At 47.8% G+C, this 144,179-nt stretch overlaps 1 protein-coding gene across 1 annotated transcript; it reads right to left on the bottom strand.

Moving 5' to 3' along the window:
• Nucleotides 1-33,620: 33,620 nt before the first annotated feature.
• On the bottom strand, nt 33,621-135,977 carry LOC147693109 (uncharacterized). The gene is made up of 5 exons (XM_086939362.1): nt 134,243-135,977; nt 86,318-86,703; nt 77,113-77,273; nt 35,370-35,502; nt 33,621-34,199 (listed from the first exon to the last, which is right to left on the bottom strand). Exons 1-5 carry the CDS (start codon nt 134,556-134,558, stop codon nt 34,008-34,010), a joined length of 1,188 nt encoding a protein of 395 aa, XP_086795488.1. The 5' UTR covers nt 134,559-135,977; the 3' UTR covers nt 33,621-34,007.
• Nucleotides 135,978-144,179: the final 8,202 nt, after the last annotated feature.

The following is a 144,179-nucleotide window of genomic DNA, read 5'->3' as shown; positions in this document are numbered from 1 at the left end:
CCTCCTTTTGTGTTCTGGGTGGTAACATGTTTACAATTAACTGAATGCGGTCAGGAGTGAGCTGTCGCCCCACTATGGACAGCAAGTGACCCAGGTACACAACTTGCTGAACACAGAATTGCAGCTTCGAAGGGGACACCTTGTGCCCCTTGTCGGCCAGGAAATTCAAAACTGTCAGTGATGCATTTTCACATTCGGGTTCACTTCGAGCGGTGATCAGCAGATCATCGACATACTGAAGTAGGGCAGTGTTAACTGGCATGTGAATACTGTCGAGTTGTCTTTTCAATGCTTGACTATAGATGCTAGGGCTTTCTGTGAATCCTTGAGGTGCGCGTGCAAATTTGAAAGATCGTCCATTTAAACTGAATCCGAACAGATATTGACTTTCCGGATCGATTGGGACACTGAAGAAGGCGTTCTTGAGGTCAATTACAGTAAAGAACGTCGCTTCTGAATCAATAGCTGTCAATAATGAAGAGATATCTGGGACCACGGGATACTGTGGTATAATGCATTTATTCAATTCGCGCAGATCAATAACTAATCGATAAACAGGTGGTGCATTTGGGTCAGTACGTTTAAGAACTGGAATGATAGGAGAATTACATACATTGGAGTCAGTTTCCACAACCACTCCTTGTGCAATGAGCTCGTCAATTATTCTCAGTAAAGCCACTACAGCATCTGGGGGTAACTTGTATTGTCGAATCCGTGGTAATACAACTCCTGCTTTGAGTGTGACTCGATATGGTGTAATGTGCATACAACCTACATCAGTGGGGCCTTGTGCCCACAAGTGTGCAGGGACATTCTGTAACCGGTAATCCATGTCTCTCAATACATAATGACCTTTAAAATCTCGCAAGAACAATCGTACTCCTTCCGGAGAACAGCATATAATAGCTCCTAGAGCTTTCAATGTTTTTATGCCTAGCAAGTTTTCTGGGCATGATTTCGTAAGCAATAAATCTGTAGTCCGTGTCAAAGGACCGACTGCAAGAGGAAGGGGTTGTGATACTTCATTAATAATGGGTTTTCCTGAAAATCCAAGGGACACGTTCTGTGAGCCTGAGAGGGGTGCCCCTGGAACCTCATTGTGGCTTATCGTGGTTCTGCTTGCCCCTGTATCGATAAGAAACTTTCTGTCTTTTCCTAATACTTGACTGTGTACATAAGGACCCTCTTGATCTACAGGAACCTCAATAAGAGGCAAGCCAAACTCCCTCTCTAGGCTGTTTCATGTGTATCGTTGATAATCGGGGTAATCATTTTGTGCATACTGGTACATCTGCTGTGTCGTGTTTTGTGTTGCGGTGATAGGCTGTTGTTGGGGTACTGCTACGGTCTGTGATGAAGCTGGCATAGGCGGAATATGTTGTATATTCTGGGGTACTTGTTGTTGAATCTGATCTTGTCTAGGTGGACGCGGTCTCTCCTTGGTTTTACCCGTGGAGATATTGTGTTTCAGAACTGCACAATCGTTTATATAATGACCTGGCTGTTTACAATAGTTGCATACTCCCTTAACAGGAGCTGTCGAATTACTGGGCTGGGTCGCACCCTTCTTAAGACTGTCGGCGGGAACTGACTGGGCAACCAACATTTTCATTTTTGTATCTTTCATACGTCTTTGTTCGTGTTCTTGTTCTTCTCTAAGTCTATTCTGATGGTACTGTAACATTTGTAACATTTGTGAAGGAGTATTAGCTTGCCAAGTGCTTTCTACTTTCAGTACTCTGTTCTTAACCTGGGGTAGGGAATTCTCGACTAATTTCGTTACAAAAAGATGTGGATATGACTCGCTACTTGCTTTCAGACCGCTATTAATACCAAAACATTTCTCAAATCGGGTATAGAAATCACTAGTGTCTTCATCAGGTTTTTGTTTGCAGGCTGATATCGCACCCCAATCTTCCTTTTTCGTACTCAATAAACGCGGCAATACTTGTATTAATAATCCTGGTAACGCCTTGACTTTCTCTCCAAGCCCTAGGCCTGGAACTCGAGTATTTTCTTCGTTTTCTAATGCAGCCCAATCAATCTTTGCGTCTCCCACCTCCCACTCTTTTTCTTTGAGTTTCTCATATATACCGGGAGGCAGTAATACTTTCAATATTTTCATAAGGTCTGGATAAGTGTAATCGCCCATTAATAACATATCTTTTATTTCACGGTGAAAACCTGCGGGATCTTTGTCATGGCTGGGTACTAATTTTTTCATTTCTAATAATTCTATTTTAGTTATGGGTGCGTACACAAACACGCGTCTAAGCGTATTGTCTGCATTCTGAACTGGGTGCACTTCTCGCAACGGATTCTGTCTGTCCATGTAATACATTTTTCTTTCCATGACATGTGCTGAGTCGGTCTGTGGACATAAGAAGGCACTATATCTGTGTCGATGTTCTAGAATTACTTTAATTAGATCGATACCTAGACCTTTCCATTTGTTCATGAGCAGTTCTACTAATATATCAGGCAGAGGGCCTGGATCTGAATGTTGGCTTCTATATAATAGGAGTAGGTGTTGTATCATGTATGTACCAACTAAACGCTGTTCACTCGGTGTTAGGTTCAAAAACGTATGCGCTAACGCATCATCACCATATTTCTCAGAATTGTCAGCCCATTGCACGGCTGACCTGGCTAATTCTTGTTCGTCCATAGAATCGAGCACATGGTACCCCATTCGTTCTCGGAGCCTGTTGTCAGTGGCTTGGAATAAGTGTTCAGGAGTTCTCGGGTTACACATAGCTTCCTGAAAAAGTCTTTTACTTTCTGGACGTACTGGACGCATTGAATTATTATAAGGTCTTCCTTTACCTACATAAGCTATCATTTCTCTAACTGGTAACTGTGTGTGCTCTGGTGTCTCTTCTTGTTCGTTCTCCTCCTCTGAGGATTCAAGTTTGTCTGAATCAATTTCCTGTGATGGCTGTCTTTTTTCATGCATCTTTGTTATTGCATTTCTGATTCTTCGGTACATATTTTCTATACAGGCCTGTTTATCATGATTCCCATCTGCTATATTCTGGCCCCACCTGTGAAGTGCTTTTACGTCATCCGGGTTCATACCCGGCCTATCCACTTCTCTTATTAAACAGTTTATAAGAAACCGTAATATCTTGGCTTGAGTATCTACTTTCTGGTAGGCCATGGCCTCCTTAATACTTTCAGGCCCTACCCCTGTTTGGACAAACTGATATATTCGATCTAGATGATCTACCATTCCGGGTAGTGTTAATAAAAAGTTCGTGACTCGTCGCAATCGTACTGATGCGAGCAACATTCTTTCGTCATTCTTTTTACCAGGTACTGGATCATATCTACAGTCCGCAAGACGATCTCCATAGATTGTAATATCGCCTGTTCTAGGTGTACGTTGCTGTGCTAGGTCTCTATAGGTCAGCCGATGGGCGGATGGCGGGGTCTGGAAACCTGTCGCTCCTCCGGACGCGCCTCCTGAGGCGCCGGCTCCGAAGGGGTTCGTTGGGTGCAAAGCAGGGGGGGCAGGTCCAGGAAGAGGTGGAAGGACGGCTGGAAGACCAGGAGGAACGGGAGGAGGAGTAGCTTGTCGGGGAGGAAGGAGCTGACCATCTTGGCCGCCAGGAGGAGGTGTGCGTGGCGGTGCGGTATTAACATATTCGGGGGCTACATCGTCTAGATAGGAAGAAAGGAAAATGTCCTTTGCTGTTTTCTGGTGCATTTTAGCAGGTACCTGCTAAGGCGAGACTCTGCTCACTTGCCTGTGGGTGCTTGCTTCTCTGCTCTCCAAACCACGACTCACGGCCCCCGCTTCGCGGGCGCCGTTCGAGTGCCTGTCATCAGCGGACTCAGCGAGGCAGAAAGGAAACCGACGAGGGAATCTCCAGAGTGCTTCAGAGTGTCAGGGACTGCGAGGACCAGCGGGCGCTGCGGAAATCAATTCGCCTCAGCTGGCCCTCTTCCCGCCCCCTCCCGCCGGAATCAAAAGTGGAGGTGTAACGCATCACTCTGTACCTGCTAAGGCGAGACTCTGCTCACTTGCCTGTGGGTGCTTGCTTCTCTGCTCTCCAAACCACGACTCACGGCCCCCGCTTCGCGGGCGCCGTTCGAGTGCCTGTCATCAGCGGACTCAGCGAGGCAGAAAGGAAACCGACGAGGGAATCTCCAGAGTGCTTCAGAGTGTCAGGGACTGCGAGGACCAGCGGGCGCTGCGGAAATCAATTCGCCTCAGCTGGCCCTCTTCCCGCCCCCTCCCGCCGGAATCAAAAGTGGAGGTGTAACGCATCACTCTGTACCTGCTAAGGCGAGACTCTGCTCACTTGCCTGTGGGTGCTTGCTTCTCTGCTCTCCAAACCACGACTCACGGCCCCCGCTTCGCGGGCGCCGTTCGAGTGCCTGTCATCAGCGGACTCAGCGAGGCAGAAAGGAAACCGACGAGGGAATCTCCAGAGTGCTTCAGAGTGTCAGGGACTGCGAGGACCAGCGGGCGCTGCGGAAATCAATTCGCCTCAGCTGGCCCTCTTCCCGCCCCCTCCCGCCGGAATCAAAAGTGGAGGTGTAACGCATCACTCTGTACCTGCTAAGGCGAGACTCTGCTCACTTGCCTGTGGGTGCTTGCTTCTCTGCTCTCCAAACCACGACTCACGGCCCCCGCTTCGCGGGCGCCGTTCGAGTGCCTGTCATCAGCGGACTCAGCGAGGCAGAAAGGAAACCGACGAGGGAATCTCCAGAGTGCTTCAGAGTGTCAGGGACTGCGAGGACCAGCGGGCGCTGCGGAAATCAATTCGCCTCAGCTGGCCCTCTTCCCGCCCCCTCCCGCCGGAATCAAAAGTGGAGGTGTAACGCATCACTCTGTACCTGCTAAGGCGAGACTCTGCTCACTTGCCTGTGGGTGCTTGCTTCTCTGCTCTCCAAACCACGACTCACGGCCCCCGCTTCGCGGGCGCCGTTCGAGTGCCTGTCATCAGCGGACTCAGCGAGGCAGAAAGGAAACCGACGAGGGAATCTCCAGAGTGCTTCAGAGTGTCAGGGACTGCGAGGACCAGCGGGCGCTGCGGAAATCAATTCGCCTCAGCTGGCCCTCTTCCCGCCCACTCATAGTATAATAAGGCACTGAAGGACGCGCCAGCGGGACGCGCGCGGATCAAAGCGCGGAGCTAAGCCCGGGCAAAGGGCGGGCCCTCTGTGGCCCTCAGTGGCCGAGGTAGGCCGGGCTGGGCCCCGGTATTTTGACTCTTCAGTCGTATGTGTATATACTAGTCTGCGTCATTATATTGCTTGGTAACGCAGATAAGTTGATTGAAATATAGGCATATAACAGTAGACTGTCAGTATCTCTCCCACTTTATTTGTTTTGTATTAGTTTTAAATAGATATTTTTATAACTTTGGGACCTTCATTGTAGGCTGTATTATATTTTTAATCTGATGGAGGCTAAGACATTGCGATCTGGGAAGGTTGTAATGGAGAATCTTGGTACAACACACGGTCTGAATCAGTTGAGAAAAAAACAAACTAACAGAGCTATTATGAAAGGTCAGTTGCAATTAAACCAAATTTGGGAAAAAAGCGTAGATGGATCCCTTGAAGCGTCCAGGAAACTTGATAATGATCCACTACAGCAATTAAATCCCTGCTTAAGTAAGGAGGAAGGTAGTGAGATGAGCCCCATGGTAGAAATGAAGAGGTCACTAAGCCAGTCTAAGGTGGCGGACCTGCTAAAAGGTTCCGAACATATGGCTGCGGTTGATCCCCGGCTAACATCGCAATCATTGATACAGGATGTCTATAAGGGGAATGATATTTTGGAAGATGATAAGGGTGATGTGTCCATAGCCACTAGTATTGACCTTGAACTCTGTGGAAGATATGTGGATAAGTCATCTCTGCCTCCCACTGTAGCTAATAAAACGCCAATTGGAGAAACACCGTCTGGTCTGCTATTATATAGCAGTACCCCTTCTGTCAAATCCACAGATAATCTATCTCCACTGAGTAATGAACAATCCCCTCATTTTAATCTATCGGGGATTTGTCCCCTTACATCTTCAAGTTATCCAAAGAATGATAAACCTATCTCTGAGTCACTTATAGCCCTGGAGCAAATCTTGTCTTCCATTCTTTTGTTAATGGGTAAATTTGCTGTAAACTCAGATTGTATTTTATCCTCTGTCACTGAAATACTACAAGTATTGTTGGCACAAAATGTGAAAAAGGATGCAAATGAATCTGTGTCCCTAGTGGCCCCTCCTAATCCTGAGCCTGTTGTACACATAGAGGCTGTCTCCTCTACTGAAGGGAAGGGAATTGCTCCATCGGGACTACACATTGAGCAGGAGATTTGTAAGTCCACTAGTCCATGCTCTCCATCGGTCCTGCTTCTGAGAACGGAAACTTCCCTAGTTGAGCAGAAAGAGAATGTGTGTCAAGACGCTCAAACGGGGGACCATGATCTCTTTCCCATTTTTGTGCTTGATAAAAAGGTGCCAGAAAGCCACTCGGGGTCTCCCCGAGTTTCCAAAGTGACAACAAGAGAAAAAAAAGGGAAACCATTGCGTAAATACAAAAAGAAAAGACCTAGACATATTATTTTCCCAAAACATGTTATAACTGAAATGCCCGCTACCGTAGGAAGAGGGGATAGCCCATGTTCTGTTATTCCAGATAATGTAGAGCCGGAAGGTATCTCAAATGACTCCAATGATACCCCAGTTGAAGTAATTACGAATGGGGTGTCTGCTGGATCAGTAACTGTGGCCATAGTTGATGCAACTCCGAATAGGGTGGTCTCTGGGTCTGCAAGTGATGCCCATGTTTCCCAACATATGAATGTGACTGACAGACATTCTCCAATAATAACAAGAGTATTTAACCCAACAGCCCCTATTTTTCTGCCTCAGGCTGAAGTATCCAGAAATGCTCCTCAACAGTCATCTAAGGGTATTACTCCTTATGTGGATACCCTGTTACTGGATTTTTTGCCCTTACTTGATTCTGATTTGAGAATGAATAGATCTTGGCTTCTAAGCTGCTTTAATGAAATTGAAAGCCTAAAGTTGGTCCAGACAAATGATATTGATTTAGTTCTGCCTATAAGAAACATTAACGGCCAACGAATAAGGGTCAAGTTTTATTCAAAAATTATTGCTAATCTGGTCCTTCAACAAGCGGAAGCCTTTCAACGTAGAGGCATTGACGTGTTACCTTTTGTCAACAAAAATGTATGTTATTCTTTCGTTGAAGGAATCACAAGGTTATCCTCTGGTCAGGATGATTATCCTGTAGGTAACAATGACCTGAAAATTTGGCTTTCCAGAGGTAAACGTATGGTTTCACAGGTCTTTCCATTAACGGGTAGCATGGATAACCCGATAGAGGAAGATGCTTCGAGGTGGAGCTGGTTACCGGGAGTTCTCTCAAACACTACCTCGAGAAACCCACGACCTTCTTCATATCTTTAACCAGTGTTTAAACATAGTGTCTTGGAATGCTGCTGGCTTGTCTAACTGTCTGGAGAAATTCGATTATCTTCTTTCTCTAAAGGCAGATTTGTACTGTTTACAAGAAACATGGTGTGATACTCTCCCGTATGGGGGGAGTGATTACTTCATCCTTGAAGCCGCTGCAACGCCCTCCAAAAGGGGCCACGCTAAAGGTGGAATTGCCTGTTTGCTATCTAATACATTACAATGGCAATTCTCTCACTACAAGGATGAGAGTAATCTATTCCAATCCATAACCATCTCTAATCTGGATACTGTTGTACAACGGTCATCGTTTATAATACTAAATGCCTACATCCCTCCCGAAGATAATTTTACTCCAGTGTTAAAACGAATGTTTGCCTACATAAAGCAGGTACTAGAGGTGGATGACCCCCCGTATTTATTACTGGTGGGGGACTTAAATTGTAAAGTGTCCAATACTTCCCTAGACCTGTTTCGAAACAAAGTAAAAGAAGAAGTTTTTAATATTCCCCAAGCTTACTTCCCTAACAATATAAAAACGAATAAAAGGGGCAAGACCCTTCTCGGGGAGCTTAGTGCTATGGAGGGAATTATTATAAATGGCAGAATGCCCTCTGATTCCCCTGCTAATTACACACATGGCTCTATCAGGGGTGAATCCATTTTGGATTATGTAATAACAGATTTTGATACGTTCTCTTGCTTTAATGACTTGGTAATTACATATACCCCTCTGAGTGACCATAAAATTATTAAACTAACTGTCTCATTAATACCCCCGGAATCTGACCACTGGTCCCTAATGAATAAAGGCTTTACTATTAATTCCCATTCTGGGAGATGCTATTGGGGTACCAACCATAATAAGGATGTAGAAAACACCCTTACTCTATTTCTAACAAATCTTGACTCTTGGCAAGGTAGGGAATTCATATTCCTTGAAACGCTTATCCTAAAAATTACTGAAAGGGCCAGGAGTAAAGGAAAGCTTAAAAAGAAATACTTTTCTCCTAGTCCATTATTAAAGTTAAATAAAGAGATTAACAAACTTGTTAGGACGCAATATCTATTCAGATCAGGAGAAATTGGGAGACAGCTAGCGTTACTAAAGCGAAGGAGGGTCAGACTGAGAGCCAAATTAAAAAGAGATAAAGAAGATATGGTATGGATCAGTTTAAGAGAAGCATCTTGGAGTAAAAACTCTAGAGATTTTTGGTCCATAATAAGACAAGGATGTGGGTCTGTTAAAACATCCACTCCTACTGTTATTACAGAAGATGTCTGGACCCAATACGTGCTCACCTTATATGCATCCAATGGAGCTGGTGGGGATGCTTGGGTTCCAGACTGTAACATTGATGATAAAATGGAACTCCCCACTGAGTACTCCATAGCCACCGCAATTAAGAGCATGCGTTCTTCTGGGGCTATGGGTCCAGATGAAGTGCCCATGTCTATAATTAAGCAAGACGTAACAAATTGGAGCAGGATCCTGCTTCCTGTGTTTCAGGCATGCTTCAAAACGCGTACAGTTCCTGACTCCTGGCGGGGAAGTATTTTAATTCCAATTTTTAAAAAAGGAGACCGTGAGAATCCTGCGAATTATCGCCTAATTGCGTTATTAGATGCGATTGGAAAAATCTTCGCTAAAATGCTTTTAATATTAATAACAGATTGGGCACTTTTAAATAATGTTATTCCCAAGGAACAGACAGGCTTTCGAAAAGAGCATGGGACTTTAGATAACCTAACTATGTTGCATGTAATCACGGACAAATATGTGCGTGTTCGTGGCGGGGGCATATATGCAGCCTTTATAGATTTCTCCGCAGCGTTCGATAGGGTTGACCGACCGACGCTGTGGAGAAAATTGATGGCATTGGGTATGCCGCGATACTTATTGGAGTTAGTTATGTCCCTGCACTGTAACACCTGGTGTAAGGTGTTACAAGGCGGAGAAAGGGGTCTCACGCAAGCAATCCCCTCCTGCAATGGGTTAAAACAGGGATGTATACTAGCACCCACATTGTTCTCCCTGTACATGGCCGATCTGCCTACGGTAATTGCAGAAAGTGATGGTCTTGCCCCAGTAATTGGAGGGACTGCCGTATCTATTCTAATGTATGCTGACGACATACTAATTTTAGACCTGACCCCTAAAGGTCTCGATAATCGTCTTCATACTTTGAATGATTTCGCGGAAAAACACTGTATGAAAATTAATAGTTCTAAAAGCAAGATCATGTGCATCTTTGGTAAAAAGAAGTGCAGATCGAGGAACTTCAACTGGTCATTAAGCGGAGAAAATCTTGAAGTAGTTAACTCCTATACTTTTTTGGGCAAAATAATATCTTCTAACCTCAGTGAGAAGCCTCACCTTGAAAATAATTCTAGAAAGGCAACTGCCCATGGTATGGGATTATGTTCATTATATAAAGCGACAGGGAAGAGGCATTTCTCCTCTTGCTTGGAGGTATTTAGAGCGAAGATTCCCGCCACCCTCCTTTATGGAATAGAATTGGTGGATTTAAAGCAATGGGATTTTATGCAAAAAGTGGAGGGAAAGGTATTAAGGAAAATCTCCTCACTTAATTCAGCCTGCTCCACGACTTCCTGCAGACTAGAATTTGGTCTGCGAAGTTGTTGGGCCCAAGGGCTGGCCGCTCTTGTGAGGTGGATAGCTTCCCTGGCCAGAGCTAAACCAGGAACCCTACGTGAAATCATAAAAAAAGAGCTCTTAGGTACCTTTAATGAGTTTTCGCAGCTGGTAAAAAATTTTAGAAAAGCTGTTGAATTACTGGAATTAGATGAAAGTATGTTATTTTCTCTTTCTCCATTAGAGTTAAAGCAAAAGCTAAAAAGTAGGTCCTGGGAACTATGCTATAAGAAGGATATACTTGCCCAACAGAAGTATAAAGAAAGGGAAGCTCTGGTCCTAACCTATACACCTAAACTTGCACAACAATATGTAAGGTGGAATATACCTCATGGTGTTCGTAGGATATGGTTCCTTTTACGCCATAACTTGCTTCCACTTAATACACTTCTTGCAAAATGGTATGGTGTGACTGATTTATGCAACCTATGCAATAATGCTGCTCAAGACCTCAACCACGTATTGTTTATCTGCCCGATATTACACGAATGGCGCAAAAAATGGATTAAACCAATCTGTTTACAGTTGGGAATTGTGAATATAAAAATGTTTTGCCATGCTCTGTATTGCCCACCCAACGAAATGTTCTGTTCCAGATTATTTAATTATTTTAAAGGTTTTCTAGATATATATTAATATGAGTTTGGGAGATGCTGCTGAGTTCATTATCTGCTTATATTTAGTGGTTACTTCTGAAGTTGTCTGTATCTTGTGCTTATTTTTGTTATGGATATTATGTATGTTATTTTATGTGGCCCTCGATGAGAGCCAAATCATAATAAATAAAACTTTGAACTTTGGTGCATTTTAGTCGGGAGCAGTGGGGGTGGCAGGTTTTTCAGTACTTCCGGGGTGGCTTTAGGCAAACCCTCAGTCAAGAGGGGATACATGCCATTCATGAGTGTGTTTCGCTGTCTGTCTACTTGTTCTAATTTTACTCGGGTACCTTCCTCAACTAATACATTTTCTCGGACCTTTTCAGACTCCTCCCTACTTTTCTCTTCTAGTCTGTGTGCTTTTTCTGTGCGCCTATGCGATTCTTTACGCCATAGTTCAATGGCATCTTTCTGTGACTGCCTGGCTTTCTTTTTCCATAATGCTTCTTCTACTCTCATGATGCAATCTGCATCCCATGTCCCAGCAGCGGGCCATCTCTGATTCTCTGATAGTTCTTTAGTGTAGTCCACCCATAAGTCGAGAAATAAAACGGCATCTAGGCCATGCTTGTGGTACATAAAGTACCCTGGAGTGTCCCTAGGTGGAATGGGAACAGCTTCTTCTAGTACCCCTTTTCTAGTTTTTATTTGTCTTAATTTGGAGAATAACGGCATCCTGAAATCTGGCTACTTGGTTCTTACTCAGATATGAACACACTGAACACAATAATCACAATAAAGAAGATCGAACACTCACTCATACCACGACATTTGAATGACACATTAAGACATTTCAAAACGAACAACAATAATTATCATAAAACCTACTAACTGCGTGACACTGGATGTACTGCTAAACAGTACAGATACACTGTAAACAGTGCAGACAAGATATACTGCTAAACAGTACAGATACACTGCTAAACAGTGCAGACCAGGTCTGTGTACCCAAACCTGTCTTGACCGGCACAAACTAATGCGCACGTCTAGATGCGTCCCTAGCAACGGTACTCACCGGGAAGCACGGAAACAGAAGGCCTCGGAAACTCTGGACTGGACTGGACCGGACTGGATTCGGACTCGACTCGTGACGCAGATACTTCGGAACTTCGGAACCTGGTGGGCCTCCGTATACCTCGGATCTTGCTCTCTCAGCTAGGCTCTGGTCGGGATCCTCCGCACTCCTCACCGCCTCGTCTGGGTGTCGATCGCAGCCTCAGTCACCTCCGTTGGCCTGAGGGAGATACAGGAAATCCTGCGGGTACGCGTAGTTGTCCGTCCGGCTGTGGCAGGGGGCCAGGCCTGCAACGCACCGCCGGCGCGTGAGATGGGGGAGGGGTCCCTATTCGGGCGCCAATTGTGTGGTAAATTCTAATTACCCATGCTTAATTTATGCGGAAAAGTCAATAAGAATAACTCAGATAAATAAGAGGCAAAATCCGTGATATTTGAGGTTACTCAAAAAGGGTTTTATTCCTTAAAAAGGAATTGGGTATTTGGCTCGAGCCAAGGTGGCATACCATTCCGTCACCACATAGGTTCGGGAAGGGACTGACAGACAACATTTTATTGACAGTTATTCATATATATAGTCAATGCATTACAGTAAAGGCATATGCAGAAGGCGTAACAGCTGAGAAGAGAGATAAAATGCTCATACGTAACAGAAAAAGGCGTTGCAATAGGCGTGCATGAAGGCGTGTACTAGAAACGTCATTTATCATGAGGTCACAAGTAGGTGGATCCATAAGAGAATCCTGCAGTCTCAGCAGAAATACATGGCAGAGATGCGCGCGCAGCAGCATGACGTGTGATTGACGTATAACTGGAGGGTGAAGGGGACTTGGCACTTAGCTCTATAAGTGTAGACATAAGTCTAGGATGTCAGATCAACCTAATCCCAAATCGTATCTGGTATCTTGTGTTTAAGGAACTGTATTATCTGGAAGGGAAAGGTCTCTCGGACGGAGGCTATTCTATACTGGTTATGAGTGCATGTATAAGCGTCTACGTGTCTGCATGAGAGGCGAGGGGGGCATGGGCCTACCATGGCAACAGAGTCTATGAATTACTTGCACGGTGACAGAAAGGGCCGGGCCCGTTGCTTCTGCAGCTGGGAGGATGTTTACCTGAACTACGAGACAGGAATGTATTTTCGAGGAGTGGAACAGATAATTCGAAGGTTGAAAACAGTCTTGGCAGACAGTAGGCTGAGCTAAGCGCCGTGAGCCGCGCAAGAAGTAAGGCAGGGGTCACTGGTACAGAGGCAGCCTGGGCTGAGGCTTTCAGAGTCAGAAGGCAGGAAAAAGAGGCTCGATGGCAGAATTCAGGCCTACTTCGCCAGAGCTGAAAAACGTGTAAAGTATACCACAAAAAGACGTTGGCATAGCATATTTAGAAACTGAATATTCAATCCGTTCATGGCGGATCTGAAAGAGGACATGTTAACGTTGGACGCAAATGTATTTGCGTCTTCATAGCTGGCACAGGAGGGAAGTTACATGCACTTCAAGCTAGTACATGGAGACGGTGGGGTACGCGTTAGGGAACATTACTTGACCAAAAATTTATATTTCCTCAAGTGTCAGGACTTGTTGGGGGCCATACAGTCACATTTTTATCGATTTATGTTCCCCCTGCTCTCCAGACCGGGACGTTCCGAGACTTGGGGGCCATCTTCCTTACCCTTCCCCTTGGTCATCTGGTGTTGGGAGGCGATTTTAACTCAGTGGTGGATGGTGTGATTGATCGGGACCCCCGTGGGTGCTGCCACAGGCGCAGAGATGGTTGTCTGACTTTATGAGTATGTTGGGACTGATTGATTGCTGGCGCGTCCGTAATCCTAGCACAACACATTACACTCATGTTTCGGCTGCACACGGCACTCTCTCACGCTTGGACTACGTCCTCCTCCCAGCGGCGATGGTATTGTATGTGTCGGAGGTCAGACATCTGGGGAGAGGTGTCTCTGATCACTCTCTGCTCTGGTTGTGCCTTGCACTGGAGCTTCCGGCTGTGGGCAGGTAGCTCCCATAGCAGCATGGCGGCTAAAAGACCCGGTCATTGCTAAGGAGGTGCGCCACATGTCTGATCGGTATTTCTCTGAGAATTTCGGCTTGGTTGATTCCCCCAGTTCGCTGTGGGAAGCATTTAAGATGGTGGCCAGAGGGGAGGTGTTATCCATTGTCTCTAAGAAGAAAAAAGAAGGGTTGGCTGTGCTGCTCAGGGGGAAGTCCTATCCCAGGAGAGGGGGGTGGCTGAGTCTCCGTCGGAGGCCGGCCTCCACCTCTTGAGGCTCCGTGAGGAAGAATATAGGAATCTTGCCAGGGAAGGAGCCTTAGCGCATCACAATGCAACACAGAGTCGCGTGTATGAGCATGGAGACAAAGCAGGCAAGCTTATTGCCTGGCTCGAGCGGGGAGAACGTCCGTCCGACTAGTGCCTGAATTGGAGAGTCGGTCCTCGGGTAGACTTACGAACCCACAGACTGTGGCTGATGAATTCGCGAAATACTTTCAAGAGATATACTGCGGGAGACAGGTTTACAGAAGTCGATAATGAGGAAATGATTAGAGATATAATTATGCAGAGTTTATCCGAAGAAGACTGTGATTTCCTCGATTCAGCGTTCACGGATGACGAAGTTGCACAGGCTATCTGTCAGGTTAAGTCCGGCAAAGCCACTGGTCCGAACGGCATTCCGGTCAACTATACAAACTTAGTGCTAACAAACTTGCTCCCTATCTGAGGGCTATGTTCACCGACAGTAGAGACAGCCTGGCAAACCTGCGGAAGTATGCTCTTCCTACAGACCCATTTCTCTCCTGAATGCCGAACCCAAGATCCTGGACAAATTATTGGCCACCAGACTGGTGAAAGTGATCTCCTCACTGGTACACCCGGATCAGTCAGGGTTTATGCCGCGGCGCAGCACCGCGCTAAATCTGCGCAGACTCCATAGCATATTGGGATCGGCCGGTCATCTGCAGGAACAGGCGATCATGGTCTCGCTGGACGCCTCCATGGCTTTCGACAGAGTGGAGTGGCCCTACCTATTTGCGGTGTTGGCAAAGATGGGATTTGGCGTGAACTTCATTGCTTGGGTGCAGTTGCTTTATACATCCCCCCTGGCTAGAGTGGTGGTCAACAACTGCAAGTCAGAGGACTTCGCCCTGGGTAGGGGCACCAGACAGGGGTGTCCATTGTCCCCACTGCTTTTCGCGCTAGCTATGGAGCCACTGGCGGCTTCGGTGAGATGGGACCCCTCGATACGGGGCATAAGGTGGACACCTGAGTGGGAAGACAAAATCTCCCTCTGATGATGTCCTGCTCTACCTCACGAGACCTAAGACCTCTCTCCGATATTTTCTGGATCTTCTTGAGGTCTTTGGGAGGTACTCGGGACTGGTGATTAACTGGGACAAGTCGGTGATATTTACTTTAGCCGGTGGCCCCTCCGAACTTCCGTGGTCCTGTCCCATTAGAGTAGAGGCAGAGGGCTTTAAATATCTAGGGATTTTTGTCACACTTGATCCGAAGCTACGCTTCAATCGTAATCTGGCCGTACCGCTGGAGCGGTGTAAGATAGACGTGGAACGCTGGCGCGTCCTCCCATTATCCTTGGTCGGTAGGGCCACTCTCTCCAAGATGATAGCCTTCCTGAGATTCCTTTACGCCCTACAAAACTCGATGGACCCGGTCCCGCTTCCTATTTCAAGGGAATTGAGTCATTGCAGAGACACCTCCTGTGGGACGGTGGAGCTCGCATAGCCTTTAACAAACTGACCTTGGCGTGGTACGATGGGGGCATCGGTCTCCCTGATCTGCGCAAATATTATTGGGCCTCACATCTGGCCGCCATCAACCATATTGTGTATGGCGTGCCGGGTGATCCCGGTTACGCCATGGATCATAACCTTTCCCCCGGCGGGGAGATCGGAAGGGCACTGTATGCGAGGATGGGCAAGTATCCATTGATTGGCCCGACTGCTCATGTGGTGAGGGTTTGGCATGTGGCCACTAGGAGTCTCGGATGGGCTGGGAGGCTCACGCTTTCCACCCCTTTGTTTAATTCGGAGAAGCTGGGGAGCTTGTGGAAGTCGAAGGGGTTCGATAAATGTGACCTTCTTGGCATCTCCCAGATCAAAGAGGTCTGGGGGAAAGACTATTTAGCCGTTCGAGACCTTGGCGGCCCAGTATAGTCGGCATCAACACGAGTACTTCCGGTACCTGCAAGTGAGACACGCCTTGGTCACGCATGTCCCGAAGGGTGCTGAACTCCCTGAGGCTTCCCCCCTTGAGGACCGGGTTCTAGACGGCCACCTGCCTGAGAAGACCACATCCCTCATCTACCGGAAGCTGATTAATAATATCGGGGACCCACTCGTGAAGCTTAGGGCGCAGTGGGCTGCAGACGGGTTGGAACTTGATGATGAGGACTGGACTGAGGCCGTGTCCTCTCCCAAAGTCGTGGCGATACAAATGAGATTACGCCTGGTTCAGCTGAAAATCCTGCATAGGACTTATGTGACGGGCCCACGCTTGGTGCGAATGAGACGGGCTCAGAGTGGAGAGTGCAGGAGCGAGTGCGGCGAGGAGGGTACCCTGATGCACATCATTTGGAATTGCTCTTATGTGCAATCATACTGGAGGGCTGTACACGAGGAAATGAGGGCGGTACTGGGACAGGAGGTGGGCCTCGAGGCACGGAGATGTTTGTTAAATGTGTGGGAGCCGACGGACCTCAATGAATATCAGAAGCAGTGGGTTACGCTGGCGTGTATGGTAGCCAAACGCAATATTACGCAGTTGTGGGGGCGCGTCAGCCGCCCCGGATTGGGAAGTGGGCGGATGATCTTGACTGGTGCATGTTTAGAGAGCATGCGGTGTACCTGGCTAGGGGCTGCCCGCATAAATTGGGGAAGATGTGGGGTGCGTGGAATGTTCATCGCAGGGATATCTGCGAGGCACCTACACCGGGTCTGGATTTGGACGCTCCAGGATCCCCTTGATCCCTAACAGTTATTGTAATGTTAATACTTCTGTACCAAATGGACCCAACGTATGCAACTATTGCTGGCTTCCACCTGAGTGTTATTTCTGTTTGTTATTCTGTTCACTAATAAAAAGAGTTTGAAAAAAAAAAGTTTGAGCAAATATTCTTCTCCTTTACAGGTTGTGTGACCCTATTTGAAATCAGCCAAACTTATCGATGGAAGCATTTGGCATTACAACAGGATGAGTTAATATAAGAATTGAAACTTAAATGTGAAGGATTTGGTTCCTTCGACATCATTTTCCTGGATGTGGGATGATGTCATGGATTCTGGTTCTAATAGTACTTCAAATGTAAGTGACTCTTCCAATACAATTTGTACATCACCCTTTAATGTGATGGGTTCTCTTGTGGCACACTCTTCAGGAGATGTTCCCTCCTCGCAGGGAAATGTACAAAATGTATCCAGTACAACTTGTGCAGGAAGAGTCACAAGAGTGCCGGTTAAATACAGAAGTTATGTAATGTAAGTTTGTTGTGTTAACCGCATCGCTGCTGCGGTTATTTTTGCGCTGTGCGGCTGTTTTCGAATAACCGCGTTACATGACGAGCTCAGCTCGTCATCCGCACATGCCACCCGTGGCTGATGACGAGCTGAGCTTGTCATCAGCATCGAAGGGGTTAAGGGAGGAATTAGGGTGTGTTTTGTAATTCAATTTATTTGCATACTTTTCGTGGTATGTTGTATCTTTAGACTTTTATATTATTTGCTTACCTTGATTATTTTTAGGAGTTATATAAAGAAAGGAGATGTGGAATTCCTGCATCATTGTCACCGTAGTAACAGGTATGGGTTCTATGTTACATCACTTAATATGTCATGTATTCCCGAATAGTAGGATGTCAGTTATCAGTTGGACCTTGTTGTAGAGATACCTATTCTCTACACCTGCTTCTGATAAATATTACTTATGGACTAATCTACCATGGAACAGTCTTTATTACATTTAGTTAAAGTGCTTCGAGATCCTACTTCATGAGGAAATAAAATCCGAGGTTATCTGTGAAATATTTTAATTCAACCCCGGTACCTGCAGTCATAAAATACAGCGCCCTGCTATTGCAGTGAACCAATATTAACTGCAGCTCTGTAAACTGAATCACATGGAGGTAAACAGAGGGGACGTCACTTCCTCCCAATGCTTCAGTCGTTGTTAGCAAATTCCAGAGTTTGGGGTGAGCCCTACACACGTGGGGTGGTCTAATGTTTCACAATGGCGATGGGATAGGGGAAAGGACTCGTTTGTGAGGCCACGGTGTACAACAGGGCTTTCATAGCCACAAAGTTGGGCACCATGGTGCAAAGTGAAGAAGACATTCGCTCATATGCCCAGGGCGTGACTTAAAGGGAAAGAGTGAGCATTAATTTCATTTGATAAACGTAATTCTGTTAACCATAAAATTGTACTCAACAATTGATACATTAGATAAAACAATTATTTAAAAATTGAAAACATTTGAACTAATGCACCCAACATTATAAAAATGGTATCAAGACAATGTTGATGCTCGGTATGTAGGACAAAGTGCAAGCGTGAGAGAGTGAACGCACAGGCGGAGACAATAATCACGGGAAGGGGTGGGTGGTAGGTGGTGTTACCAGGGGGAAAGCTGCAAAATGTCAGACTGGCCATATTTAGGGCAGCAGTTCAAAAACAAAATAGTGCACAGGTCCAACTTAACAAGTCTCAGACAGTTTCTATCATCAAGGTGTTGTATGGATTTTATTATAGGACAAGTCTTTGCCTGAGACAATACATCTATCAAATAGCAAATAAACACAATCAAACATAAACAGCTGTAAGGTGGTCTAAAAAACACAATGCTCGCAAATAAGAAGCAGAAATAACCTTGTTAGAGCTGCCCCGCAGCAGGATAGCAAGCCTGGGGAGCAACAAAGATAGACCTTTAAAGCAGTCATCTCCTTATGATGTCACGAAACCAACATCTTTAAAATTAAAAGGCATATATAATAGTTCCATTGTAGGCTATAAAGCAGCCATCTCCCCATAATGTCACAAAACCAACATTTTCAAAATTAAAAGGCGTATATAATAGTTCCATTGTAGGGGTTTTCTTATTTGGTAGCAGTGATTTCATTCGTCTTCCAGCAGGACTCCTTGTTTTTCTTGTCATTTTACAGACTGATGTCTCGGATATAATATTAAATGTCTCCCTGGCACTGTCTCGGGTAGGGGCCCATATGGATTGGTAGGAGCCATTGATCGACGTGTTACTATTTAAAGCCAACGCTTACATTGGAAGGATTGTCAATGGCAATTTGTCAAGAGACAGGTGCAGTTCTCTATAAATAACTTCTTGGCAGACTTGGCTGTTACAGCAATTAATTCCACGTCCACTAATCACTAATGTTAGACTTCAGTTGTCGTCGGAGTCGACGTCACGGCTCGATTCTCTCCCACGCGCCCCTCATTGGGCGCCCGATTGATCGCTCTGTCGATCCATCAGCCAAGGTTTTGTGCGCAGCCCTTTGAGCACGTGGAAGCAGCTGATGCTGGAGGCTGCCCCCTGCTTAACGACTGTGAAAGAAACAAAAAAGACGCCCCTTGTTCTTTGCTGCAGACGGGCCTTTTTGCTTTCTCAGTAACAAATTATTTTCTGGAGGAAAAAAAAACCAAGAGGCAAACTTTTACATACTGTGATTGATTCTCAAGGCTTCCTGCATGTACATTAGGTCTGGGCGAAATTGTAATTACGCCCGAATATTCGGTGTAATTTTGTGCTATGCTTCTGACAGGAAATTACCGAAAATTAGTAGGGGTGGATGGAATTTGTGTAGTCGCGCTACGCAAAGCTCTGCAAAACGGAAAAAAAACCTCTGCTAGCACGCAAAAGTTCAGCGAACAAGCAGAATTGCTTGTTCCACGTGTTCGCGATGCTTTTTTCCTGTTCGCGAACGCCGTTTGCATGCTCCGGGAGAAATATCTTGGGAATACGCATTTTGGAAGCGCGAACAAGCAAAACATTCCACGAAGCTGCGGATCGTGGAGTTTTTGGCAATTCCGAGTTTTCCGCAGAACACGAAATTACCCAAATTCTGCGAGCGGAATGGAATTTACCGCCCTGATCTAAAAATGAGTCCCGTTTGCATAATTTGGGGCAAACATGGGTATCCGAGAGGTGCAGGCCTCCGGTCTTTGTATAAATAGTAAAAAAGATGGACAAGCTGGTGTCTTTTCCTCTGTTCTTTTGTCACTCTTTAGAGTCAACTTTAAAATTCCCAATTGTTAATCCTCTTTAAGAAAAAAACAAAAAAAAACTTGTATTTCCAGAACCAAGAGGCCTCTTCGCCAAAATGGCTTTCGTCAGGAATGGCTTTCATCATATTTTCACAAAATTGGTAATAACCAGTTCGGTTTTCGTACAAAAGAATAACACAAAGTGGAAATAAGGAAAGGCAAAGCTAAAAGCGGCCAGGGAATGGGTAGCTTTGTGGCCCCAATTGCTGGAATATGCAATGTAACTGTGCTATTAGAACCTGTGATTTAAAACGGTCTGTAAAGACGGTCTGTTTCTGACAAGACCGGTCCTGCACAGCTTACATATGAGGTCTGTAAGTTTGAAAAAAAATCAAGAGGACTTACACTCTTATTGTAAGAATAGGAGCTGTTCCAAACAATAGATAAGCACAGGCACTGGCAAACCAATAGTTTTGGGTTCTGTTCAGCAAAGTGTATTTGCTGTTGCATCAGCAAGGACTCTGGTTTGGGAAATTTTGACTCTTACCATCAAGCGTCAGCGTCCATTAGAATATTAGCTCTGAAGTTGTCAAATGTGTGAGCTCCCCGATAATGAAATGCTGGTCTAACACAAACTTTCCATTACTAATGCATTGCCTTGTCGGGTTGCTCATTTAGGGGCCTACTCACATAGGCAGTTATGAATCCTTGGGTACCCCATAATCAGCACCTGGCTTGTGTTGCAGACAAGCTCTCCACATCTGGTGGAGCTCTACACTCCTGCAGCCAGGACACCATCAGACTGCAGACTAGGAGCTGCAAGAAAGAAAAGGCACAAGACACCAGGCCTGTTCCATCCGCGCACCATGGATCTGGTACAACATCCCGTATCCATCAAGACCGCCCCAACGCTGATCCAGTTTAGAAAAGAACTGAAGACTTAACTCTTTCTAGAATACATCACAATGCATTAACCATCAACAACCTAGCCTCCTCTCCTCTTTCTCCAAGACTTTACACAGCATCTTTGAATATGGTTAGGGCAGTCTATAAAAATTACATATACATACTCCTGCAGTACAATGTCACTTTCCCTTAAATGCCTTAACGGATATGCCCAAAACATCTAAAATGGGAATATCCAGGAAACATTGATATTCAATGAGCACAAATAGGGACTAGCTTGGCAAATACAAGGAAGCTGGTGATTACTTTATTGTTGGTCAGTTGGATTCTTCCACAAGGTTTAAGATCTCGTGCTCTGGAGTTCCAGAAAACAATTCCTTTTAGGGATAAGCACCTATTGTGTTGTTATGGAGCTACTCTACAAAGGAAGACGGATAAGGCTCCTCTTGCAGGTTAGACGTGTTACACTTCATCTTAGTCCTATTAGAGCATCCTCAAGCAATGTCTTAAAAGTAGAAAATGGTCCCCGTCGACGAGACAGAGTAATCAAGGTGTTTTGTGAAGGGGCAGGATTATGAGATGGAATTGTGGATATTAATGATTTTATTGAGTTTCCTAGTGGTTTCACACAGCACTGTGAGCTGCCTTGTGACCCCTTTAGTGCTCTTTGTTTTTTAGTGACATGATCTGTGTACGAAGTTGGAGCCTGATTCTAGTGAACCCCCTGTTCAATGTTCTTCCTTGGCAAGCTCTGTCTTGTGCAAGATCAACATAAAGCAAGTTTCAGGGGTACTTGATGTTTGTTCTGCCTTTAGTCTTCGATTAAGCGTATTGCACATCCAATGACTGTTGATTCCCATTCATCTGCGTTTGTGTCAGATGCATTAAATCTTGTTTGGGCCTGGTGCTGAGGGGACAAGGCTAGAAGAGAGTTTCTATTTTCTGCATGCCAGCGAAGGGTACAGTTTTGTCAGCATGTAGTATGTGTGGTGGGAGCAATATTTGACCTTTTGCCCCATTGGACTTTGTACACATTGCAGAGATCCTTAAAATTGGTGTGGGGTCCATCATCCAGCTTAAAATTGAGTCCTTCCAATCCTGGTTTTAAATGCTGAAGAATCTGCAGGTCCAAGGCCATTCTGAACGGCGGATTCCTTTTGATGAGCTGGTTTGCAAGCCCATTCTACATGATGTCGCAATAATTTAAGAGTACTACCACCACCAGGACCCATCCGCCACACCCGATGTTCTGGGTGTAGAAGAGGTAGCGTCTTCCAGAGTATGGAGAGAGTAGCCTCATACACTAGGCCACAGCAGCTAACTTGGGGAACAAATGTGTGTTCAGGTTAAAAAGGTACTTGAGCTCTTTAAGTTTAAGGGAAGTAGATGGAGGAGTTCCTAGGTGGTGCCACCAGACTAATACAATTGAAGAAGGTGCTGCTGCTAACAGGACGGCCAGGAGCATACTCTGTGGGTTGCTTGGCCATCTCCTGGAATATGAATGAAAAATAAATTAAAGAGAATTTATAAAGCGCACAGCTACTCAGGAAGAGTGTCCAAGCGCAGGAAAACCTCAAAACCGGCCTGCTGCTGTCTCTACTGGGAGGGGGAACTTAGGGTGAGTTTCGTAGGAGCCAGGTTTTGAGCATCTTCCTAAAAGTGGGTGTGTCCGTCAAACGTCTGAGGGTCATAGGAAGGAGCTTCCATGCATGTGCAACCTGCACTTGGAAGGGGCGATCTCCTGTGCGGGCGGGGCATTCCTTGGGGATGGAAGACAGATGCAGTGAAGATCACCTCAAGGTTCTGCAGGGTGCGTAATGTGTGACTCTCTTACTGAGGTAATGTGCACCGGTGCCCTGCAGTGCCTTAAAGGCAAGAACCAAGGCCTTGAAACAGATTCTCTTTCTTAAGGGTAGCCAGTGCAAGGCTTTCAGGTGAGGTGATATGGGTTCTGGGTTTAAGAAAGAGGACCGCCCGGGAGGCCACATTCTGGACCACCTGTAATCTATTTAACAGGTATTCTGGAAGGCCCAAATATAGGACACTGATATAGTCCAGTCTGGAACAATAAGGGCTTGGACAACGGTCTTCCTTTGGTTTAGAGGCAGGAGGGAAAGCAATTTTCTGAGCATCAGCAGGAGGCCAAAACAGGATCCTGCAACTGACTGGACTTGCGCTTTCATTGACAAGGCATCAACCATCATCTTTTTTTGGGTTTTTTTGTTTATTGTTTTCAAACCGGTCATACAAGTACAAGTTCCATAAACATCGATGCAGAGCCAGATCTACATTCCCAAAACCAACACCCCATCCCTCCCTTCCAACCCCTCCCAGTCAGAATCCACGAGATATGCACTGCTTCCTATATGTATATCTGCAAATGTTCTGCTTGGCAACAAAGGATCAAAGAATGAAATACTGGCCCCAGTGGGGTCGCCTTGATGCCTGACAGCCAGAGGAAGGCAAAGAGTAACACATTATCCAGTACATAACCAGTCCAAAGACGATGGGAGGAACCAACAATCTGAATATGACGTTCATAGTATATCAGGGTTAGACATCGAGTAGGACGGGATGGGGGCCCAAAAATCCTTAGGGCGAGATGATTCCGGTAACTCCTCCTCGTACACTTTCAATTGATCTCTGCAATAAACTAGATCCCGGAGCCACTGCTTTATAGTGGGAGCCGATCTGGAGCCCCATCGCTGCACCACTGCCCTTTTTGCAAACAGAGTGGAGATCGCCACAATGCGTCTGTTAGCCGGTTTCAACTTTTTTACATACCCTAGCAAGCACAGCTCAGGCGTACAACTCACCAGTTCCAACACCACATCCGACAGGATGCGGACTACTGAAGTCCAGAAAGCAAACACACCTCCACACAGTCATGCGACATGATAAAAATCTGCATTTGCAGTCCCACATCTCACGCAGTTCGCCGACTCTCTCAGGCCATATTTATATAACTGCATGGGGGAATAGTAAACCGGATGCAAATATTTAAAATGAATAATTCTGAGGTTACAGTTGGCTGTGAGACGACCTATGAGTTAACAGCATGCCGTCCATTCCTCTGGAGTGATCGTGTGGCCTATCGCAGCTTGCCAGCGCAGGCACGAGAAGCCCTCTTGCTGATCTCCTTCCCGCAACGAGGAGTTATATAGTTTTGTAATGGGTCCTTTACGACTCTCGCCCGACAATAAGGCCTGTAGTGCACAAAGGGCAGTCGGCTCCACCGGATAGTTAGGGTATATCGCGCAAATAGCTTGGCGTACTCGAACATATGTAAAATTAAACATGAATCCACGGTCCACACAATTTTGTGCCTCACGTAACATTTTAAAGCGGCCCTCTGTATATAGATCCCCCACTCTGTTAATGCCCAACGCCGACAACTGTTTCAAGGCAGGAGGTTCGCGCGCCACTGATATCTCCGGGTGGGATGCATACAGGTAGGGTAGCTGAGCCTTGGCCGTCAGCACCTGCCACGCCCAAGATGTGCACAGCGGGGGATTTATCTCGGTTCGCGGTCCACCAGAGCCACCTGACAGGACCATCGCCTGCAGCCGAACAGGAAGTACAGCATCCGCTTCTATAGCCAGATGCGGCTGAAAAGGTTGCGGGAAATGCCAATAATGTGCAAAGTGGGCCTGCGCACATAAATAATATAGCCTTAGGTTCGGAGCCTCATACCCCCCTGTCAAAGGGCTGCACTAATAGGTCCCATCTGCATCTAGGCTGTTTCCCTCCCCACACAAATGTCTAAAGAGCCGATTGCAGGCCAAGGAACAGTACTAAGTTGAGATTTATGGGTATATTGACAAAAAAAGATAGCATCTTAGGTAAGAAAACCATTTTTAGGACTGATATGCTATTCGCGAATGAAAGGGGGAGGTGTGACCACCGCTCAGCCTGCTCAGTTATGCGAGTAATGGTGCGCCCATAATTCTCAGTGAACACCACTGTGGGGTCTCGATGCACCCATACTCCAAGGAATTTTACGGGATCAGAGGTCCAGGATAATGGGAAATCAAGTTGAATTTCTTTGGTGTGCGTTGTAAGTGGAAAGACCATCGATTTGGACCAGTTTATTCCGAGCCCCAAGAATCTTTCAAACTGGACATATTCCCTGAGTAGCGGGGACAAATACACGGATGGCTCCCGGACATAAAGCAGCATGTTGTCTGCATATAGGGAGACAATCAGGGGGCGCTGCCTGAAGAGTAACGTCGCAGCTGAGTGCTTCTGGCGCAACTTACATGCCAGTGGCTCTAGTGCCAAGGAGAACAGCATAGGCGACAGGGCACAACCCTGCCGGGTGAACCTCTCAATAGGGAACCAGCATGACACCCTGCCATTGACATCCACCCGTGCAACCGGCCCGTTGTATAGTACCCTAAGCCACTGTACAAAGAAGGGGGGGAATTCCATCCTATTCAGTACAGTGAACATGTAGGACCAGTGTACAGAGTCAAAAGCTTTTGCTGCTTCAAGCAGCACAGCTACTGCTTTGAAGTCAGGTTCGAAGTAGTGCAGGGTGGAGAACAACGTGCGCAAATTATGAGTCGTGGAGCGTTCCGTAACAAAACCTGATTGATCCGGTAGGACCAACAGGGGTATTAAAGGCTGGAGTCTGATTGCGATCATCTTTGCTAGGATCTTCGTATCTATATTAATTATTGAAAGAGGTTGGTACGACCCACACTGATTGGGGGGTTTATCTGGCTTTAGCAAGGTGACCAGTAGGGCCTCTCGGAGGGAGGGGGGCAGGACTACGGACTCGTAGGCCTCTGCGCAGACTGCCAGTAGCCGAGGAGCCAAGGTTTCCGCATACCTGTTATAGAATTTGCTCGGCAAGCCGTCTGGGCCGGCCGCCTTGCAAGTCGGTAGGGACATGATGGCCTCACTCACATCCTCCTCGTGAAAAGGCTGCACTAGGTATTCTTGGTGCACATTAGACAGCCACCCCAGCGCCACATCATCACGATAGTCATGGGTCTCCTCGGTGGAGGGGGAGTCCCTAGCTGCATATAGATCGGTATAGAACTTTAACACAATATCACAGAGGTCCTCCGCCGAATGTCGGGGCTCACCACTACTATCAAGCAGTTCTGTAACAGCGTCTTGGCGGCGAGGTTCTGCCAGTTTTGGGGCGAGAGATCGACTAGGCCTCCCACCCTCTCCATAATATCTAGCTATCCTGTGCTGCGAGCAATGCAGCAGCTCCTGATTTACAGTGTCATTATGTTCCGTGATTAGCTCTCTTATTTCTGCTAGCTTGGATGCTGACGGGTCCAGGTCGAAAGCACGCTCCAAATGCGAAATGTCTGCCACCAGTTTCCTAATCCTACGCCGAATGTCCCTCAGAACACCCGACTAAACCTCGATGCAAGCACCGCGGATGGTGACCTTAAAGGTCTCCCAGAGAACTCCAGCGCTTTCTACCGTGCCCTCATTCTCTGTAAAATAATGCCTAATCGCCTCCGCTATGTTCTGCTTAAAGACAGAGTCGGAGCTCGAAGGGTTGTAGCCTCCACGCAAATGATGGCAATTGACACTCCGGGATCTTTAACTCAGAGAGCACCGGGGAATGATCCGATAAAGAGCAGGCTGCATGCGACACCCCGTCGTCCAGGTACAGGCCTCCTCCGAGATGAGCCAAAGGTCAATGCGGGACCAGGAGCTATGCACCGCCGATGCACATGTGCTTTCCCGAGCTGTCGGGTGACGCAGGCGCCAAACATCCTGTAGGTGGCCCGCATCTATAAGTCCCATGTGCCTGTCTGTCGCCCGTTTGTGCCAGGCTTCAACAACTCCCTGCCTATCCATGCTAGCGTCTAGCCACAAGTTGAAGTCCCCGCCCCAGATAATTGCCGCAGGTGGGAACGACGATATTCTGCACCACACGTCTGAATAAAAGGAAGGGTAATCAATATTGGGCCCATAAACATTCACCACTAACACGCTCTCACCACATAATCGGCCATGCACCATCGCTATCCTACCACAATCATCCATCTCAGTTCAGAGCTCTGTAAAGAGAACCCCCTTTTTCACCAAGATCAGCACCCCCTGGCATAGGATGAATAGGAGGACGACACTCTCACACTCGCCCAGCACATACCTATTTTCTTTGCAGAGTCAGCGGTCAGCAGGGCTGGACTGGCCATGGTGGGCACCGGGTAATCCCCCGGTGCGCCACAAGGGTGGGGGCCGGTTTTGGGCCCCTGAGGGCCGTTTTTGTTACAGGGCCGTTTTTGCAGCATAGCTGCAAAATCGGTCCTGTACCAAAATCGGCCGAAAACTGGCCCCGGCAAAGAGCTCGGCAGCACCTCCACCCCCAGTGGGGAGGCGGGGGCCGGCCGAGCACTCTGCCAGGGCCGGTTGTGGTTCCTAGTCCGACCCTGGCGGTCAGGTGTGTTTCCTGTAAAAGGGCCACATGCACTCCCATTCAATCTAGGCTTGCAAACACCATCCAAATTTTTGGGGGAGTGTTGAGACCGTGAGAAACTTAAGGGCATTACTCATTGCAGAACAGTGACAAAGACAGATACATGACAAAAGGTCTTGGATCATAGAAGAGCAGGTAGTGACTAGATCCATACAGTCTAATTCTGTGACTGGAAGGCAACCAAGAACATTTCCCAAACCCCAACCCGCGCACCCCTATCCCCCTCCCACTTCAGCACCCCAACCATGCCATAGCCATCCCAACAGCCAACATACCCCCCCCTCCCCTACCCTACCTATGCCAAACAGATTTGGGGTACACCCATATGGCGGGGGGCACAGAGGCAGAACACTCCCGCATAGCAGGAGTCGACCGAGCTAAACAGTGCAGGAGCTAAGCATCATCTCTCTAATAGCCCATCCAGACATTAAAGCATGGCATGCCGCAGCTGAGGGGGAGTCAGTAGTACTAGATGTTACTATGAGCCAATACGGCAGACCCATACTCCAAGAACAAGGCACTGCGCGGGGAACTAGCAAGGCCCACAGCTGAATAAAGGACAGCAGCCCTAGCTAATAAGTAGTAGGCTGCAATATTAATTATTAGGCAAGTGTTGCATGAAACATTAGTCTCTTAGTAGGTGCACCATACCTGCAAACAGAAGATAAGCTTGAAGCCTAAGAGACTATGCAACTATTATATCATAATCAGAAAGCAAATAAGAAACACAAACATGATAACCAATAGTACATTAGTAGTGCTGAGTATTCCGCTAATCTTCATCTTCTGGTGCTGCAGTGGAGTCACGTTTTCTACGTTTCAGTGATTAAGCATGGTCCATTGCGGCTCTCGGGGAAGAGATCTTATTCTCTCCTGCCTCTCCAATGCGAAGTCAGGTGGGGTAGAGCATGGCATGGGGGACCCCCTTGTTCCTCAAAAATTGTTCCCCTGCATTAAACTCCCGCCTGGCAGCTTGGACCGCAACAGTAAAATCGGGGAAGAAGGCTAAAGTGTTACCCTGATGCGAGATCGTGCCCCTCTCCCTAGCCAATCGCAAGATGGTGTTGCGGTCCCTGTAATTTAGAACTCTGGCTATAATAGGTCAGGGTGGCCCCCGGGACCAGACACGCCGCCAGGGAGTGATGGGCTCGCTCCACAATAAACATACTGGACAATTGCTCAGATCCAAAAATGTCCGTGATGAGGTGCTCTACAAAGGTCTTCATCCTGCCTACATTTGTAGATTCCGGTATTCCTGTGTGTGCATCAGCCTCCGAGTCTGAGGCAGCTTTCTGTGGGGTCTTGGGAGCCCTACAGGACTTGAAAGTAAGGCGTGGTTGAGTCTTCTCAGTCCGACCCATAGCTGTGAGTGTCAGTCGCTGTTTGAATGTGGGTGCGGGGATAACTTAGTTTAGAGCCTCTTGTCAGGAAACGCTTCAATTGGTCGGGCTTTCTAAGGGGCCCAGGAATAGAGCAGTTCCAAGGACCTAGTCCAAGCCGGTAGTAATCCGCCGATGAGATCCCCCCACGAGGGCCCCGACAGATTAAGTCAGCAAACAGGCCCCCCAGGCCCCGGGATGACACAGAAGGCCTCCAGTGCGATAGGATCCCACAGATAGCAGGTTATACCCCACCTAAATACAGTGCTTGGGGGGCAAATGGCTTGCAGAGAGTGACGTGTGCCAAGCAGTGCCACAGTCATATAGTCCTAAGGGAGCCCAGCTATGTCAATGTGGCAGGTTAGATTATAACAGCGGCCCCACCGCTTCAATGCATATTCGCACCGCTATAGCTGATAGCAGGCTCCCCACAATGTCCTTTCCCCAAGATAGTCGTATCAGCGTTTTTATTTGGGCCGCAGAAACTCACTCCACTGTACATGAAGCGTGGGCAGGAATCCAAGTCGGCAGAGTTTCCGGTGTGCCCGATGAGCAGCCGCAGGCGCACACCCACAGACCAGGCCCCGCACATGCCGCAGCACACAGGACTCAGCCAACACCAAGGCCCGAACCCGCCTCCACGACACGGGTCTCGGCCATACCACAGCCCCACTCACCGCAGCCAGCGCCGACGGGCACCGGTCGGTCAGTCCGATCCAGCGAGGGCGCGCCACCAGGGGAAGTCTCTCCAGCCGCTGGGGCACTCCTCTGATGCCGCACACCAACCCAGCGGTGCACCCAGGCTAAGCAGACCACGTCTTGGTCCGCCTCCGCCGATCTCTCTCCCCTCCAGCTCCCCACTGAAGAAGCTCTATAAGGCAGAATGTCGTTCCTGCAAGCGCAGCCCCCGGTGCAGCAAAGTGGGGGGCCGTACAGGAGGACAATGCAGGCAATGAGGCACTTCAGCTTCCGGGGGTCTACAGCTCCACGGCGGCTGCCATTTGCTACGGCCCGGTGGCAAAACAACGTGGTCTCCTACATGCAGATATCAGGGGCTTGCGGAGTCATCAGCACCGCTAACGGGGACCACAGGTGAGTAGAAGGCAGCGCAGGCTCCTAGAAAGCCCAGATAGCGCGTGATGCAGCAGATATTTGTCGGATTGTGGCTCGGTCAGGCAGAGCCTCACAGCTGTGCGGCCATCTTGCCGTGCGCCCACTAGCGCCCCCAACCATCCTCTTGACGCCCAGGTTTTTGACCGTGCGGACGCAAGAGAGGGGCGGTGACATATCGGATGGCCCCTATTGTTTCCACTCATCCATGGGTGGGAAGCAGAAGAAGATAACCTCCGATTTCTCAGAGTTGCATTTGAGCTGGTTCTCGCTCAGCCATGCAAAATCCCTAGTCAGACATTGGTTGATCTTTTCACCTACAAAGTCTGCACCCTTGTCACATGTGAATAGAAGCTGCGTGTCGTCAGCATAGGAGATCACTTTAGCGCCGCAAGCTTCTGCTAAAGAAGAAAGGGGATACATATAAAGGTTGAAAAGTGTGGGGCTCAGAATTGAGTCCTGAGGGACTCCCACCCTTAAGGAAGGGATGGGAGGAGCAAAAAGGGGGAGACCAAACTTCTTTGTGTCTATCGTCCAAAAAGGAGAACTACTTCAGAACCATGCCGCCAAGACCGCAATCCTGCACCCTGTGCAGGAGTCGGTCATGTGGCACAAAATAGAAAGCAGCAGAGAGGTCCAGCAAAATTACCATGGCTTTACCCCCCTTATCAAGCTTTTCCTTGATGGACTCTGAGATGTTGAGACGAGCCGTCTCCGTACTATAATTGGATCTGAAACCCGACTGGCTCTGGTGGAGGAGATTATTATGTTAAGCATATTCAGAAATCACTGAATTAAAATATTTCCCGATAAACCAAAGGATGTTCCTATTTTATTTGTCTTTCACGGACATGCACTGGAAGTAGAGGGTTTAGCTCACTTGTGGTTGCCTGCTCTAGATCTCCTGCAGTGGGTTCTTGCTTCATTCTGTGATTTAGGCCATTGTTGTTCCTTGTGGATGATCAAAGTAATCCAAACCCTCTTTCATGATAACAAGGCACTTGGAAATAATGGACGCATTTTAAAGATTTATTTTTAAATTAGTACCCTATCCTGGTGCACACTATATGAACTGTAACTATTTGAAAGACAAACTGAGTAGTTGCTGCAACGTTTACAAGTAATGTGACCAGTAGAAAATATTCACAATCTGGCTGTTTATCTTTACATCACCCCCACCCTCATATCTGTGGGTTACTAAGCTAAACTCAGTTACAAACGAAAAGCCTAATTCGAAATTCAAACATGGTCCAACAGCAGTTTTTGTTAAAGATGCCGTATAGTTAAAACGATTTGATACGGGCATTTAAATAAATCCAGTGTATGTGTGTATTTGTAAGACTTGTATTACCCGTAGCATACAACTTAAGCAGAATTACTCGAAGGGCAAGACAATGTACTGCCTGGCATCCATTGAGGAAAGATCTCCCTGTTTTTCATTTTGTGCATATCATTTTTGTTGCAATCACAGCGACAGTTCGCTAAGGAAGGCACAAGAAGGGACATATGACACTGTGGTTGCCCTCTTTTGGCATATTGACATGTACGAGAGTTTAGATTGGTCGAAAATGGACAGAGTCAGAGTCAGCTCAAGAATGCTGTAGTGGTGTGACCAAAAGTAGGCACCTTATGGCTAAACGAATCCACACTGGCAGTGCCACTTCTTGGAGCAGAGTCTCTGTCAGTAAAGTCCTTCTGACCTGAAATCCTCCAAGTCAGACCTGCCAAACCAACAATATTGCTTTAGTAATTGTTTTTTTTATGACTCTTGGGGTCTCTCTGTCAGGCACACGAAATAAGCCCTCCCACCTTTACTCAACCAGACTGGAGCAGTATAACACCTCTTCAAGGCACTCCGCCGACAGACAGATTTATTAGTATAAATGGTTAAAAGTTGTGAGGACAGTCCATGCAGTACTGCCGAGAATGTTTTAAATGAAAACGGTGGGAAAGCTTAGTGTTCTTCTATGTAAAGAATCACATGGGAAACGGTCCCTTTAATTCCGAATCCAAGGCAGAGAAAAAAAAAACTTTGATTTACGCGAGCCTAGTATGTCACGTAACTTGCAGGAAGGTGTCCTCCACTAGAGCTGCAGTCGCTTGCTCCCTCCCATCTCTCCTCGCGACGGCCTCACACTGGCATGTAGAGTCTCAGATTTCCAAGAAAGGGGTCTGCTGTACACGCTGCGGCATGGAGGAAGGCACATGGGAAAGGAAGGAGGTTGTGAAGGGGGCAGGGAGGAAGGCAGCACACACCAGGGCAGGAAGGAGCCAAGGGCCCCCCACATTGCTCTAATTTCTGCAATCCTTACCTCATGAAACGAACAGACGGTGGAAAGCACATCCCAGTGATTTTCATAGGTGCTATCACCAACAAGCCCGGGAGTTGTGTGTGCGCGTGCGCGCTAGCTGGTTATGTGGGGGATGCGAGGGTGGCAGGCCGTGAACTGTGCGCTGCATTTGAGGAGGAAAGACGGTAAAAAGAATCCAGGCAACAAACGGAGGCAGTGAGGAGGAAAAGCGGCGAGGGAGGAGGCTGATAGCACTTTGAAAACCCACTTACTAAATCTCTTGCAGAGCAGCACATGCGCTGGCTCAGGCGAGACCTAAAATTAAAGGTATTCTTCAATGTATTAGCAGAGCCTGCGATTCTCTCTCCACTGAATGGAAGGCTGATAAGACCCCAGCATGTGAAGGCTGAATGTGCCTCCTGTTGCCTTCAGCAAAACTAGATGAAGCTATTCTGCACGAACTGCCTTGTCTCAGTCTTGTGGTTCGAAGTTCCCCTCTAGCACTTTCATAAGCTTCTCCTAACTTGTATAACATTATCTGGCCACTGTTTAATCTTTTGCAATGAGAAGAAAGTGCCCTGATGTTCTTTCACTTATTTCCATTCTGCGAAAAGGTGCTCTTTGCACAGTAAAACACGAGAAATTAAATTATCAATCGTCATGAAACTTTGTTCGCAATTCAGCAAGAAATTATTTTGGAAGAGGGGAATGTAGTTCAGAATAAATTCTGTGAATATATTCACGCACACTTGATTATCACATTGAAAGTAATAGTAACATTAAGAAAGCATTCTATATTTGTCATTTACACATAAATGATTTACATTTGCAATTTTAAAAGGGGAGTACTTAGAAGAGAAAGAACATGATAAAAAATAACGGTGGCAACATGTTTAGTGAATTTGATAAATTCTGATTTAGTGTTTTAAGCAAGTCTTCTGTGTTAGAGATGTACGACCGGCTGCTTTATAGGTTTCTTTGAACATCAAACTATTTCTTTTGAGTTGTCTGACTGGGGCGGTTCTGGAAGCATATGTTCACCTTGGTTTGATACAAGGTTGATGCAAAGCCTGTCTTCCAACAGGTTCTAGTCTGTCATTATCAGACCGTTGCTGTGTTATCGATTGCAGGTTTAGGGCCAGCTCCAGGGCAACAACAGGGAGTTGCATTTTAGTGTATGGTGTTGCAGAAGAGTGACAACCGAAAGGCAGTACATGGAACAGGGAGGTGTCCCAGGCTCAAAGAAAGAGTACAGTGCATCGGGGTCATCCCTCTCTATTTTTGCAACTCACTGTATAATTGACTATATGTCCGCTTGCCGAAGGCAGTGGTAGAAGTATCCATCATGGTGTGAAATAGCCTACAAACGAGCATTCACAGCTGTAATTTATTTTCATGATCTCAACATAATGCAGACTAATCCTCAAACATGATATTACAGAAAAATATTCCAACAGTTAAGTGCATTTTAAAGTTCTTTTTAATTGCATTTATACACTAAAGAGACTGGTAATTAGGGGAGACCAGATGGAGACTTCATTCTAGGCATACGAAAATAATTTTTTAAAAAGTTAAGGAGACTCGTTTGTCTTTCATTATATATTATATTTTTTTCAATAAAACAATCTGAAGCAGCATCTATAATTGTTTTCTAAATAGCATTTTAAAATCACAATAGTGGCTTTTTCTTGTAAAAGGGGCAGCCTGAGCAGTGTGTGACCTTGTGGAAACATCCAGCACTCTCATACAGGCAGTCACTATACGCAGTGCACGAGGTTTGCACATGTAACAGGCGAGGTTCTTATTCTTATAAGGTCTCAATAGGTCATGGTCGATACCGCGATGGACACTAGGACGCGTGCCCGGACTGAGAGAGATGGGCGAGGTAGGCCGAGTACTTGTCTTCACAAGTCCTCACACAATCCAGGAAGTAGTTCTTGTTGGTGATGGCTCTGAGGAGGTCTGTCTGGACCAGACAGATGTCATACAGTTCTGAGGTGGGGGCAGTACGTGTGCGACTGCCATCCTTCCCCTCAAATACCTGCCGCAAACAGAGAAAAACAGACGTCAAACAAGGCACTAGCTCTCTTATTTATTCCATGGCATGATTTTAACACTGCAACACAAGAATAAAATATAAAATGGGGTGCGGTATTTCTATTTCAATTACAAGCCATCTTAAATTAATAATTTGCTAAAGTGTCATTGTATTTGTTGTACCATATAAGTGTGCACACAGCATCAATACTACAGTTGCTCAATGATCCAGTTAGATTCGATGTATGCAGTTTCTGTTCCAAATTAGGAGATGCGTGCGCCGTTATTTAAAGTGGTATCAAGGCAAAATGTTTCATGTACATCACCATTCAGCAGAAGCATTCAAAATTCCATAGTTGTACACTAAGTTTCAAAAAGGTGCAACTTAAAGCGGAAAGGTTGGTCACCACAGCCCAATTTAACCTACAGACGATAATTCCAGTCACAAACGTTTGTGCAGGACATTTGCTCGGCAGAAATATTTTTGAGAGAGAAATTCTGTAAATATCCAAGGTGATCTAGCGTTGTATTTTACCACAAAACATGCTATTTTCATCAACAATCTAATTTTTAATTTTAACACTTCGCACTCAATAAAAACTACTTACCAAGCTCATGCTAAGTTCACAAACTTAGCACACACTGATTCACATGAGGTCTGCAAGAGGGGTTCAGTTTTAGGGTTTCTGTAAGTGAACAGCTTTTTTTATGAAGTAAGTTAGAGGATTGAAGCAACACACCCATGCACTCAGTTACTTGTATGCCTGGGGGTAATGGACCACATCTGGAAGTGTTGAAGGCCATGGAGCTCGAAGAGAAGCCGTAACACAGGAACTGAATGGCTTTGTCTGGTGCTGTGTAAGGGCTGCTGGCCAGTCGCTCTGACTGAAACATGTAAATCATTTCCATTGAAGTTTGTTGTATTTAAATGTATCTCTCATTAGGATATCTCAAAGTCTGACATGGAACCTGACGTTTACTGGAAATACATGCACTAAAGGCTTATATGGCAAAGTATAGTATGGGCAAAGAAGGAGTACAGCCATGCCCAGGTGGACTTGCCAGAGGTATTGCTAGCCTATGTAGCGATAGTGCATATACAAATACATTGGCAACCGCAGTGTCCAAATATTATGTTGGATAGGAGGCTAGCCGTCCAATATGTTGAGCTTACCATGGCGTGAACAATACAATCTTCTTCACGGAGGCGAATGTTGTCATCGAAGAAAATATGGTGAATGCTGGTGTCCTGTGGATCAATCCAAAATGGCTTCCCACCCGTGCTCTTGAACTGATGTCTTGCCCACCTAAAGCAGGAAAACAGACGATATTGAATTAATTTAACAAGACACCATAGTTTGACATGAAAAAGAACATTTCATAACTTAAGTGCAAATAAAAATCACGAATTGTGTATTCCTCCTACTCTAAAGCCTTCACTGGTTGGTAGGTGCTTCATCGCAGGAAAGAAGAGCATCTGTAGTCAGCCTATTCTGCTTTCTCCTTTGGTTACCAACAGAACAAGGAGCAACTGCACAGCAGTTATGCAAAGGCCATCAAAAGTCATACAGAAAACAAACAGTAGTGTGTGAAGACCACACATATTAACCATACAGGCCACGAGGAGGAAGGAGCAGTACACACGTTACAGACCCACGTTACAACGCTCTGAGGTAACAGTATCACAGATGACACAACTTCCTCTGATTCACTCCATCTGACCTACAAATAGTGCAGCTTTGAGCAGGTATGTGTGGTCTGTGAGTGAAGGGGTCAAAGCTGCCTCTTTGCCACCAAAGGAAAGGGGCAACAAGCCAAACTTGCTAAACTCAGGGTCTTCCTTACGTAAGGCTCTGTGGACGCAGCCCCAGATAAACACACAGGATTATGAAAACAGTTAAAACCAAGTATGTCACGTAGACATGTCATGGAGGAAAAGGTTTTGATTTATTCTTCATGTTACATCTTCAGTTACAAGTTACAGGAAGATGGCAAGTTCCATGTAATGCCCCACCAGGAGCAGCCTCCTTGCTGCACAGCACATACAGCCCAACTGACTCTCCATCTTCAAGCACAACCACTCCAGCATCCTTATGATGTCAAAACTGGCTGAGCAGCAAGCCAGAGAACAACAGTGGGGAGAATGGATCATCCTGTTAAGGAGATTACTACAACTCGTCGTTCCAGTATCAGACTGTAGCAATCAAAGAAGTCTCGTAGACAGCTCTTGTAGTTGGTAGTTTATTCATCAAGTTACAGCTTAATGAGTTCCAATATACGCCCCACCAGGAGCAGCCTCCTTGCTGCTCAGCCCATCATCTCCAACTGAATTCCCCTCAAGTACAAACATTCATAACATTCTAATGACATCACATTGGCTGAGCAGGAAGGCATAGAACAAGGGTAGGGAGGATGCATTACTTAACAAGCAGATTACAACACAGACCTATCACAGCAGAGTTTAAACCGTGAGGGGAATATAATCACTCAAACCTTCAAATATTCTGGATGCTGGCCTCCCGAATAATCAGTGTTCGGCCACCCTAGAAGAATGTTTGCCTGCTAACACAGAGCTAATGCAACTATCACAAGGACAATAAAGGTTTCCAATGCAACTAAAACCCTCGATGGGAAGGGCGTTGGGTTCTGTGAGTGAGTTTGTGAGATGAATGAAGTATGCAAGCCTGCATTAGATCACCTGCTCTTGTGCCTGCCACGACTGCTGACAACTGGCTCTTCACACTGAGCGTGGAAGAGTCTAGAGCAGGAGAACTGGAGAGAATTCCGCTGGAGATGAAATTCAACCCAATGCCTTTCTTGGTAGGACCCCACATGGGGTCAAGCGCTTTTCATCTAGAGTAACTCTTACACCAGGGTGAAATAATGGAAGCCTCTGAACGGAGCACCGTCATCTGGTTACATTTTACATCTTTCCCCTGCAAAAACAATGTGCAAGTGTTGTGCTCCCGGGAAGGCTTTTCTGGGAGTAGTTTAGGAATAAAGATGAACAGAGTTTGGGACGGACTCCACTGGAGAAGTGACTTCATGGCAATTTCCATGATTGTGCGTCGTAAAAGAGAACTTGGACCCAAAACAGCCACGCACAGCCAAGGCAAGCCATTCCTGGGTTTGTCTAAAATAAATGCCCATGGGGATTCCTGCTTGGCAAAAAGGATTTCGGAATAATTATCACAGAAGTAAAGCAGTAGCTTCAAGGAAGCATGGGATATCATTTTTATGTCGAACCTAGTGCAGCGCGCATGCGCTGCGCTAGGAAAACGACATTTTGTAATCACTCAGACTTTTTCACATGGGCAAAGGCGGGTGATGGTCCCACCTTTCCCAGGAAATGTATCTGCCCACGGCCTACGGCTTGCGGTTACGAGCAGCGGCGCGCAGAGTGCCATCTGTTTCGGGTCAGATTTCAAAGGTTGTTTTTCTTAGTTTACCTTTCACGGTGCCGCACTTCTTTCAAGTTACATGCTTGTGTTTTGCGTGCGAAGACAGCACGCAATTGGGCAAAGGCGGGTGCATGTCCCACCTTTCCCAGGAAATGTATCTGCCCACGGCCTACGGTTACGAGCAGCGGCGCGCAGAGTGCCATCTGTTTCGGGTCAGATTTCAAAGGTTGTTTTTCTTAGTTTACCTTTGCGGTGCCGCACCTCTTTCAAGTTACATGCATGGTTCGCTTTCACTTTCGGGACCAGGCTTGTTATGAGCTCGGAATCTCTTCATATGTCATTATGCCACACCATTTTAGCCCACTGATTACTTGCTCAGTACCTCCGTGGGGCAATATTTAAACACATGTCACTCTTAGTCAGGGCAGTTCAGCATAGAGCACAAATGGGTCGCTAATTAATTTGATTGGCGTTCGTTCTGTTGTGCACTGAGGAGAGACACTTCCCAGTGCCCCATTCACTCCAGCGCGCGGCCATCATGGTAGGAGGCTGCTTACGAATGCGCGCGCTGCTCTTCAGCTTAGCAGGCCAGGAGCCAAGGTTCACTTTACACCTTGTACAATTTGGGATAAAACGTTGGCTTGCAAGCACTTTTTTTTGTGTGTTTGGGGACAGTAAAGGGGTTACTTTAATGAACCCGCAGGAGAGTGCTCAAGTGGGGCTAAGAACAACCCCTAATCGTCACGAACCAGGGAACAGCACAGTTCATGTGCCATAGGGATGCGGCTTCACAGGGTGGTATACACATAGGAATCTCTGCCCACTGAGTTTGGCTGTTTATCTCAGTGACGTGCTGGCCGCCACAACACTACTGCTGGCATAGGGCAACAGGCTTCGGTCTGTGACCCTGCTAGTGGTGCAGGGCTTGGCCCTCCCCACGTTGACAGAGGGAGCCGTTGAAGGACCCTTAGGTCTGCATATTTGGCGCTACGCCTCGGCCAGACGGCCCCCAGGGAACCATCACCTGTACGACGCTGTGTGGGTCTGCGGAGGGGTTCACTTAACGCATGCGTGTGAGCAGGGCTTTATTACAGTACTAATAGAGCCATGACGGAAGACGGTTGGTCTTTGCTGAATGGGTGAAATGAAGACTGAATTACCTCTCGCCTGCGGTTGGACGGGCCACATATATCCGTTTTCAGGGTTCACGAGGGAGCATGTATCAAGGTACTAATCATGCACGCTCCAGACAGCAGGCTTCTTTGGAGGGAATGAGGTCGGCCATTCATGATAGCATGCCATGCAATATCCAGTTGTGCATCCTGCACGAGGGTATTTATTGAAGAAGGCAGTCACGCACCCAGGACTATGCAAGCCATGTGCGTTTGAAGTCAAGCAATGTGTGCCTCACACTGCTCTTCTCCTCAATCTACTTCCTTGTGTCTCACTCTGCTCTTATCACAGTCCTTCCTTGTGCCTCATGCTGTGATTATCCTCACTCTCTGCCCTTCTGCCTCACGCTGCTCTTCTCCTCAATTTTCCTTACTTGTGCCTCATGCTGTTCTTCTCCTCCTCACTCTCCTTCATTCTGCCTCACGCTGCTCTTCTCCTCACTCTCCTTCCTTCTGCCTCACGCTGCTCTTCTTCTCCCTCTCCATCCTTCTGCCTCACGCTGCTCTTCTCTTCACTCTCCGTCCTTTTGCCTCACACTGCTCTTCTCACTCTCAGTCCTTGTGCCTCACGCTGCTCTTCTCACTCTCCGTCCTTTTGCCTCACGCTGCTCTTCTCACTCTCAGTCCTTGTGCCTCACGCTGCTCTTCCCACTCTCTGTCCTTGTGCCTCACGCTGCTCTTCTCACTCTCAGTCCTATTGCCTCACGCTGCTCTTCTCACTCTCAGTCCTTTTGCCTCACGCTGCTCTTCTCACTCTCAGTCCTTGTGCCTCACGCTGCTCTTCTCACTCTCTGTCCTTGTGCTTCACGCTGCTTTTCTCACTCTCAGTCCTTTTGCCTCACGCTGCTCTTCTCACTCTCAGTCCTTGTGCCTCACGCTGCTCTTCTCACTCTCCGTCCTTGTGCTTCACGCTGCTCTTCTCACTCTCAGTCCTTTTGCCTCACGCTGCTCTTCTCACTCTCAGTCCTTGTGCCTCACGCTGCTCTTCTCACTCTCAGTCCTTGTGCCTCATGCTGCTCTTCTCACTCTCAGTCCTTTTGCCTCAAGCTGCTCTTCTCACTCTCAGTCCTTTTGCCTCACGCTGCTCTTCTCACTCTCCGTCCTTTTGCTCACACTGTCCTTCTCATTCCTCGTGCCTCATGTTACTCTTCTCCTCACTCTCCTTCCTTGTGCCTCACGCTACTCTTCTCCTCACTCTCCTTCCTTCTGCCTCACGCTGCTCTTCTTCTCCTCACTCTCCTTCCTTGTGCCTCACGCTGCTCTTCTCCTCACTCTCCTTCCTTCTGCCTCACGCTGCTCTTCTCCCTCTCCATCCTTCTGCCTCACGCTGCTCTTCTCCTCACTCTCCGTCCTTTTGCCTCACGCTGCTCTTCTCACTCTCAGTCCTTGTGCCTCACGCTGCTCTTCTCACTCTCCGTCCTTGTGCCTCACGCTGCTCTTCTCACTCTCAGTCCTTTTGCCTCACGCTGCTCTTCTCACTCTCAGTCCTTTTGCCTCACGCTGCTCTTCTCACTCTCAGTCCGTGTGCCTCACGCTGCTCTTCTCACTCTGTCCTTTTGCCTCATGCTGCTCTTCTCACTCTGTCCTTTTGCCTCACGCTGCTCTTCTCACTCTCAGTCCTTGTGCCTCACGCTGCTCTTCTCACTCTCAGTCCTTTTGCCTCACGCTGCTCTTCTCACTCTCAGTCCTATTGCCTCACGCTGCTCTTCTCACTCTGTCCTTTTGCCTCACGCTGCTCTTCTTACTCTGTCATTTTGCCTCACACTGTCCTTCTCATTCCTCGTGCCTCATGTTACTCTTCTCCTCACTCTCCTTCCTTGTGCCTCACGCTGCTCTTCTCCTCACTCTCCTTCCTTCTGCCTCACGCTGCTATTCTTCTCCTCACTCTCCTTCCTTGTGCCTCACGCTGCTCTTCTCCTCACTCTCCTTCCTTCTGCCTCACGCTGCTCTTCTCCCTCTCCATCCTTCTGCCTCACGCTGCTCTTCTCCTCACTCTCCGTCCTTTTGCCTCACACTGCTCTTCTCACTCTCAGTCCTTGTGCCTCACGCTGCTCTTCTCACTCTCTGTCCTTTTGCCTCACGCTGCTCTTCTCACTCTGTCCTTTTGCCTCACGCTGCTCTTCTCACTCTCAGTCCTTTTGCCTCACGCTGCTCTTCTCACTCTCAGTCCTTGTGCCTCACGCTGCTCTTCTCACTCTCTGTCCTTGTGCTTCACGCTGCTCTTCTCACTCTCAGTCCTTTTGCCTCACGCTGCTCTTCTCACTCTCTGTCCTTGTGCCTCACGCTGCTCTTCTCTCTCAGTCCTTTTGCCTCACGCTGCTCTTCTCACTCTCAGTCCTATTGCCTCACGTTGCTCTTCTCACTCTCAGTCCTTTTGCCTCACGCTGCTCTTCTTACTCTGTCATTTTGCCTCACACTGTCCTTCTCTTTCCTCGTGCCTCATGTTACTCTTCTCCTCACTCTCCTTCCTTGTGCCTCACGCTGCTCTTCTCCTCACTCTCCTTCCTTCTGCCTCACGCTGCTCTTCTCCTCACTCTCCTTCCTTGTGCCTCACGCTGCTCTTCTCCTCACTCTCCTTCCTTCTGCCTCACGCTGCTCTTCTTCTCCTCACTCTCCTTCCTTGTGCCTCACGCTGCTCTTCTCCTCACTCTCCTTCCTTCTGCCTCCCGCTGCTCTTCTCCCTCTCCATCCTTCTGCCTCACGCTGCTCTTCTCCTCACTCTCCATCCTTTTGACTCTTGCTGCTCTTCTCACTCTGTCCTTTTGCCTCATGCTGCTCTTCTCACTTCGACCTTTTGCCTCACGCTGCCCTTCTCACTCTCAGTCCTTTTGCCTCACGCTGCCCTTCTCACTCTCCGTCCTTTTGCCTCACGATGCTCTTCTCACTCTCCGTCCTTTTGCCTCACGATGCTCTTCTCACTCTCCGTCCTTTTGCCTCACGATGCTCTTCTCACTCTGTCCTTTTGCCTCATGCTGCCCTTCTCACTCTCCGTCCTTTTGCCTCACGATGCTCTTCTCACTCTGTCCTTTTGCCTCACGCTGCCCTTCTCACTCTCCGTCCTTTTGCCTCACGATGCTCTTCTCACTCTCTGTCCTTTTGCCTCACACTGCTCTTCTCACTCTCAGTCCTTTTGCCTCACGCTGCTCTTGTCACTCTCAGTCCTTTTGCCTCACGCTGCTCTTCTCACTCTGTCCTTTTGCCTCACACTGCTCTTCTCACTCTCAGTCCTTTTGCCTCACGCTGCCCTTCTCTCTCAGTCCTTTTGACTCATGCTGCTCTTCTCACTCTCCGTCCTTGTGCCTCACGCTGCTCTTCTCACTCTCCGTCCTTTTGCCTCACACTGTCCTTCTCATTCCTTGTGCCTCATGCTGCTCTGACTGACTCTCACTCTCTCTATCACTGACTGACTCTCTGACTGACTCTGACTGACTGACTCTCACTGACTGACTGCAAACGTATGTACAGCACAGCTTAAAGACATAGGCAAAGTCAATATCTCTGGCTAAACACTTATAAGGTCCCAAAGGCGAGAACTTTGGCTATGGCAATGCTTGTTCTTTATTGTAACAGTGACTTGCGTGTTTTCTGCGTACTCTAACAAATGGCTAAACTCACACCGAACATCACTGACCTCAGTCGACCCCCCACCCTACCCCCCCTCTCCCTTTTTCTTCTTCTTCATTGTTACTTTCGATTGTAAAGGGCTCTAATGCCCACCCGGGTCTGGTCCGATTATATATAAAACAATAAATACATATAATAAATGACCCTCGTCTTCAGATATTGGACCCGACATACTAAGAGACCGGTCTCAGAGAGTGGCCGGACACTGAGCACCAACATTCTGTGAATCCTCTCACTTTGCGATGTGACTTGTGTCCTGACAGGTCGCAAAGCGCAATCTCTACACAGGGGGGTCACAGACTAACTGCCTGGCAATGTGCAGTCCCCTGTGGCTGGTTACACACAAAGAGGCTGTTCTGCAAGAAAGAAAACCTTCATCCCTGCATTTGCATTCCAAACCAGGAGACTTCTGTTCTCTTTTTTATTTTATTTTTTTAAGCAATCCATGTTCCTTACAGGAACCAAGATTGTCATTAAATGGGCGAATACTGGGGGCCGCAGGCAGTGACCCCCCTCATCACTGCCTACTTCCAGCGAGGTGGAGGGCACAATCTAAAAGGGACACCTTTCGCTTTCCGAACAAGTTCCTTCCTCCTTCCAGGTCTCGGTAACTGATCAATGGTTTATGCACATTTAGCACACATCAATGCAACAATTTGGAAGGATGTTCCATTCACGCCCCCACCAAATTCAGAATGGATCGCAGAACTCGTTTTACAATGATGAAAGGCTTTCCAGACTCATTAGACATCCTTAGTACATAGAATGAAGCCATTTTCTTATTGCAAACGCTGATTTTGTGAACTGCATGGTTAGAGCGCCTTGGACATTGGGCGTCTTGACTCGCTGAGATGAGAAAGTGTTTGTTAGCTTAGAGAGCCAAAATCGAAATTGATACGTGCCTGTAGCAGTACTTTTGCAACTTGAAGGCTTTCTGCGTTCACATGCTGTGCATTATTCTGCCATCTAGTGGTTGAGGTCAGGAATAGTCTTAAATTCACTTTTTTTTTTTGAACAGGTATCAACCATTTGGTCATCTGTCCCTTCTCTTATGGCATCAGTGGTATGTTCCGGGAGCTCCATCACATGTTTGACAATTTTAGATATTTTTTCTCCCTCGTCCTTGCCTGTATAGCTGCCTTTGTGTTCATAAATTGTCCTCCCAACTGTAAACATTCACATGTTTTCAGGTGGAGGTGGAAGGGTCGCATGTGAACTCAGAAAGACTTCAAGCTGCAAAACTACTCCTACAGGCAAGTAAACATTCACCAATGCTCATGGGTTGACTCACTAGCGACCTGTAGCAAAAATAATGGAGTCCACGGTCACTGACCCCTCTGGCTGGGTCCATTGTGAAGTGCCAGAATTTGTTCTCCACATGTGACACGTGTAGTAACTGCCCTTTGCAGATGCTGGTTCATTGAAATGGTACAAAAGGGGGTGGTGATGGACGGAGCATCTGAACCAATCAAACACTCACACCCAGTCAACAGATCTGGGTTTAATCCATCACCGTTCTGTAGCCCACTCTGCCACCCCAGTTCAGACATGGCCATATGCAAATCAGTCTGACCCTGTGCCTCAGTCCAGTTCTTTGAAGGCCTTCCTTCATTGGTCCTGGACAATAGCAGCATCTGAAGGAACTGGTTCTTTTGTTGAGAAGGTGGCAGGATTTCCAATAAAACAAATAATTTCGCTTGTTGCTCTTCCAGCTTGACGCCGTAGGTGTTCGCTGCACGCTTTACCACTGTGCTGTACTCTGAGATATCATCCAGCGATGTGGGCCTTGGGAATTAGGGGTCAACACTCTCTTTCAGTGACTCCCCATGGATGTCCTGCCCGTTGTCTGAGAGTTTGGCCTCAAAGACTACTTCTTGGTACTGTTCATCGTCAGCTTCATCAAAGAAACAGAGGATCTCTTCTGCAGGCTTAGGTGTTGCTGGTGGGTGGAACTCCGGTTCCTCTGCTTCAAGGTAAATAGCTTTTTCCTTCGAGGGTTTGAAAGAATTTTGCATTCTTTCATGGTGTCGTCAAACTCTCTTCTTTTTTGATGAGGGCTACAATTTCGACTTTGAGGTATAGTTTTTTCTTCTCGATTTTGAGCTCGCTTTTTGGTGTCGGAGTCGAGCACCAAAGACCTCTTCCTTTGCGCTAACGCAGCCCCCTCTGGGGTTGGATTCTCCCTCCTGAACTCTTGGTCGCCTTTCGGAATTGAGTCAGGCTCCGAGGGCTTACCTCCAGGGGTTTCCTTTTACTTTGATCTGGGCGGCTTTTTGGCCCATTGCTATGGCTCTGGGACCTTCAAAGTCGAGGTAGACTTCTTTATTTTGGAGCCCGATCTCTTCGGCTACATCCCCATCTCATGGGTGGGTGCCATATGTTTTCAGTGTCCTTCGATGACTGTTTCCGCAACACTTTCCCGCACTCACCATTGATGAATTTGGCGTCAGAGTCCTGTCGCTGTGCAATCACCGCATGACTGTCCCAATGAGTGTCCTCCGACCTAGGAGTGTGTTTCTATGCCTGTCATGGCGTAGTGTGCCCATCTCTGTCTTTGCCTTACTTTAAGGGTCTTCAGTTGTAAGTCCACGCAGGCTCGGCAACCAACCGATGTGTGGTCCCTGGGCAGGCACCAATTGCAGACTTGGGGCCTATCCTCCTGTATTCGTTTTTGGTGGTATTTAGGGCAGAACCTCAGAGATGTATGCTCAATAGCCCAGCATTCTCTGCACCATGTGGTCGAATGCCTCATGGTCCTGTGGGGTTAGCCAGGCCACAGGCTTTCACTTCAACGCCTGTCGATCTCTTTTGGTGTTCATCAGTGTTCTTCGTCACAGGAAGTATTTTGCTTGTGTTTTTCTTTCGGACAAAAAATTCTTTTTTTCCCTTCAATCCTCCCAGAACTATTTCTTCTGCATCCAAACTCCACGGCGGTTAAAAGAATCTAAAGATGGCATAAAGCAAGGCAGCTTCAGGGGCGTATGTCAGACATCATAAGAGGAGGGACAGACCACTAAATGTCAGACGATGGCCACTAATAAAAAAAAAGATTTTTCTTTTTTTTGCAAGGAAGGGACTAGAAGCAATTCCAGTCCCAACCACTAGACGGCAGAATAATGCACAGCGTGCAAGTCCAGAAGGATTCATGATGCAAAAGTTTGTTGTAGGTCATCTCTTCCTTTCTTCTGATCCCAGTTGTTGGACACCTGCACGATTCATTTATTTGTGCTTTGTCTTTGTTTGTCAAGAACAGTTTGTGGGGGGCCCTCTGGCCGGATGCATCTGTGATTCCAAGACCATTCGCTGTTCTTTAAAAAAAACTCTTTCAGACTTGACTGGTGTTTGAAGAGATTTTCTTTGACAGACTGTAGTTTCTCTTAGAACATATATATATATATATATATATATATATATATTCTAAGAGAAACTAGTCTGTCAATGAAAATATATTGAAGCTAGCACATTTATTTCTAATCTCCAAATCTCCAAAAGAATGAGCTAAACTTATCCTTTACCAGTACCATTAGCAAACACAGTGTCAACTTCCTAGATCTAACAGTGTACATTGAAAATGGGAGAATCCAAACTAAATTGTACAGAAAGCCCACCAGTGGCAACACTTTGTTGCATGCTAAGAGTTTTCATCCTAAGGCCCTCAAGAGCAGTATACCCTATGGGGAGAGTCTCAGAGTCATGCGTAATTGTAGCACTATAGAGGAAACTAAAAAAGAACTAGAAATACTTAGTACGAGATTTAAAGAACGGGGTTACCCCGCAACTTGGATAACTGATGGAATCAACAAAGCCTCAAAACTGAACAGAGAACAAATCCTCTTCGGCAAGACAAAAGTTAATAATGATGAAAACCAATGCAGATTTATAACAGGTTTTAATAATCAACATGTTGAGGTGAGGAGAATACTCAACAAGCATTGGCACATCATTAAGAATGACCCTGTGCTGGGGAAAGAAGTCCCCAAGAGACCTCAAATCACTTTCAAAAAAGCGAAATCCTTCAAAGACTGTTTAGTGAGTAACACCTTAAAGAAACCCCAACCGAAAAAGACTTGGCTTGATAAAAACGGCTTCGTAAAATGCACTAAGTGCAAGGCATGTACTCATGGCATAAACTGCAGTAACTACAGATTAGGCCTTTCCAACAGAATGGAAAAGATAAAGAATAAATATACATGCAAAACCGACTATGCTATCTACATATTGGAGTGCCCTTGTGGGCTCCGATATGTGGGCAGCACAATCAACGAAGCATACAAAAGGATATTACAACACCTGCGAGCAATAAAAATGCGGACAGAGCTTATCCTGTAGCCAGGCATTTTGAAACAGTACACAATAAAGACGCAAAAGGTCTGACATACTGTGTAATTGACTCAATTCCAGCTAGTCAAAGAGGGGGCAATAGACTCAATAAGTTAAGGAAACTTGAATCACGTTATATAATCAAGTTAAACACCAAGCAACCTAACGGTCTGAATGTTGAAGAAGATTTACACAGACATCTATGAAATTAGTCAGTCGGTAATAACAAGTAGCTGTTGCTGAAAATAGAATTGGTAATTTTCTGGATTAAGTAAAATTTTGTGGGCAGTACTTTCGGAAATGTGTATTACACTTGGCAGTCAACAATGGTCCAAAAATGTGTAGAATGTTAAGATTATTTATGTAAGTCATAACTGGTGTATTTGCTCACTGGAGCTTTATTGCATTCACTTGAAAAGTGGAATTGGTGTTATATGTTTATAGCAATTCAGTGCACAACATCAACGACAAATTCCTTTTGTGCATGCCAATATAGTTATCTGCTAACAGGGATTATTATACCCTAATTGTTGGAAATATCATGGTCCGTATTAGGATGGAGCAATGACCTTAGTTGGCAAGCCCACTGGGGCGAAATTTGTTGTTGTTTTTTGTCATGGCTGAATAGAAAGTGTAACAGAAGGGTGTTCGCTTTGCAGCTTTACAGTTGCTTGCCCATGCAGATAAAGTTTTGTTGACATTTTGAGTTGACAGCTTTAACATGTACACCAAAGAATTTAACAAACACACAGTTATGCTGCAAATAATGAAGCGACCGATTTTATGCATTTGGTTAAAATGTATTTATTTATGTTGAGTCAAAATGTGTAGAATGACATTTTACGAGTAAATGAATCCGAAAAAGTCTGTCTTCCCTGTCGATTGACAGGCAGTGTTGATGACGTTGCATGAAGTGTTTTTTCTTTAAGTAAATGCCGCGCGCTTTCAAACCGTAACCAGTGACCAAGGCTACTGTGTAGTCGAAACGCGTATGGCAGCGGCAGAATAAATATAATCTGAACAATCTCACATGGCGTGGTCGTTTCGTTATGGATTGCGAGCGGAACTCAGTCCAAGGAGTTCCATGTTGACGACACAACTCTCGTTAAGGCGGAGGCAGTAAATGCTTGGATATTTGTAGTATATATATATATCAGAGACTTTCAGTTGTTTTGGGTGATTTGTTGTGATTTGTGAATGAGGCAAGAATAAATTACCACGTAACAAACCACTCAAGTCACAGGCAGGACCAATGTGTCAATGCCACCACTTTATAACAGTAAACAATTCAGGAAACAAATCACCATCCAACTGGGCACCCAAAGTGCAGGTACAATATCTAGAGGGTCATTAGGATGGGGGGCGGACTGGGACCTAAGGCATTAGGATGTGCCTGCCACAGTGGCGGGCGCATTCTGCATTCCAGACATTGTGGCAGGCGGTGTCACAATGCCAGGAAGGCATGTTGTGCATGGAAGTGCACGACATGGCATGCCATGTTGTGCATGCAAGTGTAGAGGGGTACCATAGGTACCCCCCATGTGCACCCCCCTCCCCCCCCGGAGTCCCTGGGGCCCCCGCAAGCAGACTTCGCATGCCCATTGCCGTCGCAGAAAGGCATGTTCCAGGCCCCATCCAAATATGGCTGGCAGTGTCTAACAGACACAGCCACCATATTGAACCGCCGCAGACCCCCCAGCCATAGTAATATGGCGGGGGTCTATGCTGGAAGGATGGCGGTCGGATCGCTGGCTACCCCCGGTGGCTACCGCCGGCCCGGCGGAGGCGATCCGCCCGCCATCCCAATGGGGCCCATAGTCGCTACAATCACTTAAAGTGAAGGGAGCCAATGGGTGAAGTGGAGTGGCCCAGGGTTCTATGTTGTAGTGGGCAGACCCAAACGTGAATGACAACTTAACAGACCAACGCATGAAGCTTGCAGACCAAAAGCTCCTCACCATATGACTAGTGGAAGAGCCTTCTCCTCCATCACGGGAAAGACCGGGAACGAGCTCCCAATCAACATCAGACGTGCCCCCACTCTGCACATCTTCAGGAAGACCCTAAAGACCTTGCTCTTCGACTGACCAGATCCTCTCCTATCTCCCCCCCCCCCCCCCCCCCCCCACTCCCAAGCACCTTGAGACACTTACGGGTGAGTAGCACGCTTCACAATTTCCTGCTTGATTGACTAGTATGCATGATTTCTTTTTCAATAATAGTCGGTGAGACTCAAAGGCCAGACCTAAAGCAAACTCTGTAAGCTGTTCACAAAATGTGTATGAAATGTAAGCAACTGAAAAATCGAAAAAATAGGAAAGCCCTGCACAAACTGGCATTTCTGTCTCAGCCACTTAAAAAATACTAGCCACAAACCAAGCTGCAGTAGTCCGTGTAGCCCTTGCTTATTCAAGCACCATCATTTTCTTTCTTGAGGTTTTAGAACCTGCCCTGCTGTGCACCTGAATATTACAGTTAATTACCAAGATACGGTGCACAGAGAAACATGATGGCTGGCTGCGATCCCAGAATGATGGAGGATTTGGAAATTAATTTAGTCACAGCCTGAGAAGGTTGGCGGATAATCCAAAGAGTTATTAAACCTCTGTGATGCCACACCTTCCAAAGAAGCTGAACCAGTGATCACAGTGATGCGAGATGTCGGTGCCCCTGGGGGAGGAGAGGAGGCCTCTACTGTGAAAGACTCTAGCTGGGGTCACTGTGGAGCCTCCTGTTGCAAGAGAAGAGACAAGTCGCCTGTGTAGGGACCCGGCGCTTGCTCTGTACAGCAGAGAGGCTAAAGCAGGGGTCCCCAACCCTTTCTGTAATAAGAGCTACTTATGTTCAATGAAAATCATCATGAGCTACTAATATTAGTAGGTTTGCAATAGTGACTGCATCACGCATGATTAAATTAGTGGCCCCGATATGCATGATCGCTAGCAGCGTTCACTTCAGTGTACTAGACAGGGTTGCCAAGAGTAGTGTCAAAAATACACTAAGATTTAGAACACCTCTACACCGCTAATACATGACAGCCATAGCTGCAATACCCTTGGCACCAAAGTAATTATATAGAAAATATTTTAGAGATTCAACCAGAGTGAGTGTGAGTAAGTTAGTGAGTGTGTGTGTGTATTTTCTTTAATTAAACAAAGGAAAAAAATCTAATTTAGTAGGCTGGGCTGCAGACAGGAGAGCTACTTACAGGAAGCTGGAGAGCTACCAGCAGCTCACGAGCTACCCATTGGAGAAACCTGGGATAAAGGGGATACACCTGGAAAGGCCACTTTTAGAAAATGTGCCAAAAGAAGTCTCAGGAGTGCATAAAGAGGAATGTTGAGTGCCAGGGGGTCAGTCCAAGCAGTCAATGTGGGTCCTGGCGCGCTGTGAGGGGATTACAGTTCCGCACCATGGAAAATAATAAATAAAAGAGCACTCGGTAACGTACATTACCAATAAGTAATGACGGAATGTAATGAAAAGAAAAGGCTGTGTCACTGAAGTACCAATTTAAGGTTGGGTTGAACTAAATTTCTTTTACCATTTTACAAATATTTTGAATTTAAAGATGCAGCATAGATTTTTAGGTCTCGCCTGTCGATGCGCATGCGCATCGAGCAAGCGAGACTATTGCGAGTTATCCACTCTTTATCTGCACTGCAAGGAATCGTGGCGATTCCTTGCAGTGCCCGTGACTTTTAAGGTCAATGCGCATGCGCATTAAGCTTATGCGCATGCGCATTGACCTTAAAAGTCACGGGCGCGTGCACGTCCGTCTCCTAACAACACACACACACCCTCTCCCCCGCTCCGCCCCCTCCCGCCGTGTCGCATTTCTCTTTCTCCTCCCCCTCCCCTCTCTTTCTTCCGTCTAACGCCGTGTCGCACCTCTCCGCCCCCTCCCCGCTCCGCCCCCTCCCCTTCCCTCCGTGTCGCATTTCTCCTCCCCCCTCCCCTCTCTTCCGTCCGTCCGTCTTGTTATTCAACGCTCCATGTCTCCAGGCACCAGTCGGGACCTCCTGCTTCCCTGGGCCTCTCACCGCGGCTACAAGCGCGCCCCGGGTCTCAACGCACCACCACAGAGGTGCTCAGGCCGCAGAGCCAGTCCACCGCAGGCTCGTCTTCAAATCCGGTTCGGAGCGGGATCCTCGGCATTCAATCGCAGTCAAGACAGGTCTGCCCCGTATCCCGCGGCCCGGCAGACAACACCCAGTATGGCAGGCATGTTCAGGCTTTCATCGGCCGGCTTTTTTCATTACTTAGTGGCACCTCACCCCTGATTTGTGTTGAGAACCCAATAGGAATGCATACTTTTTTCGAGCAGACTCCCTTCCGTACTCCTGTCCCCCTGCTCTCCTCTCCGTTGCCCACCCCCTCCCTGCTGCACTTGCACATGTGCATCTCCTCATTGCCTCCATAAGTTACTTCCGGTGTTGAATCGATAGTACAAGCAAAGCTGCTGAAGCGTGACACACACCCATCGTTTTCGCCTATTGTTTTTGGATGGCACATATCCACTTGTTTCTGTTGAGGGGCACCGTACGGATGCTCTGTCAGTGTGATCTCTCCTTATGTTTTTATAATTATAATGTGATGTTGTCCATTCTTTGTCCCTGCACCATGTACTTTGCTGACATTGACCCTCAAGGTTTTGTAACATTGTTTCAGTCTCGTTATTGCGCCGTGTGCTTGTTAGAGCAACAAAAACAAAGCTGGTAATACGCATAAAGTAAAAGATTTGCCAGTCAGCATCTATACTGCTAGTTGAAGCCTCCCTAGCCAAGCTGTTGAAAATCTTTTTATATGTGGCGCGGAGAAGGAAGCGGGTTCATGTTTAATTCCAGAACGAAAATTATTTCTGTTACAAGTCACGGCCTGCGGTAGTGAGTGTGAGTCTGTATACTGCAGCACCTTTGTTTGACAGTGGCTCCTCCATAAGCTATCCTCGTCGGCCATTCCCTAAGTTGTCAAGAAAAATGTAGTGTCTTCCTTTGTAGGTTTATTTTCTAAATGAGCAACACATCATTCAGTAGACTTGTAATAAATAGATTTAATTCATACATTGGAAATGCCTTCTGATTTACTGTCCTTGTCATATGCACTCTCCTGGCACTATGGAAAATGCCTTGCTTGTAGAACACCGACACCTCTCTTCTCTCTTGAAAGTTCGAAGACATGAAAGGGTATCATAAACATGCCTGATTAACTTCCAAATAGTAAACCAAAGCCTGCTATAACCCAAACCTCACTAATCTCCATGTCACAGTGCAACCATCATCATTCCAGCTGTGTCTTAAAAAATGACATTTTGCTGTTGTGAATAGCACATTAGTGTCCACTTGTTTTTTACAGAAAGTAGTCACACAAGCACAGTACACAAAGCTCCCCGGCCTGTAGTTCAAGCCCCACCCCACGCAGCACCTGCAGGGGGCTGCCTGATAGAATCAGACTGCCCACACCCCTCCATAGGCGGTATTCCGGTGCTATTGTGCCCACTCTGGTAATCATGACGCCCCCTGCTGCGTGCATTTACAATGTGATGCGTTCCTTCCGCTGGAGGGCAGATTCGACCACACACTGTTCACAATCACAAGCAGGCTCTGTTCTGCAAGGTGCCGGGGGACCTTCCTGCAGCCCACGCGTTTCTAAAATGTCAGTTCCGTAGGTGTTTCCGACAGCCCTCCCCGCGGCTCACAGCACGTAACTTTCCTTAAGGGATGTTGTTTATCTCGTGTTTTGTTTTCTTTTTATAGGGATATGTTTTTATGCATTTATGACAAGGTCTCGTGGCGGTGTCACCTCGCATCCCAAAATACCTACCCCCTCACCCTCAACCCCTCACCCTCAACCCCTCACCCTCACTCACCCTCACCCACCCTCAATCCCTCACCCACCCTCACCCTCACTCACCCTCACCCACACTCACCCTCACCCACACTCACCCTCACCCACACTCACCCTCACCCACACTCACCCTCACCCACACTCACCCTCACCCACACTCACCCTCACTCACCCTCAACCCCTCACTCACCCTCAACCCCTCACCTACCCTCACCCTCACTCACCCTCAACCCCTCATCCTCACCCTCACTCACCCTCACTCACCCTCAACCCCTCACCCTCACTCACCCTCACTCACCCTCAACCCCTCACCCTCACTCACCCTCACCCTCACTCACCCTCAACCCCTCACCCTCACTCACCCTCAATCACCCTCAACCCCTCACCCTCACCCACCTTCACTCACCCTCACCCTCACTCACCCTCACTCACCCTCACCCACCCTCAACCCCTCATCCTCACCCACCCTCAACCCCTCATCCTCACTCACCCTCAACCCCTCACCCTCACTCACCCCCACTCACCCTCAACCCCTCACCCACCCTCAACCCCTCACCCTCAACCCCTCACCCTCAATCCCTCACCCACACTCACCCACACTCACCCACACTCACCCACACTCACCCACACTCACCCTCACTCACCCTCACTCACCTTCACCCTCACTCACCTTCACCCTCACTCACCTTCAACCCCTCACCCTCACTCACCCCCACTCACCCTCAACCCCTCACCCTCCCTCACCCTCATTCACCCTCACTCACCCTCAACCCCTCACCCTCACTCACCCTCAACCCCTCACCCTCAATCCCTCACCCACACTCACCCACACTCACACTCACCCTCACTCACACTCACACTCACCCACCCTCACCCACCCTCACTCACCCTCACTCACCCTCGCCCTCATGCTAAAGTTTTACAAAAAAAACCATTAACAATTCTAAAAGCACTAACTCTAATGCTGCGAGACCTATTGCATTTCTAATGCTTGTTTCACTATGCTTTTATTCCCACGGTCTTGGGCATTTAAAGCGTGAGCAGAAGAGGCTTTGTTATCATCAAAGTAACTTACTTTACTGACGTTGTAAGGATGAAAGGCTGATGGGATTTGAAGCAGTGACCCCCAAGACTGCACACACATCTGAGCAGGGGTGTATTAACTCGCTGTGCTAGTGGAGGGGTTTCTCAAATCCATGCAGAACATTTCTCGAAGAGCTAGCGGCAAACAGGAAACAAGCACTGACAAAGCCACAAGGCCTGGCTTTAAATTGCCCAGGCATGCGGATAGAGGCATGCCCCATGCAGAGCAAGTACAAAGGCTAATGCAGCGCCACCCACCAAACCTTCCATTCATTTGTTCCAAAGAGCCGGCGGCCATATTTGAATACTGCACCATCTTAGTTGAGATAACACCCTTAAAGACACAATAACCACTCAAGAGGAAATCAGAGCGCAACAAGCACTAGTACAACCGCCGAAATTCTGCCCAATCAAATGCTCCCCTCAGGGTGAGCAGCATCGTGAGCAGAACCCAAGCCCCTCTCTTGGTAGCGCTTCTTCTAGCAGTTTTGCTGTTGATCGCATAAGGTAACGTAGCCACGGCATCATCAAGCCAGATCTAATGCCAACTCTACAAGCTTCTAATAGAATATGTGCAGTTTGAAAGGTTCATCTTCTTAAACCGGCGAGTGATGCGAAAGGTGGATGCCACACAGTCTTTGCCAGCATGTTAGAAGAGGGACATGTCATATCTAATTCACATTAATACCCGAGCAGCCATGCACCATTTCCAGAATTCTCACGTGGTTCAGTGACGGTGCCGTGGGATGTTTTAATGACACCGTTTGCTCATTCCAAACGACAGGCAGGATAATGTGATTATGTGACTTGGTATTTCTGGGCTTTTGAATAATACACTGTTTGCAGGAAATGATGAAATAACTGTCGCAACATCTCCAGCAATTATGGTTATTTACTTCGAGTTTTAATGCATCTCACACATTTAAAATTGTGAAAAATGGGCTGGCAAACTGGATTCGGCTCCAGTAAAAAAACATGCTGCAATATTAATTTTCCTTTATGCGAATTTCCTGGTCGCCTCTGCTAACGAGTCCTTTAAACGCGGCTTGTCTGCATCTGCTTCCAAATTAAAGCCCGGGGGCGATGACCTTTCTGGTCACCGGCCCCAATTAAAAAGGAATAAATGAAATATAGACTCAACTTCTTCTGTGATATTTAAAGGGTGGTTTCTCCCGATTACTTCTTTATTAAAGTTCTTGACACATTTTTTTCTGAAGTACGCTGCCTAGGAAGGAAAAGTTACTTTCCCATTTACTTCTGTGTGCGGGATCATGGTGCACGTTTCCAGCATATGCCTTTTCATTTTCTAGAATGATGCTGGTAAGAAAGCATGCCTGTGGAGCAGCATTTTCTGTTTTATATAGAACAAGTCAGAAGTAATGGCTCTGTAGTTATGGCTAAGTTTCGCTTTCATTTAAAAACCCAACTTTTAATTTGTTAACGTTAGCACGGGTTTGTGTAAAATGTGCAGCTTAATTTCACGATGTAAAGTTTGGTGTAAATCTGGCAGTTTGGGCGTACTTGGCAAATTTAAAGGTGGGTTCAAAAAAGAGAAAAGCTTTCAATTTGAAACCCGAAACTAGTTTGTGCTCTCCGGTACAGCGATAGAATGAGAACTACACAAAACGTGGCAGGAACTTTACTTCATCCACAACAAACCTTTCTGGTGGTTTTGTTGAAATCTGTTCGGGTGTTTTGGGGGGATATTTGCATTACGGAAGGTGCTGAGTGGGCTTTGAAGGTTAGTAAAAAAAATACCTTGAAAGTCAGGTTTAAGAATAGCTGAGGATGACAGTTCAAAGACAGCTTTTCAGTTCACAACACACACCTCAATGGTTGAAACAACCGTTTCCACATCATGCTGAGGTTCTGACTCCCAAGAGCAGCTCCAGACTAGGCATGGGCGGAAAATCCGTTCCGCTCGCGGATTTTGCGGATTTTCGGGAAATCCGCAATCCGCGAGATTTGCGAATTTCCTGAAAAATCCGCAAATCCGCGAGCAGCGGATTTTGCTCGCACTGCTCGCACTGTTCGCGTGAGTTCGCGCCCCGCGAATAAGTGCGAAATTGCAGAAATACGATCTAAGCAAAACTGAAAGTAACTACTTACCAGGTTCAAAAGTTCAGGCACATCATTAGTAGCCATTTCCTGTAGTGCTTCCTGAGGGGCCCCTCCAGAGTTCAGTTGCCAGTTGAAACTATTATGTGACCCTGCTCTGAACCTCAGAATAGTTACACATATGCCACAAAGGTCATGAATTACAGCTAAGGGAGACAAGCAGGAGCCAGGCTGGAAGTTAAAATCCATTAATCAGCCCCTAATTCATTATTGTCAGTTGGGGCAGGGCAGGTGTTGTAACTAATTTTGCAACAATGAAAGCACTTAGCAAGTGCAAAAGATCACTAATCAGGGCGCACTAAGGAAGCAGGTGCCAGCTAAAAAAATATTCTGTGACACATTAATCAGCCCCAAATTAATTCAGGTCACTTGAGGCAGGGAAAGTGTGCTTTGCTTTGCCGAAAATAATGTACACTGGACAACCAGAGGGTGTGGTGATGAAACAGAGGGTGGCATGGGTGGGCCAGAGGGTGGCATGAGTAGTCAGAGAGTGGCAGTGGTGACAGAGAGTGGCAGTGATGAAGAAGAGTGTCCCAAACAGGTTGGACACGTAGAAACAACAAGTTCGCAAAACTTGCGACCCGACAGGTAAGTTCGCAAATTGCGAAATTGTAAAAACCCTCGCGAACTGGCAGAAACACGGGCGAACACAAAAAAAAAAAAATCCGCAAATTCGCGGGAATTCGCGGATTTTGCGGATTGCGAATCCGCAAATCCGCAAAATTCGCGAACGCGAGATCCGCAAAATTCGCTCATGCTTACTCCAGACCCGCTGGCGGTCACGGTTTGGCTTCAAACTGCTGCTCCGATTCACCTTTGGACACGTGGACTGGGTGCAGCCTGTAGAAGTCCTTGGAAGGGCCTCTGTGGCTGAGGAGAATGTGTGCAGAGCATGGCAAGTGGCAAGGGTCTGTGGCCACAGCATGCTTGGCCAAAGGCTGTGTAGCAGGCCTGGGGGTGGAGGGTGGTTGAAAGGGGGCATTGAGGGCTGTGGTGTGGCAGAATGCCTCAGCCTAATGTCAAGGTTGGTGCACAAGCCCAAATCTCGTCTAATGCAGCGGAGTGGATACAGTCAGTGGTGGCTTACCATGATGCAAGATCTAAGCCCTGCGCAGTTACAATACTGAACATAAAGCAAAGAAAATACACTTCTTACTGTTAGCAACACAGCCATAACCCCTCCCCAAAGCAGCCATAACCCTTCCCCAACGCAGCAATAACTCCTCCCCAGTGGTCACAACTCCTCCCCAATCAGCCATAACCCCTCCCCAACGCAGCCATAGCCCCTCCCCAACGCATCCATAACCCCTCCCCAACACAGCCATAACCCCTCCCCAACGCAGCCATTACCCCTCCCCAACGCAGCCGTAACCCATCCCCAACGCAGCCGTAACCCATCCCCAACACAGCCGTAACCCATCCCCAATGCAGACGTAACCCCTCCCCAACGCAACCATAACCCCTCCCCAACGCAACCATAACCCATCCCCAACGCAGTCATAACCCAGCGCAGCCTTGCCTTTAACCCCTCCCCAACGCAGCCACAACCCCTACCCAACGCAGCCATAACCCCTCCCCCACACAGCTGTAACCCCTCCCCAACTCAGCCATAACCCGCCCCAACTCAGACATAACCCGTCCCCAACTCAGACATAAACCCTCCCCATCTAAGATATAAACCCGGCCAAATGTGGCCATAACCCCTCCCCAATGCGGCCATAACCCCTCCCCAATGCAGCCATACCCCTCCCCAAAGCAGCCATACCCCTTCCCAATGCAGCCATAACTCCTCCCCAATGCAGCCATAATACCTCCCCCATAACTCCTCCCCAATGCCGCCATAACTCTTCCCCAATACAGCCGTAACCCAACGCAGCCTCAACCCCTCCCCAACGCAGCCATAACCCCTCCCCAACGCAGCCATAACCCCTCCCCAATGAAATGAGAAATGAAATGAATGGAGTCTTGTCGTGCGCAAACTTAGCCCAGTGGGCGTCAAGGCGCCTAATTCCAAAACCAGCTCATAACAAAGACCCAGCAGTTTAACCTGAGTAGGCTCTTGAAAAGCACCACGTTTTTAAGGCCTTTTTAAACAAGTCTAGAGAAGGTAAAGTTTTAATCTCCATAGGCACGGTGTTCCAGAGCTGGGGGGTAGCAACGGAAAAGGCCCTGGCTCCCCATCTGGTAAGCCTGAAGCGAGGGACAGCAAGCTGGGGTAGTCCCGCAGAGCGAAGGCACCTTGTGGGATGGTAGCGGGTAAGTAGGGAGCTGATAGCGCCTTTAGATCCATCCTCGAGAGCTCTGTACGTCAAGCACAAAATTTTAAAATAGATTCTGTGCTGGACAGGCAACCAATGAAGGTCTCTCCTCGCAGTCGTAGCAGAGGATGACCTAGGAAGATCTAGGACAAAACGTGCAGCAGCATTCTGCACGGTTTGCAGCCGATGTATGAGGCCCTTGTTGGACTCCATGTATAAAGAGTTGCAGAAATCTAACCTGGAGCCAACAAGGGCGACTGCAATCTGCTTACGTGCTTGAAGGGACAGATAGCTTCGAATTCTGTTGAGTATCCTGATCACGCCCCAACAGGTTGCCACAGTCCGATTCACCTGAAGAGACATCGAGAGTGAAGTATCAAACACCACACCGAGATTTCTGGCAGATTGAGAGGGAGTGGGGCAGTTGCCGAGAGAGGAAGGCCACCACTCACTCGACCAGACATCTTGGTCCTTCCCAAAGGCCAACACCTCTGTCTTGTCACCATTCAGCTTCAGGGAGTTGATGACCATCCAGTCTGCAACATGTTGCATACATGACCTGAAGCTGGAGGCAGATGTAGTGACAGAGGAATGAGTGAATGACACCATGATCTGAGTGTCATCGGCGTATGATACCACCTCCATCCCCTGCGATCTTACAAGCCTAGCAAGGGGGGGCCACGTAGATGTTGAACAGGGTCGGACTTAGTGCCGACCCCTGTGGCACCCCACATTGCAAAGACTTGGCTGGGGAGAGGTGGTTTCCAAGCATCACTCTCTGTTCCCAATCAAGGAGAAAGGAATTGAGGAGGCCAGGGCCGACCCAGAACACCTGCCTCCCTAAGCCGAGATGTTAAGATGGCGGGAGACAATGCAGCCATAACCCCTCCCTAATGCAGCCATAATCCCTCCCCAACACAGCCATAACCCCTCCCCAATGCAGCCTCAACCCCTCCCCAACGCAGCCACAACCCCTCCCCAATGCAGCCATAACCCCTCCCCAACGCAGCCATCACCCCTCCCCAACGCAGCCATAACCCCTCCCCAACGCAGCCATAACCCTTCCCAACGCAGCCATAACCCCTACCCAATGCAGCCATAACCCCTCCCCTACGCAGCCATAACCCCTGCCCAATGCAGCCATAACCCCTCCCCAATGCAGCCATAGCCCCTCCCCATTGCCGCCCTAATCCCTCCCCAACGCAGCCATAACCCTTCCCAACGCAGCCATAACCCCTCCCCAATGCAGCCATAACCCCTCCCCAACGCAGCCATAACCCATCCCGAATGCAGCCATAACCCATCCCGAATGCAGCCATAACCCCTCCCCAATGCAGCCATAACCCCTCCCCAATGCAGACATAACCCCTCCCCAACGCAGACATAACCCTCCCCAATGCGGCCATAACTCCTCCCCAATGCAGCCATTAACCCTCCCCAACGCAGCCATAACCCCTCACCAACTCAGCCATAACCCCTCACCAACTCAGCCATAACCCCTCCCCAATGCAGCCAAAGCCCATCCCCATTACAGCCATAATCCCTCCCCAACGCAACCATAACCCATCCCAAATGCAGCCATAATACTCCCCAACGCAGCCATAAACCCTCCCCAACGCAGCTATAACCCCTCCCCAACGCAGCCATAACCCCTCTCCAACGCAGCCATTACCCCTCCCCAACCCAGCCATAACCCCTCCACAATGCAGCCATTAACCCTCCCCAACACAGACATAACTCCTCCCCAACGCATGCAGCCATAACCCCTCCCCAACGCAGCCATAACCCCTTTCCAAAGCAGCCATAACCCCTCCCCAACGCAGCCATAACCCCTCCCCAACGCAGCCATAACCCCTCCCCAACGCAGCCATAACCCCTAACACAGCCATAACCCCTCTCCAACGCAGCCATAACCCCTCACCAATGCAGCCATAACCCCTCCCCTATGCAGCCATAACTCCTCCCCTATGCAGCCATAACTCCTCCCCTATGCAGCTATAATCCCCTCCCCAATGGAGCAATAACCCAACGCAGCCTTAACCCCTCCCCAACATAGCCATAACCCCTCTCCAACGCAGCTATAACCCCTCTCCAAAGCAGCCATAACCCCTCTCCAACGCAGCCATAACCCATCCCCATTGCAGCCATAATCCCTCCCCAACCCAGCCATAACCTCTCCCCAATGCAGCCATAACCCATCCCCATTGCAGCCATAATCCCTCCCCAACGCAGCCATAACCCATCCCGAATGCAGCCATTACCCATCCCCGTTGCAGCCATAACCCATAACCCCACCCCAATGCAGTCATAACCCTTCCCAACACAGCCATAACCCCTCCCCAACACAGCCATAACCCCTCCCCAACTCAGCCATAACCCCTCCCCAACTCAGCCATAACCCCTCCCCAATGCAGCCATAACCCATCCCCATTGCAGCCATAATCCCTCCCCAACGCAGCCATAACCCATCCCGAATGCAGCCATAACCCCTCCCCAACGCAGCCATAACCCCTCCCCAACCCAGCCATAACCCCTCCCCAACGCAGCCATAACCCTCCTCAACGCAGCCATAACCCCTCTCCAACGCAGCCATAACCCCTCCCCAACCCAGCCATAACCCCTCCCCAATGCAGCCATTAACCCTCCCCAACACAGACATAACTCCCCCCCCCAACGCACGCAGCCATACCTCCTCCCCAATGCAGCCATAACCCATAACCCCTCCCCAATGCAGCCATAATCCCTCCCCAATGCAGCCATAATCCCTCCCCAATGCAGCCATAACCCCTCCCCAACGCAGCCATAACCCCTCCACAACGCAGTCATAACTCCACCCCAATGCAGCTATAACCCCCTCCCCAATGCAGCCATAACCCAGAGCAGCCTTAACCCCTCCCCAGAGCAGCCATAACCCCTCCCCAACGCAGCCATACCCCTCCCCAATGCAGCCATAACCCATAACCCCACCCCAAAGCAGTCATAACCCTCCCCAACGCAGCCATAACTCCACCCCAATGCAGTACGCATGACCTTTCAGATATCACAGATAATACCAAAAGGTATGCCAATGAACCGGGGGGACTCATGATTTAAGTGCAGGACTGGAGTTAAGGCCAGATGACACCTAGCACTGATCCTGGTGAAACCCATCCTTGTTCACTTTTAGGAGCTGAACATGGGGTGTTCACCCCTGCATCCAAACCTGACAAGGGTTCTCGAGACCGAAGTAAAGGCCATGACCACATGCCAGGCCTTAAACCCACAGAGCACCTGGCTTGACCACTCACCACTTGGAAGAAGTGTGTTCAACGCAGGGCTGATCGAGCAAAGCAGGTGCCCACTTTGCCATGCCAAAAGAAGGCTCAGCTTAGTAAACATCTGCAATCAGTATGGCCCTGTGGGAGGGCACTGGGGTGGACCATGGCTGAGTTATGATTAAACTGCTCAGTGCAACTGGTGAATTTCAGTGCTCTTTTGTGGCACAATGAGTTGATATGGTTGAGAGGCATGAAAATGCATTTATTGATTTTCTGATAACTTGGACATATATTATAATAAATCTACCTTGCATATGGTAGTGACTTAACACCATTCGGAGGTTCATCCTCTAAACATTTATGCATGATTAAAGGAGATCAGAGTTGTTGAGGCCGGATAGAAAAGATACATTCTAGTTTTAACTACCATACCATTTGTGTTCTGCACTGTTTAAAACAAGTGTTAAAAGATTTACAGCAACTTGGCTTGACGTTACATATTGACATAGAATACATTCTTCTGATGTTGCTGTAAATTGGTTGAGTTAAAAAAAAAAAAAAAAAGAATAGTACCAAGAAGCATGAAGTCCCAATGATTGTCAATGGTCACAGTGTGGAAATCTAAAATAATCTTCGTTAGCATGAGCTGAAGCCATTTTGATTGTGGCATCGATTTTGTTGGCTTTGTGGTTCTCCCGCCTGCACTGTCGCTTGCCTTTCTATTCTGCTTGAGTCATCAACTTTAGTTAACTCCTTCTGTACTGAGCCAAAGCAATGCACGTGCTGAGAAGGCCTGTAGCTGCTAAAGTGCACCTGGTTAAACATGTAACTGTCAACTATTTTCTACTGTTGTAAACAGTTCTGTTCTACCTCCTACTTTGCTGACTAAGTGATCATCCATCTGCCCTGGGTTGTCGACAACTATTTCTGTGTAGGCTTGTACCTTCTATTTGTATCTACATGCTTACCCTAACAAATGGGTATAAAAGCCACATGGTCTCTGTATTCAATGTACTACCTCCTGCAACACTTGAGGGTGTTGTATTGACGTAGTTCCACTCATGAGTGAATAATATACTTGTTATTTTGAATTCCAGCTTCAGTGTCGATCTCTATTTTATTGGTCTACGGACATAGGGACAGAGAAGGGTGTCCCCTGCACCAATGTGCTCATTAAAAGGCACATTTCCACAACAGTAGATCTAGGCGCAATTGACGCTGACCGCAACTGAGTGCGGCTGGATCCACCAAGTTTAAGTTCTAGTCCACCACGGAGAGAACTTTTAAAGTCCCCGGGACCTAACGAGAGGCCCTTTGAGATTCAAAGGGTGTCAGCAGAGCCTAGTCCACCAGTCAGCTAGATAAGGCAGTTTGTAGCTAGGTGTGCTCCTGTAGCTTTAATAGGAGGTGAGCCTTATTATCCCTGGAGTGCACTTCTTTGTGCTGGGTACCAGAGAGGGCAGGTCCAGCCCTCCAAGTCACAGTCAGCAGGTTCAGTCCTCTTCTGATCTCTCATTCTCAAGTACAGGAGATTTCTTAGGTGGGTGCCTGGAGAGATGCCACATTTATTGTCAGCATGAGCTAGTGGATGGGAACGACTGCTGGGCACACCATTACTAATGGGCCAAGCCTACCCAATTTGGGCATTTTCAAGGTCACAAAAGTCGTTGGCCACACTAAACTTAGGCTTTGAGGGCGGAGATAGTGCGGGGGATGTACCATGATAATCCTAGTGTCCTCTCCATCTAACGCGCAAGTTACTACTTGTGTAACAATATATCTGTAAGAGACATTAGTTAGTGATAGATTCCTTACCTTAGAATATCCCCAGGCGTCAGACTGGATCCGGAGATTTTTGCGTAGCAGTACCCTTGCGCGTCGGTAGGCGTCGTCTGCGACTCCGCGTCCGTCGTCTGCGTCGTGATGACGTCGTCGGAGTACTTTGACGCCACCTCCGCATGCTGACGTCAGTTCTTAGACACAGCTTTTCCGCGCCAGAAACGCAAAGCCATGTTAAAAACCAACACTGGTGCCATTGAAACTAGGGCCCTGAAAGGGGATGACCTTAATCCTAGATATCAGTTCGCAGAACGGGGAGGATGGGTGGGTCGGTAAGGAATCTATCACTAACTAATGTCTCTTACAGATATATCGTTACAAAAGTAGTAACTTGTGCATCTGAAAGAGACACGTTAGTGATGGATTCCTTACCTTAGAATAGATACCCCAGCAATACCAGCTCCGGTGGTGGGTCTGCGAACCAATAATCACACCAGAAAGTCCTGGAGAACAGAACGGCCAAAGAAGCCATCCCTCCGGACTTGGCTGTCCAGGCAGTAGTGTCTCGCGAACGAGTGCAGCGAGGCCCACGTAGCAGCCTGACAAATGTCCTGCAAGGTGACTCCCCGGCCCAGGACAGTAGTAGTCGCCGTGGCCCGAGTGGAGTGGGGCCGGAGCCCAACAGGAGATTCCTTCTTAGCCAAATAGTAACGCCCTTGGATGCACAACACGATCCACCGAGAGATGGTCCGCTTGTGCACCGCCCGTCCTTTCTTAGTGCCCACGTAACCAACAAAGAGTTGGTCATCCACCCGGAACTGGCGTGTGCGATCCAAATAGTAAGAAAGCGCACGTTTTGGGTCCAGACGGTGGAGCCTCTCTTCCTCTTTCGAGGGATGCGGAGGCGGAAATAAGGTGGGCAAGGTGATGGACTGCCCGATGTGGAAGGCTGTGACTACCTTGGGCAGGAATGAGGGTTTTGTACGCAACACCACCTAGTACGGATGGACAGAAAGGAAGGGAGGTTTAGAGGAAAGAGCCTGGAACTCACTCACTCTCCTGGCAGAGGTGATGGCAACCAGGAAAGCAGTCTTAAGTGTAAGAAGACGTAGAGGACAGTTATGAAGCGGCTCAAAGGGAGCGCACATCAAGTAAGTTAGAACCAGGTTCAAGTCCCACTGGGGCATCACAAAAGGAACAGGAGGGAACATATGAGTGATGCCCTTTAAGAATCTGTTTACAATGGGGGACTTGAACAAAGAAGGATGATCAGGAAACCTCAAGAAGGCTGAAAGGGCAGAAAGGTAGCCCTTGATAGTGCCCAGAGCAGAGCCATGCTGGGCAAGAGAAAGAAGGAAGAGGAGAATCTCAGAAAGAGGGGCATTGAGAGGATCCACAGCCTTTGCGGTGCACCATGCCACAAATCTGTTCCACCTGCAGGCGTATACCGACTTTGTGGAGGGACTCCTGGCTGCCAGAATGACATTACAGACTTTTGGAGGTAAGTCAAATGGCCTCAACTGTCGCCACTCAATCTCCAAGCATGGAGGTGGAGACTGGACAGGTTCGGGTGAAGGACCGTCCCCTGCTGCTGCGACAGAAGGTCCTCCTGAAGAGGCAGACGAACCGGGGGATCGACTGACATACTGAGAAGCTCGGGAAACCAGTACCTTTGTGCCCAGTCCGGAGCCACAAGAATGACTTGGGCCCGGTCGCGTTTGATCTTCTTCAGCACTCTGGGCAGAAGTGGCATAGGCGGAAAGGCGTACAACAGACCGCAACTCCACTCGCGACGAAAAGCGTCTCCGAGCGAGTGCCGCCTTGGAAATTCCAACGTGCAGAACTGATGACATTGCGCGTTCTCTTCTGTGGTGAATAGATTGAACCAAGGCTCTCCCCACTGCAGAAAGAGACCTTGCACCACGTCCGAGTTCAGACGCCATTCGTGATCCATCATGCACCGGCGGCTGAGTTCGTCCGCCCTGGCGTTCAGAGAACCTGCCAGGTGTTGAACCACCAGAGTCACGCCCTGATGTTCCAGCCACTGCCAGAGGCGCAGAGCCTCCTGGCATAGGGTCCACAACCCCACCCGCCCTGTTTGTTGCAGTACCACATGGCGGTGGTGTTGTCCGTGAACACCTGCACTACATCCCCGGACAGAGGGGAGGAATGCCTTCAGTGCTAGACGAATCGCCCGCAGCTCCAAAAGGTTGATATGGAGCCGGGACTCCGCCGGAGACCAGAGGCCTCTGATCTCCGCCTCTCCCATGTGGCCTCCCCAGCCCTGGAGGGACGCGTCCGTCACAACCACGTGCTCCGGTTGGGGAAGGGGAGGGATCTGCCGCTGACCCAATCGCGGTCCGTGAGCCACTACTGCAGCTGTCTCGCAGTGCCCTCCGAGATCAGGACATGATCGGACAGGTTGCCCTGATGCTGGGCCCACTGAAACTTCAGGTCCCACTGCAGAGCCCGCATCCGCCATCGTGCGTGGTGCACCAGAAGGATGCAGGAGGCCATCAGCCCCAGAAGCCGCAGTGTCAACCTGACGGAGACCCGGGATAAGGGCTGGAAAAGAGGAATCAGAGCCTGAATATCCCGGACCCGCTGTTCGGGTGGGTAAACCCGAAACTGCGCCGAGTCGAGAACCGCTCCGATGTAAATGTAAAATTGATACTTGTATAGCGCACTACTCACCCGCAAGGGTCTCAAGGCGCTTGTACGAATACCGCTGTGGAACCCATCCTGGCTTTCCCTGTGAGGCGTCCAATCCTGGGCACCCCCAAGGTGGAGGCCAGGCATTCTTAGCGTTGTGGGGGCCGTTGTGGAGATTAAGCAAGCTATTGCCCAGAGTTGCAGAGTGGGACTCCATGATTGGAATAGGTACTGAGGCGAGAATTATCAGGTCCGTGGAATTTTGAGCCCAAGACCCGCCGAGGCGGGGAATTGAACCCTAGTCCCGGGCTAGACCTCTGCATCAGGGTCTGCCGCTCTAATCATTGAGCCACACTTCTCCACTTGAGAAGATCAGCTTCTGAGAGGGGCACAGGTGTGACTTCGGCACATTGATGGAAAACCCCAGCTGGTGCAGGAGGTCTGCCGTAGTCTGGAGGTGGCGGACGACTGTCTGGGGCGAGCCCGCCTTCAACAAACAGTCGTCGAGGTCGGGGGAAGATTGAAACCCCTAACCTGCGCAGATGAGCTGCGACCACCGCCATCACCTTCGTGAACACCCATGGGGCGCTGATAAGGCCGAAGTGGAGCACGGTAAACTGAAAGTGCTTATGGCCTACCGTGAACCGCAGGTAGCGCCGGTGAGCCGGCAGGACGGGGATGTGGAAATAAGCATCCTGCAAGTCCAACGCTACCATCCAGTCTCCTGGGTCCAGGGCAGCTAGGACTGAGCCAGTGTCAGCATTTTGAACTTCTCCTTCCGGAGGAAGCCGTTGACGCTCCTTAGATCCAAGATAGGGCGTACTCCCCCTTTGCCCTTCTTGGGTACCAGAAAGTAGTGGGAGTAGCAACCACACCCTACTTCTGGCCCAGGAACGCGCTCAATGACCCCCTTGGCCAAGAGGGCCGTAACTTCCTCCTGCAGAAGTCGCAAATGATCCCCTGATACGCGGTGGTATTGCGGTGGCATGGCTTGAGGGGTCGCTTCGATGGGGAGGGAGTAGCCCCTTCGGACAATTTGCAGCACCCACCTGTCCGATGTGACAGTGCGCCAGTGGTGGAGGTGATGGCGAACCCTGCCCCCCACTGGCGTCACATGGGCCTGAAAGCACGGACTAGGAGGGTTTTGAGGCGGATGCTGCTGGGGAAGGTGTGGACTGGCCTCGCCGTTGACCCCGACCGCCGCCACGGCGGTTTCCACGGCCGCCACCGCGTTGGATGTTAGTCTGCGGTGCGTGGCTGGCAGCACGTGTGGGGGCGCCCCTTCCTTGGCCACGAAAGGAGCGAAAGGCACCCGTTCGCTGGTGCGGGCCAAGAGGCCCAAGGACCTGGCCGTAGCCCTGGAGTCCTTAAAGCGATCAAGCGCGTGGTCTGCCGTGTCGCCAAAAAGGCGACGGCCATCAAACGGCATGTCCATGAGTGTATTCTGGACATCGGCCGAAGAGTTGGCGGACTTCAACCAGGCGTGGCGAAGAATCGCCACCGTTGTTGCCATCGCTCTGCCCAGTGAGTCGGTGGTATCCTGCCCACACCGGATAGAATACTTTGCTGCATCTCAGCCTTCCACAAGGGCCTGGACGAGTTTGTCTCGTACCTCCAACGGACACTCTGGCAGCAATTCCGCGACCGTGTCCCACAGAGAGTGGGTGTAGCGGCCCAAGAGGCATGCAGTGTTGGAAGACCGCAGTCCCAGACTCAGGGAGGAGAATACCTTTTTTCCATACCTCTTGGATTCCCTGTCCGGCGGAGCCGACGGGAATGCGGTCTGGGAATTCGAAGCCTAGATGACCAGCCTCTGGGGGTGGGATGGGTGGACAGGAAACATAGGTCGCCCGGGGCCGGGCGGTGGCGTCTGGCCACGTTCCTATCTACAGGCGAACCCGTAGCAGGCCTGGACCAAGTGCCCAAAAGAGCGTCAGTCAAGGCCTCATTAAACTGCAGCAGAGGCTCAGCCGAGCTTGACTGCGGTTTAAAGACCTCAGTGAGGAGGTTAGTCCTCACGGCCGCGACGGGGAGCTCAAGGCCCAAGGCCTTGGCCGCCCACGTCAACACCCCACTGTAGGTTGCCCCCTCCTCCGTAGCCACGGTAGGAGGTGAGACAAAGCCAGTGTCTTGCGAGGTGTCCAGACCACTGGCATCCCCAAGTCCACCTGTCCAGTCCTCCTGGGACTGACACTCCTGTGTCAGAGGGTCCTCAGACCCCTCCCAATACTCCTCATCACCCACCTCCTGATAATCAGGGTTGTCAAGGGATGGGGCCGGCTCATAGAAGTGAAACTCCCCAAGCGGCATCGAAAGCGGCGCCCAGCAGTGCCGTTCCGACGCCGGTGCCGGATCGAGGGAGGCATCGGGGACGGGGCCGCCCGAGGACTGCGCCGGAGGTGACACCTGAAGGACCGGCGCCGGTGAGGTCGTCAGGTCAACCGGCGATGACCCAGATCCCGAAGCGGATCCAGTGGGGCCCTGCGGCGCCGGCGGCGTCTGAGCCGAAGCACCCGAAGGCGTCGGGGCCCGAAGGCGCTGCGGAGCCCGTCGGAGGAGGGAGGGACCTCAAGGCCATGAGGAAGCACTCTATCTCCTCCGGCGTCGCGTGCTGCCCAGGGAACGGAGTGTGTGGAGCAGGCCGCAAAGCCTGCGACTCCGACGGAGCCGCGTGGGCAGTGTCACCCGAACACCCGGCCGTGTCGCGCGAGCGTCGGGGGGACTCGGAAGAGCGATGACGTCTCTTCGACTTCTTGTGCTTACCTGACGACTTGGACCCGGAGGAGTGATGCCGACTCCCGGACCTCTGATGGCTCCGTCCCCACGACCGGTCCCTCGACCTCTGTCCGGACCGGGACCTCTCGCTGCGCGGGGCCGACTGCCGGAGTTCGAGTCGCTTGCAGGACCGCTTTTGCCTAGCTTTCGAAGTCAGGGCCCGGCAGTCGGAGCAGGTCTTGTCGTCGTGGTCGACGCCGAGACAGTGGAGACAACGACGGTGAGGGTCGGTGACCGACATCAGTCGGTCGCAATCCTCACAAGGCTTGAAACCTGGCATCCCCATCGGCACCGTCCGGAGTCGCAAGACTCAAGAAAAATGATCAAAAAGGAATCAAAAAAGTCAGTCAAAAAGTGACTACGGTACCACTTTTTCCGGATCTGCGCTGCTGGTGCGGAAAAAAGAAGAACTGACGTCAGCACGCGGAGGCGGCATATAAGTACTCCGACGACGTCATCACGGCGCCCACGACGGACGCGGAGCCGCAGACGACGCTTACAGACGCGCAAGGGTACTGCTACGCAAAACTTTCCGGATCCAGTCTGACGCCTGGGGATATTCTAAGGTAAGGAATCTATCACTAACGCGTCTCTTTCACATACTATGTTTCAGTACTGCAGTCACTGTACCCATATTAAACCCACAGACAGAAGACCGTGGATGCACAAGAAGTGTTTTGGCATCCTGTTTCCCTTCCTTGAAAATGTGTACTAAAGTATTATATATAAACACAGCGCACCTATCAAGCAGGATTTGATATTTAAGCAGGATCTGGCACTGCAGTGTCAAAAAGGATGCTCATAGCTTCCACCTGGTATAGAACGAGGGTTCTCAATGCCCATGTTGAATCAAAACCTAAAAAGTCTGATTCGTAGCAATTCTGTATACTAGCCAACACCCACTGATATTCTCTACCATGCTGTCAGATGGACGGCAATGCTTCCTCCTGATGGGGTGTTGGATGGGCTAGGAGAGTCATTGTATCGAGGAAGATTACACTTCTTGGCTGAAGGTGGCTGCTTTGCTTTAGCCCTGTTGTAAGACGTATGACATTGGCACAAGGGTTCCTTTTATTGTTGCTGTTGGGATGGTGCTTTTGAAGCTGTTTTTGCCAGTGAGAGGCAGGTATCTCCTACCAAATCCCTTGAGATACATCTCTAGAAATTTCTTCTGAAGAGCAAATGAATTGGGGTTTTGGCCTCTCTTTTTTATTTTCCTCATCAGAGGGCAAGATAAACAGTGGTAATCCCATGAAGGGTAGAGTTTGATTTTTTTGAGCTGCTATTGGGGCAGAGAGGTCAGATATAGCCAGGACGAGCATCTTAATTGCAAGCGTTTAGCAGATAGCTTTACAGCACAGTTGCTGCACTGATTACATGGGATGATGTCCTTCTTTAGTACTTTAAAATAAAAATAAAAAAGAAATCCTCTTTGTGGTTTGCAGCTGTAACTCTGGAACAGTCTGGGGACCCCAAGAGTGCATGGACACTGCGCCTGTGAGATCTGTCGAGTTGGCTACTCACAAGGGGGCAGTTGATGTTTAACAAATCCTTGCATGCATTTACTTTTTCTAAGTATGAGGAAGCACATAACAGACTTTACCTCTTGACTGCTGTCACAGGACCAGGAAGTGGATTATCTCAAAGAAAAATAAGGACGTTTTGCCACCTCTTGATGGCCTCTATGTTCTATATACTCTCATAGCCCATCCACTACCACACCCACCATCCAACATCCCATTAGGAATCAGCATTGCCGTCCATCTTGGGTGGTATAGAAGGAAAGTTTACAAAGATGTTTGTTTATTACAAGAGACATTGGGTGAGCTGAACTAACGATTTGAAGTATCATAACATCTGAAGTGGCGGACTTGCAGCAGTGATGTTAACTTTTCTTATTGCATTGTTGGTGTACGCTAGAACAAGACCAAGGCACTGACCAGTAATATGTGTAACATGATCAACTGATGGGATTAAGGGAGCTGTATCTCAAGCTGAGCAAAAGTGTAAGAATTCATAGTTCAGACTCTGTATCTGTACTACGATCAAGAACATGGTCTGTCAAACTGGTGTGATTTGCACTGTAGATTTTTAGGTAGATTCTCTCTAGTTTCCTTTGTCCTTGGATTCTCTGGAGGAGGAACCATCAGTGAGTCACTGGTTTAGGAGCTGTACGTCTTGTAACATCATGGTAGCCGGGGAGCTAACAAGCCTGTGAGCGTTGGGGCCCTCAATTTAGTCATTTTATACAGGGAAGCATCCTATTGTGGTACTGGTGGTATCACTAGTATCCCAGGGCCACCAAATCAATGAAACTACTATTCACCACTGATATTTTCCAGTGGGCCCCAAGGTTCTGCACAGGTATACTGGGAGCTGGACTTAAGCGGTAGAGACCAATCAACGCTTGAAATTATGTCTCTGGAACCAAAAGTACAACAGAGATGGTCAAGGAGTGATGCAATCTGAACAGTAATTTGAGCTAATGGACTTGACACCAAGTCAGGACCGGAAAAGCACTGAGTACTGAGGGATTGTAATAGAATTATATAGGTACAGGAAGAGGCAGTTTTAGAGAATTGGGAAAACAGGGGACCATTGATTTCAAGAAATTATGCAGTGAAAGGTTTGGGGGTGTACAAACAGAGCGATGATATTGGTACGCCATGCAGGATCTTTGCAATTGTTACAGATCTGCCTAGGCTGTCATGCCACACCTACCTAAACTTGAGGGGGAATCTTTAGCAGATCAGGATTGCCAACCCCCTTGACACTTTTGAAGACCCAGCCTAGTACACCCACGAGAAGCCAACATGTGCCAGGAAAAGGCATCGATCATCCAGAGGTGGGCCTCTTCCATGAAAAGTTTATGGGATAGAAGCGTTTGGTCGGTCAGAGGGCTGCGCCTTTCTGAATGCAATACAGGAGCCCACTGACGTTGAAAGAGAAAACCTCACTAAGCCTGTATGAGTGGTTGCACCTTTCGTACTGAAGCAAAGCAAGAAGCCTGTGAGGCAAAGGAACAGACCTGTTATGCATCTCAATTAAACAAAGCCCATTAACACTACATAAGACAATACCAGTCAGACACTCTACACTTCTGAAATATGAACATCTGTCATGGCACAGCGATGAGACCAATAAGAACTATGTGACAAAGAAAGAATTTGTTTGCATCAGACCCAAAACCTAACAACCCCTGACATGTCTAAAGAAAATAAAGTTAAACAAGGATGTCAGTTTGACACAATTAATGTGGTGAAGCAGCTCCTCTCCATTGGAGGAATGGGAGGGGGCGGGGCAGAAGGGAGGACACCACAAGCCCCAGGCTACCAATCCCATCTGTCCCCAGCAATGCCCACAAACCAGTTGCTGTGTCCTTTCCCTGGAGCAGCCAAAACAGTATATGTGAACCAAGTTGTATCTCTACTATCTATAAGAAAGCGGTAATCATGTTGCCTCTTAATATCGGATTGTTGGAGGTGGAGTCAGTGGCCATTCTCCACGCACAACTAAACCCCCTGCTCCCCAATGTCTGTATCTGCTTCTCGCCATGTCTTGTCAGAGTCAGGTAGAGTAAGCTCCTGCTTATGTTTGTTGGATCATAATTTGTTACTGTTATAAGATTTGCTCTGAGTGTTTTTGAATAGTGAGGCCCTAATTGGAGCCCTTGACGTCCTCCCTCCACAGGGGTGTGGAATTTAATACAATATCGACTTGTCCATGGGGCAGGATGCTTCATAAATCTACTAGACCTGTAACAAAATTCACTTGTCCGTTTTGTGCCATTTATGCGGCGACAAATTATGGCAGCAATCTCATTATATAAGAGCTCTGAAATAGCCTCTCTGATTATGCTAGGGCTCCTTCCATCGTAGGGTTTGAATACTAGCAATTCCCTTATGTTACAACGTTTCGGCAGATCTACACACTGGGGCTGAAGGTAATGGTAAGCAACAGTTCCAGGGTTGGAATGCCTTTTTTGATTCTGTGCGAACCTACTCACTTGCATGTTTTAAGGGTTTTCACCAACTCTTTTCTAATCTTTTTCTATACTGAGAAAGGTTGGAAATGTACTCCAGACAATGGCAGACATAAAACTTCTTCCAGGGTTGGTAAAATATTGGTTGGAGGGAAAGTGAACTTGCAAACACTCAGATTATCGCATTAGCAAATCTACACCTGCATATTTGCTCATGCTAAAACGCAGTTCACAAATATTTTCTAGGAGTACTATTTCTTGGCCTACTTCTGTAAAGTCTTGTGAATTCAAGAAAGCTGTATATTTGCACTTAATGCAAGGACATGGGTTCACTTTTGAGACTTTATTTAATAATAGGGCCACTAATTGGGTCCGGCGTTAACCATGACCTTTTGTGTTTATTAAAATTCTCTCTCCTCTCTCTCTCTGTCTATCTGCTAGCTTCACTGTGAGCTACAGCGCATTCTGTTCTTTCACAAGGAGCATATCGACACACAGTCAGTGCCAGGAACTACTGTGGCAAAGTGTTCTTTTTGATACCAAAAATGTTTTGCTTTTTTGCCAATGTTTGTTATAATGATGAGGGCCCAGCAGCTCCCACATCAATAAGCTTTTACGAACACCATGCCAAAACAAGTCACGCATTGACAAAACCAAAAGGCTGACCAACAATTTCAGACCTACTGGCTTTACCGAAGCTTGTTTATTTTTGTTTCCCATAATCTTATTAAAACTGGTTACACTGTTTTGTCCATTATGAATATATTTGGGAAATACTAGCATACATCAACACATTTTACTAAATGATGCTGCAAAGAAATGGTACCTAAAATATTACAGTAGTTTAGCGAAATGCTTTAGCATTTTTTTATAAACATTTTACTTGCAAAGCAAAGAATCATCAATCTTGCTTTCAAGCTTCTGCACATATTTACATCTTATCAGAGAGCATTCTGGGAGCATTACACCTAGTTTCATATTGCTAAACAATGAAAACTAGTGTACACATTTTTATACTGGAACCACAGTCAGTAGTGCAGTCAGAGCTTACAACATTTACTTAGAGCACTCACTCTTATAATAAAGGCTTTGCATTAATGAACCATAAATACAAGTTTGAACAGCATTAACACATGGACACAAATGTTACCTTAACTGCAGGTAATGCCTTGCCCTGATCCATAATGTGATACTGTAAACTGGCACCTAAAGGGTTTGTGCTGTAGGGGGTTGGGAATACTTGTCCCAAGTACAAAATACACATGAAAACCTGTTGCCCTTCTCTTGACCCCAAACAATATGTCCTGGCCATCCACATCTCTGCTCCAGGAAGGGCCATGGATGTGGACACAAATGGTGTCACTCCTCGCCCTCCCAATTTCAGACCTCCTCGCGGGTTTAAAATAATAATTGAGATAGAAACATGATTTTCAGTTTAGCTGGCATCAGGAGGATGTAATGGCTATTTAATGCCTTAATCTCCCTCCTGGCCTCCTCAAATGATTTTCATTGTTTCTGCACAAGGTGGGTATAGTCTGGGAAGATCAAATGCTGTATGAGAGTCGTGGCAGAGTGGAGAGATCTCCAGCATGAATCGAAGGATCTCATCCCTATCTTGATAGTTCAGGATTTGTGCAATTATTGCCAATTGCGGGATCCCTGAGGCTACTTCCATAGCAGGGCTCAATGAGCACTTTCAATTTTGTAAAAAGTGGACACAACCAATTAGAGGGGAGCAAAGACCCAAGCCATTCTTCCAGGCGCTAAACCTACAATGCAGCCCCACAATCCTCAGCGAACTCCACAAATCGCAGATTGTCACATTAGGTGTAACTGTCTACATCTTCGACTCTGGCTTCAGATGTCTCTGTGGATGCCGTGAGTTTCTTAATCGTCTGTTGTTTGGTCTCAACAGTGCCCTCAACCACTGAAAGTCGCTCTTCAGCTGCTGCGAATGTGTTAGCACCTTGGTGGAGAGCCTTGTGTAATAAAGACACCTTGAAGTGGACTGCTCCTATCTTGGTTTCCAGAGCATCCTTAGATGTGTTAATAACTTTCAGTATAGTGAATGCCTCGGAAGACAGGGAGGCCACTGACTAGTCGAAGACAGAGGTCCATCAGGTGTCGCTACCACCTGCGACTGACCACTAGCCCGGGTTTGGGCAAACTTATCCAGCAACCCCTGCTTTCTGGATGGAGAAGGTTTATCTCTAGCCATTTTGCAGGCAGACCTGAAAGGCCAGAGTTCTCTCTGAAGTGGTCCAACATGTCTTCTGACTCACCAACATTCAGATGAAGGCAAAGTCCCTGAGGCGGCACGGTGGTCGAAGTGCGGGACAGGCCCACAAATCACAGGTTCCAACTCTAAACTGGGAACCCTCCTTAACTACAGGATGAGAAAGACAAAGCTCAGGCATGTTATAGAGACTTATTTTTCCTGTGGCTCCAACTTAGGTGAAAAATTTGAAACTGGGGGCCGTTCCTCAAACCTCCCCTGCGTCGAAATCTCAGCTCCCCAGGATCACTTACGTTTCCTTCCAGGTAATGCATATAATGCTGCCAGGCTCAATCTAGACCCTTCTGATCTAGAAAATATCCCCAGTACAAAATCCACAGTCTAACAACAGTGCTGTTGCGTTGGCAAATTTGCTACCTCGAGAGTATAGGAACCAGCTGCATATGACTCCATATTTCCAACAATACAGCAAGAGGGTGGGATATCTGCCTCTGCTCAATCGAGGCCATCTAAAGCCACCACAGTCCAGTCTATGCCCGGTGGTACCCACAAGCCTCCATCAAAGTCTCAGCTGTGTCCCCTCCAAATCCACCAGCAAGGACCCAGCTTATCAAATGGGATGAGCCCAGGTACTCATTTACACATGGGCACTCCACCCGTGCTCAGGAGGGTAGCTTGAAAGCGCCACCCTGACCCGGGTGTATCCCACACGGACTAGTTCAACGCTCACTTTTCGCTCCTCAGTTGCACCCTGGACTGTCCGCAGGATCACAAGTTCAGCCTCCGCGGGCTGCCCCAGGCAGGACACACCGCAGCAGTTCCGCTCTGTGAGAATCTGGAGGGGGGGGATCTTCGACATCTGCACCCAGATGGGGGGAGAAATTCAAGGAGATGCCAATGTTGCTAGGGAGATATCTTCTCCAGCCCGAGCCAGTGCCAACACCTCATACTTCGTTGCCGCCCTAGAAAGTTGGCCTAGAACTCAATCTCTACCAGATACCCACTCTTAGATAGGCCACGTCCGAACACTGTCATCATGTGGGAGTCAAGAGAGGGCCGGAGTTCACCACGGGACCCGACACGCTTTGCTTGTCACCAGGACAGAGAGTCAGGATTCACTGAGGAAACTGCAGGTCGCCCTGTGGAGCTCTTTTCTGCAAATCAGCTATCTTAGGACATTGGCCACACCCACACCCTACAGACATGTCCCACATACAAGTCTCAGCAAAGGACCCCAGTTAAAGCGACATATGGACCTTTACAGGAGAGATCCCCTGGAGTGGACTTTTATAGCTACTGCAACCAGTCAGCTCACGGTATGGGGACGAGGATGCAGCTGCCACGTCACTCAATATACAAGTATATTAAAAGGTGTCTTCCAGGATTTCAGAGCTTAATACTGATGAGGGGCAGCAAAATGATATGGAGTGCCTCTCGTGAAATCAGACGGTCAAGTACATTGAAAAAACATATAGGATAAGCCAGAAAAACTAATAATGCAGGACAATGCATCGCCTCTAAGTCACAGAGAACGCTTTCATCCAAATAGTCCTACCCACTGCCCAGGTGGAGCAATCCTCCCCACTCTCCCCTATCCTTTGTTTGACTAGGACCATGTGTTTCCCTAGAAGTCACAGCCATTAGGAAAGTAACTCTCACCTGTTCTACAAGTACCAGTATGGCATCTCTTGAAGAAAAAAATGTCAGACCGTTCCATGATGCGACATTCTAGGTGACAGACCACACAAATAACGTGCTCAATAGTGAAAAACTTCATCACAATACAGGAAAGTCATTTTATCAAAAAAATGATGAAATAGGGAATGAATAAAGGTGTCAAGATGCAACTTTCGAAGAAAACAGAAAAACATAATTCCAGGGAAAAATGGGTTTTGTGTCCTTATGTGTTGAGTAGAGCTTAAATAAATTCTCTTGGAACATTTTTTCAAAAATAAAATTAGACTTAGAAAGTCAAACTATTCATCAGGTATGCGGGTGCATAGAGCAAAAACGACTTCTTTCAAATGACCCTTGCTGCTCCTTCAGGAACAGTCCAGGTCTGGTGTCCCTAAAACAGCAGCGTCACAATTCAGACGTCTGAAGGCCTGTTTGTAGTAACACCATTCCCTGCTTTGCCTTCTTTCTGTTCAGTGGTTTTGAAGAGGTCTCTTCCTTTCAGTCAACTGTATGCTATGATTGTAAGTACAATAAATGGACTGCATACAAAAAAGGTTGTTTCTACCAGGCAATAGTTTCGAAAATAAAAATCCCAATACTCAAAATGTGTTCAGCCACCCTAAACAGCAAGGGAGGGAATCTACTTTTTAAGAATATAAAAAATGTAAGAGATCTTAGGAACTGAACTCAAAGTGCATTACTGGAGAGCAAGTTTAATCTTGAGTTTGCTTCTCACCAGTCAAAGTGGTCTCGGAAGCCCGCGATGCCCGTCACGTGGCTGAAGTAGCGGTAAATGTTCTTTGCATCCAGCTTTGTAGACACTTGTTCCTCTCCTCGGCTCAGCACCACCTCCTTCTTGCTACAGTGGATTCGCCCGGGGGTTTGGTCAACATGAAGCTGCAAATCACAAAAAAAACAGGGCAAAGGAAGATTTAAAGTCAGTAAGACTGTATACTACCACATAAAAAATATTTAAAAAATGCCAAACCAAGGTTCCTGATAATCAACAAACACTTTTTTTAATTCATACTGTAGAATAGATTTCAGAACTTTCTTTTGTTTTAATTTCCAAAGGGTACGTTGTAGGTTAACCAGAACACTTATCACTGACAGACTCAAGATAGAATGCAGTGTATGGGCTTTGTCACATATTTACTAGGACCTTGGTTGCAGGTACATAGTGAATGCACTGGATGCCTCCGAGTTTTATTTTAGCCATTCCTTTGACCACATTCAAATAATTTTTCTATTAAAAAATAAAACGCCTTAAGAGGGCTTGATACATTTGGGATGGTAGATTATGACTATTTTCTACTGTTTATTCCAACTCCCAATTGTTTATTTTGCATATAGGGTCATTAAGAAAAATAAATATGAGAGATCATAACAATGGCAAGATCTTTTACTTAAAAAACTTTTGTTGCTCGCTATGCGGTCAATGATCAGCCATCTTATTTTTTTTTTTTTACCATTCCAAGATGGATGCCCGTGTGTGCACATCCAAAAGCATGCACCGTGGGCACCTTTGAAAGGTTTGCTTTATTTTAACGAATGCCATTCGAAGATAGCCTCTTCAGATGCGCTCTCCATCCCAACATGCTGACAAGTGACTCCAGCAGCAGGAAAACAGATCTCAAAATACGATTTCCACAATGTGTAAATACAGAGACTAAGCATACGCGTTTGGCTGTGACCCGTACTCTCTCAGTTTAAGTCTTGACTCCAATTAGATCCAGCTGTCTGTTAGCCAGATCTTTTGCTTTCTACATATAAAATATACTTAGAGTGGGGTTTTGCTGATAGTTGGATGGCTTAGTTGTCTATCCCCTTTCCCTGCTCCAGAGTCAATGGTTACTTCATAGTTCTTGAGTTTGTACTGACCAGGTGCACTGAAGTCACAATATTCTAACTGGATTAGATATCCCTACACTGCGGACAGACCCTGATTAAACATTGTAGAGGCAAAGGGCACAGAACGATCACGGATGTCTAGCACATATATAGTACTTCTTGTTTCATGCATCATATGAAGATCTTGCACCTCATTTAGCATACTGAGGCACCAGAGGACACCATTGTCCTACAAACACTGGAAGAATAAGCCATGCTTATGAAGAGACTCGCAATACTAACAATTAAAACAGACCAAGAGGAATTGTGTTGAGTGGTTTTATGAGAAATTGATTCTTCTGTGGATGTCTTATTATTTGCGATCTATTTATTACACAAGTTTGAAAGCTTATCTACGCCTCTTGGCAAGGGCAGATATCAAAGCAGAGAGTTTTCACAATCAATCATCAAAGCTGAAAATTCAGATCAATGATTTTGAACAGGATTGGCTAATGACAAAGCAACACTACTGGTCAAGCCATGGCCCCAGGCTCCCTGCGGTCACTGCTAACGGAAGCAAAGCTTCACCATGAATTTCTGCTTGGAAGTACTTTCTTAGTTTGCGCAACCTGCACATGCGCTGAAAAAAGTTCAAACTCAAGACAGGACTCTTGGATGGTTCAAACCATGAAGGGCTGAAACGAAGATTTCAGTATCCAACAAAGTCTGTCCTTCTGAACCCAATTCGTTTTTCAAGCCTTAGGGACTTACAGATCAGAAGCGATAACTGAAGACATAGGCATCCCAGACATTCTCAAAGCAATGCCTTCCTGGTGATAAAGAAACAACAAGCATTGGCATAGCCAATAGGTCTCGCTTTTGGGACCTTATAAGTATTTAGTTATGCGGCACAATATCATTGGTGCAACAACACCAACTGTTGCATGGCTAAACACTTACAAGGTCCCAAAGGCGAGACATCACAATTCTTGTTTGTGCTAGTAAGTGGAATACTAAGCATCAGAAAGTTGAGAAATTGTCCCCAAGTGTTGTACAGCATAATGCTATGCAGGGCTACGTTTGATTTGTTCCTAATAATGCTGACTTTATGTAAAATGTATGGCTCTCACAATGTTATGTTGTTATTAGTTGTTTTATTAGAAGAACAATTACAACAAAAATACTTTAAAACAATAAAAAAAGCAGTAGTAAACCAAGTTATGGCAGACCTCCATGTCTAGCTCAAGGTGGATGGTGGTAGGATTCCCAGACACTAGCTGTTTCCGACACCATGATCCTCTTTAATAAACAGCTGCACCGCATGATGATTTTCCTTAAATCTTCGAAAGGCTGCGAAAAAGTGCCGGAGTCCCAACAACTGTTTCACGTCATCCTGAGGGATTCATGCACTTACCAACCACACTGGATAGTACAATGAAGAGCTTGATGAATTGATCACTGTGGCTATAGCGTTTACCACATTATTATGATGTACTGCATTTGGCACATGATTTGGCGTGTTAATTTGCTCCATTTGCGGATCTCACAAAAATGTTGCTCTAATTAAAATATATGAAAATAAAACTGACAAAGAATGTGCTGCATAATTTGCATCTTTTTACTGCATAAATATTTAAATCCAATTGCCTTATTTGTTTTTCCAAGTCAAATAATCCTAGCAGGCCAGACAATGGTAACTCTCTCCACGGTGGGTTGGTGGTAGTCATTATAATGAAGACATCCATATTTCACAGGGAAGTATGAATTATTACACATATTTCACAGTTCACTGTGAAATTTGTGTTTTTATAGCGCCATTTTGTTCAGTGAAATCACCCAAGCTTGAGATATATATATATATATATATATATATATATATATATATATATATATATATATATTGATAAAGCCTCTGGGTCGCGGGAGACCCAACAAAATAAAGTAGCCGTATCCTGACAGCCTTGTGTATGTGCCTTGGGAGCAGGACTTGGTATTCATATATATTGTTTCATCAATGGGTTCTCTTTTAGAGAACACATCCAAATACATCGATTATTTCCTACGACCTTTTGTAGAAAAAGTACCCTCTTATTTGAAGGATAGCAGGGACTTCATTAACAAGTTGAAAGATCTTACATGGCAAGATATTTATCTACTCATTATGTTAGATGTGTGTAGTTTATACACATCCATTAGACACAGGGATGGAATTGACGCATGTCACCAATTTCTGAAGACCAGGTCCATTTCCTATTTGAATCATACGGAGATGTTCATACAGATGATGACCTTCTGCCTTGAGCAGAATTGTTTTGTCTTTAATGAGGTTTATTATAGACAGAAACAAGGGACAGCGATGGGGATATGTTTCGCACCCAGTTTCGCCAATTTATTTATGGCGAACTGGGAGCAACAGGTGGCGAGGACACATGCACTATACTGCAGCCATGTCAAAGTGTGGCTACAGTATATTGATGATTTGTTTATTATCTGGGATGGCCCGGGTGCCTTAGCTGAGCTCTTCATACAGGATCTCAACAAAAATAACCTCAACCTTGCCTTAGAAGGCAAAATTAGTAACCAGACGATGGTATTTCTTGACCTATCGATTGAAGTATCCAACAATAAACTGGCGAGGAAACTGTTTAGCAAGGATACTGCTGGGAATGCACTGCTTCATGCAGAGAGCGGCCACCCTAAATCGTTGATCCGCAGTATTTCTTTTGGCGAGTTCCTCCGGGCTCGGAGGAACTGCAGTACAGATCAAGATTTTAACCTTGAGGGAGAATGTATGAAGGAGCGTTTTAGGGAATGAGGCTATCACCCTAAAGTCATTGATGAGGCATTCCAGAAAGCCAGCAAGATCAGTCATGCCTCATTGCTGATTCCCCAAGACAAAGGAGTAAGACAGGATAATGAAGTGGTTAGGTTTATCTCCACGTACCATTCGAAATCCTGGAAGGTTCAGAGCAGTCTTAAAAGACATTGGAATGTCCTCAAGACGGAACCTACATTGGTAGACGTTCTGGGAGACATTCCAAATATGACATATTGCAAGGCAGATTCAGTGAGAGACAAACTCAGTAAAAATGATGTGAGTACCAACAAATCCAGGAACAGTGACATTCAGGGCTTCTTTACCTGCATGAAATGCAAGGCATGTAAGTATAGCACCAATGTCAAAAAGGTAATTTATCCCGTAGAAGAAAAGGAGAAGAGTATCGGGAAACATCTTACCTGCTTATCTGAGTATTGCATCTATATCCTTGTTTGCCCTTGTTCTAAAAATTATGTCGGGAGTACAATGTTCCCAGCCAAAAAAACGGGTTTTAGAACACGAGGGCCATTCAAAACAAAGATCAAACCTCACCCATTGCCCGACATTTTGAAGAACGCCACAATAGTAACCGCAACCTTTTAAAATTCTTTGTGATTGATAAACTACCTCCTATGAAGAGAGGTGGGGACAAAATTCGCAAGCTGCGGCAACTTGAAAACAGGTAAATTATAGAGCTAGATACTTTGCTTCCTGGTGGCCTCAATTCTGAGGAGGAAATGATCTGGCATCTGGGGGAATAACACCCTCATGTAAACTAGAAATTGGTTGTTGACTGTCCATGTCAATTTTTTAGCTTATACATCCCATCTAAAGTGGGATGTATACAACTGAGTCTCCTACTATACACTCCTGCTGTTTTTAATCTTTAACTTCAATTATTTTAAAGCACATTGATTTTTCAAGTTTGTTTGGTATAGAGATGCACTGTTAATGCACTAAGAACCAGAGGCCTATAGTAGGTGGACCAGGTGTATTGGTGATGAGTCGGACTGGCCCGTTTTTCCTTTTTTGGCCAGGTATTATGTGAAGAAGCTGCATACCAGAAAATGTTGAGTCCCCATTGAGCATCGAACATGGAGAATAATTTGTTCTGTGCCATAAAGATTTCACTCTCACTTGGGATGAACTATCGCAATGGTCTTGCATGGTCTTATAATTCATGACTACTGTATGACATATATTATCTTCCCACGTGGGTTATATGCAATTATATTGTATTTGCATGACTAATATGTATAATTTTGTCGTTCAGGTTGTTATAATATACACGTTACTTATTCACATTAATTTATATTATAAGACATTGTACTATGCGAGCCATTTTTGCTTCGATTAGTGATATATCATGATTGGGCCAAATTTGTCGGTATTTAACCTTAAGGCATCACAGCTGTTACATATGGTTATATGAGGCACTTTGTTATCTTGGAGGGGCACTTTGTGATTTGCCAGCTAGATTTCTTCAGTATCTGGCAATTTATACTATGCTCGCACTAACCCCACCACTACAAGATGGCCCCCATATATCTGGTCTTAGTCCTTTGTTTATTTTCACACATGGGGAATCACACGAGATTTGTGTTACTGAAACTTTATTTATTGTTGTCAATTCGTTATACAAACCACCCGTGATCAAGGTGAGCGAATCGCTTAAACGCGTTGGGGCTGTTCCATATCTGATTTAACATGCTGGAATCGAATTGAATAAATAATCCTTGGAACACGCAATTGGATGGAAGTGGTAATTTATGTTTGGACTGGAGTGCATTGGCGCACCTATTGTTGTGCTGGGTGAAAACTGTACATAAGGAACAGGGCAACCTCTAACCCTGTGATGCACCGCTGTCAAGGTGTCCCGGTCTCCTTTGGAGGAAGTGGAAACGAATATCTGTGTGTATCTATTTATTAAACAACATTATAAGAGTAACGTGTAATTTGATCCTACATTGCTTAGTCGGGTTCTGGTGATATAATGAGCACAATTTAGTACAACATAATACACAAGTCACTCATTATGTTTTTTCTCACATTACTTATTTATTTTGGGACATTTATCTTCAAAGGAGTGTTTGATAAGCCTATAGACAATAATAAATGAAAGTGTCAAAACCCGGTAAGCTTTGTTTAGTAAAAAGGCGAGAACATAAAATCCTTAATTATGTACATACAAATGTGGAATTTTAGAAGATGCGCCCTTTGTATTTTTTGAAAAAAACACATTCTCACTATTGAAGGGAGAGCTCGTGTGCCTCGGAGAGAGACGGCTGCACGCCCTTTTCTGCAAGCTGCAGGTAACAAACTGCACTGACTGGAATCTGGGCACGCAGATTTTGTTACTTTCATGGTTAAACCAAACAATAGTAAAGCTCTGCAAAATAACTTGGGCTGTCATGAAAAATATAATGCCCCATTTTCCAATCACTTGTGAAAAGTACGAAACATTTTTCCATATTTTCAATGTTGTTTTTACCACTGATACTGCTACATTTTACGATATATATGTGTGTGCCTATATATCTATCTGTATAGATATGTGTGTGTGTGTGTTTGTATATATATATATTTGTTGGGCCCAATGCTTTTGAGTGGGATGGGTATGCTCAGACGTGAGTCCCATGCTCTCCACACCACTGGATTCAAGCAAGCCGGGCTGAAGACGGCTGAAATGCCAGAAACCGGTCCTCGGAAGCTTGTTTCCGGTCCAGGGAAGGCATGGCTTGGCAGTTCGGGCTGGACTGTTCCCATGAGGCACAGGGTCAGACTGATTTGCATATGGCCATGTCTGAACTGGGGTGGTGTGAAGTGCAAAAGAACGATGGATTTAGGCTCAGATCTCTGTACTGGGGTGAATGTATGACATTGTTCTGCATTCTGTCCATCAACTGTGGTTTTTGCATTTGAGAAAAATCTGGCACTGCGCCACTGACATGTATGACGGATTTATGTATTTAAGATGGAAGGCTCATGGACAATTAATTGTTCCTATCCACCGAAGTATTTCCCAGAGTAATTCTGAGTAAAGTTACCCTCAAGTCATGAGTCAATAGTTTACCCAAAAACATCAAATTATAGACGTGCGGTGTGGATGCTCAATAAATAGCCTGTTCTGGTGAATCGAAGATAAAGAAATGTCGAATTGTCTGACGCTGCAGAACAGCCTGAGGTACATCACATCCAAAAAAAAAAGGGGATGGTCTCGCATTCCCAGTGTAGCACTGTTCTACATTGTCACCATTGAGATCATATGCGCAGGCTGCAATTAGGGATCACGTTCCCAAAAGTGAGCAAGAACGTTAGTGTATCCCACAGCACGAGGTGCCCCAGGCTGCCCTCGCGTTCACAGCCTACCAGCCATGGCACACGCACCGGTTGCGCAGGTGCTCGGAATGTGGCTATGAACAGGGGGGCAAGCTGGGGCACAGGTACTTGTATCACAGTTCTTTAAGTGTCCATTGCACTGCCCCCGAATGGTCAGCTATCTCCTCCCCCCTGCATATGTCTGCAATGGCCTAGTAGAGTCAATTCTCCTGTCTCTCTGGGACTCCAGCCACGGAGGCTTCAATCACTGTCACGGGTCTCCTTTCACTTTATTTTCTCAGGCAGGGGAGGGGAAATACTGCCACACAGTGCCCTTCACAGTTGCACACCATGGCCGGAGCCCCAGGTGACGCAAGGATCAGGCCTCTATTCCCAGTGGCACAGCCTCAGAGCGTGGTTCTATTGCAACAGCCTCTGGTGCAGCAGCCTCAATCGATCAATCAATCAGGGGTTTGTAAGGCGCGCTACTCACCCATGAGGGTCTCAAGGCACTTGGAGGGTGGGTGGAGAGAGACGGCTCCGGGTCAGTCGGAGAGTCAGGTCTTGAGGTCCTTCCTAAACGTGCGCAAGGTAGGGGAGCGCCTGATGTTCACCTGGAGTTCGTTCCAGGTTTTGGCCATGATGTAGGAGAAGGCTCTTCCTCCGGTTTTCTTTCTGCGGATGCGGGGGACCTCTGCCAGGGCGAGGTCGGCGGAGCGGAGACTTCTCTTGGGTGCATGGAAGGAGACTCTCTTGTTAAGGTATTTGGGTCCCATGTTGTTGAGGGTTTTGTAGGCGTGGGTGGGTGAGGAGTTTGAAAGTGATTCTCTTCTCTGCGTGGAGCCAGTGGAGTCCCGTGTAGGTGTTGTGTCATGTGCTTGCACAACAGAGTTCCAAGGACAAGTCTGGCAGTGGTGTTCTGGATGGTTTGGAGTCTGTGTAGAAGAGATCTGTTGAGTCTGGCATAGAGGGCGTTGCCGTAGTCAAGTCTGCTGGTTATGAGTGCGTGGGCGACGGTCCTTCCGCAGTCGATGGGATCCATTTGAAGGTCTTACAGAGGATGCGAAGGCAGTTGAAATTGGTGGAGGCTACGGCGTTGATCTGGAGGTTCATGGGGTGGGAGGAGTCGTGGATGATATTGAGGTTCCGGGCATGGTCGGTGGGTGGGCTCCCGAGGGCGGATGGTCACCAGGTGCTGTCCCAGGCGGTGGAGCAGGGTCTGAGAAGGAGGAACTCTGTCTCCTGAGTTGAGCTTCAGACCAGGTCCAACCATGCTACCCGCGGGCCCCAGCACATCTCTGTGCATCCCGGGCACAGCAGATGCAAAGAACGCCCTCCTAGCAGGTACGATGGTTAGGGATCACCATTTAAGCCAGCAGGTAGGTAATTCAGCCAGGTTATTGCAGGAGTGTGGTCGGATTACAGGCATGGACGCCGCAGCATTTCTAGAGAGCAGCCATTTTGCAGCCCGGCCAAGCTCCACCCCCAGGTGTACAGCCTTGATCACTGGCTTGTCCCCATAACCAAATCAGGCCTATCATATGGAGCATGATCTGTGCAATACAACCACTCTTTCAGTGGAAGTCCATTACTTTTGCCCAATCAAATTCAATTGGGAAGAAGAGCAACATGGGTTCAGATCCAAAGCCCCTCGCTCTGGAGTGCTTCTTGAAGCTCTTTTTCTGTTGATTAAATTGGGTAATGTTGGCAAATGTTGCGCTGGCAAGCCAGACCTGTTATAATTGTTATATTACATGGGTCTACAGTGATAAAATATAATACTGCATTGAATTTTTTTAATGGGAGGCATTGAAGACAACATAGTATGAAGAGTAAACTCCCTGCTTAGAAACAAATTCCTTGTGCTCCTTACTTAATAAGAAAGCAGTAATTTATAAATAACACAATGGACTAGTACCCACCACCTCCTCCTAAAATGCCCAAAAGCTCTAGAGGCCCACCTGAATCTACTCACCGACACCTTCTGGAAATCAGGGAACTGAGCGTGTCGACCTTCCATGGTGTAAAGCACAGCATGAAGAGCTCGGGGCAGGTCTGAGCCAAAGGTCCTTAAAATCACAGAAAAGTCCCTGCCTTCTTGCTGAAGACTTTCCAGGAGATGAAAGAAGGATGGAAGAATGCTGTGATAAGCTTTCCCATCCTCTCCAGTCACTGTAAGCACTTTGTCTGGTGGGCCAGGCCATTCAAGTTGATGCATATGATCCAAGTGAATCCTCTTGAATTTTTGCCCAGGGTTTGTGTTGGTGAAATCTCCAGCACGGCCAAACTGACTGTGAAAAGTGACAGCGTTTTGGTGAGGCGGCTGGATAGATGGCACATCACTCAACCATTCCCATTCACCTGAAAAAACACAACAGAAAATTCAGTTAATCCGTTCTTTTGAGACCTCTTCACAACATGGCCGACATATCACTTTTGAAAAGTTATTAAAAATAACAGTAATTTACACACTTTTGAAAACATTCAAGAAAACAGGTTTAACCCCTTGCGTGCTGATGACAGAACGGTTCCGTCATCAGCATCGGTTGAGCTGTGCTGATGACGGAACCGTTCCGTCATGACTCCGCCCGCGCAAGGCGGAGTCAGCACAGGCGGGGAATACGCCCCGCACGCAAGGGGTTAAGGAGCGTTTTTTATGCAGCTCCACCACAACATGTGTGCAAAGTTGTCTTTCCATAAATATATTCAGATTTTGCGGTATGGTCCAGAGCATTACACAGTAGACTAAGATGAATTCCAGGCCCTGATATTTCAAAACATCAGGTCCTGGATTAAGGACAGTATGGCCCCTCCACTTTTCAGTGAATAAATAGTTTGCTTCCACCTCCCATCCACACATCTATATTTCAGGTAGAGCTCTACAGGCACACTAATGGAGTACAATCCTTCATAGCTGAACCACCAAAGTTGCATCGGCTTACATACAGCTCACCTCAGATTCAACAATGAACTGCTGATCTCTTAGTTTGTCAGCTGTCAGACTTCTGGGTTTTTCATAGCCTGAGAAAGCGATCTATTCCAGATACCGCAGTCGTAGTGAGCAATGTGTCATTCCTAGAAATTGATTTATATTTTGTGACACTGTACAGAGCATTGACCAATACTGTGCACTGTAGAGGCCTTAACAAGGCAAACACAGAAAGCAGCCACAGCAGAGCTGAATAAAAAGAGGTTCCATGCTTCTGAGAACTTCCTAATCTTTCATGGTTCCTAAACACATAGAACCAGATTCACAAATTCTATTTTGCAGTACGTATAGTACTACATTAGTACTACTCCAGTACTACGAAATGCAATCCACAAACCCACGGCCGAAGACCTCGGCCTCAGCCTTTCCTGTCTGTTCTGTGTGTAGACCTCTGCCACGGTGACGGAGATCTCTGCACATGTATGTTTACAAATTAGCAGCAAATATGGAAGAGATCAGGGCAGGAGTGGGTAAATGGGAAGAGTTTAAGGCTATATAAGTAAGTTTTTTGGGGGGAGAGATGCTGTTAAACACATACACTTCATAAAATAGTAAGACAGCTACAATTCACAAATACATATCTAAAGTTACTATCGCCCAAAATGGGTCAACACAGGATCAAATGTACTGCAGTCCATCTTTTGAATATCGTGAGCACCACACATACCCAGCCACTGACTGGCACCAAGTTACACCCCACGTCTACTCAATGGGCATCTCTAGTGAACAGTTACACAGCGGCACACAGTGCAGCTTGTAAAGTATGTATTCAATTTCTTTTTTTCCAATCTTCAATCCGTCACCAGTTCATTATTCCAAACTATAAATATACATATTCATAGTTTGAGTAACAAAAACCTAAAAGGTTTTTAAATAAATATGACTTTTAACTAAGTTTTATAAACATTAAATAACAAGCATTGGAAATGCAATAGGTCTCGCACCATTAGAGTTAGTGCTTTTAGAATTGTTTATGGGTTTTTTTGTAAATGTTTAGCATTTTTGTTTCCTGTAGCCAATGCGAAAGTATTACAAATAAAAAAAAGCCATAAACATTTCTAAAAGCTCTAACTGAAATGGTCTGAGAACTATTGCACTGTGTGAGGGTGAGGGTGGGTGAGGGGTTGAGGGTGAGTGAGAGTGAGAGTGAGAGTGAGGGTGAGGGTGAGGGTGAGGGTGAGGGTGAGGGTGAGGGTGAGGGTGAGGGTGAGGGTGAGGGTGAGGGTGAGGGTGAGGGTGAGGGTGAGGGTGAGGGTGAGGGTGAGGGTGAGGGTGAGGGTGAGGGTGAGAGTGAGAGTGAGTGAGTGAGGGTGAGTGAGGGTGAGTGAGGGTGAGTGAGGGTGAGTGAGGGTGAGTGAGGGTGAGTGAGGGTGAGTGAGGGTGAGGGGTTGAGGGTGAGGTGTTGAGGGTGGGTGAGGGTGAGTGAGGGTGAGGGGTTTTGGGTGAGTGAGGGTGAGGGGGAGTAGTTGAGGCTGAGTGAGGGTGAGTGAGAGTGAGGGTGAGTGAGGGGTTGAGGGTGAGGAGTTGAGGGTGAGTGAGGGTGAGGGGTTGAGGGTGAGGGGTTGAGGGTGAGGGGTTGAGGGTGAGTGAGGGTGAGGGGTTGAGGGTGAGGGGTTGAGGGTGAGTGAGGATGAGTGAGAGTGAGGGTGAATGAGGGGTTGAGGGTGAGGGGTTGAGGGTGAGTGAGGGTTTGAGGGTGAGGGGTTGAGGGTGAGTGAGGGTGAGGGGTTGAGGGGGAGGGGTCGAGGTTGAGGGTGAGTGAGGGTGAGTGAGTGAGGGTGAGGGGTTGAGGGTGAGTGAGGGTGAGGGGTTGAGGGTGGGTGAGTGAGGGTGAGGGGTTGAGGGTGAGTGAGTGAGGGTGAGGGGTTGAGGGTGAGTGAGGTTGAGGGTGGTTGAGTGAGGATGAGTGAGAGTGAGGGTGAGTGAGGGGTTGAGGGTGGGGTGAGTGGGTGAGGGTGAGGGGTTGAGGGTGAGTGAGGGTGAGGGTGAGTGAGGGTGAGTGAGGGTGAGTGAGGGTGAGGGTGAGTGAGGGTGAGGGGTTGAGGGTGAGGGGTTGAGGGTGAGTGAGTGAGGGTGAGGGGTTGAGGGTGAGTGAGTGAGGGGTTGAGGGTGAGTGAGGGTGAGTGAGGATGAGTGAGGGTGAGTGAGGGGTTGAGGGTGAGGGGTTGAGGGTGAGGGGTTGAGGGTGAGGGGTTGAGGGTGAGGGGTTGAGGGTGAGGGGTTGAGGGTGAGGGGTTGAGGGTGAGGGGTTGAGGGTGAGTGAGGGTGAGGGTGAGTGAGGGTGAGGGGTTGAGGGTGAGTGAGGGTGGGTGAGGGTGAGGGGTTGAGGGTGAGTGAGGGTGAGTGAGGGTGAGTTTGAGGGGTTGAGGGTGAGTGAGGGTGAGTGAGGATGAGTGAGAGTGAGGGTGAGTGAGGGGTTGAGGGTGAGGGGTTGGGGGTGAGGGGTTGAGGGTGAGGGTGAGTGAGGGGTTTAGGGTGAGTGAGGGTGAGTGAGGGTGAGGGGTTGAGGGTGAGTGAGGATGAGTGAGAGTGAGGGTGAGTGAGGGGTTGAGGGTGAGTGAGGGGTTGAGGGTGAGTGAGGGGTTGAGGGTGAGTGAGGGGTTGAGGGTGAGTGAGGGTGAGGGTGGGTGAGGGGTTGAGGGTGAGTGAGGGTGAGTTTGAGGGGTTGAGGGTGAGTGAGGGTGAGGGGTTGAGGGTGAGTGAGGGTGAGTGAGGGTGAGGGGTTGAGGGTGAGTGAGTGAGGGTGAGGGGTTGAGGGTGAGTGAGGGTGAGTGAGGGTGAGTTTGAGGGGTTGAGGGTGAGTGAGGGTGAGGGTGAGTGAGGGTGAGGGGTTGAGGGTGAGGGGTTGAGGGTGAGTGAGGGTGAGGGTGGGTGAGGGTGAGTGAGGGTGAGTGAGGGTGAGGGTGAGTGAGGGTGAGGGTGAGTGAGGGTGAGTGTGAGTGAGGGTGAGGGTGAGGGGTTGAGGGTGAGTGAAAGGAAACAGGGCGGCTTCGTGTGCATCTTCAGCTACGCCTCGAGGCGCGAGGAGCCAGAAAGTGACACCTGAATGAATGACCACTCCCCTGACACACCCCTGGACACGCCCCCAAGTGACACCTAAGAGAAAACTTGGTAGGATGAGAGACACACATACCTGTCACCCAAAAAGACCCTCTTGAATGAGAACAGCTAAATGGTCGCGGGTTCGAAAGGGGAGTGCGCTGTGGCTACCACGGGGTTCGATGGTAGCCACGAAGAGTGCAAGACAGAACAGGACGACGTCATCGCACAAGGGGCAAACCAGATTTGTCTACTGGACGTGGCTACCTTGGCACAGCGGCGGACAGCGTCGTTCCAAGGAAGGGGCCGATTAATCCATGCAACTCGGTATGGGGGGCATTCCGGGAGGGGGATTACATGTGTTTTAACTTGACAGTAAAATGAAGGATTGTGCATGAGTTTATAGGTTCGATGGTAGCCACGAAGAGTGCAAGACAGAACAGGACGACGTCATCGCACAAGGGGCAAACCAGATTTGTCTACTGGACGTGGCTACCTTGGCACAGCGGCGGACAGCGTCGTTCCAAGGAAGGGGCCGATTAATCCATGCAACTCGGTATGGGGGGCATTCCGGGAGGGGGATTACATGTGTTTTAACTTGACGATAAAATGAAGGATTGTGCACGAGTTTATAGAAATCTTTTGAGTCTGTAATGTAACCAGCTATGAAAAATGATTACTATTAAAAGGTTTGGAGTACAAAAAAGAATGTGTAAGTTACGACCTAGTAAGTTGTCACCAAGCAAGTTACACTCTCTTATGCAAAGTACTTACAGCACTTCTTTAACTTTAGTAAACATAGCGTGACTCACACAAGTGTAAATTAATGTTTTCCCATGCGTAAATAAGTCGTAAATCTGAAAATCTCCTGTGAAGATTGGTTCCACAGTAACTTTCTTAAGAGTGGGAGCAAGGAAGCAGGAATAGGTGCCTGCGGGCAAACTGGGATTCTTAAACAAGGAGAGAGGTGAACAGAGAAGAAGTAGATGAGAGAGAGAACAGAGGAGAGATATAGAGAGACAAAACGAGAAGGAGGGAGAGAGGCATAAAGTGAGGGACGAGAGAGAGGGGAAAAGAGTGTGCATGTGTGAGAGAGAGAGTAAGAGGCAACGAGTAACGGCTTGAGGAGGTGAGGGAAGGGCTAAAGGCAACAATGTCACCGGGTGAAAAAAAAGCGAAAGAGAAAGCAGGGTAACCTGACCCAGGAGGGGGGAGGAGGGAGGAGAAATGCCTCTCGGCCGGAGCATGGGGCGGAGCAGGGAGAGCGGGCTTTGAAATGTACTTCACACGGCCGGCCGGTCGTGAAACTGAAAGCATGGCCGGCCGTGAAAGCCTTTGATGCCGCAGAAGGTGGAGCGGCACCAGCTGGGAGAGTAGGCAAGGCAGGCGGCTGGGGGCATGTGCACGCGCTTTTAAGCTCAATGCGCATGCGCATTGAGCTTAAATTTCTCGTGCACTGCAAGGAATCGCCACGATTCCTTGCAAGTTGGGGATAAAGAGTGGATAAGCCACCATAGTCTCGCTTGCTCGATGCGCATGCGCATCGACAGGCGAGACCTAAAAATGTGAGGTCATTTTTTACATTGTTTCAAAATTAATGTTTATAAATTGAATTATTTAATACACATTGAACTGTATGAATGTGCTGAAAAATTATATTTTATTTCCAGATTAATAATAAATATATTAAATTATTTTACATTTACATCACACACTTAAAAACAGTATTCTATAAAGCTTTATATAAAAGCGAGTTACGAGTGAAGAGACTTTGGCTTAATTGAGATTGTTTCCATGTATTTACATAATGTTTGTCTAATGTTGCAGTCGACAAATATCACCTATCATCTATATTATTTGTCATACTGTTCTTATTACACTTTTCAACTTACATAGAATCTAGTGGTGGGGTGTGTCCAGTGGCGTGCCAAATGGCAATTGTTCTCTTCCGCGACAATAGTTTGCTTCAGTCACTGCTGCACAGAGACAATTTGCTCCATGAGAGGAGAGCAATAATTGGTTTGAGCAGATTCTTAACAATAATTGTTGTGTACTCCTGCTTAACACAAATAGGTGTACATTTGACTGAATGAGGTAGAGGTACCGTTCATGGCGATGAAAGGAGAGGCCAGCAGTACACTAGTCATGGGTGAGATCTGTCTGGGAAGCACACTGCCGTGGCAGCAGGCAGAGCTGGGGAGATTTCACACAACTTTGTGATCACTACCGGACTCGAGACCCAATTGCAAACAACCCTCCAAGGAAGTTTATAGATTGTTGATGAATTCCACCAGCTCCTCCTATTGACACTTACAGCAAAGCGTGAAGTTGCATCCACTTTAATAGGAGGACCATATTTAGACAAACATTTTGCCACATTGACAGGAGATTTAATCCTCACCCAATCTCCTACATGAATGCTAGACTTAAATCCACCTAGGTCAGGTAGAGCAAACCGAGCAGGAGTCTTAAATTCATTTTTAGAATTTGTAGACACGGACCGTGAGCCCCATTTCTTCATCCAAGCCGGGCACATATGAAAAGAAGCCTCCCTACCACGGAGCAATACAAAAGGGCTAGAACCCGTGATGGGACTGGGAGTTGTACGATGCGCCCACAACATACTCTGAACTGCTTCCTTGATGTCAATCTTAGAGGAAACAGCCCACTAGACACACTCAACTCAGATGCGATTTGTGCGCTCAATGAAAGCATTGGACGATTCCCGCCAGGCTGGGTTTGGACGGAAGCTAGTGAAAATAGACACTAGTGAGTCAACAATGGGCCATGGAGACACAGTTTAAAGGATTGGCCTAGGGACATGACAGGTGACGGAGAGAGGCATACCCACCCCTGTGGTCTTGCATACCTCCATGTGTGATTCACCCGTTGCTGCCCGCCTGAAGCTGATTAGAAGCCCGCAAAGGGAAACCGATCACAAAGTGGAAGCTTCTACCAGGGACCTCCTGGGGCGGTGAAGCCGCGTAGCAGTGCTCGGCAGAGAGGACGAGCTTGAAGCCGTAGCGTGACTAGCTGAGAAGACTGCAAGTTCCGGTCCCAGCTTGGGGGGGGGGGGGGTGGTTGGCGGCGCAGAGCCACAGTGGAAGAAACTAGAAGACAATTACTGAGGCCCAAGGGGGTATTCTAGAGATATGCCCTCTTTTACTGCGTGGATGCAGTGCCGCAACAGAGTGGGCTTGGCTCTCCCACAGGTGGGTACGGGGGAGCAGACGCAACTGGAGGCTCCCCAGCAGTGGAGAATAGCATGAACCCCCCCCCCCCCCCATAGAGATTCTCGTTGTAGCTTGTGCAGCAAGTAGGAGCCCAGAGGAATATAACCTAAGTACACTAGCCACAAACGATTGCTGGAATGCCCCCCTGCATTGGACGTCGCTTAGAGTGCGGAGAGATCCTGGCTGCTAACTGTTGATGAATAAACTACATAAAGTTTGGAAAGATAAACCAGAAAGAGGTGCACAAGCCAATAAAATAATTCAATACACAGGGGGCGTCCAGGAGGAGGGACGGGAACCACACCCCACCCCGACTCCAGGAACGGGGAAACCGCTCCCAGGGTACGGCCGAAAGTATTGTTCTGGAATCAGAAATGGATTCAAAGGCCGTGGACATCCCCTTCTATGGCTAGACCTCATGAAGGTGGCGGAAAGGGTCATGAATACAGAGAGGGAAGTGTGCCCGCTGCGCACATCTGTGAAAGAACTACAAGCGACAGGATTTAAAACGGAGTGCAGCCCAAGCGGAAGAGCGCCAGGAAGATGTAGAAGACCACTCAAGACAGAACAATTTAAGATTCCTGTGTTTTCTGGAGCAGGCAGAGGGCCTTTCCACTGAACTATTCCTAGAGGAAAGAATTCCAACAGCAATGCCTGACATATGACTCAAGATTCTTCACTACAGAAAGAGCACATAGAAGCCTTGGGGCAGGTCCGAATCCGGGAGTGCTGCCTAGAGCAATAATACAGCAGTTGCTTAATCACAGAGACAAGGACATTATCCTCCAAAAGATCAGGTCCCGTGGACCCCCGTTAATTGAAAGGTACACCAATTTAATTATACCCAGAATACACGACAAAAGGACAAGACCAACATAAAGGTTTCCTACCTGTTAAACAGAGGATGAGATTACAATATTAAATATAGTCTGATTTTCCCAGCCTGCCTACATGTCTAGCATGAAAGCAGAGCTCATTTTTTTGAATCACCACAAGTGGCCGCAGAGTGGATGGAGTCCTTAGGTCTGGGTGAAGAGGAGAGTTTAAAAGAATGGTAGGGACAAAGTCGCAGGAGCAATCGGCGACTGGATAGCCAAAGAACAGTGACCCCCATCTGAAAGGGAACTCTTCCACCATGGTCCATGGAGCGGATTACTGTGGAGGACATTGACAACGGAGACTCTCCTATTGGACACTCATAACCCCTTTGCTCCCTTAATCCAATTATCGGACGATGCTGACCAGGAGATGCATCGAGGATGAGATCCTCCATCTCCCCCCACACCATTTCGGAGCTCAGCTCGTCATGAGGCACGGTGCTCATGACGAGCTGAGCTCGTCATGACCGCACCCATTATCATTATGGCCCAGCACAGCAGAGGAATATCCTGCGCAGCCAAGGTGTTAGAATAAAAAAGTGGCAGAATTGAAAAGTGACCGGGTTCCTTTATTTATAAAATATTGTTACGTTGTCCCACCCGGCCTCAGAAAGGACACAACCCCACTCTTCCCATAATCGCACAGATAGGCCCCAGCATGGAAATTGTGATGTCAGGAGACTCCAACTGTCCATTAAACAAAGAGATGGATAGGTCACCTGCTAGGGTGAGAGTTAAACCCCGGGTAAAGGCAGCATTGCACAAACACAGCAAAACCTAGGCCTTATTGATATTTGGCATCTCCTCACCCACATACCCGTACATTCTCCTGCTACACTCCAGTCACAGATACCCACAGTCGCCTAGACTACTTTTTTATATGAAGGACAGCGGTGCCTCGGATAGGAGAAGTGCATTACCTGTCCCAATATCTTTCCGACCACTCCCCACTGCTGTTGTCCTACACCCTTGAAAGGCTTTCTCCAGGGTTCCCTTTGGGCGGATGAAAACAGAGGCGCTGTTAGATCCAGTTTTCAAGAGCACCATACCTTTGTCCTTTACTCATTACTTTGTAGAAAACTGGGAAATAGCAAGTACTAGAACAATAGAATGGGATGTGATGAAGGTAGTAAATCAAGGGCTGTGTCTTTCAACTATGGTAGGGGTCGGCAATGCTCTTGAAACTGACTTAACCGAACAAGAGAAAATCCTAGAGGACATGGAAAAGGACCTGCCCAAGGCCTCAACCAATAGGGTGGCTTGGGACAGAGAAATTACAAATCAGAGAGCTCTGGGACCAATTGGAAACATTTTACAAGAAGAAAAGTAGACAGCGCTAGTATGCGGAGGGAGATAAAGCGGGTAGAATGGTGGGGCGATTGCTTAAAACAGAACTAGCCCCACAACCAATCATTGCTGTTGGGGGATCAAGAAGGCCGCGTGGTGTGGACACAGCACGCCATCAATTCAATCTTTGAGGAACACCTGCACAAGGTATAAACTGAACCACAGCAGACACTTGGGAAGGGTAGGAGACAGGATTACCTAACGCACCTCCTACTACCGGGCATTACTAAGACGGACCGCTTACAAATGGGGGCCCGATAAGTAAACAGGAACTCCAAGAAGCATTACAGATGATGGCCACGGCAAAGACCCCAGGTGGAGATGGACTCCCATCCGAATTTTATAAAACGTTCCCTGGCATCCTATTAGATAGAATGGTCCAGGTGTTTGCTGAAGGATATAAGCAGCTAGAGTTTCCACAATCCATGGCTGAAGCCCTGATAGAGGTGATACCAAAGCCGGGTAAAGACCCCCTTAAACTGGGTTGGTACAGGCCCATATTGATGCTGAAAGTGGATCTGAAGCTCCTTCGCCATGTGTTAGCAGCTCGCCTCCTTCCCCACCTCCTGCAACAAATCTATGGGGGATCAGTCCGGATTTATTCCTCACAGAAACACCCAGCGCAATCTGCGTTGATTGGCATATGTTATCAATCAATCAATCAGAACATTTATAAAGCGCACTGCTCACCCATAAGGGTCTCAAGGCGCTGGGGGGAGGGGTGTAGGAGGATTGCTGCTACTGCTCGAATAGCCAGGTCTTGAGTAGCCTCCTGAAAGTTAGTAGGTCCTGAGTCTGCCGTAGGAGGATGGGGAGGGTGTTCCAGGTTTTGGCGGCGAGTTGGGAGAACGATCTGCCACCGGTGGTCGCTCTTCGGATGCGGGGGACGGTAGCAAGGCCGAGGTCGGCAGAGCAGAGGCGTCGGTTTGGGTGTAGAAGGTGAGTCGTCTGTTGAGGTATGCCGGTCCGGTGTTGTGGAGTGCCTTGTGTGAGTGGGTGAGGGGCTTGAAGGTGATCCTCTTGTTGTCGGGAAGCCAGTGCAGGTCTCTCAGGTGGGGTGTGATGTGGCTATGTCGAGGGATGTCGAGGATCAGACATGCAGAGGCGTTCTGTATGCATTGTAGTCGTTTCAGGAGTTTGGCCAAGGCTCCTGCGTATAGGGCGTTTCCGTAGTCCAGCCTGCTGCGGCCGAGGGCCTGGGTGAGCGTTCTTCTGATTTCGGTGGGGATCCACCTGTAGATCTTGCAGAGCATGCGGAGGGTGTTGAAGCAGGAGGACGAGACGGCGTTGATTTGCTTGGTCATGGAGAGTGTTGAGTCGAGGATGAACCCGAGGTTGCGCGAGTGGTCGCTGGGTGTCGGTGCTGCTCCCATTGCGGTCGGCCACCAGGAATCGTCCCAGGCCGAGGGGGTAGAGCCGAGGATGAGGACTTCCGTCTTGTCCGAGTTCAGCTTCAGACGGCTGTTCTTCATCCATTCGGCGACGGCTTTCATTACTTCGTGGAGGTTGGCTTTGGCTGTGAGGGGGTCGTGGTGAGGGAGAGAATCAGCTGGGTGTCGTCGGCGTAAGAGATAATGTTGAGGTTGTGAAGTTGGGTTACGTGAGCGAGCGGTGCCATGTAGACGATGAACAATGTCGGGCTGAGGGATGATCCTTGGGGTACATCACAGATGATCTCGGTAGCTTCGGATCAGAAAGGGTGGAGCCGGACGCTCTGGGATCTGCCAGAGAGGAAGGAGGTGGTCCATTCCAGAGCCTTGTCTCGGCTCTCTGAATCATGGAGGCGTGTGCGTAGGGTGCGGAGGCACACCATGTCGAAGGCGGCCGATAGGTCCAGAAGGATGAGGGCCGCGGTTTTGCTGTTGACGGCTATGAGGGCAGTTTCGGTACTGTGGTTGCTGTGGAACCCGGACTGGGAAAGGTCTAGGATGCTGTTCTCCTCAAGGTAGCGGGTTATGAATTCCCCGAATCACTAAGAGGCTTCGCGTTGGCTTCTTTAAACATAAAAAAAGCCTTTGACTCCCTTAACTGGGAATATATGTGAACGGTACTAAATAAAGCGGGAATGGGAACCCCATATATAAACGGAGTCAAGTTATTATACTCTATCCCAAAAGCCGGGTTACGCACTGGACGCTACATATCAGATGCCATAACTCTACAGCAGGGAACGAGGCAGGGGTGCCCCCTGTCTCCATTACTCTTTGCAATGGCAATCCAACCCCTGTTGTGTAAGCTTCAGCAGGCCCTTCAGAGTTGGGGAATCCCAGTGGGCAATGCAGAGCATATAATCTTGTTATACGCAGATGATGCTATGATTTACCTTAGACAACCTGAGGAGGGACCCCAATGAACAGGAAACACTAGCAGCATGTGCGGAGATGACACGAGGTCTGCTTACGGATACATGCTCTCAAGGGAAGGCCCCGCTTCCGAAAGTATACTGAAGGGATGGGTTGGCGGATCGAGTCACATTCACGGGTGAAAAGGGGACGGCCTGTTAGGTAAGAGACTCTTGATAAGGTAGCCTAGCAGCTCGTTTTTAGGCGTCCTTGTCGTAAATTGAGGCTTGAGGACTTTGACGCGCTCCTGGCTGCTAATCTTCCGGAGTTGTATAGTGATGCTGATGTGGGCTATAGCTCTTGTTGCAATTGGATTGTCCAAGTGTTGGACTCCCTCATTCCAGCTAAATGGTCCAAAGGTCACCTTTCGGACTCTAGTCCTTGGTATAATGATTCTGTAATTGTGCAGCGTAAAGCATGTAAGAAACTGGATCGCGCTTGGAGAAGAGAATATGACCCGGCGGCTAAAAAGCGTTATCTGGCCGCCGTTAAATACTATCATAGATCCATATGCATTGCTCGGGTGGCCTAATATGCTAACGAAATCAAGCTGAGCCCTAATCCGGCCAAGTGTATTTTTAAGATGCTTAAGGAACTCCGAGTAAGGAAAAATTCCTCGGGTTCGGTTATTACTACTGATCAACAGTGCGAGGACTTGACAAATTTTTTCAACAACAAAGTGGACACCATCTATTGGTCTTTCCTACAAGGATCTCCTCCTTCTGTGGATCTCTGCGCCTTTTCCTCTCCCCATCTACGGGTAGCTATTCCCAGTATCACGCAGGAAGAGTTTACTTGACTGAGCAAGAAAGTGAAAATCGGGCTCCCCGGCCGATCCTTTGAATCTTGCTCAGTTCAGAGATTCACTCTTTCTCCTCCTAGACCCTTTGTGTCATGTGGTTAATACTTCTCGACAGCTGTGGTCCCGGTACTGTGGAAACAAGCAAGGATTTTACCTATAATAAAAAAAACATCCCTTGACCCCGGCCAAGCTTGAAAACTTTCAGCCAATATCTCTTCTCCCTTGGGTGGCTAAGATTGAGGAGGCCCATGTTAATAACACACTAACAAGGCATTGGAACACAAGTAACATCTTGGATCCCTCCCAGAATGGCTTCCACTCCGGACACAGCACGGAGACTACTCTCCTGGCTGTGACAGAACATCTGCGGACCATTCTTGATTCTGGTCATACAGCGGCACTGATCCGGCTTGATCTGAGTGCCGCTTTGGACACAGCTACAGCGCCTGGAGGCAGCGGGTGTTGAGGGCCTTGCACTGGAATGGTTTAAATAATTTTTGATGAAACGTCCACATAGTTGGCGTACCGGAGGGCTCCGAGGAGGCTGCGACGGACCTGTTTGTGGAGGAATTGATCCAAACCCATCTAGCACCCACTGGACTGAGTAACTTTTTCTCGGTGGAACGTGCCCACCGGGTGCCGGGTGGCCCGCCGAAGTCAGGAGTGGCGCCGCGACCGATTGTGGCGCGCCTCCTCAACTTTAGAGATCGGGACGTGGTCCTGCAAGCCTCCAGATCGCATGGGCCACTCCACTACCAGAATGCGGAGGTGCACTTTTATCCTGACTTCACTAGGACGGTGCAGCGCCAACGACAGAGCTATGCGGGAGTGAAGAGGCGCCTCAGGGAAATGGGTTACAAATACTCGATGATGTTCCCCGCCAAACTTCGCGTTGAACATAAGGGACGTGCCCTTTTCTTTGACTTTCCCGACAACGTCAGTGAATGGTTGGTACAGTTTCTCCTCGGCGGGACGAACAAGCGGATCAAGATGGAGGTGCTTCTGGTGGTGTGGGACAGTGAAACTGAGCGGCGGGCGTGTGGCACCCCCGCCTCGAATGACTGCCGGTGCTGGTATCCGTAATTTAACTTGACTCTCCTGGTGCTCACATGGTGGGTGGCGGGGCGTGTTCATGGTGATTCCTTACTCCTCTGGGGACTTTTCGTAGATTAGTTAATGGGGCGACAGGCACACTGCTGGTTGGGAGGGCTTTTTAGTCTGATGCAGGGGTGCAGGGTGGGGGGTAAGTTGGGACGAGTTATCTTGTTTGTTGGTTTTTTCTTTCCTCTTTCTATCTGGCAATGGGTCGTATATGCTGTTGAACTATATTTGATGTCGGTGTCTTCTGGGACTGGGTGGGGCGGGCTGCGGGGTGATGGGGGGTAAGAAGTTAAGAGTTCTCAGTTGGAACGTTAATGGGTTGGGTGATCGGGTCAAAAGAGGGGTGGTGATACAATTGATTAAACGTCACATGCCTGATATTGTTTTTCTTCAGGAGACACATTTGGTGGGAAACTCGTGTAAAGCTTTGAATCGCAAAGGCTACAAGATGGTGGCCCATTCAGGGTTCTCTTCTGGATCCCGGGGGGCGGGTATCCTGGTGCGCGCGTCCCTTCCCCTAGAGATAGATGTCTCTGTGATTGATGACAGGGGGCGTTACGCTGCCGTGGCGGGAAGGTGGGAAGGGCGTTCCCTTTCGTTGCTCTCTGTATATGTCCCCCCGGGGCTGCAGTTCAGTACCTTTCAGGACCTTGGTGGTGCCATTTTGTCTATGCCGGTTGGTCCGTTGATAGTGGGGGGTGACTTTAACTCGGTTTGCTCTGGTTCCCTTGACCGTCAACCGCCTCGGGACCTCCGCAGCTCGCAGCTGTGGCTGTCTTCCTTTCTTGAGTCCATGGGCCTGGTGGATGGTTGGCGTCTCCTCCATCCGACGCTCCGTCACTTTTCCTTTCTTTCGGGTGCACACGGGAGTCTCTCCCGTATTGACTATGTCCTTACGCTGACGGCGCACGCATCGGCCGTGTCTGAGGCCCGCTTTTTAGCGCGGGGCACCTCTGATCACTCCCCCTTGTGGGTCTCCTTCGATTTTGACGTGGCCTTGTCGGGGTGACCGGCGGCGATTAACCCGTGGTATTTCCGCAATTTTCAGACTCGCTCCCTTCTGGCCAAGGCCATTGACCTTTACTTCGCCGAAAACGTGGGTTCGGTCGGCTCGGCCGTTACCTTGTGGGAGGCCTTTAATACGGTGCTCAGAGGTGAGGCCCTGGCTCTCGTCGCAGAGGCCCGAAGGACTAGGGAGGCCGACTTGCTGAGCATTGAGGAAGAGGTCCTGAGCCTTGAGTCCCAATTGGGACCCGAGCCGGACCCCTCGGTTTTACATGCCCTCTCACTAAAGCAAACGGAATACCATGACCTTGCAACGAATGCCGCACTGACTCTAGCTAAGGAACAGCAGGGCCGTGTCTATGACGTAGGCGACAAAGCCGGGAAGTTGCTGGCCTGGTTAGACAGAAAGGAGATGGCCAGCCGAGTGGTGCCTGAACTTTTGGGCGACGACGGTGTTGTCCTCACTGACCCGAGCGCCATTGTCGAATCCTTTGCTGGCTACTTTCGGGGGGTCTATGAATCTAACTCGGACTTTTCCGAGGCTGACTCGACGGCTTTCCTGTCAGATATAGAACTTCCCCGCCTTTCTGAGGAGGAAAGCGCAGACTTAGATAGAGAGATAACCGCTGACGAGATTGCCTTGGCGATCCGATCGTTGCGCACCGGTAAGGCCTCTGGTCCTAACGGCATTCCGGTCGAACTATATAAAATTCGGCCGGATGCGGTATCCCCGCACCTGCGGAAAATGTTCCTGGAGTCATTTGAGAAGGGCTGTCTTCCCCTGGACCAAAGGTTGGCCACAATCGTGGTCATTCATAAGGAGGGTAAACCTCGGGACGTCTGCCGATCGTACCGTCCTATCTCTCTCCTTAACGTGGAGCCCAAGGTCCTTGCCAAATTGCTCGCCAATCGACTGATTGGAGTCATTGGAGATCTAGTGCATCCCGACCAGTCGGGCTTCATCCCCCACCGTAATACCGCCCTCAACTTGCGCCGCCTTCACGGCGTTATGGCTAGAGCCCATACTCTCGAGGAGCCAGCGATCCTTGCGTCCCTTGACGCCACTATGGCATTTGACTCCCTCGAGTGGCCATACCTCTGGGCAGTGCTGTCAAAACTCGGCTTCGGGCCAGTTTTCATGAGCTGGGTGAAGCTGCTGTACGCTGAGCCGCTGGCTAACGTCACGGTTAACGGCCGCCTATCGACGTCATTCCCCCTACATCGGGGTACTAGACAGGGTTGTCCCCTGTCGCCTCTACTGTTCGCCTTGGCCCTTGAACCGCTTGCAGCCCTACTGCGTACGCACCCTGACTTGCACGGAATTACTTGGGCCCCTGGCTTTGAAGATAGGGTTTCCCTGTACGCAGATGACATCCTGCTATACCTGACCTCCCCTTGTAAGTCCTTCATTGTGGCCTGCGACGTACTCAGACTTTTCGGACGCTACTCTGGCCTGATTATAAACTGGGTCAAGTCGTCCTTGTACGTCCTAAAGGGGGATACTCCGCGACTCCCCAGGGGCTGCAATATTCAGATTGCCAGCCATGGCTTCAAGTACCTGGGCATTTACATCTCCGGCAATTCGAAGATGCGGTACGACCACAATTTGCTCCCTCCTCTCCAACGTCTACAGCGTGACGTGGACAGCTGGCGTAAACTCCCGCTCTCCCTCCTCGGCCGTGCGGCATTGTTTAAGATGATGTCACTGCCCAGATTCTTATACGCCTTACAGAACGCCCAAGACCCGGTTCCAGCCCGCTACTTCCGTGAGCTTGAGGGTCTCCTGCGAACCCTTCTTTGGGACGGTCGATCTCGTGTCGCTCTCCATAAGCTCACACTCCCTTGGTATGACGGCGGCATCGCTCTTCCGGATGTACGCCGGTATTATTGGTCCTCCCAACTTGCTGCCCTCAACCACGGGTTCTACGGTCCGGTGGATAGTCCCGGCTACGCCATAGATAGATGGCTTCTGGGCGGTGGCAACTACTACCGGGCCCTGTACTCGAGGTCTTTCGATCGGCGGATGTCGGGCCCTACACGGACGGCGGTCCACACTTGGCGGACAGTTACCAAGGCGCAGGGTTGGCAGGGTAGACTGACCAGATTCACCCCTCTATTTGACTCGGACATCCTGGGTAGACTATGGCACACCAAGGGTTTTGACAAATGGGACCTCATTGGCATAACCAGAGTGGAGGACATGCTTTCCAGGGGCACTGTTAAGACCTTCCCCCAGCTGCAAACCGAATACCAGTTGGGTGCTACGGAGTTTTTCCGTTACGCCCAGCTGAGGCATGCACTGCTCTCGGCCACACCGCCGGACGGTGACATCCCTGAGAGCTCCCCTCTGGAGGATAGGATACTAGATGGGCATATGCCAGATAGCGCGATCTCCCTTTCTTACAAGAAATTGATAAACGTGCGCACAGATCTTCTCCTTGGCTTGCGGGACCAGTGGGTGGCGGATGGCCTAGAACTTGATGACGAGGACTGGCAGAGCGCAGTTTCCTCCCCTAAGGAGGTAGCAATCTCCTCTCGTCTCCGCCTAGTGCAGTTCAAGATCTTGCACCGGAGGAGGGTGCACCGAATTATGGACGAAGTTACGGGTGTGGTCGCTCACGCAGAAGCTCGGCGGTGTCTCCTCAACGTATGGGAACCGTCCGACCACAACACGGCGCAGACTAGGTGGGTGACCCTGGGGAACATGGTGGCCAAACGCGACATTGCTCAGAAATGGGGGGCGTCCACGGCCCCCCTGGTGGTGCAGTGGAAAGCCAATATGGATTGGTGTATGTTCCGGGAGAAGACAGTCTATGTGGCGAGAGGGAGACCTCGTACCTGGATTAAAGTATGGGGGGCCTGGAACGCATATAGGGGGGACGTGTGCTTGCCACCTGAACCTATCTCTCTGGATGAACATGTGTCACCCTGACCTGTGACGCCAACTGTGATTTGATGTACTGCATTCTCCTGTTGTCTTCCCCCTCCTTTCCATTCTAAATTCTCTCCTTATTGGCCGCTTCCCTGCCTTTCCTCCCACACCCGTCCCTGACACCCTGACTTATACTGGACTCTATTGCCGTCTTTTCGCGCCTTGTTCAGTTCATCATATAAACATAAAATTAACCTTCAATGATTATGTGTTGATCGTTTTGCACTAATGTCCTCCTATAACCCATGCTGCCTTGCCTCCGGGATGTCAGGATGAATGAATAGCTGTGTGCTCTGTTCTTAATAAAGGTTTTCAAAAACTTAAAAAAAAAAATAATAATTTTTGATGGAGAGATCATTCCGAGTGTCGTCGTCCCGGTTTCTTTCTCAGACCCATTCCATCAGTCAGGGAGTGCCCCAGGGTTCTGCATTGAGCCCCGTATTGTTCAATCTATATGTGCAACCTCTTGCTGCGGTGGCTAGGAATCTGGGCTTCACCATGGTTTTGTATGCAGATGATACGCAGCTGGTGGTGGCACTCTGATGATTCGATGCAGGATGGTGCCAGGTTTAGGAGCGGCCTGGCTGGTGTTGCAGAGTGGATGACCTTGAATTGCCTCCAGTTGAATGCCAACAAAACGGAGGTTCTGTTAGTGGGGAAGGATAGGAGTCTCTAGAGTGAGCAATGGTAGCCGCCTGCTCTTGGAAGTGCTCCCATGCCTAAACTGGTGGTTAAGAACCTGGGGGTATGGATGGATTCCTCCCTCAGTTTCCAAGAGCACACTAAAACAGTTGCTGGCATCTGTTTTGGGCTCCTGCGGGGACTCAGGCCGCTTTTGAGGTTCTTTGACCCTCCTATGCGCCAGCTGATTGTTCAATCTGCTATTTTATCCAGACTGGATTATGCTAGCTCGCTCCTTTTGGGGGCTAATCAGGCTGAGGTTATGCATTTGCAGCATGTTCAAAACGCTGCCGCCAAAGCCCTATTGGGGCTCCCACGTAGGTGCTCCTCTGCGGATGCCATTCGGAGATTACATTAGTTACTAGTGGCCAAACTGATTCAATTCAAGGCTCTCTGCCCGTCTTTTAAGATCTTGAAGTCTGAATCGCCTGTCCTTGCTAATTTGCTAGACCCATATGTTCCAACTCGCCAACTGCGCTCTCTGGGACAGCATCTGGTTAGAGTCCCACGAGTAAAGCGTCTTCGAATCGGTGGTCGATCTTTCCGCTGCTTTGCAGCTAAGCTATGGAATTCCTTGCCTTCCCAGATTCGCAGCTTGGACCGTCTGTTGGATTTCAGGAAAGCTATTAAAACGTTTCTGTTCCCCTCTGCCTAGCTTCTATTACGCGTCTGTTGGTTGTGTCTCTTCCGGTTTGGTTCCCTGCCTCTTGGTTCCGTCTGATGCTGGCAGCGCCGGGACGCCTCTTTGCTGGGGCAGCTGCGCGCTATATAAATTCAGATAACATTAACATTATGATAACACACAAACAGACTCTGTGAAAGAAGTGATACAGTAGAAGACAACCTGAAAATTAGCAATCAAGGAGGCTCAACAGGGGAGGGGGGGCACGGTTTTGGGATTAATTGTTCCAATCACTTGATGTTCTAGTGGATATGAGGGTTGGGGGGGATTTCACTGAGGGTCAACAGTTATATCTGTAATATCCTATCATTCCCTATGTGATGCCTTTATACCATCTTTAGAATGTTCATAGATGCTGCAGTCAGAATGTTAGTACTCTGACTGCAGAGTGACAGTTTGGATGGGCTGAGCACCTGGATAGGAGCTCCTGGTGGGGTCTCCGTGGGGTCTCCCTATGGTCTCCATCTGACCTTATTATTGAATTATCTCTACTTCTCAATAAACCTACTTGGGAACTACCTACAAGCGTGGACTACGTTATTACAATATCTTATGTTGATTTTAATGCTTCAGAAATGTATACCTAACCGACCTTTATGTGGAAATGTATACAAGATTTATAAAAAAAATTAAAATAAAGAATTATTTTTTTAAAAACTCTTCACACTGCCTACCAGTCATAGCTTCTCACACAGCTGGCTAATGTGAACTCCTTCCACGCTGAACTAAAACCCTCTCTTAAACAGCTAACCAGTCTGTTCCTCACACAATAAACCAAAGCCTACTCTATCGATACAAATGGGTGTCAGCTCCCAAACTGGCCTGCCTATTTTCGCTCCAGTGTGCATCACATCAATGGCTAGTTAATCCATGGCCACTCTCCTAAGGAATAACGTACCCAGAAAATATATAAATTAAACAAAAAAAGAGAAAACTCACATAATTAATAATAAGCGGTAAAAAGAAAAGAAAACACTCAGATGCTTATTTAGACACACAATAACCATGTATAAATTATTTCATTATGTAGAAAATGTATTAAAAAAATAAACAATCAAAACAATCGTAAGACCATGCTGGTGCTCATAGGGTTACACAAATAATTATAATACAAATAATACAATGTGTAAACAACCACAGTGGCTGAGGAAAAAGTTAAACAAATGAAGGGTTCTGTTGTAATCTGCTTGGTATGACCCTCCTTTTCCCCTGCCTTATTCTGCCTTGGTACGTTCCACCGTTTGTGAGCCAACATTCCACAGCTGCCCTCCAGCTGACTGGAACCTGTTGGTGGTGTTAGACATAAATAAAGATTCTTAGCACTTACCTGACGTCACGTCCTCTTAACACTGGCGACGACTAGCAGCGTGGCGGCAGACACACCATCATCCCCAGCTGTATGTAATGAAGCTGCAGCAGTACTCCAAAACAGCTGTAACTTCATGAAGATTCCCTGCTTGTAATGTAATGTCTCGTATTAGAAATCTCCTTTCATCATTCGGAGGGCACCACCTTGCTGTGTCATTACGTGATTTTCCAACTTCTTGTCAAGTTCCTCGAGCCTTTTGCCACGAGACTCAAGATTCTGTCTTAAATTATTCAGTTAGGGCGGTTGTGAGGAAGGGTCTTGCAGAGGTCACTTGAACCCCTCTTACCTTCAATCTTGTACTAGAACTCACCCTTCCAGCGAGTCTACGCACCTAGTGAGGCAGATGTGTCGGGCTGCGGCCGTGTGGACGTGCGTTGATCTCCGCCGCCTCCCTGGCTGTTTCTTCAAGGTCAGCGTTGCCGCGGCGCCTCCCAGTCAGCGTGTTTTTCTTTGCGAGTGTGGAGCGGGTGCACGGTGGTAAAGAGAGGAGGCTCTGTTTCCCCTGCCAGCAACTCGACACTCCTTGTGGGGCAGATGGCTTCAAGCTGAAGTCCTGTAAACCTGCACTGATCTCCGCTGTCTCTCTGACGGTATCCTTGCGGCCAGCGTTGCCTCAGCACCTCCCCGTCAGCGCTACTTTTCCTCATGGAGCGTGGAGAGGGGTCACAGCGGTAACGAGAAGTGGCTCTGCTTCCCCTGCAGTTTTCCCCAGTCCGCTCCTGGCAGGATTTCTGACATCGTCACTCTGTCCCATATTGGGATAGGAACTCAGCAAGGACAACCCCCGGCTCGGCCTTCTTCAAATTTCCACACGGAGCGGAGAAGGAAAAGACGGCCTCCGGCTCTGCCCCTCTCAATCTGCCACACTGAGCGAGTTTTGTTTACTGCTTTATTCTGCGTATTTGGCTCTATGTATTCCTCAGCCTCATACCTTTCTTTCGCTGATGGGCACAATTGCTCGTCAGTCATTGGATTTTCTCGCTGATTGGCACAGAAGGCTTGCCAGTCTCATATATTACTGAATGACAGGGACAACATAATTCATAATCGCTGTTTCCTCTCGCCAGTCATCTTACCTTTTCGCTGACGGGCACAGCACTTTTCATTTTACTGATTCCTGCTCGTCAGTCACCATATCTTTCGCTGACTAACACAGCTAGATCCACAGCCTTTTTCCCTTTGCTGACGGGCACAGCTCCTTTAAATCTTCACGGTTTTCCTGCAAATACTCGGCATTTTAGTTGCCTTTTGCTGGTGGGCACAGTATACATGTCAAGCACAATAAGACATCTGCTTTTCAACCATGTATAATTTGCCTACTGGAGATTACTGCAAGCGTGACTCTCACTGTTTCTTCTTTCTCTCCTGTGGGGCACAACAAACTCACCAGCAAGATCAACCTTCCTCTTACAAGCACAACCTTCTTCTTTTGTTCTCCATAACCACGCCCATTCTCCTTTGGCTAACAGCTCCTCTTACTATTCCCCTTATACAACATGGCTGCTCTAAATATGTCCTTACCACCTCCTTTCTTGAACTAAATGGGAGACCCAAGTATTCCTTGGAAAGAATGGAAAGAGCTCTTTAAATCTTATCTAATAGCCATTGAGGGGGGGGGGGGGAAATTTCTCATTTCAGGGAACAACACATCCTGGTGCATAATTTAGGAGTCGCAAAATCTTCAATAATTTAAAAGATTCAGAACAGGAGGTTGTTGAAGGGGATGGCGATTTCAACATTTATTTAGCAACTGTGAACAAATTGGAAAAACATTTCGGTCAAGCCATAAATGTAGTGTTAGAAAGGCACACATATTTCTCTAGAGTGCAAGGCAAAAATGAGAAGATTAGATTCTACATTGTGGTGCTCAAAGGGCTGTCCAATACTTGTGAATTTGAGGGTTTAACTGACACCCTTATCAGGGACAAATTAGTTAGATGTACTAACAACCATACAATACAAGAGAAACTGTTGACAGGTAACCCTGATCTTAAACAAGCCATTGAAATTGCTTTGGGAATAGAGCATACCACAGAATGCATTAAGGAGATGAAAGCAAGCTCAGATTCATGGAACGAGGTAAATGCCATTTTTCAAACAAGAGAGTAAGGAGAATTTTAAGCTGGAGAAGGATCACAAACAAAGAAACCAAGGGGCAGCAAATTTTAAAGCTAAGTGCTACAGATGCGGCAACCCAGCACATCTTGCAAATAGCCCATTCTGTCCTGCCAAAAACGTCACGTGCCACAAACGTGGACGTAAAGGACATTTGGCCAGAGTTTGCCATGATACTAGTGATAAAACGGTCTCCTTGATCGAACAAACTACACCTGTAGAAACCAAATTTGTGTTTCAAGTAGAGAACAGAGATGATAGCGTCTAATTTCCAGAGTGCAGTATCACTCTAGACAGCAAAGACGTAAAGGTCTCTGCAGACTTATGTTTCCCATACACCCTACTGGAGGGCAAAGATTTTGAACAAATGTTCCCCAACAGACTAAGTACTCTCCAAGCGGCTGACATTAAGCCAGGAGGATATAATGGTCCTATTCCTCTGGTCGGGATGACCTCCATGCTGTTTGAATACAAGGGTAGGAGCACTGTTGAAAAAGTGTAAATCACAGAAATGGGCTCCAACCTTTTAGGTTGGAAACAAAAAGGAATTGGGCATTAAACTTGACCCTAACAGTCCTGACCAAGTACTGTTGGTTGATCGCTCTGTATGTGGGCAGAACATCTGTGAAGAGTTCCCAGAGGTTTTCACTAATAAATTAGGAGGCCTGAAAAATTTCCAACACCACATAAAACTTAAAGAAAAAGTCAAAGCCATTGCTCATAAAGTCAGGCCAAATACCTCATTTAATGCAAGTTCCTCTTCAAAAGGAGTTGGACTGCTTATTAGAATTAGGTGTCATCAAACCCATAGAGAGCTCTCAATGGTTAGCTCCTATTGTTATCACAGTCAAATCCGATAGCAAGGATGTCAGACTCTGCATTGACCTCAGAGATCAAAACAAGAATATCTGGGTAGACAGACACCCACTACTGAGTATCCATGAGATCCTAACACTCATCACGGATGCCAGTTTCTTTAGCGTCCTTGACTTATCATTGGCGTACCATCAAGTGGAATTGCATCCTGAGTGCCGTCACCTCACCTTGTTCATCACTCCCCTAGTGGCATTCCAATATCTTCGCATGCCCTTTGGATTGGCCTCGGCTGCAGCTGCGTTCCTAAGAATCACGCAGCATGTTCTCAAAGATGTGCCTGGCACCTTGTGCTTCCAAGATGATATCCTCATACATGGCAAAGATTTAAAAGAGCATAATGACATGTTGAGGCAAGTTCTGCACAAGTTTAGAAAAGATGGCCTAACTCTAAAAAAATAGAAATGTCAAACCGTAGTAAACTCTGTGGAAAAGCTAGATCATACATTTCCCGAGACGGTATCAAGCCCAAAATTAATCTAGTGGATGCTATTCTAAATGCTGTCGCTCCTACCAACGTTGAACAACTTAAATCTTTTTTAGGCTTATCGAAGTACGACTCTAAATTCATACAAAACTATGCCAGCCTAGTAGAACCTCTACGGAATTTACTTAGAGAAAAAAAACCTTTTGTATGAGACAAAGACTGCAAGACTGCATTTATAGCCATCAAGTCATGCATAACCAATGCACCTTTCTTAGGCAGATTTGATCCTATAAAAACCAGCTATTTGCCAACAGATGCCAGCAACAAGAGGTCGGGAGCCAGCCTCACCCAGAGGGTACGGGATAAAGAGCAAGGTATTGATTTTGCTTCAAGGACATTGAACGGAGCTGAACAAAACTACTCAGTGGTAGAAAAAGAGGCCCTGGCGTGCTACTGAGCAATCAGATAATTTACATTCTTGCATAGAGGCGATTATGTGTTTTACCCATTTAACCCTCCATTCGGTTGCAGTAATTATCTTTCTTTACCGGGAAAGTGCACCCTTTTCTTTATTCATGATGGGGTTAAGGCACTTGTATCCTAACTTTTTTAAAGAACTGGATTTTTTGGTTGTGGTTTTCTTTGGCCTCTACTTATTAACCAATTTTTTTTCACAAACCCGATTTCCTTACCTAATGGTTTTCTGACTCATCTTTTGCCGAGACATGACTCTACATAACTTAACTTCCATGATATCCTTGTACATATTCCTTTTTAGATGTTTACTGAATTTTCTTGGACACTCCTATATTCGTTGTTCTGTCCTGATGACAATTTAAATCTCTTATGGTCGAAACGCCGTTGATGCCTACATGTGGCCCTTGAAGGATGCATTTTTGCTGTGTGTTTGTTTTGTCCTGAAACCTTCATTTGTATAACTTTTTCCTCAGCCACTGTTTGTTTACACATTCTAATATTTGTATTCTCATTATTTGTGTAACCCCATGAACGCCAGCATTGTCTTATGATTGTTTATTTTTTGTGAATACATTTTCTACATAATGAAATCATTTATACATGGTTATTGTGAGTCTAAACAAGCATCTCAGCATTTTCTTTTCTTTCCCCATCGCTCTTTTCTTTTCACTGCTTATTATTAATTATGTGAGTTCTCTTTTTTTTGTTTAATTTATATATTTTCTGGCTATGTTATTCAGTTTTTTTTCTTCATTATTTTAAGCATTATACTTGAACCTTTGTAAGGATTCTAGTATACCGTTTGCCCAAGGTTCAGGTCTTAGGGCTGCCCCTGTTGTTTATAACCACTCTCCTAAGGAAGCATCTTCTGCATAAAATGATTTATTTTATGGAAAAGTTTGCCTGTATTCTTGCTGCCTTTACTTTCCTTCTCGCCTCGTCATATTATCCTCACTACCCTTCCGCTTGTGGGGCTCCACTCTCCTGCTCACCCTTCTATTTCTATAACATTATATTTGTTGACTTCCTCCTTTCCTTGTGCTCTAGCATTACTTTTCCTTTTCTCCCGCTCACTCCAAATTCTCGGCCTGCTGTTTGGAATTCCTCAAATGTTGCACAAAACCCTTCACCTGCTACCCATGACATCCAAGAAACTAGTAGTCCAGGCACTGATCCTCTCTCGCTTGGACTACGGTAACACTCTCTACCTGCCCAAAGCAGTCTTTAGCAAACTTCATGTCGTGCAGATTGCAGCTGCACATACCTTGTTACAAATACCAACATTGCAGCTCAGTGATGAGGTCTCATGTACCTTCACTGGTTACTTGTAGCCCAAAGAATCAAATTCAAGGTGCTGTGTATTGCTTACAGAGCGCTTCAAGGACAGGGACCCGTCATCTCATAGCCCGCTACACCCCGAAGAGGGCCTTTCAGTCCTCTAATGCTCAAAGGGCCATTGTCCCTTTCAATCAAAGAACTAGAAGCGGAGAAAGGTCATTCAGTTACATTGCCTCCACTTTGTGGAACAACCTGCCTCTGGTCTTGTGGTCCATAGCCAACGAACTTGTATTCTGGAAACATCTTGAAAAGTGGCTATTCGACAACTAGCACCTACACAGCAGCCTCCTCATACAGTGTCACCTCATCTAGCACTGGGATGCCTACGGGTCGCCACATGCTTTATAAAGCCACCTAGTATAGACTACTACTTGCTCTCTTTCCTCTCTCTACCTCATCCCATCTTTTATGCTTCTGCTCAATTTCCTACAATTGATTTTCTCTTCTTTACTTTTCTACACCTTTTTTTCTCCATCTGATAATCATTTCATGCACTCTTCCTACTCCCAATCTTGATCTCCTCTCTTTGGCTCCATTCAAAGAAGCACGGCTACTTCGGAGGACAGTTTTAGTTGCCACAGCAACCAGGATAAGAGATAATGTACATGGGCATCACAGAGCCCTGGCTCATCTATTGGGTCCTCTAAGTCATGTGTCTGTTGAAGTGATACTTAAAAGAGAGGCTAGACATTACTGACACATTCTTTGTAAGGCCTACAGTCCTTACTTCGCAAGACCCATTTTCTATTCTCCTGTATTGTTGACCTTCAATAGTGTCAATCCTAGATACTAGCTGGTTTTACTGTTTCTCTCAGAAGGGCAGTTGACTCAACTGGTGTGCACTCAAAATGTACCCTACCAATAGGGATGAAGGGGCCCATTCTTCCCAGACTATAAAAGACTTATGGCAGCAGTTGAGGTAGGGGGTACATGCCCTTTTTCCTGCACCTCACCAGAGCTAGGATATAGCCCTTTTGGTAAAAATCAACCTAGATCTCCATAACCAGAAAAAGTCACTTGCCCATCACCGTGTGTTGAGTAATAAATGTGGATAAGTCTAAGTATCCTAAGAATTGTGTCCTTAAAGGGAGATCTCCAAAGGATGGTCACTCACTGCGGAGCATCTTTGAGACAGGAGTTTTATTGTAAACGCAATGAATTTGAGTTGTATTCTACAACCAACCCTCTGCCCAGCGACAGGCACTGGGTCTTTACAAGAACAATCTGCTAATCATGTTGCAGATAGCTAGGTTGAGTTCACAGCATACATTGCAAGGCAGTCAGTTGGTCTAACTGCATTTCAGCCCATCTCCAGTGTACAAAGTACAGGGCGGCCTACAAATATTTTACATAGTTATTGGGAGTTCCAAGTCAAAGGTAGCTTGTAATTCGACTCCAGCTTCCCACCAGGCAGTACTTTGTAAGGATCTCCATGCTGTAAGAATTCTCAGCAATGCCAGCTTAGAAAAGAGCTGCTGGAACAAGAACTCTTTCGCAACTACTGCCAAACATGTACTGAGCTTGCAGGGCCTCAAAAACTGCCTGGAGTGGCTGTGATTTCCAGGAAGAGGGACTAGTCTGCAGGCACCACAGCTGCCCGTCACCACAGAACAAGAGGCAAGGTCCAGATGGCACTGTAGTTTACCAAGAGGGTCAAAATAGAACATGAGCCAGGAAGACCCGCTGACTATGACCAAAGTCTAACAGGTGAACGTGAGCACTTACTCTCCCTTGCGAGTCTGTTCGCCTGTTTTTCATTGGACAAATCATCAGTTTACCATCCGTCCCGCAGGTAACAGAACTTGCGGGGCCCATAGCACATACCATGTGTGGTTTGAGAGACAGGATATGTCCCTATTTACTCTATGAAGTCCCTTCTAATGTGAACTGGGCCTGTATATGAATTCCCATGCGAGGTACCGACTGAACCTAAGTCCAGCAATGTCAACCGTCTTTAGGTGGCACACAGATTTCTAGGTGATTGATGATCAAAGTTTTGGTGTCATGATGACCATAAATGAGGGTTTCTTTTATCCTTATTGAGTGCCACAGAAGCAGGAAAATTTTGACAGTAAATGATAAAATTCAAGATACGGGTCTCTGATGTTTCTATTACACTTTGGTACATCCCACAGTATGCTACACTAGCTCCCAGTATCCCTCAGCACCCCAAATTCGAACTTACAAGAGAGAGCAAAGGTAACTTATGAACTGTATTGACTGCCCAAAACATTGGTACATGCCCACACCTTGAATAACAGGAGTCTGGAAGTCAGGGTCATCCTTTCCAACAGCCCCTGTTGGCAACCACAAGTACAGACACTGCACCTTCAGTACTCATTCGGATTATGACTAGGGAAAGCTATTCAGTTTTTGGTTAAATCTACTGACCTATCTTGCACTGGGCTGCTATTCAGGGGAACTAGAGGAAAGATTCGACATGCTCAATTTCATTAGTTCCTTCTCTGTGCCTTGAGCCATACGTTCACGCTACACTCAGAAGTGCAGTCAGCTCCCCAATTGAGAGTCTTTGCGGTTCCAGCCTTACTAATTTTCAATGATTCCAACACACGAACAGCTAAATTATTCGTTACTTCATTTTCGATGCTTAATCACAACTAGGTGGATATCTTGACTTCTATTCCAAAATTATGATAAATGTTTTTACTTGAGCTTGATACCACAGATTCTGCTATTTTCAAAGCTATCAGTGACAAGTGTTACCATTACCATTTAATGGCCCCTAATGTATCCGTCCTAGTAGCATGGAAATCTACAATTAGCTTGGCACCCACACCAGATTTTAGTAAAAACATTGCGTGTAAGTGACGAGGTAAGTGTAGCTCTCCATGCTTGCAGGGCTGATAAATTGGGTGCCATTGACTGGCAATGGTAACCCCGTAAGTCGCTGAGCAGTCTTACTAAATTAGGTTTGAGGACATACTAGCTTACACTGATCTCCTTTATTTTAACAGGCCTACTTTACGGATTACAGATAATGTCTACTTGTGGTTCAAAATAAATACCCATGAGGCCTTTACGAGGAAGTCTTGTCTCCTTCTCCAGTGGTAGCCTGGTCAAGCAGTCAAGTATGCAAATGGAGTTTTGGTAAATCATTCCTTAATAAATATTATTACAGCCAGATCAAAGCATTTTAAAGCAGGCTCGCATGTAACTATGAGGAAACCTTCAACTCTTGAAATGGTTGAAAGCCAATGGCCTAAACAAAACACTTTAGCTGGGGATACAACGACCAGGGGCCCAAATAAACGCAAATGTGTTTAACTAAAAAACTATAAAAAGGCAAAACTACTGACTTTACCAAGGCCAGTTTCATCATCCGATATCCTACTGCTAGTCGTCATTACACTGATTCCTACTCTTCTTTGACACACACTATATATAATTGCAAGGGTGACCCAACCTTTGCTGACATTTTAGAACTTTTCTTTTCTTTATCTGAACCCCTCTACTCTCTCAAGGGAAAGTTGTAGTGAAACACTACAAGCACACTTTGATATATGAATAGTTTTATTGTAACAAGAACAGGTACTGCGGAGCAGTGTTGATCTGTCCAAGGTTCTGCAGCAACTGACCAACGGTACACTTAAAACGTTCTAACAGAGAATAAGGAATGCAACGATACGTAAAGGTTGCACAGGTATTACTGGGTGACGGAAACATCAGCTCAATACTCACCACTACAAAGGTATATAACAATCCATTCAATACAGATTCATCTCTAAAATTCAACAAAAGTGCAACTTTGTCAAGCTTGTCAAAACCACCAGTGAATGGAATTTGATTACTAATAGTATGAGCCCAGTGTTTAATATGCCAAATAATAAGTACCAGGAGCTGAAAACTATGGATGTCTAGTCTTGATTCCACTTCATGCCTCTTTCATGCATCACCCATCGGGAACTTTTGCCGATTTTCGCTGGGACTGACCTGTTGCCTGTAGACTTTGTGCCCTTGTTGCCCAGCCGCCGAAGCCACCTTCCTGCCGCCTCGCTGCCTCTCACCAGCATTGCAGCGCGGCCGCTGAGTGGAGAGCGGGCTGGGGACTACAAATCCCATCTGCCCATGCGGCCCGCGCCTCAGCAAACCGCACCAGGAGGCGCATAAAAACATCGTAAGCCCCTGCAGAGCGGGGAACTTTTGCCGATTTTCGCTGGGACTGACCTGTTGCCTGTAGACTTTGTGCCCATGTTGCCCAGCCGCCGAAGCCACCTTCCCGCCGCCTCGCTGCCTCTCACCAGCATTGCAGCGCGGCCGCCGAGTGGAGAGCGGGCTGGGGACTACAAATCCTATCTGCCCATGCGGCCTGCGCCTCAGCAAACCGCGCATAAAAACATCGTAAGCCCCGCCTCGCGGGACGCCGGGCAAAGGGCGGGCCCTCTGTGGCCCTCAGAGGCCTGAGGAGACTGAACTGGGCCACCCCCCCTGACTTGTATTCTTCGTTCAGGACCATTTGTATTATTTGGGCCACATTGTAGTAAGCGGTCATTTCTTTTTCCATCTGCTAAGCAGCCTTCTGGGCAATCTAGTCTCTGTATCATTTGATGAACTTTACTAGTAAGGTTTAGTGTAGTTTAATCGGTTTTCAATCATTTTAAGTACGCATTAGGACTTCACTTCTTCCAAAGGGAAAATCCTCATCGGTAGGAGGGGTAAATAGAGGACCTCTAGATGATTACGTCATTAGGGCCACGTCAGGAATTGAAAGGGAATTTGCTCTTGCTGAGCGACGCGCTGAGCGACGTCGCTCTGTTGACCTCATAAAAAACAAACGCTTATCTTTAGGCCTGCTGCAGTTAGCAACCTCACCATGCACTATGAATCACACTGAAAGAGAGGGGCTTGATGTATCTAGCAATGACGGTATTCCACTACTTCTACAAGATATAATTTCCCCACTCACTACAAATAGTGAATTGAATTTAAATGTTTCTGCTTCTTTTTCTAACTCAATACAAGAAGTAGAAGTTCTAGTAGATACACCTTTACCAATAGTGGAGACTGTTCAAAGAAAAAATATAAAAAACACTAAATGTTCTCGAGCTCAAGGCCTCCCCCCCCCCCAACCCCCCCCCAAAAAAAAAGGAGGAAGAGGAGGAGTGAACCACATAGAAGTAAGACTACCCAGATTGATTCTGGCTCTTTAAAAAGCCCTCAACTGAATGTACCTCCGCTACCTGTCATAGTTACACCACCACATCACCCAATGAAAGAAACATCTAGTAATGATTTAATGGGAAGTATTGAACATTTACTCAGATCCCTTATATTACCACTAACAGATTGAAAAAAAATAGCATCTCAGTTGGGGATTCTGGAACAAGCGATTGAGGTAAATAAAGGGTTAATAAAGGACTTACAAAAGCCTACATCAGTACCCCCAACCCTAGTATCATCCCCAAAATCCGCTGTTCAAAAGGAAGTAAAAAGTAATAACAAAATTAATCACAAACCCCTGAAGCCACTGCCTCCTAAAAATGTAACTCAAAATGTTAAAAACAGGGATAAAGAGGCTCAGCCAGGAGGGAAATCTGGCGTCCCACGAAATATCCAAAACCTGAAAGGCAATGAAAATCCTATTAGGGTAATGCAATCCAAGAGGCATAAGGTAGAATTACCACCTGAAGCAGTTCCGCTAGTTGTAGTCCTTACGGGAGTCCCACCACTAGAAGAAGTCAAGAGAGAAGACCACTACCAGCTAAAAAAACAAAGTCATATTTTGGCTTAGGCAAAATCGACCACTACCGCCACATATAAATGGAGAAATGTTACATGTTAGGCATCTCTCCTGGTTGGGACATAGAACAAAAGATTTAAAGGGGGACATTATTGTAATCTATTTTAGAGACCCTGGAGCAGTCAGATACATCCTAAGTTGGCCCCCAGAGAATGGTAGTAATGGTATCACAGCTCGTGAATTACCCTATTTTTATCCCAGATTCTTAATGGCACCCATAATTAACCATAGGCCCCTTCTTCGATATCAGGATGATTCTCTTATGCCTGTTCATAACCGCTATGCGGTCTTAACAGGCATGGAGGGAGTGGACTGACTCCATTTTCGGAGCATAGAGAAGGAAACTGTCCAAAGCCCACACAGTGCGTCATCTGTAAACATCGAGCCAAGTCCCATTTATAATGTTTCTCTTTCCCAGTCACAATATACAAAGAATCAGACTATAGCCACTGATCAATTGCCTAAGACTACTGGGTCAAACCAGGCACATTGTGTTCCAGTCTTCGACCAAAATTTAAATCACGAATCTTCTATCAGACCTATAAAAGGCACTGTGGGATGTAATGGGAAGGGAAATAAATCCTGTATTTCTGTTCTATTCTGGAACATAGCAGGACAACGCTCTAAGGTATCAAATGACTAATGGGAGGCCTTTAATCCTAAATTCAACATTATAGCGCTCCAGGAGACTTGGACTCTCGACGCAATTCATATAGAGGGTTTTAAAACTTACTTCACACCTGGCACTCCATCGACATCGGGTAGAGCAAAAGGAGGCTTAACCATCTATATCTCAAACCTCCTTAACACAATGGAAGTGGACCCTATAAAAATGGATTTTAATTTTTAGATTCTTAGGTTACGTTTAAGTAAAAGGGATAATTTCCTTATAGTGAACTAATATAACAATCTCCCAGACATAGAGGCAGTGAGCTTGGCATCCTCGATCCGCTCCACACTTTTATCCATAAGAAGAAAGACAGCTAAGGAGGAGATCATTATTTGGGGGGGATTTTAATCTAGGACCATGTCTTGTTGATAACAACATCTGTGGTATCCTAGACGAGAGTGAAAATTCCATCTCACATTTTAGACATTCTACCCTAGGTAATTATCTAAATGAAACCTTGTTTGAATTGGATCTGGTTCAAGCAAATAATCTGAATAACGAGAACCCATTATTGGCCCCTACATATCATGGGAGAGGATACCAAACAACATAGATTACATTCTGGTTTCAAACGGTGAGAGGATTAAAAATATAACATTTACTAGACACATAAATGCGTTGAGTGACCATTATCCACTCAGCATTTCTCTTCCATTGTCTTACAACCTAAAAAATACCCTTGGCTCTACTTTAGCACAAAACAATATGGAACTAAATAGGCTAAATGGATATGCGTTGAAATGGGGGAAAGTAGATCCTATAGAAATAACAAAGTCAGTGATAGAAAGGGCCTCCCCTTCATTATGAAATGCCTTGACTTAGACACGACAGACATAGAAGTTATTTCTAATTTTAATAAGATCATCAACGTGATTAATGAAGCGCTGTGGATAGAAATTACCCACACATCAAAGAAGAGGAAGGGATGGTTTAATCACGAGTGTACGGCTGCTTATTCAAACTTAAAAGCTGCCTTGAGGAAATCAGTTAGGATCCCAAATGAGATAACAACTCTTACAAAAATATATAATTTCGTACTAAAAATGAGGAAAAAAAGAGCTAAAAAATCAATTATGGGCTCAACTTCATGAAAGTTGTACCCATAAAAATTCGGTGGCGTTTTGGAAAGTGGTTAAGTCTCCCTTTCTGGCCAATAACTCTGACCATCCAAAATTAGAAGTAGCTACAGAGGAAAAGGATTGGGTTCACCACTTTTCTAAGATTTTTGCAATTAACACAGAGGCTGTGAATCAAGAGGATCAAAACCCTCAGAACTCTAAATCCCAAGAGGATTCAGATAGTCCCTATCCCATTGACCTACAGTTCTCATTGAAGCAATTTACTTTGGCTCTTACTGCAAGTAAAAATGGGAAGGCACCGGGCCCAGACGGTGTCCCTGTGGACCTTTCTAAAGCCCAGATGGACCTTTGGACCCCTCTTTTAACCAGAGTCCTGAATGCAACATGCACCACAGGCCTAATGAAATCATGGTCCAAATCTATATTAGTCCCAATTTTTAAAAAAGGGGATCGGGGGTCGGTAACCTGCTATCGTCCAATCTCTCTCTTAGACTCCCTTGGAAAGGTGGCGGGTCGAGTCATTCTTGAGCAGTTGCAAGATTGGGTGGACGATGGTAGGATCATCTCAGATCTTCAGTACGGGTTTCGACAGGGATTGGGGACCATTGAACAGGCTTTAAATCTATCACTCTTGATAGATAAGTATGTTCATATTAAAGAAGGAGACCTGTATATGGTCTATGTGGATTTATCGTCCACGTTCGATTGTGTCACCCACTCCAAACTTTGGACACTACTGGTGGATATGGGAGCACCATCGAATCTGGTCAAGTTCCTGAGGGAACTTTATTCAAATGCCACAGCAAGGGTGCGCCATGGGGTGGGGGGGCGAACTGACGGCGGAGTTTGCAGTAGAGAAAGGGGTTAGGCAAGGTTGTGTCCTGGCCCCCTTCCTCTTTACATTATATACCAACGGATTGGAAAGAGAGATGATTAAGGGGTGCAGGACCTTCCAGTGGTGAACAACTGCCCAATACCCGCCTTGCTCTATGCAGACACCGTTATATTGGCCTGCACCCCCCTTGAATTACAAAAGAGTTTGAATACATACTCCACGTTTATGCAGGACTGGACTTAAAAATCAATATTACCAAAACGTTTGTTAAGAGGGCAGTTACTGGCCATAAAAGTAAAATGAGAGGTATCTATCTAAATCAACAGAAAATAGCAACCACACAGAAATATTTATACCTGGGCATAACGATAGATCATAAATTATCCTGGAAACCGGCAGTAGAAACTAGAAAACTTTTATTTTTAAGAACTACAACAGCCCTTGTAAACTTTTCCAGGAAGCTGGGTAAGAGAGCTCCCCCTGAAGCCATCATGATCTATAAAGCTAAATGCCTTTCTGTGGCGCTAGATGGGGCGGGTCTCTGGGGTTTTGTGGCCACAGATAGCATCCAGAGGGTGGAAAACTCCTTTTTGAGGTACCTTCTCGCGGTCCCTGGGAGTACTGGCACCTTTGCCTGCCATACAGAGTTGGGACTCCCATATGTGATGGATCTAGCGTAGGTGGAACCCCTTTTATTATGGCGCAGAATCTGGATATCGGAGAAAGCTACCCTCACACAATCTATTCTTTCTGATTGCTTGGCTATGGAGAACGTGCATAAATCCAGTTGGCTGTGGTACATTAGAAGGTTTTTTCATGATCTGGGCTGGGATAAATATTATTATTCTCCCTCCTCAATTCGTGAAGTATCGAGGAAGGCTTTAAAAGTGAAGTGTCTCGCTCATCTCGAAGAGTTGGAATTAATGAGTGAGGTCATGAAACCATCTGTTACCCATAGCCTGCCGATACAAGTGGTACCTACAATACAACCGTACCTTACATATAACACCTAGAGTTATGAGCGCTACCTGTTGGTAAGGTTTAGGATGAATTTATATCATCGACTGGTTGCACTCCCCACCCAAAATAATTGGGTTAAAGATCTCTTACACTGTCCTTGTGACGATATTTCCTTACAATCTACTTTGCATAACATCTTGTTTTGTAAATTTTATAAAGACCCCAGGAAAAAATGGCTTGTTTCATTGCTACGAAAAACTGGTTATAGACAATGTTGTCCAGCATTACTATTTTTGCAGTTGCTGGAGGGAGAGCAAACAGTTTTTTTTAAATAGTTAGCTTCCTTAAATGTATCGTTCGACAACGAGCGAACCTAGACTGAATACTGTATAAAATCCAGCTTTGGTCGTGTATCAAGAGGGAGAGAGAGGACCAGATAGCCAGTCCGTATCCCCGGTTTATATGTAGTTTAATCAAAAAAGGACTAGCTGTGTTTAGGGGGGGGGGGGACAAGATTAGTTTTGCAATCTAAGTGACTCAATCTTGTTTTGTCAAGGGGTTGTGGCACCTGATGGGTGTCCTTATAAAGCCCTCACCCACCAACCTAGTTGGTGGCATGCTTCATCATCGGGCCCACCCAGTGACACCTAACGTGTCCCGGGTGGGCTACGACGCCTGGTTACAGCGGAGCAGGTATGTCACTGTGTGTGCCCCCCCCCCCCTTGCTAATTGAGCCCTGTAGTTCTGAGTACTTGAGCTGTTCCCCCCCACGTTTTTAACCATACCCTAGCTCCCCAGGCCATCTACAGCACACATTGTGTTTAGCAATTTATGTATATACACCCCTTTGACACAGTCATATGTGTCACACTTATCTCACACAGGGCGCGCTTGTCTACACGCATGCGCTCCTGCTGCCTTGACTCCGCTGACGGAGGCCCAGGTATTAAAGTTTCTTTACCCTCCGGGTACTGGGACCCCCGCCAAGCCGTTTTAAATCACTATCTTTTCACCCTTCACCGCACACACAGTGACATACCTGCTCCGCTGTAACCAGGCGTCGTAGCACACCCGGGACACGTTAGGTGTCACTGGGTGGGCCCGATGATGAAGCATGCCACCAACTAGGTTGGTGGGTGAGGGCTTTATAAGGACACCCATCAGGTGCCACAACCCCTTGACAAAACAAGATTGAGTCACTTAGATTGCAAAACTAATCTTGTCCCCCCCCCCCCCTAAACACAGCTAGTCCTTTTTTGATTAAACTAAAATCCAGCTTTGACTTGCATTGATACAAATATGGAAAGTTATTAATTGATTCATTTTGCTTGCTATTAATTAATCATTAATTAAGGGATAATAAGTTGCAATGTAGAAAGTTTTTTAATGCTAACCTTGTAAATAGAATGCTATCAAAAGGAAAAAATGATTTATTTCCTACGAGGTTGGTCGTATATTTTTTGATTTGTAAATACTTCGCATATTTTTAACGTGTAAATATCCTGATCTTTTATAATGTATGTTTTTAGGACTGTTTTTATCGTATGCTTTTATGATTTGCAACTTAAATCGAAATAAAGCAAAATTTGAATTTTGAACTTTGATCTATGAATAGGTTTATTGTAACAAGAACAGGTACTGCGCAGCAGTGTTGACCGCTGAGCCTGCTCCAGGCGAGGTCGCCCCCACACTGCAACTCCTGCCCGCTGACTGCCTGAGCTCTGCTCTGCTGCCTCGTTGCTGCCTTCTGTTAACTTTTCCCCCCTTCTGCTGCCTCGGTGTATTCTTTTTTCCCCTCTGCTGCTGCATTCGTTTTTCCCTTCTGTTTTGCCTCTTGCCTTCAGTGTACCCCTTTCCCCCCTTCTGCTGCCCTCCCCCTACCTTGTATGCTGCTCCCTTCCGCCGGACGACCCAGCCGCCGCTGAGCCGCCCTCAGACCTCCTTCCCGCCACAGACCTCCGCCCCCCTCCTGCCCATTGGCCGCCCCGCTCCCGCCACCCAGCTGACCCGCCCTCGCGGCTCCTTACTTATGACGCCCCCTGAGCGACCGCGCAGCGGGAGCACCGATTGAGCGCCGAAGGTGAGCCCGTCTACGCCCGTCCGCGCCTGGACCGCGCCAGGACCCCTGGCCCCCGCAGACACCAGCCCACCCGCCGGACCTACAACTCCACCGAACTCAACGCACTCAACACCGGCCGAGTCCCGGGATGCCACAGAGCCACCCCGAGACGCACCCACGGACCCTTCAGCTGCCACTCCTGCAAGTTCACCTGCAACCAGACCTACACTACACCAGCACCCACCAAGCCGAACACCAGCAGCAACCACCTCAAGTGCATCCAGCTCAACACCCGCAACCCTTCCACAGGCACGCCATCGAACTCTGGAACCTCCTCGACACCACATCTCCAGACATTGCCTTCCTCACGGAAACCTGGATGAACGCCTCCTCGGCGCCCGACATCGCCATCGCCATCCCGGACGGATACAAGATCACCCGGAGGGACCGCGCCAACCAGACGGGAGGAGGCATCGCCATCGTCCACAAGAACACCATCCGCAACACGACCAACACCGACGACACCCTCGCAACCGCCGAACACCTGCACTTCCAGATCCACACCGACCCCAAGACCACCCTCAGAGGCACCCTCATCTACAGACCCCCGGGACCACGCACACAATTCAGCGAAGACATCGCCGACTTCATCAGCCCGCACGCCCTCCCCTCCGACGACTACACCCTCCTCGGGGACCTCAACTTCCACCTGGAGAACAACAACGACCGCATCACCACCACCCTGCTGGACAACCTCGGTCTCAAGCAGCTGGTGACCACCCCCACCCACTACGCCGGACACACACTCGACGCCGTCTTCTCATCCAGCAAGGACATCGTCTTCAGCCACGCCACCGGACTCCACTGGGCGGACCACAGCTGCGTCCACTTCGGCTTCAGAAGAACCACGACCCACCACCACCAGCAACAGGTTGCTCGCAGAAGCTGGAACAAGATCACAGCCGACCAGCTCGCCGCATCCCTGAGCCAGGAACCACCCACCAGCTCAGCGAACCCCAGCCAGGCCGCCAACAACCTCACGAAGTGGATCAGCAACTGCGCAGACGACCTCGCCCCTCTGAGGACCCCGCCTAGCAGACCCGGCAGCAAGAGAGCATCCTGGTTCAATGACGAACTCAAGAGCTCCAAGAAGAACTGCCGAGCCCTCGAGAAAGCATGGCGCAGAGACCCGACACCAGACAACATGACCACCCTCAAGCTCGCCACCCGAAAACACCACCAACTGATCCACGCCACCAAGAAAACTGCATTCAAGGTACGACTGGACAACAACGCACACAACAGCAAGGAACTCTTCAACATAGTCAAAGAGCTCTCCAACCCCAACGCCGGAAACAACGACATCACCCCATCTCAAGACCTCTGCAACTCCCTCGCCTCCTACTTCCACAACAAGATCGCAGACATACACAACAGCTTCAGCACACAACCGACGCACCCCACGACCGCACCAACGCCCCCCACCACCACCGTCCGCGCCTGGACCCCGATCACCACCGAAGACACCATCCGTACGATGAACTCCATCCACTTCGGATCTCCAACCAACCCCTGCCCTCACCACATCTTCAACAAGGCCGACACTGTCATCGCACCCCATCTGTGGGACATCATCAACGCCTCCTTTGAGACCGCCACCTTCCCGGAGAGCTGGAAGCACGCCGAACTCAGCGCTTTACTGAAGAAACCATCAGCGGACCCCACCGAACTCAAAAACTACCGTCCCATCTCGCTCCTCCCGTTTCCGGCCAAAGTCATCGAGAAGACCGTCAACAAGCAGCTGGCCGCCTTCCTCGAGACGAACGGATCCCTCGACCTCTCGCAGTCTGGCTTCCGGGCCAACCACAGCACCGAGACCGCCCTCATCGCAGCCACTGACGACATCCGAGCCCTGCTCGACAATGGAGAAACAGCGGCCCTCATCCTCCTGGACCTCTCCGCGGGGTTCGACACTGTCTGTCACTGCACCCTAGTGCAGCGTCTCAGCAACGTCGGAATCCAGAAGAAGGCACTAGAATGGATCATCTCCTTCCTCGCCGGAAGGACACAGAGACTCCGCCTACCCCCGTTCAGCTCAGAAGCACCGAAGTCATCTGCGGCGTTCCTCAAGGCTCCTCGCTCAGCCCCACCCTCTTCAATGTCTACATGAGCCCCCTTGCAGCCATCGCACGCCAACACAACCTTAACGCCCCCCTCCTGCCCATTGGCCGCCCGCTCCCGCCACCCAGCTGACCCGCCCTCCCGGCTCCTTACTTATGACGCCCCATGAGCGACCGCGCAGCGGGAGCACTGATTGAGCGCCGAAGGTGAGCCCGTCTACGCCTGTCCGCGCCTGGACCGCGCCCGGACCCCTGGCCCCCGCAGACACCAGCCCACCCGCCGGACCTACAACTCCACCGAACTCAACGCACTCAACACCGGCCGAGTCCCGGGATGCCACAGAGCCACCCCGAGACGCACCCACGGACCCTTCAGCTGCCACTCCTGCAAGTTCACCTGCAACCAGACCTACACTACACCAGCACCCACCAAGCCGAACACCAGCAGCAACCACCTCAAGTGCATCCAGCTCAACACCCGCTCCCGTCCACAGGCACGCCATCGAACTCTGGAACCTCCTCGACACCACATCTCCAGACATTGCCTTCCTCACGGAAACCTGGATGAACGCCTCCTCGGCGCCCGACATCGCCATCGCCATCCCGGACGGATACAAGATCACCCGGAGGGACCGCGCCAACCAGACGGGAGGAGGCATCGCCATCATCCACAAGAACACCATCCGCAACACGACCAACACCGACGACACCCTCGCAACCGCCGAACACCTGCACTTCCAGATCCACACCGACCCCAAGACCACCCTCAGAGGCACCCTCATCTACAGACCCCCGGGACCACGCACACAATTCAGCGAAGACATCGCCGACTTCATCAGCCCGCACGCCCTCCCCTCCGACGACTACACCCTCCTCGGGGACCTCAACTTCCACCTGGAGAACAACAACGACCGCATCACCACCACCCTGCTGGACAACCTCTGTCTCAAGCAGCTGGTGACCACCCCCACCCACTACGCCGGACACACACTCGACGCCGTCTTCTCATCCAGCAAGGACATCGTCTTCAGCCACGCCACCGGACTCCACTGGGCGGACCACAGCTGCGTCCACTTCGGCTTCAGAAGAACCACGACCCACCACCACCAGCAACAGGTTGCTCGCAGAAGCTGGAACAAGATCACAGCCGACCAGCTCGCCGCATCCCTGAGCCAGGAACCACCCACCAGCTCAGCGAACCCCAGCCAGGCCGCCAACAACCTCACGAAGTGGATCAGCAACTGCGCAGACGACCTCGCCCCTCTGAGGACCCCGCCTAGCAGACCCGGCAGCAAGAGAGCATCCTGGTTCAATGACGAACTCAAGAGCTCCAAGAAGAACTGCCGAGCCCTCGAGAAAGCATGGCGCAGAGACCCGACACCAGACAACATGACCACCCTCAAGCTCGCCACCCGAAAACACCACCAACTGATCCACGCCACCAAGAAAACTGCATTCAAGGTACGACTGGACAACAACGCACACAACAGCACGGAACTCTTCAACATCGTCAAAGAGCTCTCCAACCCCAACGCCGGAAACAACAACATCACCCCATCTCAAGACCTCTGCAACTCCCTCGCCTCCTACTTCCACAACAAGATCGCAGACATACACAACAGCTTCAGCACACAACCGACGCACCCCACGACCGCACCAACGCCCCCCACCACCACCGTCCGCGCCTGGACCCCGATCACCACCGAAGACACCATCCGTACGATGAACTCCATCCACTTCGGATCTCCAACCAACCCCTGCCCTCACCACATCTTCAACAAGGCCGACACTGTCATCGCACCCCATCTGTGGGACATCATCAACGCCTCCTTTGAGACCGCCACCTTCCCGGAGAGCTGGAAGCACGCCGAACTCAGCGCTTTACTGAAGAAACCATCAGCGGACCCCACCGAACTCAAAAACTACCGTCCCATCTCGCTCCTCCCGTTTCCGGCCAAAGTCATCGAGAAGACCGTCAACAAGCAGCTGGCCGCCTTCCTCGAGACGAACGGATCCCTCGACCTCTCGCAGTCTGGCTTCCGGGCCAACCACAGCACCGAGACCGCCCTCATCGCAGCCACTGACGACATCCGAGCCCTGCTCGACAATGGAGAAACAGCGGCCCTCATCCTCCTGGACCTCTCCGCGGGGTCAAGTCAAGTCATGGAATTTGTATAGCGCACTACATACCCAGAGGGTTTCAAGGCGCTTAGGAAGGAGAGGAGGGTTACTTGTCAAATATCCATGTTTTAAGTTGCTTTCTGAATGCTAGGTGGTTCTGGGTAAGGCGAAGGTACGTCTACCAGGCACACAGCAGGCAGCAGTAAATGGCACAAAAGCAAAGCAGCAACGATACCAGTGACGCAGCGACACTGTCTGTCACTGCACCCTAGTGCAGCATCTCAGCAACGTCGGAATCCAGAAGAAGGCACTAGAATGGATCATCTCCTTCCTCGCCGGAAGGACACAGAGACTCCGCCTACCCCCGTTCAGCTCAGAAGCACCGAAGTCATCTGCGGCGTTCCTCAAGGCTCCTCGCTCAGCCCCACCCTCTTCAATGTCTACATGAGCCCCCTTGCAGCCATCGCACGCCAACACAACCTTAACATCATCTCCTATGCCGACACGCAGCTGATCCTCTCCCTCACCAACGACCCCGCCACCGCCAGAGCCAACCTACACGAAGGGATGAAAGACGTAGCCGAGTGGAGACGAACAGCCGCCTGAAACTGAACTCAGACAAGACGAAAGTTCTCATCCTGGGCTCCTCACCCTCCGCCTGGGACGACTCCTGGTGGCCCCACGCCCTGGGCAGCGCACCCAAACCAACAGACCACGCACGCAACCTGGGCTTCATCTTGGACTCCTCCCTCTCCATGACCAGACAAGTCAACGCCGTCTCCTCGTCATGCTTTAACATCCTGCGCATGCTACGTAAGATCTTCCGTTGGATCCCCACCGAGACCAGGAAGACGGTCACCCAGGCCCTCGTCACCAGCCGACTGGACTACGGCAACGCCCTCTACGCCGGAACCACCGCCAAGCTCCAGAAGACACTCCAGCGGATCCAGAACGCTTCAGCAAGACTCATCCTCGACATCCCCCGACACAGCCACATCTCCGGACACCTGAGAGACCTGCACTGGCTCCCGGTCAACAAGAGAATCACCTTTTGCCTCCTCACCCACGCGCACAAAGCCCTACACAACCAAGGCCCAAGATACCTCAACAGCCGCCTCAACTTCTACACTCCCACTCGTCAGCTTCGATCGACCAGCCACGCCCTCGCCGCCGTCCCCCGCATCCGAAGAGCCACCACAGGAGGAAGGTCCTTCTCCTACCTGGCCGCCAAGACTTGGAACTCCCTCCCGACCCACTTCCGCCTGACCCAAGACCACCTCGCCTTCAGGAAGCAGCTCAAGACCTGGCTGTTCGAGCAGTAGCGGACCCCCCCTCCCCAAGCGCCTTGAGACCCTCTGGGTGAGTAGCGCGCTATACAAATGTTTTTGATTGATTGATTGATTGATTGATCTGTCTAAGGTTCTGCAGCAACTGACCAACAGTACACTTAAAACGTTCTAACAGAGAATAAGGAATGCAATGATACGTAAAGGTTGCACAAGTATTACTGGGTGACGGAAACATCAGCTCAATACTCACCACTACAAAGGTATATCTCAATCCATTCAATACAGATTCATCTCTAAAATTCAACAAAAGTGCAACTTTGTCAAGCTTGTCAAAACCACCAGTGAATGGAATTTGATTAATAATAGTACGAGCCCAGTGTTTAATATGCAAAATAATAAGTACCAGGAGCCGAAAACTATGGATGTATAGTCTTGATTCCACTTCATGCATCACCCTACTCCCCGTGCCACTTATCTGACTCTTGCAGGTTAATTTTCATCCGCTTTCTCCCTTGTTTCACTATTTTCCCATTGTTATCTCCCCTCGTCTTTCCTCCTAAACCTTTCTCTCTTTTGCTCTGGGTCAAAGTCTGATGATAAAAAAATAAGTCCTTGTCCAGACGAATGAGTACAGATGGACCCCACCTGCAACCACTGGCCCAAATTAAGCACTGTATGAGTCTGTGTAATAAATATTAATTGTATAAAGTCAGGGCACAGTCAATTTGTCCCATGTCCTTGTGTAGTCCTTACTGAAGATATAGCATATACTGTGATCAAGCATGTACAATTTTAAGCTTCATATACAAGGCAAAGCAATATGTGAAATGAACACGTTAGTGGAATCCCTGATAGCTACCAAAGACAGTCCTGAGTGCCCCAAAACTATTAGAACTGCAGACTAAACCTGTCATCTGAATCAAAGACACACCCACCATTTTTTGGGCAACAGAGCTGGGTTTCCTGACCATTCCTGCATCATCAGTGTCATGGGAGGAGGATGTAAAGCCCACAAAGGATGGTGTCTGTGAGAGGTACATCTTGACCTATCCTCACCCCCTCACCAACATGTAGGGAATGGAGAGGCTCAGATTGGTCAGGAGCAGTAGAAAGGTATGGTAGGGCCACATTCCTAAGTAAATATATTCCAGAAAGAACCTTCAGGACATAGGGGGTTGGGAGGGACAAAGTACCAAATCATCTGGGAGAATCTGAAGTAATGACTTCCTGAATAACAGGGCCCAGTAGCAGTGACATCCAGAAAAATACACGTAGCTATTAAGATTCCAAAACATTTAATGTACAGTGGTTCAATGGTAGAGGTCTACGAAGCTCAAAGAACAAGAAAACTGTCTCAGGATGTAACAGAACGAGACCCTAGACCTAGCTAGACAAAAGCTCTACAACAGACAACATTGTGCTCAGCAAAAAACACTAAAGGAAGTGAACAGATACCTGAATAAAGCTAAGAAGCCTTAAGCAAAACCTGCCTAGTACCCACAATAAATTAACTCCTCAGTCATATGAAAGTATAGTCAGATCCTGACCATCGCACCATACATAGAAAGTCGGAGGAAGTGTGTGGGGGTGGGGGTCAGTTCGCTGGATCCTCTCAAGTTCTACTCCCCGCGCTGGCCCTCTATCCCCGTGCGCAATAACACCCACCGCCCCCGCCGCGCCCGCAACGCCCTTTCCAGTCATGACTTAGACACCCTCCTTCGCTCATTTGGCCCTGGCCCTTTAAAACACAAATCTGCTACACACCTCCCAATCCCCACAATCCTCACAAATCCCCTTAGGCCCCCCACACTAAGCAACAGAAGTTCCGTCCCCAATAATCTCAGAAAAGTTCCCCTCTCTATAGAACACGCGATCTCCCCTCTATCCCCCAGACTCAAATGCATCCTACTCAACTGTAGATCAGCCCCGAGACACTCCTCCGACATCGCGGATCTCATCATTGCATTGGACCTAGACCTGGCCATCTTGACTGAAACGTGGCTAACTGAAGCTTCTACACCTATAATGGACATACTAGTCCCCCCCCCCAACTACCATATCATTAGGCTCGATAGGTCCGGCAAGTTGGGCGGTGGAATCGCATGCATTTTTAGGAGCCACCTCTCTGTTACCAAAATCACTTCCCCCTCCCTCACTTCCTGTGAACTCTTCTGCCTCGATATCTCCAGCATGGGCAAACCTGTCTGCTCTTTACATGTCTTCTACCACCCGCCCGGTGACAACCTCACCTTCACCCAACAACTCATGGACACGATCTCATCCAATGCCGGTCGACTGATCACTCAAATTTTCCTGGGTGACTTCAATCTACATTGGAACGATCATAAAGACGCAGTGGTGAATGGTCTCAAAACTTTCCTCAATGCGCTTGACCTCACCCAAATATGCACTAGCCCGACACACGACAAAGGCTCGTTCCTCGACCTTATTATCGCCAAAGAAGGATCTACCCAATTGGGGTCGATCCAACCCTGTGACTGGTCAGACCATCACATCATCACTTTCTTCATCAACGAAAAAGTTAAACCGCTCACGGCTCAACCCACCAAATCCAAGATCTGGAAAAGGGACTTGAAGAATCTCAACCCTATCTCACTTCCGACTCACACTTGCAGTCTCCTCCTTCCTCCGACTGGTGCCCTTGATGTCCAATCACTGACTGACCACTACCTCGACTCGATTAACTCAATAATTAACGAAGTAGCCCCCCTGCAATTGAAGAGAGTCTCCACCAAGAAGTCGAACCCTTGGTACGATGGCAGACTCAACGAAGATAGACGGGCTATGCGAAATGCGGAGCGCACCTGGAGATCTGATCCCTCAGCACTTCACCTAAAAACACTGAAGATCAAGAGAAATGCCTATTTTAGGAAAATCAAGCGTTCGAAATCTAACTTCTTCAGCCTCCAGTTGGACCAAGCAAAGAACCGTCCAAGAAAACTGTTCGAACTAGTCAAAACTCAAACTAAGATGCAGCCGCCTCAATCAAACAGCGCAACGAGCGATATTCCACACTGTGAAGACTTTTCTGCATTTTTCAAGCTAAAGACGGACAACATAAGAAGTGATCTCCTCATTGATGTAAGCCGTTACTCCAGACCCATCAGCATGACCACCACTCACCCGAAAAACAATGCTTCATGGACGTCATTCGACACCTACACTGAAGAGACAATTCTCAAGCTGCTTGGCACCTTGAAGCCCGCTAACCACTTCTCAGACCCCCTACCTGCTAATGCTGTGAAAGACTTCACACCCCTGCTCCTCCCACTCTGGACGAACATCATTAACAGCTCCCTTCAAGAAGGTCGCATCCCTGACTCCCTCAAGGGAGGGCAAGTCACACCCATACTCAAGAAACCTACACCTGACCCGGCTGACATGAACAACTATCGCCCTATCACCAATATCCCCACCTTGGCAAAGCTACTGGAGAAATGTGTACAAATCCAATTGACAAAACACATCGATCAGTTTGACCTCCTCAACCCTCATCAATCAGGCTTCCGAGCGAAACACAGCACGGAAACGGCTATGACGCACATCATTGATGACGCCCTCCAAATCCTTGATCGCAACGATTCCTGCCTACTCATCCTTTTGGACCTCTCCTCCGCTTTTGATACTGTCAAACATGAGAACCTACTGGAGCTGCTAAATACCAGAATGGGTCTATCCGGGACTGTCCTCAAATGGTTCACTTCCTTCCTACATAACCGGTCTCAGAAGTTCAACATCAACAACGTGCTGTCTTCATCGGTGCCTGTAACCTTAGGCGTCCCACAAGGCTCATCCCTATCCCCTACTTTGTTCAACCTCGTCATGGAGCCACTCACCACCTTACTTCAAGCATCTAATGTACACTTCCATATGTACGACGATGACACTCAACTTTACCTCAAGCTACAATCCCCGGAAGACATCAAGCTTCTGAACGCCACACTCAGAAACACCCAATCATGGTTGGCCGATAATCACCTCAAACTAAATGCTCTGAAAACTGAGTTCCTTCTGATATCACCTCCCACGAAGATTGCCATCACCCTGACCTGGCTCAAGGAACTAACGGCGTTCAATGTCCAACCCACCATCGTGGATTCTGCGAAATCCTTAGGCATTACACTGGACGCCAGGCTCAACATGCAGCAGCACGTTAGCAAAGCTACTAAAGGAGCCAACTTCCAAATCAACACCTTGAGGAAACTTAAACCTTTCCTCCCTGCTAAGGACTTCCAAACTGCTGTACAGGCCCTAGTTATCCCAGCATAGACTACGGAATTGTGGCCCTTAGTGGACTCCCCATTACAACAACCGCTCCCCTAAGAGCCTCCTTGAACGCTGCCGCGAGACTCATCACTGGATCAAGGAAACATTCGCATATATCCCCGGATTTAAAATCCCTGAACTGGCTGCCCTTTGAGGCCAGAATACAGCTGAAAATTGCCGTTATGACACATTCGGCCATTCACCACAAGTCACCCAGCTACCTCACCCATAAGCTGACTATATCTGGAGGCTCGAGAACCAATAGAAGTACAAATAATCTACTCCTGAAACCTCGTAGATTCCGGAAGGAAAAAACATGCAAACGCTCCTTCTCAGGAATGGCCCCCAGAATCTGGAATGCACTTCCTCCTGAAACAAGGCTTATCTCCTCCACGGCACTTTTTAAGAAAGAGGTAAAAGCCTTCCTTATGGCCAAGTTCACCTGAACTCTCCCGCTGCTGGAACAGAGACTGCTGCACCGTTGCCGCTGGACTGGTTACCTGATTGTTTACTGGTACTATCCTTGTATATGACTTATCCTAGTATGCTACCGTCTACTATATTGCTCCTAATAGTTGTTCCAATTACCCTCCTGCTGCCCCTACCCTCTTCCCTGCGAGCTTTGAGAAAGAGGTAAATGTCTAAGTACACCTGGTCACTATTGCTGCGGGTCTCACGACTCGGGACTGTTTCGCTATCATCATTTCCATGTCGTTTATTGGTTTTATATATGTACTGTTGCTACCCTTTACTGCTAGGCTACCATATTGTACCCCATAGTGGATTTATACACCCTCCAGTTGCCCCTACACCTATTTCTGTAAAGCGCTCGGATATCTGCAAAGATCTTGTTCGCGCTATATAAAACTTTGAATAAATAAATAAAAAGCTACTTTTTCCTGTACAGATGTTTCACCTGCAAGCCAACTCTCTCAGAAAGGACACCATCAGAATTCTCTTCTTCCAAAAATGTCAGCCAAGCTGAAGAACAAGTTCATCATAAACCAGAAATCTCCAGTCATCCTTATCCTTCTTTAAGTGTTATATTTGTACAATAGACACCACAATATTAAGAATAGCTTACATTCTTACCTGCCCGATTCACTTTTCCCCATGTAACCGTGCTCAGAAAAGTATTAAGGGAGGCATTGGGACCTTCCCCAGTGATTGCATCTGCTACCAAGATAGTGTTATTTAAATCAATATGTAAAACAAGTTTCCTTGGTCTTTCTCTCTGGGATTCTTCAGACGCGGACTGGCTGACACAATTTTCAGAATCAGAAATCTCATCTTTTTTCATATCCACACTTTTCGTTTTTCTTCTCTTTGGTAACTGGCTCCTAGAATTGCCAAAGTTATTAGAACTGCCGTGGTCATTTGGAAATTCCTGGTTAGTTGAATTTTCCATACTCTGTCTACCTTTCGTTTAAATTATGGGAATCTGCCTCCTTTACAGAAAATTATACTCTACCAAATAATTTTCAGTAATCCCCGATATGTCAAACGTTCTTAGATAATTCTCCTGAATATAATTTACTTTACTTTGGAATGTTTTAGTAAATATGGCTCTTTAAAGGCTCTATTAATGTATAGGAGATATTTTAAGAGTGATGTGCAACACAGTTTACAACTGATGGAGGCACAGCACTCACTTTTGCGGTTAGCTTCAGCAATTCGATTTGGGAATATTATTTAATCTATAAAGCAAAAGAATATGCTCACAAACTAAATCCCATCATTATAAAATATTCTGGAAACAATTATTCGCCAAAAAAAAGAGTGGTACATTTTACCTTATGAATTAGAAACAAAGAAAAGTGACACTGTATCCCACAGGTGAGTGAACATTTTTGCCTGTGAATCAATGCATACTTTTACTGATAAAGAAATCGAGGTACGTGATCTAATTCAAATAATTACGTTTTAGAGCTCTGAGGCAGCCCTCGCAGATGGTGGTCCCATGGTTAATTATAAACTAGGTTAGCCTGTCAAACACAAGGACTGGCACGGTGAAAACGGGGGAATGCCTTAACACCGCCACATCCACAAGTTCACCTCGGTAGTTTCTATAATTTGCTCCCCAAACTGCAGAGCTTTGATTAATTCAAATAAACTGTTAACTGGAAGGCGCTACAATATTTTATACCTTCAATTTTAGCACCATGAGCCTAGACTAGCAGTGCCTTTAAAGCGCCACTCTCATACTGTAGTAGGGACTAAGTCAATATTGATGTATATGATGAAGATCCTGGGAACGTCTCTCCACCACCCACCTCCAAACGAGGAATCTTAAATCTTTAAATAATTGCAGTCTAGTGATTAATTTACAATAATCCTAATACAATTTAAATAAATTACGAAAATAAATTAAGGTCACAAACTGGCCTGGTCACGTTGGCATATGTGGAATAAGGCAACATACATAGGTCAATGAATACAAGTAAATCTTATTAAAACAAAGCAAAAAATTACAAACGGGTGGCTAAAGAGTCGGGCTTTTAAACAGTTAACAGCAACGGGCGATGTGCATGTTAATAAGGTATTAAAACAGTATGTTCTTGGAATCTCAAAATTAAATGCCTTTTAAAATCAATGAATTACTCCAAAGCCTCTAAAGTGAGACAAATGTTCAGGAAGTTGTTAAAAAAGGACAGGAAAAATCGTAAGGTATTTTAAAAATGCCCCAGAGCCTCCCTGCGGTCCCCCACTGCGACCCCAAATAAATGAATACAAAGATACTAAAAGCTGCGCCCTCAAGGGAGAAGAGAGCAACAACGCCCAAAGGAAGGAAAGAAGCCGGCCGGCAAAGAGACCCGGAAGCAAAGACACCGGAAGTGGCGACACTGAAGAGAGACTAGACCAGTGATACCCGGAAGTAAATGTGCAGCCAATGAAAGTAAACACTGCAGAGGCGCCTCGAGGGGGAAAGCCGATTACAACACAACCTGCAAGCAGGGCAGACTTGAAAGGACCTCAGACAGAACAAGCATTGGCAAAGCCAATAGGTCTCTCCTGTAGGACGTATTGGCTTTGCCATTGGTTTCAGCATAATATATCACTGCCAAAGGCATAGCTGCCAAGGTTTCAGATTTCTATGTGTGACATTTTTATAATTTCTGTGCAATTATGAGTGACAATTTCTCGCAAGCAAAACCAAGCAATGAAGTCCATGGGAACGAATAAATATTACAAATTATACTCTTTTGAGCTGTGAGAAACTCTAAAAAGATCTTGAAACTGCTGCAGAGCACCTGAAATTAAAGTTTCCTATTGATCACAAAATGTCTGCTTTTTATACCTAGGTGTTCTTTGTATTCTGGGGGTTGTATGCCCATGCATTATTATAGGAAAGGAGAAAACTATTAATCTCAGATTCCAAAGTATTTAGGATTAACAAATCAGGATTCACAGTGTTACAATTCACATGAAGCACGCAACAGGAAGCAGCTACGGATAGGTCACATTATAGTACTTGGTGTCATGTGACACAGAGAGCCAGCCACCCTTTGACACAAATGTCACCTGATAAGTTATGTAAACCCTTCTCCCCACCAGGGGCGCAACTAGGTCTTAAGTTCGGGGGGGGGCTAACATGACATACAAAGGGGCGTGGTTAACATGTTAATCAATGGGGGCGGGGCTAAAATGGCAGACAATCAGGATCGGGTAATGCTCAGGCCAAGCTAAGAAAAAGAAATGGCAAATTCTGCATTCAAAACTAGACAACAATCAGTTTTATGAGAATTCAATTGGAGAACAGAGGGTAATGTGAACCATTTATATAACAGACAAGGGATATGTTCATCTTGCAATAAAGTGTCACTCAAATACATTAAATTGTCTCACAACGATATTATGTAGATGGTTAAAATTACAACCTTTTTTCCAATGGAATGCCCATGAAACTGGGTCAAAAGAGCCCAGAACAACATGCTACTCTCTCACAGATATAATTCACACAAAAAAAGGGGACTCTGTCCACCCCGCAAAGACAGAGAAGGAATTTGAGATTTTGCAATGTGTCCATTTGAAGTGTTGTTACAAACTATAGCATCAACAAACATTAATTTATTGGCAGCACAGACATTAAAGTGTGGTGCTTTAATGTATAGGCAGTGGAAGTAGTGTGCAGCAGCACCCCCATCATCACCATGCTGGAATTCAGAGGGTGCATGAGAAATAATAAAGCATTTACATTTTGATAATATCATGTTACATTTGCTGTTCTTCAAAAGACAGGTCAATTGCCAGGCTGTTGATACTGCTAAAACACAGAACTTGGTAATTGTATCCCTGCCACAAAGTTCCAGTCCTCACCTCTTCGGCTGGCGCAGCTCCTATTATAATTGCATTTATATAGCGCTCACTAACCCTGATGAGGCGATTAAGAGCTTTTTCGGTGAGTAGCACGCTACTCTGTGACCCATAGAGGATCAGTGGTGAATTAGTATAATGAAATATGAAAGTAATTTGAGCATTGGACATGTTAGTCTGTTATTTGGATTGAGAAGGATAGCGCAGGGATAGAAGAGGGAAAAGGTTTGCATTTATATTGCACTTACTACCCCATATGAGGTGTTGAAGCGCTTTTTGGTGGGTATCACGCTACTCTGGAACCCAAACAGAATTAGTGGGGACTGATATAGGGAAATATGAAATTAATCTGAGTGGTGGAAATCTTAGTCTTTTATTAGTATTGAAAAGGAATAGTGGAGGGATAGAAAAAGGAAGGGTCTAGAATGTGTTTTTTAGGGGAGTTCATAGCAGTAGGAAGGGATTTGGGATGGAGGTGGAAGAGTCAGAGGGAAGGGTTTAGAAAGGCTTGTTTGGGAGATCTGAATAGTAAAAGAGGTATGAGATGATGGAAGGAGGGGTAGAGGAGAGAAGAGTATTGGGTTTAGGATGAATGAAAGAGTGTAGGTAGAGAATATACTGATAGAGGTATAGGGTTAGAAATAGGGCAGTGCATTGGAGAGATTAGTAGAGTGAGGTTTGAGATGAGTCAGAGTGGAGGTAGGGAATATATTGCGAGAGATATATGGTGAGATCTAGGGTAGTGCAAAGTAATCAATATAAAGATACGCAAGTACATGAAAGGTATCTAAATGCATAAGGAAGGGAATCTATGTAGAATAAAGTTGCATTTAATAAACTAAGACTTTCAAATGGTGTTGTACTTGTGTGTTTGTGTAAGGTGTTAGATTATTCCGTACCATTACAGACCACTATCCCGCCTGAAATAAAGGAAAAAGCAAAAAACCTGTATTTTCACTCTATAATTCCTTCCACCAAGCTGAATCTGTTATCAGTTTCATATCTATAGCACCAAGAGGCTCCAGGCGTACATGTTTAACAAATGGCCAAATAATACTGAAGAATGAAGAAAATAACAAAATGAGACCACACACAAGCCAAATTGTCTAGTAAACAAAATATGAAATGAAACTAAGAAAAAGTAATTATCCTAGTCTAGAATTATGGCCTGGGAACAAGCCTGGTGTTATATATCAGCGTAACAAATTGGGCCTGGCTTCAGATGGAGGAAATTCTTACAAAGAACCAGTAGCGGTCAGTGGTAGGAGTGCTGCTGGGCGGTGACGTGGGGTGGAAAGGGGCAGGGTGGGGGGTAGTAAACTATGGAATACAGCCAAATACAGGTAAGTAAACATAAAAATAAATAAAACGAATGTCGTTGCGTGCACTGCATCGCCAAATGCAATGCAGTGCGCACAACAAAATTTGTTTTATTTATTTTTATGTTCTTAAATTGTGTATTATGATGATGTAACAATTGAATTACTGCACAGTGAATGCTTAAGATTTGCAGGTATTATCGGTCTTTATTGAGATGGAGGGTGAATCGAAGAAAAACGTGAAAATATACAAAAAATCCACAAATAAACTTACGAACCTGAATACAATACACATACCACCAATCCAAACCAAGAACATGGTAGATATATTTGGCCATCATCTGTTGTTACAGTACTGCGGACTACTTGAGAAAGGCCAACCTACCCCTTGACTTGATGTATTAGAAATGGGCCCCATATGCTTCAAACAACATCCCATGGACCCCCCCCCCCCCACCTGTGGCACCACTGGTCGGGCCACTCAGCAGATAAGGGGGCTTGTTCTGCTTCACATCAGCATCTCATCTCTTGCAAGGACATGCCAGGCGCTCCACCGCCTCAAGGCCACTTGCTGAAAATGAGGCTACGATCTGCTTTGCAACAGCATCACTTTCAAGTACCACCCTTCCATAGTACCACTGTCCAGCCCACTCAGCAGACGTGGGGGCAGGTATCTGAGGCATCACTGCCCCAAGCCCACACAGCTGAACTGAGGCCTAGCACGCGCTCCTGACCACCACCTTCATTACACTTTTGGTGTAAGGTGAGGACACACCAGGTGTCGCACAACTTCACAGCCATCATTCTCAACGCAGGATCTCTGCTCTCACTTCACCATGTGACCCTACAGCCCACACAGGAGTGCAAAAACCCAATCCAAGCACCTGCATCCATCGATGCACAAACATTGTGGTGTACCAGGGCCCAACATGTTATTTCCAACCAAGTAACGCCCTCCAGTGGCAAGATTTGTTAAAAATAGTAAAATCGGATTGATTATAGAACGGACGAGTCAAGCATTAAATTAGAGTTGCTTTCTGCTCAGCTGGTAGCGCCTTCCTATTAGAAGTTGGGCCACTGTTGCCAGCATCTGGCGACAGCGCAACCCCAGGTACCAACTGTAGGTGCTTCCATGCACCCTACCTCAATGTGCCGCTTTCATAGCCAGCACAAGCACTGTCACCAGTGCCAAAACCCACTAGGTGCTATATCCGTGCTTACGCACATTCACAGCTCCTCTCCACCCCAACAATCACTTCCAACCAATGAAGGGGCCATAGGACGCAATGAGCAGCACTATCGTGCTCCCCTATTCACTGTGTTCAGTCGGGAAACTGATGCGTGTAAACCCGGGATGTACTGCGCGTACAGCGCCGGGTCACATGAAGAATGCCTGTACAGGACCCACAGGATGCAAGTGTGGTGCTCTTAACACAGCCCTCTAACATTTACCATTGCAATGTGTCTCCTCTCCTCGAGCAGATCTGCGGGTTGAACAATGCTCCAAGTACAGACTGGATACAAGTAAGGACAGCTCCTGGAAAAAAAATCAGTTGAGGTGTTCCTCGAAAAGCTGTGTACAAAATGCGCAGGGCAGGCGGGGTCTCACTTGAGAGGCGAGTCATGAAACACAAGCTCACACAGCAGGACTCCTGGAGCAGAGAGTGCGAAGATGTGCACAGCAGGGGGAAAGGGATGGCCAGTGCAGGTGACGCTTTTCCTTTGTAAAGGAATTCCTGCTGGCGTCATATCTCCCTGCTGTGCACATCTTCACACTCCATGCTGCAACGCACATCAAACGTGCTTAGGTGAAATCCCTGCTTCAGGCAAGGAAATCACCTCGGTGGCACCCCTCTTAAAGAAAACAAAAGGTAGGGGGCAGGGAGGGTCACTGAAACCTTCAGAGGCGGCTGGCTCGGGCTGGTTCTGGGCCTCTTAGAAGGGGTCATTAAATCACAATCTCGGATACTAAAGCATCCGAGAATAAAAGTGGAGCCTTCAATACAAATGAAACTGGAGAAACGGTTTTAATACTTTCATTATTTTTACATAATTGTAAATCAGGAAAGTGTGTCGGGCTGTCATCTGAACCTTGGCAGCCCGGGCTGAAGATGACGACAGGGGGGGCTGAAGCCCGTTCAGCCCAATGGGTGTTGCGCGCCTGCTCCCCACCATAATAACAAATAGATACAACCAGGCCTGGACCGACCCAAAAGCAGCAGCAAATGCTGCTCAGTGTGCACCTCCACCCTTCTGCCAATAACAAGGATTACTGCCTTCACTATTGCTCTCTATTCTGCAGCAGATCACATGTAGTTCCAACTGTACCAGTCACTTACTTTCAGGGTTACCACATGCTCTTTTTTACTGGCATGACCAGTATTGTATTGCCCTGGCTGTTATAAAAATTCTGAGAAGCTCTGAAAGTTGATATTTTTCCCCTCATCATACTTTAAACAGTAAAAATGAAAAAATGTGGAGTTTTCTGGAGCTGCGAAGTTAATAACTGGCTCATAAATAAAGTAAAGACAGAAAGTAAAGTCCCTATATACACTTTACAAAGGCATTTTTTTTTATAACTCACTCATGCTTAAGCCTTAAATCGACATGGTCTCTGGTGCAGAGCAGAGTGCAGTAGCACAATGCTGTCTTTTAAAGACAACTTGGGCACCTGGTCACAGCGTGACCGGACAGATGTGCCCCAGCACCGGGCCGGCAGACAATTAAATAACAGACCCTGCTTTAGCCAGCCTTTTGCCCACTGGGCCCCTCTGGTCCCCCAGTCAGAACCGGTCGCTCCACCCGCTCCTGGCCGCACTCTACCTGTGCCAGACTGTGCCCTCGCCCTGCTCTGCCTCGTGTGATATCCTGTACCTGTGGTGTCCTCTACCTGTGCCAGACTGTGCCCTCGCCCTGCTTGCTTCGTGTGGTATCGTATTTGCAGATTGAAGTAGTACCTGTGCCAGACTGTGCCCCTCGCTCTGCTTTGATTACTGTGGTATCGCATTTGCCGCTTTGTTCAGTATCTGTGCTAGATTGTGCTAGACTGCGCCCCGATCTCGCCCTGCATTGTTGTTGTTGTTGTTTGGTGCCATTTTGTGCCCCAGCCCGGCTCTCCTCCCCGCTCCCTGCCGCTGCTCCCCCGCGGCCCCACCCCCGCTCCCTACAGTATCCACAGCCGATCCCCTCCCCACTCGCCACCCCGCTCCTGCCTCCCAGCTGCTCCTCCCTCGCTCCGCCCCCCACCACCATCCATTCATGGCAGTGCAATTTACGCGCAGCAGACGCGCCCTATGCGCGCCGAAGGTAAGCCCGTCTACGCCCATCCGCGCCTGGACCGCGCCCAGCGCCAGACCCCCTGGCCCCCGCAAAAACCACTCCACCCGCCTAACATATGACGCCGCCACCCTCTCTGCACTCAACACCGGCCGACTCCCCAACTGCCACCAAGCCGCCCCAGGACGCACCCATGGACCCTTCACCTGCCAATCCTGCAAGTTCTGCTGCATCAAGAGCCAATCCACAACCACAAACGCCAAACAGAGCTCAAACAACAACCACCTGAAGTGCATGCTGCTCAACACTCTCTCGGTCCACAGACACGCCATCAAACTATGGAACCTACTCGACACCACAACACCGGACGTCGCCTTTCTTACAGAAACCGGGATGAACGCCTCATCAGCGCCCGACATCGCGGACGGTTACAAGATCATCCATAGGGACCGCATCAACCAAACAGGCGGAGGCATTGCCATCGTCCACAAGAACACCATCCGCATCACAACCAGCTCCGACGACCCCCTCACAGCCGCCGAACACCTTCAGTTCCAGATACACACCGACCCCAAGACCACACTTAGAGGCACCCTCATCTACAGACCACCAGGACCCCGCACACAATTCTGCGAATACATCACTGACTTTATCAGCCCACACGCCCTCCCCTCCGAGGACTACATTCTCCTAGGGGACCTCAACTTCCACTTGGAAAAGAACAACGAGCAACACCACCACCCTTCTGGACAACCTCGCCAATCTCTGACTCAAACAACTGGTAAACACCCCCACCCAGTACGCCGGACACCCGCTCGACCCAATCTTCTCCTCCAGCAAGCATATCTCCTTCAATCTCGCATCAGGACTCCACTGGACGGACCACAGCTGCGCCCACTTCAACTTCAGAAAGACCACGACCCACCACCACACACAACAAGTCCCCCACAGAAACTGGAACAAAATTACAACCGACCAGCTCACCACATCGCTAAACCAAAACCCTCCCGCCAGATCATCGGACCCAAATGAAGCAGCCATCAATCTCGCACAATGGATCACCCACTGCGCTGACGAACTGGCATCCTTGAAAAAACATCACAACAAGCCAGGAAGCAAAAAAGCCTCCTGGTTCAATGACGACCTCAAGAACTCCAAAAAGAACTGCCGCACCCTGGAGAAAACCTGGCGAAGAAACCCAACCACAGACAACATGACCGCCCTCAAGAACGCCACTCGCAAACACCACCAGCTGATCCGATCCACCAGGAAATCAGCATTCAAGGATCGACTCGACAACAATGCCCAAAACAGCAAGGAACTCTTCAGCATCATTAAAGAGCTTACCAATCCCAGCGCCGACACCAACGACATCACTCCCTCTCAAGACCTCTGCGACTCTCTAGCCTCGTTCTTCCACAGCAAGATCGCTGACAAACATAACAGCTTCGGCGACCAGCCCACTCCCTTGCCCACCGAACTGAAGCCCACCACCACCCTTTGCGCATGGAACCCGATCAGCACTGAAGGCACCATCCGCTTGATGAACTCCATCCACTCCGGATCACCAACCGACCCATGCCCTCACCACATCTTCAACAAGTCCGACTCCATCATCGCACCCCAACTCTGGGATATCATCAACTGCTCCCTCAACACTGCTACCTTGCCAGAAAGCTGGAAACATGCCGAACTCAGTGCCCTCCTGAAGAAACCTACAGCAGACCCCACTGAACTTAAGAACTACAGCCTCATCTCGCTCCTCCCATTCCCTGCCAAAGTCATAGAGAAGACCGTCAATAGTCAACTCGCTGCCTTCCTCGAGTCTAACGGCTCCCTCGACCCCTCACAGTCCGGCTTCCGAGCCAAACACAGCACCGAGACCGCCCTCATCGCAGCCACAGACGACATCCGAACACTACTCGACAATGGGGAAACAGCTGCCCTCATCCTCCTGGACCTCTCCGCAGCGTTTGACACAGTCTGCCATAGCACCCTTGTACAACGCCTTAGCAACGTCGGTATACAAGAAAAAGCATTGGATTGGATCATCTCGTTCCTTGCCGGAAGAACCCAGAGAGTCCGCCTCCCCCCCTTCAGATCAGAGGCCACCGAAGTCA

The sequence above is a fragment of the Lissotriton vulgaris genome, chromosome 9, assembly GCF_964263255.1.
Source record: "Lissotriton vulgaris chromosome 9, aLisVul1.2, whole genome shotgun sequence".
NCBI lineage: Eukaryota > Metazoa > Chordata > Amphibia > Caudata > Salamandridae > Lissotriton > Lissotriton vulgaris.
The sequence above is the reverse complement of the archived record's forward strand: the minus strand, read 5'-3'. Positions and strand labels throughout refer to the sequence as shown.

Excerpts from the sequence above, each read along its gene's own strand:
- LOC147693109 (XM_086939362.1), bottom strand. The coding sequence starts at position 134,558 with ATGGAAAATTCAACTAACCAGGAATTTCCAAATGACCACGGCAGTTCT. Across the intron at positions 77,274-86,317 it reads CTGATTTCCAGAAGGTGTCG|CTTCATGTTGACCAAACCCC; the intron begins GTGAGTAGATTC and ends TGTGATTTGCAG. Across the intron at positions 34,200-35,369 it reads ATTGTATTGTTCACGCCATG|GTATTTGAGGGGAAGGATGG; the intron begins GTAAGCTCAACA and ends TGTTTGCGGCAG.